The following is a 144,179-nucleotide window of genomic DNA, read 5'->3' as shown; positions in this document are numbered from 1 at the left end:
TTTCCCTAAGGCTGAGTCTTTGGGTTAATATCAGGGATCCACAATTCATAAATTTGTTCCTCGTGGTTCATTGTTTCAAAATGAGACTTTTAATAGATTCTGAAGACTTAATAAGAGTGCTGCCTAGGCACATAATGAAGTCACTGTGCACGAGGCTGACAGGTAGTAATTTATTATTATCCTTGTCCCTGATAAGAGTCATACCATGCATGGTGGGTGCCTAATAATATTAGCTGTAACAATAAAAGCAATGGAAGAAAGTTTGTCCCTTTATGTTTCAACCAACTACTCACAACACATTCTCCTTTTACCACCCTATTTTCAGTGAATTTTATCAGTTCTATAAAGAGGGGAGTTGGAGCTGTGTGTCTTTATTACTGTTAGTTTAAATGTCCTAATTTACCCTGTCATCATGTTTTACTTAGCATAGCAAGTCACAATATTTTTCTGTCCCTGCAGTGAAAGACTGCAGTAAGTTGATCTTGCTAACAAGAGATAATTATTAGCTTTCTCGGGAATGTTACTGTATATGCATTGCTAAGCATTCCAGGAGGATTAATATTTCTGTGAATTTTGGAGAAGACGAGGTAGTGGCCTAGAGAGACAGGGCTGGTTGAATATTCGTCCTTGCTCCGTTTGCCTCTCCATCACTGGTAATTTGTTAAAGCTGCTTGTGTTCCATCTGAGGTCACGTGGAGAATTAACGCACCTCTACTGACTAATACACCCAATTCCAAAGAGAGAACGAGGTAAGTCAGAACCTTGGATGATCCTGGCAGTCACAAGGTTTGCATTCAAGAGCAACTTCTTCGCAGGGTGATGCTTTTCTGAAAAGTCGGCAGTGAAATGGCAGTTTGAAATCACGGTTCACTGATGTTCAAGGGTTTCTTCCTCAGATGAGCAGAGCTGTTCTGGCACTTGGAATTGCAAAGGTTTTTTTTTTCTTCCCTTTTGCTTATTTGTTTATTTTCGTTATTATTGGGAGCAGACAGGGAAGGCAAGGGGATTTAAAATTCAGCAGAGGATCACCGAGAGTCAGAGGCTGGTAGGGCTGGGAAATCTTTGATTGTCAGGCTCAGAATCTGAAAGAAACAAACCTTCTGAAACACCTGGGCCTAGTCATACCTCAGTTAGACTAGACACCCTAACCAGACTGCATATACCTGTAAGTATTGAAGGCATTGAATTCTTTTAATATGTTCCCAGTGAATTCTTCTATTTAGGAAGCCTTTGAAAAACCACAAGTAGGCAAGTGCTGACATATTAACTCGAAGTGGGAATTTAGCTGTCATTAGTAAATCTTTATGCAGTATCTAGTTTATTCATTCATCAGTTCATTTCGTCAATCAACAAACATTAATAATTATTGAAAGTCTCAGGTGGGCCGGATGCATGGTGGGCTTTGGGAATACCGGAGGGGGTTGTGGTCTAGAGCGGGAGAAAGACAAGGAGGCAGGTAGTTTCAGTACAACAGGATTTATGGCGGGAGTGGGGGGTCAGCCCAAAGGGCTGTGTGGACATGCATGGATGTCTCAGGCCTAACAGAAGGGGGTCTGGGTGAGTCCCTCTGGAGGAAGTGACTTCTCAGGTGAGGCAGAAGGTGTGATGAGAGGTGAGGCAGGAGGGTTAAACAGCACCAGGTCTGTGGGATATAGACCCATGGGGTGGAGTTTGGCAGATGGGAGTCATGGCCAATTGTAAGAAAGGAAATGACTAGATCAGGCTGAGGTTCTAAAGACTACTTTGCTTGCAGTGGGGAGGGTGGCATAGAGAGGTGTCCTAGGCTGGGATGCCAAGAAGTTGAGCCTGAGACTGGCTTTCTGGGCAAGCAGTTTCTGGAAGAAGTGGGAAGCATGTGTGTGGGAAGCATGAATAGGGCAGGCAGAGATAGGTCTAGCCCCAGTCTGATCCCAGATGGAGCTCTGGGTGTGGGTGCCTTGTGCCTTGTTATCAGGCTGTCCCCAGAAAAGAGGCAAAACCTCCACTCATTTCCCACAAAAATGCTTGGTGCATTTCTCCCAGGGCAAGTCTCTGAGAAGGGAGCAGCTGTGAGCTGTTAGTAGCCCCTGGTCAGGGGGACATGGGTGGGGTACCAAGAGCATCTACTCCCAGAGGGAAGGAAGAGCCATGTAGGGGGTCTTGACCTCTTCCAAGGGGGGAGATTGCAGTTTGTTGTTGCTGGAAATGAAAGGGCAAATCGGTTTCTCTAATGGAAAATGCATTAGGCTGTCTAGAAAGAGCAGCTAAGCGAAGGGTGAGAACAACGGGAGATTACCAGCGGTTTGGCTGAGGGTGAGTCCAAAGAGGTGGGTCATCAACCACAAAGAAAAGAGGCCCACAGTCCCAAATTAATCAGATAAAAGGGAGTGGGATTGAAGTAGCATTGCAGTAAGTGTCAGGTAAGGCAGGTACTGGGCTATGCCAACATCTTAAAAAGAAATAATTCTCTCCCGTTTCTAACTGAGGTGCTCAAGGTAATTTGCAAATATTTTCAGGCAAGTTTTCACCAGGCTGAACTGCAGGCAGAGCTCCCACTGACTTCACAGAGTGCTCCCGGGGGACAGGCAGCAAGGTGAGGCTTCGGTTCTGGGTAATTAAGACTTACGGCACCCTCGTTAGTGAAGAAATCCCGGTGCACAGCATTGAAATGCAGCGGGCTCTGCAGCCCTACGGCCCCTCGGCGGCCTTGGCCGTCAGAAGCCCGCTGAAGCCATCATTAATTTTGCTATCCTTCACTTTCTGAAATCAAAGGATGACATCACTTTGATTAAGAGGAACAGTCACGTTACAGACAATCAGTGGAGGCAGTTTGCATTGGTCAGTGTCCTTAGAATCTGAGGACAGTTTTCTGCTGAGTCTTCCATTCATGGGAGGAGATTTTTTTATTTCTTCAGCCAATATTTGTTGAACATATACTATGATTGGGCATAGAGCTGGGGACCTTATGAGTAATGCATGGCTTCTATTAACAGTTTGAAGTGGAGGAAGTAAACCATTGAATGCTACGTGGCAGGGAGGGACCTCTGTAAAGAGTCACTCTGAGCAGGACCTTGAGGGGGAAGTTGGATGGAAAGATATGGAAGAACGGAGAGAAACAGGATGAGCAAAGTTCAGAGGGATGAAACAGCTCCAGGAAACCCCAAGTATTTACATGTCTGAAGCCAAGGGTGAACGTGGATAGGAAGATAAGAAATAATCATCATAACCAACATCCTCTGAATACCCATAGCGTGTTAAGTACTCTCTGCTATCTCTTATTCTTTCCCTGAAGTAGGCAAACTACGGGCCAAATCTAGTCTACCACCTATTTTTGTTTTTAGCCTAAGAGCTAAGCTAAGCATGATTTTTCACAGACGAACATTTGCAAAAGATTTTGATGATAGGAAATACTAAGACTGAACCTAATTAAGCAAAGTATTATCTTTTCCCCCAAAAGAATTCCATTGTTCTCATTAGCAGACCTGTATTATTATTTTAAAAAGCCTTCAATCCTCAATTATTATTATATTTTGAATTTTATCAGTAAAATATGTTGTGGTAATTTATTCTCTCTCTAGTTACGTAAGTACCCATATCATAGCCTTAATTTTGCATCTTGACCTACAAAGCTGGAAATGCTACCTGGCCCTTTATGGGCCCTTTATACCTGCCAACCTTGTCCTTTCCAAATGCCCATGAGGCATCATTCTAATTTAAGGAGGTCTAGGGAAGAAGCTGAGGACCTGAGCCATAGCAACGTGACAAGGAATGAAGAGAAAGCTGCTGGGACTCGGAGACAAGCAGGAAGGGACAGAGGCTCCCCTGGCTGTCCTGATGTGTGTGGACCTGGGCTCTGGCCTGGGGCACAATGAGAGTAAGGCTTGTTTCCCAGAAAAGAATTCCTGGCCAGGGGCAGTGTGTTTCTCCCTTGGATAACCAGGTATATTCCCAGTGCTGCAGGAGATGCCAGGGGAAGTGCAGGTCTGGTTGACCAAAGGTGGGACAGACAGGTGGAGCTGGAGACAGCACGGGGGATAACTATGTGGAGATGTCCAGGAGGAGGGTGGGTCTTCAGAGCCAAGGACAGAGTTTAGAGTCATTAGGAATGGGGGCTGAAACCTCGGAGAATCAGAATTCGTGTACCAAGGGAAGAAATTATTCCCTCTGTCAACAGGAGTTGAACAGTTCACCTTTTCAGAATGAGAGCAGGGATAGAACACTTACTCATCTTTGAAGCTCTTAGGGGGTGGGAAGGAGGGGAGTGGGACCAAGTTGGATTCAGTAGATCTGGAAAAAGGAATCAGAGCTATTTTTGGAAAGGGTTATCCATGTCAGTATAATGTATTTCTTCACACACACACACACACACACACACACACACGCACACACGCACTCCCAAGGATCATGAAGGATATATTTTTAAAACTCCAGTGTGTGCATTAATTCACACAGAATTATCTGATTAGCTTCAGAGGCTGCTGACTTGAAGATCTCCAAGTAAAAGCACAGGGGAAAACACTGGTTGTGATTGAGAATGAAAGGGGAATTTCCTTCTAGAGAAGTTTCAGGAAAACAAAGGATAGAAGCCGCTCCTGGTTACACAATTCCAACCTGGGAAAGTAAAAATCTTTGATTATCTATTTATGCCCTGCCAAACTCAGAGCCCAGAGGATATCAGACAAGCCTAAAAGAAACTGATTTCCAGCACTTCTCCTTTTCCTTGGTCTTGTTGGTGGTCTCTGTAACCTGGAGGAACTAGCCTACATGGGCTTCCTGCTGGCGTGGGGCTCCAGGCAGGGCCAGTTCTTTATGGGAAGGGAGGGTGCTAGTGAGGGAGAGACTGGGAGGAAGAGAAAGAGGTGACGATGCCACCACCTAACTGGGAGGAGGATGAGTCAACTTGCCAGCTGAGGGGCTCGATTCTCTTAGACCTACTGTTTCCCCAAGAACTCTCAGGGCAAGTAAGGGGGAAAGTGTGAGGCTGTCCAAAAGCTTACAGGGAGCAAGAGCAAGGGTTTATCGAGGTTTGGGGTGTGCCTAGTCTGAAATTTTTGCCTCGGTTTTCCTTGGGGTCAGTCCTGGACCCCAAAGTTCTTGTGTGTAAGTTATAAAAATATGACCGATTTTCCCTGACTCCCCTCTTCTCCCACCGCCCCGGGCAGCCCGAGGCTAGGACTAATGGTAGAGCAGAGTGAGCAGCCTCCCACTTGCCCCCTTCAGGGAGCCTGGGGGCAGAGCACACCTGCATATCTTACCCCTGCCTCCGTACCCCCACCCCCAACCCCCCGACCCCAGGCGTGTGTGCCCCATTCGTTGTTGTTTAGTCACTAAGTCGTGTCCAACTCTTTCTGCAACCCCATGGATGTAGCCTGACCAGACTCCTCTCTCCATGGCATTTCCCAGGCAAGAATACTGGAGTAGGTTGCCATCTCCTTCTCCAGTGGTTCTTCCAGACCCTGGGATTGAACGTAGGTCCCCTGTATAGCGAGCAGTTTTGTGTTTTTTTTTCCCACTACGCCACCTGGGGAGCCTGCCCTATACATTAATTTGCAGAAAAAGCAACATCTGGAAAATGGGTGTTGCAGAAAGCTGGATGACATGGTGGGGGGGAGGTGTTAAATTAAGTACTTCATGTATGTCCATCTCAAATACTGATCTTTTCCTTGGGCAAATAATGTAACAGTAGGCCCGGGAACACCTGGCATTTCATGGGCTCTATTCTCCCCTGGATTTAATTCTGCAAGAGATCATTCAGGAGGCACTCTGAAAAACTACAGCCACACTTTTGAGTTGCTAGGGTTCGACTGAAGAAATGATCATTCTAGTGTTCTAAATGGAACCGGAGAGCAAGACAACAAGATCCGGAAAGCCATTAATAAAAGAAAAAGCAACATATTCCCATATCTAACACAGGAATGAGATTTTCATGAGCTATCTTCCAAAAAGAAAAATGCATGTGCAGAAATAACATGGATAAATCCAAACCACTATCCCTCCTGATTTGAAGGGAACATATAATGTTGGAGAGATTTCTGTATTTACCTCTGAACCTGATTTTCATGTCATTCTGTCATTGATGAACAGTTCCCAAGTGCCTTGTCAAAAAGGATTGCTTATTAAGCCACTGAAAGTATAAAAATAACAGACAGTGTAAACCGTGAATCGTTCCACAAACCTCTGGTGGCCCAGACTGGATCTGGCACTGAGTTAAACACTTGCGCAAACATGAACTCAGCCCCTTTCCACGGCAGATCCAGTGCTATCTCCAGGTAAAGGATGATTCACAAGGCACTGCCATGTCTGAGCGTGTTCACAACCCAGGGGGGAAGGCGCGAACAGGTTTTAAAAATACTGTACAAGATGAGTTTAAACCATTAGACATCAATTGGAAGGGATCTCTCTGAAGCTGCCCTGAAGTATAGATTATATACAGAGTGTGCTGGGGACACAGAAGAGGTGAAAATTAACCCAACCCAGGGCTGCCAGGGAAACATCAAGACAGAGACATTTGAACGGTATCTTGAAGGATGGATAAGAGTTTGAAAACAGCGTGGGGAGTCTTCTCTGCTGGGTGATAGTGTGGGCAAAGGTTTGGAGACATGACTCTGCACAGCTAACCAGGGAACAGGAAGAGGTTTGCATGGCTGATGATGTGTGTGAAGCTGGAAAAGAGGGCAGGGTGGCTGGGCCGGTTCTGTGTGGATATGAACCCTGGAGATTTTTCAGGCTGAGAAAGGCAGAAGCAGATTGGTGTTTTAAACAGTCTTTGATCTGCAGAGCAGAGCCTCTCAGTGAGATCCACCTTAAGGGTGATACATGGTGCTGTTTGTGTGTGTGTGTGTGTGTGTGTGTGTGTGTGTGTTTACTGATTCAGAAAATTAATCTACTTCCTAAAATTCTTTGCTTATTCTCAGGGAGTGTTTACCCTAGGACAGAGGTCTGCAGACTATGACCCACTGGCCATATCTGGTCTCCCACCTGTTTTATCAATAAAGAACACAGTCTTTTCATTTCTTTGTGCTCTCCACTGTGGCTTTCTCATTGTGGCTGATCTCAAAGCGGAGTTGAGTAGTTGCAATATAGACTGTATGACTTGCAAGGTCTGAGATATTCATGATTTGATGATTTACAGAAAAAGTGTGTTGACCCTTGCCCTTTGGTTCTCCGAAGTTTATGCCAATTTTCCCATCAGACTAGAAACTTTGGAGATCATCTTGAAGGTTTGTCTCATTACCTTGTGTACGGCTCACCTTTGCCTTTAACAAGTGGCCAAACTCAATTGTGCTGTTTAAGTCGGTAGCAGGAAACAGAGTGAAAAGTGTCACGTACAAAGGAGGTTGAACACCAGGAACCAGGCAAGTCTGGTCAAACCACTTCATTTCTTCTCAGCAGGAGTCCCCGAGCATGAGATGAGCAGCCTGCCAAGTATTGATTGCATCAGAGTTCAAAAACCTTCCACCATATAGGTAGGATGGAACTGATTAGGTGGTTGTGTTGATGGCCAGATAATGGCCCACACAATGTACAGATGAATGGGCTGACATCAATCTTGGAGGTCTCTAACAAGTTCTCACAAGACTCTGGACTTAACTCCTGCCCTGCTCAGCATTTTTATTGGCACAAATAATTCAGAAGTCATGCTATCAATGTGAAGTTTGCCCATAGCTGGGGGATAGGGGATAGCTAGTAATGGGCATTGATCTGTCAGCATCACTGTTTCAGAAAGTTCTTGATAAGCTAAAGTGGTACTTTACTAAGGGATAAATGTGAGACTCCTGAACATCCACCCCTAACGTTCCTGGGCCCTGGGGCGAAAGTACAAATGCAGACCAGCATTCCATACAGCCAAAGACTTTGAAGTTATAAATCAGTCTAACAAACTTTCAGACAAAGTGTGTTTTTTCTTCCAACCTTGACGCCACCTGGAAGCCTAGATTCAAATTCAATTTCTCTGAGTCCTCAGAGTGTTAATGCTGGAAGACAGGCAGCATGGGAAACAGTCCTAGTCCCCTGGGTTTCAGCTTTCTGGGAGATGAACCCATCTTTCTATTTTCTGACCTTACTTGGACTCCTCAGCAACTTCTTTCCAGCAACTTGTTTCCTCTTTACTGTCTCATTGCTTGTATCTGTCATTTGGTACCATTTATCTGGCTCTATCCTCTGACTTTTATACTTAAACCCAATTCCTCTTGCACTGTGGGTTAATTTGTTTCCAGTCTCTTCAGGTAACCCTGGTCTAGGACTTACATTTGGCAATCCCCAGGAAATCGTGTCCCTGATGGACTCCCCTCCAGAGCTAGGAAACAACCTGGCCAACTCCCATCCACTTCCTAGCTCCCAGGTCTTCCATGATAACCTCTCTGCCTTGCCAATACCTCTTGAACTTAATCACAAAGAATGAACACATACTTCAGCAAATTTGGGGTAGGGAGGGTGGGAGGTAGTCCCACCCATAAGCAACATAACGTCTCCGAAAGCTAGTGTTTTTATTTTCAAAGGGTCACACGTTTTAAGAAAAAAAATTAATCTTTAGAATATGATTAAATATGTATAACATACATTCTAGAAAGTACACAAAGTATAAACAGCATAATGAATTATCACAGGGCTTATGACCACCGGTAAACAAATGCCCCATAAGACGTCACCCTTTTGTACTACACTCTCTTCTCCCTGAAGGAAAGCAGCCACTATTGTCCACTTTGCCTATTTTGAGATTTTATGTAAATGGAATCATGCACTATTTATTCCTTTGTGTATGGCTTCTTTCACTCAATATGTTTGTGAGATTTGGCTGTGATGCCACGTGTGGTTGTAGTTCACCCATTTTCATTGCCATGCGTGCATTATGCGAGGACTCCATGATCTGCTTATGGGCTTCCCCGGTGGCTCAGACGGTAAAGAATCTGCAGGAGACCTGGGTTCGATCCCTGGGTCAGGAAGATCCCCTGGAGAAGGAAATGGCAACCTACTCTAGTACTCTTGCCTGGAAAATCCCATGGACAGAGGAACCTGGTAGGCTACAGTCCATGGGGTCGCAAAGAGTTGGACACAACTGAGCGACTTTACTTTCACTATCATATCTAGAAGTAAACCTCTAGATCATAGGTTTTGCATATTTCAGCTTAACTGAAACTCCCTAATAGTTTTCCAAAGTGACTGAACCCATTTGTGCACCCACTGTCAGTCTGCGAAAGTTCTTGTGACTCCACATTTTCTTAAGTTTTTAAAAAAATTATCCCCCGTGATATAGCCATGTTTGTTTCCATGTTGAAAAATATTATACATTTTTTTCCAGAAAGGGAATATTGACCTTTCTGGAAGATGTACCAAGTTTACCCTGTGGCTTTACGCATCCCAAAGTGGAGGAGCTTAACCAAACTGATCTCTTAGAGGTTCTTTAACCAGAGTCATTACCTTCTAGCCTTTCACAAACTTTCTTATTCAGAACCCAGCTTCCCTCCTCTGTCTGTAAGGAGGACCCACCGCTGACCTTCAATTTATTTTTCCAACTGAATAATCTTATTTTGATCACATGTTCATCTCTCTGTCACTTAGATTTGCCTCCAAGTCCTTTCAAGGAAACGGACCATATACTCCTTTAATATATACCTCCATCACCTGCAGGAATTCTTGGGACCCCATGGGGAGCCATCAGTATTTGCTAATGGACTGCCTGGCTTAGTGTAGCTTAAATTCCATCTTTATTTTTATATGATAGTTTAAGTGATTTAATGAGTGGCTGTCACTGACAAGGCATTTGGGGACTGTGCATAAAATGACACAATAACATAAAAATAAAGCTTTGCTCAGAGACTAATACACAGAACTGCTTTCCATATACACATCACTCTTTATCCTAGAAGAAACAGTTCTTTCTTCGGTCAAGTGCAATCTGTTTTCATTGATAAAAACAAGCAAGTCCTCATTCCCCTCTTGCCTGGTTTGAATGCTTACAAAATCAGAAATCATATATAATATTCATTTCAGCAATGAATATGCAGAAAGTGCTGCAACTCTTTATTTAGGGATTTTAAACATTGCAGTCATGTTCATCATGGTGACTGTGGGCTTTATATCTAAGTCAGAATCATTTCTCAATTTCGTATTTAAATATCTCAAATGGTGCTCTTGGCTTCTTGGGTACTTCACAACATACAACTAAAGAAGGAAGTTTAGCCACGCCAAAACCAGAGAAAAAAAGCAAAGGAATGGTGCAGCTGTGACTATTTCACGTTTAGGAAGCAGCAGGATCAGGGAAGAGAAGAAGAGAATTCTAGGGGAGCCAAATTTGCAATGAGAATCTGGATGTTGGCTTCATCCTAAAGCACAGTGTGGGAGTTGTTCTCTAACTTAATGATGCTCTAAGTGAGGTATACAATTTTTTTCTCAGTTGTTTTGTAGGCAAGGTTTCTCTTCTGCTCCTTTTAATAATCTAAATGCCAAATACTGACAATCCGAATGGTTACCTGGACCTAAGCACACACACAGTTTCACACCTATATCTTGGCTGGTGATTTTACATTTTAGAATAGTTTCATTCATTCAATCATGTTGTTTCATTCATTTTATGTTTAATGTCTAATTAAATGGTCAAATAACAAATACTTACCCAGCATCTGTGATATGGTAAGTATCGTGCTTGTTGTTCAGATTACAATAATGTGTCCTAGCCAGATATTATTCAAATAATTACACAAATGATTGTAAATCTGCATCAGTGTGAACGCTCTGAAGGAAGAGCAAGATGGAGATGAGTATTTGAGGGCTTTGATTCAGGGAGGTCTGGGAAGTGTTCTTAAGGAAGTGATGGGCTGAGCTGATGTCTGTTAAACCAGCAAGTGAATTAATTAGGTAAAGTGGAGGGAGTGGAGGGGAGCTTGAGGAAATGGAAATGGGTTGTGCAAAGGCCCTGCGGTGGGACAGTGCCTTATGTGAAGATTAGGTCTGCGTGGCAGGAGTGGAGAGAATAAAGGCAGTGGGCAGGACCTTGCAGGAACTAAAGGAGCTTTGTCTTTATCTTAAAAGCAAAGTTGACATACGGGGAAGAATAGGTGGAGGGCAGGAAGAGATCCAATGGCACAGTGTGAGTTGTGGGACTCAGAGGTGTGCAAGGAAGAGGGTTTCAGAACCTCTTGTTCTTGCCTTACACAGCTCCAGGGTGTTTACTTGACTCAATTGCAGATGTCCCCTGATAGCTGTCAGGCAGGCTGCTCTCCCAGGCCTGAGTGGGTAATAGGGAGGATGCTAAGGGGTGGTGGCGGGCCACGCTCCAGTGGTCCGGATCTGCTCTCTCCTCTGTGCAAAAGGAGCCATTTGCAGGACGCCTGTGCTTTCTGCTGGGAGACCCAAACGTATTGAGCTGTAAGAGTCTGACAGGGAAGCCTGGTTTCAACTTTAACAGAACACAGTGCACCCAACCGACTGACATAATCTCTCCCCAGAAAGGTAACGTGTGGCCTTTGTGTGCTGGAGCTTCCATTTACAACCTAGATTAAATATAGACAAATGCAGAATATAAACGTTCTTGACTCCATTTATAATGCAAATCATAAAGTACATCGCAAATGGCATTTTCAGACTCCAGGTATTCAACATTTGGAGATGTAAATGATCTGAAAAAATATTTTTGGTTCAAGCTATTCTAATGTGGAGCCTGCTAAGACAATAGTAACAACAATCAGAATTAGAGCAGAGTTCTGGGCGGGGACAGAAGGGGAGGGGCACCTATTTCCTGAATGTTGGATGTGATGGTCATAGAGTAGAGTTTCTCAACCTCGGCACTGTTGACATTTGGGGCTGGGTCATTCTTTGTTGCGGGGCTTGTCCTATGCATTGGGTGAATAACATATTTAACATCATCCTGCCCTCCCCTCATTCGATGCCGATAGCGCAACATCCCCTCTCCTGGTTGTGATCAGCAAAAATGTTTCATTGCCAAATGTCCCCTGGAGGAAAAAGTTCACCCCCCACTTTTGAAACCCTGTACTGCAGGATCCATAATTAATATACATGGTGTAGAGACTATTGTGAAATAAAAGTATGCATTGCCAACAATCTGAAGATTGTTCCATGTAACAATGTTTGAATTTTTCTATGGAATGTGGCCAGAGGCTTTTCAACCTGAAATCAGTTTTACTTCTCAAACTATTTAGACACACAGCACGTGTGTGAAAATGACTACTTGAAACTCCCAGCTAAGGGGCAAACCCCTTTCTCTTCACTGAGGGAAGTTGAACTTTTGATTCTGCAAGTCCACTTTTTAATTTTAAGTTGGGAGTGCAAAGACGGTTTTGCCATTTCTTCCTTCGCTGAAGAACAGCAGCACTGAAAAATAACTGGTTGTTCATGTTCTGTGCTCTTAAGCCTTTAAATATTTCTCAGTTTGGGTGGGAAATGGGAGGATATTAAATGCTGTAATACAATCATTTGGATGCTTACCCATAGTCTGGAGGAACTGGAAAATCCTTGTGAAATTTCCCAAGAGGGTGAGGTGCCCTGACTGGGGTCCAGTGCTCCCCGTCCTCTGCTGGGACAGGCATTGGTGTCCAGCGGGGGCTGCTGCAGCCAGGCAGGCTGAAGATATTTGGCTTTCAGCTTCTTTACTGTGCTGTACGTGAGTGACCTTGGAAATTGGCTCAATCTCCTTGGACCTCCACTGTCTTTTTCCCTGAGAATAAAAATAAAAGCAGTGACTGAATCCTTCATCTTAGTGTGGTGAGGTTTAATGAGATCACAGTTGGGGGACCTGGCGTTATCATTTAAGGAGTGTTGCTTCTCACCTTGATGCTGCCAGGGCTTTCCCCTTGTTTTGCCTATTTTTGTTAAATTGGCTAGGTAGGCAGATGTTTCTTCTGTATAATTGGAGATGCAGGATTTAGAAATGTCAGGGAAGTACCTGTCAACCATCCTAACTTTAAATCTGGTGAGTTGAGATTAGGTATAGACAAATTTAAATGAATTTTGTGTATATATAAAATATATAAACTTATATATACAAAATAAATTTAATCTTATTTTGTATAATAAGATTAAATAAGTTTAATCTGAATCTCTAATATATAGTTGTTTGCTTTCTATATGTAATATATAAAATAGATTCAAACTATAGATATAGCAAATATCCTTGAATAGAGTCCTCATGTAAATGATAATAAAATGTTACCTAAAATATTAATAGTGCCTTAATAATATAGCTTGTGTGTGTGTGTACCCAGTTGCTTCAGCTGTGTCTGATTCTTTGCGATCCTATGGATTGTATCCCGACAGTCTCCTCGGTCTGTGAGGATTCTCCAGGCAAGAGTACTGGAGTGGGTAGCTATTCCCTTCTCCAGGGGATCTTACCAACCCACGAATGGAACCCAGGTCTCCTGCAGTGCAGGAGGATTCTTTGCTGACTGAACCACCAGGGAAGCCCAATAGGCAGCCTTTGTGTTTATCTGGGGGAAGGAGAATTTATCTACAGTCCCTGAAAGAATACAGGGACAGGGCTTGTTTGGTTTTGTTTTGTGGTCTGTGCTGCTGGAAGGAGGAAGGTTAGGTAGAAAGATGCTGGTCCGTTTATGTGAAGGCTGAAAACTGCTCCCTGACTAAGGCTGAACTTCACCAGGTAAACTGGGATGAGTCCACGGGGAAAGCAAGCAATAAAATGAGACCAACATCTTTGAAACCGGAGATGATGTTGGAATATTTCAGTAGTAGTAGCGTGGGATGTTGGTCTATGGGAAAAGGTGGGAGGCAGAGACCTCTGAGGTTTCGTTCCTGATGCTCGGACGTGTGTGTCCTGAATAGTAAGACTTTGATCCCTGTCCAAAATGATACAAATAACCCCACATCTGTGTAGTTTGCAAAGCACTTCTCAGCCACCGTGTCCTTTAATCCTAGGAACAATCCTGAGGGTGGCTGGCATCTTTTTCAATGGGTAAAGCCTGCTCAGGAGGGTGAAGGGACTTGCTCAAAGGTCCTTGATTGGGAGTTGGTGGAGAACCAATTCTATCCCACATACCAAGGAAGACAAATCCCTGTTTGTTTGTTTTTTAAAGGTAAAATAAAAATTGAAAGCAGTCAGGATTCCAGATGGAGTTGGGGATCCATAGAACAATTTTTAAAAAGTGTCTGTCTTCCGCTGCAACTCACCACCCTTTCCTTTTTATTTGAATTTCCTGCCAATGGACTGGTAAGGTCATCTTTCATTCTAAGGAGGTAAGAAACCCTGTCTTCTTGTTCATTACCATCTCTCTCCCACACTGAGACTTCCTGTAGGCTAACTGGCCAAATCTCAACATTAGCTGCTGGGCTGTGTATCCCTGGGTGATAGGTAAGTGAACGATTACATGTTGTGGTTTTAATCACTTTGATCTCTCTAAGGACCATGCCTGTTCTTCTATGTGTATGGGTTCCAGCTTATCAGTTGTAAGATTCAGTGAACTGAAGTCTGTTCCTGTAATTGACCAAGAGGTCTTAGCCCATGGAGGCACATGGCTACCCTGCTCATTCTGCAGCCACGCTCACTACAGCCACACATCTGCCACTTTCACGTCTCGTTTTTTTTTCATTTCCTGTGATTTTTGTTTGGTTTTGCCCTCTGATGATTTGGCAAATACATTTATACTTCCCACAGAGATATTTAAACCATTTGTGTTAAAGGTATTTTTTTTTTTTAATATGTGTCTTGTCAACAGTGCAGTGAAGATACAATTTTAGAAACTGAAAATATGTTCAAACACAACCTAGTAAATGTTATGGCTCATCATTTGGTGTTTGGCCTTTGCAGTTTCATTTTATTTAATGCCATATTTGATGTTCTTGATTTGAAATACTTCATTTTATTTTTGTCTTGAAGGCAGTATTTTTTTTAATCTTTCCCATTCGACTTTCTTCTAATAACAGCCTCTCTCAAAACATACTGGATTTCTATAGTAATTCACCTCTCTTTATGTGTTTGTCTGTCCTTCTAGCATCATTTATCTACATTAAAAAGAAAAAAAAAAACTTCTTACGCTAGAAGGTGCTAAGACAAACCACCAGAGTATCAGCCCCTAGAAGAAGCCTTGTGTGCTGTGGTCTCTTCTAGGTGCCATATAGGTTTGCCTTTTCAAAGCGACACATCTGGTTATCACTCACCAACCTGCTTCAGTGGAATATTTTCACTGCCTTTCCACTTCACTCAGATTTGAGAGAGTTAATTATTTAATACGTTTGCAAAGCACATTGGGTTCCCTAGAGAAAGTATGCCACGTAAATATATATAAATGAATAATTAATTAAAGTGTAAGCAGATTACTTGGTGATTTCTTCCTTAACTGCCCCATTTTCCTAATGAGGTGTTTTGAAGTTCCAGTCTGGGTTTGGTTTCTCAACCCTCCTCCTTCCCCGCGCTTTTTCTTTCTTCCTCTTCTTAATTCCTTCTGTTTTTTAATTCTTTTCCCCCCTGCCAGTTCTATCAGTGCCTACCAGATTGTGGGCACTCAGTCAATCACAATGATTTAGTGCCAGACCTATAGGTAAAAGCCTTCATTAACTTCAATGAGCATCATAAGCTTCTCAGAACTCTAGGGTGAGATTAATAATTAGATAATGATTCTAAGGCACTGAGAAAAGGAGAAAGCAGGCGCCTGAGATGCTGAGCACGGTATAGCGATCAGTAGGTGAGAAAACCTTGTTTACTGACCCCTTTTCCCTGATCCACGTCAAGTGAAACAAGAAATCCCTGATACTCTAAAAATTAATATAAATCAAATCAAATCCCTCCTACAACCTCTCTTCCTCTCAGGGGCCAGAACAAATAGAGGAGATTGCAATTTAAGAGCATGCTTTGGCGGTTCGTTGGATTCTCTTTGAGAGAACAGTGGACTGATTTAGATGGAGTCTGAAGGGGTGACATAATTGCTTATTGAATGTTGATGTCCAAATCCTAGTTATTCCTTTATAGAGATTAAAAGGAATTAGGGAACAGTTCACGTCCATCCTGCTAAACCTGACCCAGTTTATTTACACTGTAATCTTACTTCAGAGCATGAGAGGTAAAACAAGCTCCTCTTATCAATTAATAGCTGAAGAAAAATTTAGATTTCAAGTTCAATGTAAGAGCTATTTATTCCAAAGCACTACAGAAATGAAGAGGTGTTCTTTGTTATGTTGGGGGTGGGGATGGGGGGGAGGTGGGTGAGGAAGTGCTGAAGACAATTTTTTTCTTTCCCTCTTGAGAGTTTGAATTACTGTGCAATCTTGGATTTTCTAGTGACCTGTGTTAAAGCCCTGGGGCAAAAGCAGACCTATAATGGATCTATTTCTGAATTGTTCAGCAGTATTGGAGTTTAAAACAGCAACCATGGTACATGCATATAATGAGGCCAGTGCCTCCTTTTGCATCCGGGAGGGTACTGGTCACAGCCCTGCACAGCCTCCCAAAGTACAGGGCAGACCCAGCTCTTCCTCAGCCCTCTTCTAGAATCTTTGAAGGCAGCCAGCCACATCCTCAGCAGACACAGAAGTTACTTTCAGGATATAAGATAAGAGACCTGCAGAAGACTGCACCCGTCCCCAAATCTCCCCACACTGCTTGGTCCACCCTACTCCCACCCCCATTCTACGGCCAGAAATTCCCTTCTCTGGGTGAAAGCATTGTTCCTCATTCAAATACCTCTGGGAAGCATAATGCATTCTCTTTACCAGTCATTAATAATTTAGTGTTCATTCGACAAACATTTGTTGTTTGCTGAATTTATTCATAACATGAATTAATCAGAGTCAGGGAGGGAGAAGATGTGGCGGAGCCCAAGGCTGCCTTTCTGTGGGTGGCAAGATCCCTCGGAACCTCAGTGGGCACCCCTGGAAAACCAGAAAACCAGGAACATGGATCAGGAGACCTCCCAAGCACTTCCAGGGCCAGTATTGTCTGTCTCTCAGCCAGCTGTGGGAACCAGCACACACCACACAGGTGGGGAATGGCTGGAGCGAGCCCGAGACGCAAGGGCATGAGTGTAGAAATTCACCAGATGGCTCAGGGTCTCAGATTTGCTCTGTATTAACCTAAAACTATCCACAAGGAGCTTCAGCATAAGGACTCTGATGTCCAATTGTGAAGACAAACGAGGGGGAAGAATATAGAAAATGAGGTTCAGGACCCAAAAGACAAGTATCACTACCTTTACAGGACTACATGGGCTAAGTTCAGGTCCCAGGTGACTGAGGTCACTTCCAATACCCCATGTGCTGACCCAGACTCCCCAGAATGTCCTGGGCATTGATTGCCTGCTGGTCCCAAGTGTCAAGGTCATACCGGAGAGATTGGAAACCACTGACTCACACTCATCTGAGGCGGTTTATAGCCATAAACTTGGAAGGTCACTTAATGAAGAAAAGCTTTAATAAGCACCAGTAAGGCATTAAACATTGTACCATTCAGAAGATGGAAATGGCTCCTAACCTTCCAGAGCATGGTTTTAAAGGACACAAGACATGAGCCCTGGTATATATTTTATGTGCCTTTTGTGTCCGCTTTAGGGGGTTAGCACCAGGGAAGCACTGCATTCTAGGTGATTAGGAGCCACAAGTCTAAACTTCAATTCTGGGCTCAAGAGTAATTTTTCCTGAAGGTTTGAATAAATCATTCAATCTGCTTCTGTTTCAACCGTTTCTGGCATTTCTATTTTAATCATTAATTTTGGCTGCTCAGGACCCCGGAGTCACCAAGCCTGTTTGTGACTCTGTGGGATTGGAATGAGGGAGGAGGCAGAAGATGCACTGGGAACCAAACAGGAGGAAACGGTCTTGAGTTCCATTCTGAAAGATTTGGGCCAAATGCAAGGGGCATCTTCTCCTTAATGACACCTGCAATCCTTTGGTTCACTCTAGCAAGGCAGATTATAGAATCTGAGCAATTGTAATTTTGGTAAAAATAGGAGAGATTGGCATGTAAGTGGGGTAGTTTAATTTTCATTCTGATTTGTCTGCAAGGAGATGGGTCAGATCAACTATCCACTCAAGTGAATCATAGTACCTCAAGACAAGAAGAAGTTCATATAATCCACCCTGCTCCCCTTTCTGCTTTGAATGCCAGGAAGCTCAAAGCCAACTACACAGTTCAGTTAAAATATTAAAAATTAGCCAAGGGAACTGTTTTAGTTCTCTATCGCTGTGAACAGACAACCCCCAAACTCAGGGTCTCAGTTTATTTGTATCTGTCCTGGTTCAGTGGGTTGACAGGATTCTGCTGGGCAGCTCTTGTTTGGGGGACGCTAATGCAGTTTCAGCATGATGGTGGCTGGGGCTGAGGTCATCTAAAGGCTGAACTAGGATAAACATGCAAGATGCTTTGCTCATTCACACATGTGTCTCCTGGGCTGAGATGGCCGGAATGGCTGGAGGCTGGCTACCTGTCTCCCTCCAGATGGCTAGCTTGGACTTTCTCACTTCATGCCAGTGGTCACAGTTCACATATGGCCACTGACTTCCCCCAGGGGTCATATTCCTCCCCTGCAAGCTTATAATGGGAGATGTGGTCCATGGGTGGGATCATCTTTGGAGACATGCTACCACAGCTATTTATTAACCTTGTACTATTTTTCATGGTCTTATAGGGGATGTCTTTTTTTGTGAGCTTTTTTTTTGAAGTAGACAAGCATGAATAATATCCAAAGGCTGCATCACTCTTTTCTAGGGCTTGATAATGGACAATGCACCTACTTGTGCTACCTTACCCGGCCTTTGCAACACCATGAAGATGGGCAGATCCACTGATTTCATCCTTATTTTTACAGACATGGAGACAGTTTAGAAAAAGATGAGTCCTTTGCCCAGGGTCACACAGCTGGAGGTGGTGGGACAGCACAACTGGACAACGGTGTCTGAGATGGCAGTCCATGTCCTCAAGCACCGGGTGGAGCCCTGATACCTAAGTGTAAAACCCAGGAGTGACTCCCTGACATGCTGCACAACACCTGCTGCCTCTCCAACACCCACTCCCAGCAGGAGTTCAGTGAAGTGGTGTGAGCATGAGTCCTTGGGCAAAACTGAATCCAACCTGGCTCTGCTGCTTCCCAGCTGTGGACCTGGGATCTTTTAAACGACTCGGTTTCTTTGTCTGTAAAATGAGGTTGCTGATGACAATGCTGCTTATCCCCTCTCAGGGCTCTCATGAGGATTAAATGAATTAATGCATCAAAGTCATGCTTGATAAGAACTTTAAAAAGAAATTTCTCAGTGAAAAGCTATAGAGATAAGTAGCTATTAAGAGGACTCTTGTCTAGCTTTCCTTCCTTTATGCTTTTATTGATTTTATATGGACCTTACTAAGCTTCCAGGATGGTATTGACATTTTACACTTTACTGGATACTGCATATTACCGGATAGATGAAAAGTCCTAAGTCAATGTTAATGACTGCCTGAGTATCACAAATGCAGTTGCAGGATGTAGTTATAAAATATCGTCAAGACTTGTCGACATAAGCCACTTCCCCATGCTCTTGCATGCACTCATGTGCCCTCTTTAATTATTTACACTGACATCCTCTCCCTCCGTGCCCAGTGGCTTCCTCCTCTCACTCTCCATCCCGAGCGGATCTGCACATTCACACCCAACTTCTCTCCACTCTGCTCCTTTTCCTCACACACATTCTTCTCAACACGTGCAACCAAAGACATCCTTCCACCTGTGGACATGTGCTCTTGACCTTCTGCATCTCAGAGCATCTTCCTCCCTCAGATCCACCGTGTACAAACATTTCTTGCTCACTGAGCCTGAAACATCTCCCTCCATCTCAGATTCCCCCAAGCATCTGGAGAAGTTTTTCAGCTGTGCCCTGTAGGGGCAAGATGCAGATCTATGCATGAGTAAGGAGGTTCTGGCTGCACCTTCCCGGGGATGCTCAGCTCACAGAGCTCTTCATCAGTGGCCAGAGAGTGGATTTCCCTGCTGCTCACCTGGACACTGCACAGACATCCTGGGAGCAGACCAGGGATGACAGCTAGTGCTTAAGGGGACAAGTGTTCCCAACATGGGAGGGAGGACGCTTGGCTAAGCGAAGCTGTCTACTTTTTCCCAGCTCAGAGTTGGGGGGAGCATTGAGCTGAATATGCACCTATTCAGAAGGGCAAAGAGCCAAAAATAACTAGGAGCAACAGCATTTCATCTGACAGTCCCAGAAATAGAGCTCATTTCAGAGCTACAGACAGAATGATTCCGAGACCTTCAGCATCCCCACAGAAATACACTGGGAAAGTCTGAGGTGACACCAAGAGCTTCTATTGCCTCTTCACGACATCTTCTCAGAGCGAGGGCTCTGGGGCCCAAAGGAAGAGTCTGCAGAGTCAGAGACTTGAGGCTTGAAGGACAAGGTCTGGCAACCAAGACATGAGGATGGTACCTGGTGTGATGTTCTAAGGAAGGCAGAAATAGGAAGTAATCAGTCCATATACAGATAGAACAGAGATAGGACTGGGATGGAGGGAAGGTAAAGACTAGGTGTCAAAAGAAAAATGAAGTACTGAGCATTTAAAAATGCCGTGCAGAATTTAGCTGGATCCTGAATGCCGTCCTTGGCAGAAAGAAATCCCATAGTCTCCCAGTTGGAATGGGAGTGTATCTTCTTACAGCCTTCTCTTCTATTTTTGTTTTCTGCTCTTCTATTTTGATGTAAAAGGCAAATGTCATAGTTCATTCGTCTTGATTCCAAATATCTGAAATTGCAGAAAGGAAGTCAAGGATGAAAGAAAGGAGAAGGCAGGAAGATTCCAGAGACCTCTGACTGCAGTGGGGGACGGGGGTTGTGGGGGGGAACTGTGTTCTAACAGAAGAAAATCAGGGAGAGAGGAACAAATAAAAAAGGAAAAGGAGGAAGGAAGATAAGGAAGACAGGAGAGGGAAGAGAGAAGAAAAATGAAAAAGGAAGACAGTGGATTAGATTTTATTCAAGGAATTTGTCTAGGAACTTTCTATACAAAGCATGAGAGGGTACTCAGAGCTGATTAAGACCCAACCCCTGCTTTCAAGGAGCTCACAGTCCCTCTAAGGAGGAGAACTGGACAACAAACTAACTACAGTATACAACAGGGTTAAAGGGCTGCAGGCAAGGCTCAGTGGGAACAGAGAGAAACGACCAGTTGATTTTTTCATAGGTATATAATTTTATTTAGCAGCATTTTAAAATTGAAATATAGTTGATTTACAGTAGTGTGTTAGTTTTAGGTATACAGCAAAGTGATTCAGTTTTATATTTTCAGATTATTTTCCATTATAGTTTATTGTATGTGTGTGTTTGTGTGTGTGTGAAAGTCACTCGGTCATGTCTGACTCTTTGCAATCCCATGGATTGTAGCCCTTTAATCTACAGGTTCCTCTGTCCATGGAATTCTCCAAGCAAGAATATTGGAGTGGGTAGCCATTCCCTTCTCCAGGGAATCTTCCCAGCCCAGGGCCTGAACCCAGGTCTCCTGCACTGCAGGCAGATTCTTTACTATCTGAACTACAAGATTAAAGTTTTGACTTGAGGTCATGAGGGAGCTCCCTGGAGCTGGTGGCATCTGCCTGGGCCTTAGGAGCAGGTAGAAGGAATATTCCTGCTTCCTATGTAGCACTCTCCCCAGCCTACGTCTGTAACCCCAGGTCTCTGAAAGAACAGAACTCTTGACCCTACACATCTTTAGTATTTATAAATGTGACTTCCAAGTGCCCAACAATGGTTATCACTGATCTGAAGGTAAGTTTCTACTTGTCCACAGCAAAATGAGGCTGAGACGAATTAGGATTTTTTCATAAGTAAATTATATTTAAAGGACTGCCTTTTATTATGAGGCCAGTTCCTTTCTAATTTTTGCTAGCAAAAATGCCCTGTCTTGTTAATGAAATAATCCTGACAGAAGATTGTATGTGTGGGGGTGGGTGGGGTGGGGGTTGTATTTTGTTTGGTGGTTTGGCTTAAATATTTTTACTTGGTAAGTTAATAGTTGGTCAAATGGCATTGCTCTCTGAGATTTTTCTGATCTCCAACCATTCCGGTCTGGAGTAGGAAATGGCAACCCACTACAGTATTCTTGCCTGGAAAATTCCATGGACAGAGGAGCCTGGCGGGCTACAGTCCTTGGGGTCGCAAAGAGTGGGACATGACTGAGTGCACCACATGCGTGCGCGCACACACAGACACACACACACACACACCCATTCCAGAGTCAGAAATACTGGCCTCGGATGTTACACAGCATCCACCCAGGCAAGCAGATCCTCCCCAGTCCTTTTCCCTCCAGGACTCTGGGTGCTCCTCCATAGATAAGGGAGGCTGCCATCTTCCTTCCAGACTCTGTTGCCTTTCTCCTCTTCCCACATTCAGGTATGGAATCGTTCACCTTCCACCATCTCCTTAGAGAGGACGTGATGAACTGACTTATGCTTTAGCAGTAATGAGAGATATCACATTAATACACTTTCTCCAGGGGCCTTCACATTTTAGTGGAGTATTAAAACTTAATTCAAACCAATGAATTGTAATGGTGGAATTTTAAGCCCTTCCACAGGGGCAATGGAAAAGAGGCTATTTTAAAATAAAGAGACTTCTTCTGAAACCAGACCACACCCTTCAAATTAATGACACAAACGTTTAGAGAGAAGGCAAGGGCAATGGTGGATTTTGTCTTCTGGATCAAAATGTCATAGTTCACTGTGAATAGAAATCCTGACCTTCTCTTTCTCTGCCCCTCTGCAGTACAAAGTTAATCAGTTATACCATCACCCCCAGCCCTGGACCACAGAGCAAGTTGAAAGTCACTTCCAGAGGATCAAATTGTGTTTGGGTCAGTTTTCTGCCTGCCTGCTTCTCCTCAGGATTGCCAGTACCTGGGGTGGAGCCAGACACACAGTAGGAAGGCAGTAGAAGATAACTTAAGTGAGACATGGCCTACATCAGGTTAATAAGAGCCCAGTTCCCTAGGGGGTGCCTCCACATTGGCTAGAGTTTGGTAAATTCAAACCCTTAAAACTCACAAGACTTGAAAGCTCTCATTCCATGTGTCCTGATTATGAACAACCCAAGAATTCAGTTCCCCAAAGACCAGTCTAAACCATGTATAATGAAGGAGGAGTAAAAATCCAGAGGAAGGTCCTAGAAGATAGATGGGACCCCCCAGAAACACTATGAGGTCCAGTTCTCTGGAACTGGAACAGATTGTCTTCCACAAGCATTGAAAAGTACCAATGAACCTATTTTCAGGGCAGCGATGGTGATGCAGACATAGAGACTAGTGGACACAGTGGGGGAAGGAGAGGGTGGGATGAATTGAAAGAAACAGCATGGAAACACATATATTACTATATGTGAAACAGACAACCAGTGGGAATTTGCTGTGTGACACAGGTTTAAGCTCAACCTAGTGCTCCGTGACAACCTAGAAGGGTGGAATGGGGTGGAAGATGGGAGGGAGGTTCAAGAGGGAGGGGATACATGTACACCTGTGGCTGACCCATGGTGATATATGGCAGAAAACAACACAATACTGTAAAGCAATTATCCTCCAATTAAAAAAAATAAAAAAAACTATAGTCTACTATACTGATAGAAAAAAATATGTATATAATCTAGGACAAAGCCACCAAATCTTTTATCCCTTTGGACACTTGATAGAACAAATGGTTTTCTACATCACACGGGAGAATTTTAAGAGCTTTGGGTGTGTGGAAGTGGGACAAGGTATAAAATAAAGAAATCCTCAAACGCTTTAATGTGGCTGCTTCTGGATGAAGGGGGAGCAGAGTGACCCTTTCCTATCAGCCAGTGGTTCCAGAAATGGGGTCTCTGGACTGGCAGCAGCATCACCTCCCAGCTTGTGAGCAAGTCCCACCCAGGACCAGCTGAACCCCAAATTCTAGCTGACTTGTCCAGCAATGTGGGTTCTAACAAACCCTCCTGGTGACTGTGAGGCAGACTGAAGTTTGAGAACTGGTGACATAAGACTTTACTTGGCAGTGAGTGACTTGGAGCCAAGACCTGACCCAGGGCCACAAACCTAGGTGACCTAAAAAAGGTAAGGAATGACTCAGCTGAGTTGCTGAGTGTGGCCAGGGCTGCACAAGAGATGGCTGAGGGCATATCCAGGCATAGGGGATTTCAAAGTTGGTCCTACCCTACCCTGGGCATCCTCTCTTCAGCACCAACCCTCTCCTGATGCCCGTCAGGACTTGACCTGCTATGGTGTCCTCAGGCTCCCAATCTATTATTAGTTCCAATCCGCTCAAATCCACCAGTGCCAAAGGGAAGCTTTAGAGAACTTTCGAAGGCTGGTTAACTGTTTCACAGAAGCCGCGGGCCCAAGCAATTGTGTGAGCTGTTAAACACAGCCACACGCTTCCCAGAGCGCCAGGGCTGGCGCGAGTTGGGGACCCCTTAGTCCAGCCTGACCCCTTGGCCGGACGGCAGAACTCAGGTCGGCGAGCAGCCATCCCAACCTAAGTCCCCCAAGGCCGAGGTTGTGCTGGATTTTTTTTTTTTTTTTTTTTTAAGTTGTTTGTGCACTTCAAGAGCCTCGCCCCTTTCACTTGGGGCTTGAGCACAATTGCACTGGCCTAATTAACTCCTCTTCTTTTCGGTCCAAAGTGGAAGCCGCGGCACAGGGATGCAAATCAAATCCAAACCCGCTTTGAGCGCCGATACTCTGGACAATTAAAACAAAGAGCTCGGCGGCGGCGGCGGCGGTGCCGGCCGGGCACAAAACCCTCGGGAAGCATCCAGAACGTGCCGCGAACCAGCTGGCAGGGTGGGGCACAACCCGGGCTAAAACTGTGCGGGCAGGGAGGCGGCCCCGCCCCTGCAGGTGGACAGGTGGAGGTTGGCAGGGGTCAAAATCCATCCTTAAAGAAGGAAGCTGGGCCGCTGCGAGGCGCGACTCCAGGGGGCACACTCGCCCTGCGCCGGGCGGGAATGGCGCCCTCGCCAAAAAAGCCACCAAACAAAAACCCACTGCACGGGCGGGAACTGGGCTGCGCGACCCGCCGGAGGAGTGGGTGGGAGAGACGGGATGCGCAGGAGAGAGAGAGAATGAGAAGAAGAGGAAGGGGAGAGAGGAAGCGGATTGGGAGAGAAGGGAGAAAGTGGGGGGAAAGGGGGGGTTAGGAAGAGAGAGAAGAGAGTGAGAGACTTGGGGAGAGGGAAAAATGGGAAACGGAGGGAGGGGAGAGGGATCGCGGAGAGAGAGTGCGGAAGGCGGGCGGGCGGGGGGGGGTGGTGGTTGGGGAGGAAAGGGAAGAAAGGCAAAGCGGAGCGGGCCGGGAACTGGGGGCGGCGGCCAGGGGGCGGGGCTGGGGTCGGTCCCCACCTGCGGGGGCGCGGGCTGCCCCCTGGGGTGGATGCCCGGGGGCCGCAGGGAGCGGCCGGCAGGCGGGCTGGGCCGGGTGCGCAGGGGAGGGAGGGAACGTGGACTGAGAGGCGGGGAGGAGCCGGCGCTCGGCTGGGGCTGCGGGGGCGGCGACGGCGGGAGCGGCAGTGGAGGCGGCGGCGGGTCCGGCGGCAGGTGGCCCCGCGCGCGGCGGCCGCCCGGCCGGGGGCGGGCGGGAAGGTGGCGCCTCGGGCGGGGGCCGGTCCCTGCACCAGGTGACCTGTTCCGGCCCGGATCCGGGCGGCCTGGCCATGCAGCGGCGCGGCGCGGGGCGCGGGTGGCTACGGCGGCGGCAGCAGCAACCCCCGCCGCCCGCGGTCGGCCCCCGGGCCGCAGCTATGGCACCCCCGAGCGGCGGCGTCCCCCCAGGCCTCGGCGGGCGCCCTGCCTGCGTGCTGCTCCTGCTCTGCTACCTGGTGAGCGCCGGACCCTACCCGGGTCCTCCCCTCCGCGCGGGGCCCCGGGGACGCGGGTGGGGGCGACCGGGGACCTCCGCCTCGCGGGCGGGTACGGCGCGGCTAGTTTTGTCTCTACCTCGCCGCCGCACCCCGGGCGCTCCCGGCACCTGGGATGGGTACCCGGGGCGTGGAGAGGGGTGCGTGGACCGGACTTGCGGCGCTGCACTCTCGCCGGGATGCGTTTCTCTCCTTCTGAGACCCGCTCTAGACCCGAGTCAGGTTCCTCTGGAGACCCGCTCCTGTTGCCCACTTCACCTGGGAGCCTCGCTCCCCGCGTTTCCTCCCTCCCTGCAGCGCGCGGCTCTCCCGCCCCCTCCCCGCCAGTCCTGGGCTTCCCTGACAGTCTTCTCGCGGCTCCTTTCCTTCCCGGACCCAACTTCGCCTCTTGCTCTCCGCCAAAGCCACCAGCCTCGACCCTCCTTTTAGTTTCCACCCGGTCCTCATGGCCCGGACCGTTTTGTGCGGACGCACCGGGCGAGGAGCCTAGTATTTCCAGCGCTCTTCAACTCCTCCATGGTCACTTCAGCCAAGTTGCGGATGCCAGAAAGAAATCTAGTTCTTTGTAACACGCTTAGCGCCAGAGTGGAGACTTCAGCTGCGTCTTGAGCATAATTTCAGAGAACACGCTTGGCTCATGCATGTTCCGTTTACAATTTGCACACTTCTTGGCTTCGGCTTTAGTCATCAACTAAATGGCGGTAACCTATTATTCAAAACCAACTCATTTAAAATACCAGAGTAATTTAGACCTCAGAGCAAGGTGGGGAAATATTCCTCAATTCCTTCGGTAGCTTGCTTTCTTCTGCTCTGAATTCTCCTAAACAATAGTAAATTTGCAGGAGGGGACACCCTTTCTGTCCAGCCAGCCTACCTTATGTTCCGGGATCCTGCAGAAATCTTGGGTTATCTCGCCATATATTACCGTAAATAAATGAAATGGAAAATGCTGAATCATGAAACTGATGTAATAGGAAATTCACAGAATACTAAAAAGAAAAAAAAAATGAGCAGTGTCATTGTCCAGAATTATTTTCATTTATGTGGCATTGTCATTATTCGGAGACTTTTCTTTTTGGAGGATAAGACTGCTTAAGAACTGGCAGGAATTAGAATTTGATTCCAGAGAAACTTGCCACCCAGCCCGTTTCTTTTGATACACTTTACTTCTTGGATGTTTCACTCCCTGAAGCAAGAGGATGTAAGAATGCAAGTTGTAATTCTGCTTTAGTATCTACCTGTTGAGCAGCCCATGTTTTCCCTCATATTATAAAATAAGCCAGTACCAGGTTTTGTGGTTGGCTTTAGTTCATGTTTTTATAAGAAGTTGTCAGTTGACATGAATGATTTTTTTTCACCCAGGAGATATTATTATTTAATATTTATGCCACAGGGTTATAGCACACAGGCTTATAAATAAAACTGCCATAACAAATGACAGGGTTTCAGTTTAAGCAGATGATTCCTGTCCACAATGCACTGCTTACCCACAGAGGCAGAAATGATGTAGTGGAGCACCATGTGAACCATTAGTGTACGAGTGATCAGGAAAGTTCCACGTGGAAATCCCAAGACCTGGCAAGGAGAGACTGCTTCTTGACAGTTAGAAGAAATAAAAAAAAAATAAGAGCAATAAAAGCCTAAGTGGTCCACAGGAACAGAGACAGATGATGGAGCAAGTGTAAAAGTTCTCTGGACCAAGGGGGATTTGATAGAACCCACACAGAGAGGAGAAAAATGATGTTATGAACAGACTGTGGTGAGTTAGTGAAGTGGTAAGGTAGGGCTCCAAAAAGAAAGATTATAGAAAATACTGTAAGGTGGAAAATAACTGGAGCATGGATGAATGTCTTGGCAGACAAAGAAGGAATGAATTTTGGAATTATCTTGGAAAGGGAAATGTCAGTGCTTCCTGACTGTGTGTGCTTCCTTCAGATGAGCTTCAGATATGTTACTGTAAAAGAAAAATGACTTGAATAAACAAGAAAGCCATTTTGAAATTGAATGAGAAAGTTTTGCAAAACCCAGAGAAGCAAAAGTATGACTTGGCAGGTGGGCTTAACCTTTTGTTTTAAAGGTCTAGCCTTTGGCTAGAGATTTTGCTCTAGAGGTTTGTACTACCAGAGAAACTGGTGAAAGGTAACCCCTCTTGACCTTGGAGAAATTCAACTGCAAATTGGGGAAAATGTAAAACAGCTGCATGAAAACATGAAACAACTGAGAAAATGCATAATTGTGTGCATCTTGTATATCTAGGGATACTTCCTAGAGAAAGTGAGTGGTCAGGACAGAGAGGTGGACAGGTGGAGGGTAGAGAGCAGAATAGCTAAGCAGAACCTCAGAAATATGTAGACACTGGAGGAAGAAAGCTATCCCATAATTTGGAAACCTAAATAATAATAATAATAATACCACTACTAGTAGTTTGCATTGTGATAGGTTATTTATATGCATTATCCAAAATTAATCTTAACAATAACCTTGTGAGGTAGGAGCCAGTATGATCCCTATTTAGATGAGTTAACTGGGGCTCAGAGAGAGATCATATTAGTTGCCCTGGGACACACAGGTGGTCCAAGGTGGAAACCCAAGTCTGTCTCCTTTCAGAGCCCCAGTTCTAGCCATTGGCTTCTAGCTTATTGCCTTCTGGATTTTGCTGCTTGTAACCCATTCCCCTCATTCATAGATGTATGGCCCATTAGCAAAGTCCTCAAAATTAGCAGCTACTGTGAAATGGGCCAGGATGTGAGGTCATGTCTAAAGTAGCTTAAAATATACAAAGCAGGAAGCCCAGCCACAGAGTAGAAGCAGAATGCTAAAGAGAGAAAAAAAAAAAAAAGGTAAAGTCAGGAGATATTTGCCATCACAGTGGAGAGGTAAAGGATGGAGTCCTTGTACAGTCCAGAGGCAGCTGGCCCAGTTCAGCCCTTGAGACTGTATGGACATGTGTCCATGAGTGTAGCCAGGTGTGGCTTGGAGTATATTCCAAAGACAAACTGTCGGTGATCTGGGGACCGATTCCTCTTTTGTGTCATCCTTACCTACGTGCTTGTTCAAAAGGGCTGAAGGTTCAGAGTGGCTTTCTAAACAGATGCCTTTAAGCTCCTGCCCTCATGGGGGACATGCTTCCTGGAGCCAGGGTCCTGAGGTGATGGGCGCATTTCTCATCCACTGGCTGGGACAGAATAACCTTCAGGAGCAGCCCAAGAACAGTACTGTGACTGTAGCTAGGATACTGCCAAAGCATGAATAATTGTGACGAGGCCTGAAAGATAAGTCACGGAACGATGCCAAGCAGATTTCTGAAAAGATGATCCCTGGTTCCAGCAGCTGCCAAAAAAATTCTGAGGTCGCCAAAGGTCAAGATGCAGAGAGCCTCCTCAGAGAGGATGGGGACCTTGAAAACAAAAGGTAATGGAAGCCGCTTCCACTGGGGTCACGGGTGCTGACTGGTGTGGTCCGTGGAGGTCTTGCTCAGCCTCACAGACCCCCTTGCCAGTCTCGGTCGTCGTTAACTCTTACCTTCCTCCAGACGTGACTAGAATGACCTGAGGCTGCCCAGCCCCGTCTGTGACAATGGCACTTGTAGAAGGCAGTTCTGTCTGTTCCGAACTCTAGCCTCGAATGTATAGTTGTTTTTCTTAAATGGGAAAACAAATCTCACACCGGCTGGTGTTGGTGTCAGCTGTAGAGCTGAAATATTCTGAGTGGACATTTGCACTTGTGAGACAACCAGAGGACAAAGAAACAAAAGGGCGTTAGCGTCACAGACGTACATGGGGCTCATTAGCAGACGGTGACTGTGACAGAGTCAGTACAGAATTCTCCGTAAGCGGCCACAGACCATCAGCTATCCCTTTAGAAGTATTCATTAATTCCTTGCTTTGTGTAACACAGGACCTAGAAAGTTCAAAACAAGGTGTAGAGGCCCTCGATTATCCAGTTTGTGCAAGTAATTATGGATGTCTGAAATGCACAGACTGTCCTCAAACTTCACATCAGCCAATAGCTTCTGCATGCATCCCAACCACAGCCCCTAAAAGCTCCCAAATGGTGGTGTTTGCCTCCTGCTTTCTCTTCTTGCTGGTTGCCTGTTGGCAACAGTGTAGGAGCCACTAGTTGGCTGAAAGAAGCAGCTGGAGGGAAAGTAGAAGAGAAGGTATAAAAAACCCAGGCAGTTTATGGAGAAGATGGATAGACTGGAGTAGACCATAAATAGCCTGAAGCAAATTCAGTTACCCTGTTTTTTGCTCATCCCATTCCCTGGGGAAAGGGACGGAGGGGCAGCAGGGCATGCAGGATGTGAGGAACTGCTGAGGAGTTTCTACTTTGGTGGCTTAGTATTGGTTTCCTAGCTTCACCTGAAGAAGGGCTGATGCAGACTGGGGAGTCGGCTCAGTGCAGCGTGTGTGTTTGTGAGTAAGATAATGTCTCCCCTCCCCAGACGTAATGCATGCATGGTGATCTGATGGCATTTTAGCCTCTCACCCCCCACTTTTAAGATGAGAGTGAGCCAAGTCCCAAGACTATCCCACCTGTAACCAGAAGGTGGTGACAGGCATAGAAGTAAGTGAGCATATTAAGGGCATCCTTTTGGGTGTTTCTGTGCAGCAGGAGGCACAGGCTTTGGAGTCAGCAGCTATGGATTTGAATTTTGGTTCTGCTTTTCAGTAGCTGGTTGCTCTTGGGCGAGTTATTTACCCTGTCCGAATCCATTCTGTTTCCTCTGCTGTTAACTGGAATGCTGTGTCCCTCATGGAGCTGCTGTGAGGTTAGAGGGGAGACGTTCTGTGCAGCTCAGTGTGAGAGGATGAGGTCAGAAGTGAATGAGAAGACTTAACTGCATTTGTCCCAGTGTCCAGCGCACTCAATGGAATGAAACTGAACCAACTTTGGTTACCCTCCTGTAATGTGTATTAGAAAGAAATAGCATATCAAACAATTTTAGATGGGAAAGAGGAGTATTGGATCAGCAAGGGGTATTGATCATTATTGTGATGGCGTTTCTCTAGCCAGCTCTCAGTCTGGGGAAGGCACATGGGTCGGCCGGGAAATGTTTCCCTAGGCTCGCCTTAACCTTGAAGTCCACGTTGACGTCATTGTTCACTCTGCTTCATGGCATGCTTTGTTGACATAAACAGAATTTTTGCTTATTTCTTGTTGGCAGAAGTCAACAAGGGCCTTCTAAGTCAATGCAGTTGCCTTTTTGACCTATGGAAAGTTTGACCCAGCCAGTTTGGAGAGAGGGTGCTCAAGAGCCAAGGTTTTCCTATGTGCCCATGGGGTAGAATGAACAGGGATGAGAAAAACGGTCAAGTGTTGTTTACAATCAGATATATTCAAGTGCACGTGTAAGTGTAAATGAATTTTCCATAGCAAGGTGTAAAGTGATGAGAGTTAAGATTTTCTAATCTCTCTGCCCCTTCCTTAACTAATAAGTGGATCATATAGAGAGAAGAGCCAAGTTTTCTTAGCTCTTTGGAACAAGCGAAGGTTATTTGAATAGAGTTTCCTCTTACTGATTTTTAAAGGAATGAAATGTACTCATCCTTAAAAAAGTTTAGGTGGCTTTGATAGATTTTTTTTTTGTTCATCCAAAAGATACATAAGTTCATCTGTTTCTTGATTCTCAGGCTGAATGGAATGCAGTTAGATTTCCAATATGGGGTCTTTTATTAGGAACACACATGAATGACCCATTTCTTTCTTTCTTCTTTAAAAATTACAAAACACGCATAATTAGACAAAGACAAAGGAATCTATGTTTTGTGACTCTGTGGACTGTTGTCAAGTTTGACTTTGATTAGGGCTTCCTTCTGGTATAAACAGATGTTTCAGGGCTTGAGCCGAGTTCCATTGTGTGCGGGTGGAACATGGATGTGGCTGCTTAAATGATCATTTGAGGAGCACAGCTATGTCCTTTACACCCCAGCTATGTTGCTCATGAGCTGCAGGGCATTTGGCCTTGTTTTTAAGGCATGATCTCCCCCAAGCTGGCATAGAAATGCAGATATATGACGTTACCGCAGTGTTTTCTTCATTATCCCATTAACATGGATGAACTTGCCAGATGAGCAGGAGTCCAACAAAGGGTAGAGGGACAGGAAATGTAAAATTTTTTAATTTCTATATTTGGTGTGTAGAAATGGAAAAGTTCTAGATTGTAGGGCAATTGTCTGAAAGACCTGGGAGAAGTCCATGCCAAAGGAACACGATGTGCTGGAGTGCCACCTCCTCTGACCTCACTCACAATCCCGGTCAGCTCTAACACCCAGGGGCCCGGTGAGATGCCAGAGGTTAAGGGCTCTTTGGAAGGAGATTAATGGGGCTGGATGGAAAACACGGAAGGAAGTGCCAATGCACCTCCATGACCAAAGAACTTGTAGATGTCAGGAAAGGGTGGTGGGAACTCAAGATCGGATCTAGTCCTTTGACCTATATGCAGATGCCTCCGGGACTGTGGGGCAGTTGATCCAAGTTGGACCATTGAGGCTTCTGGCAAAAATGCCCATGTCTGGTACTTTATTTCAGCAAGAAACACTTAGCCAAATCTATATGTGCCGAGCTCTGTCTTAGAAGCCGGAGACATAACAATGAATAAGACATGGACTCTGACTTTATAATATCTAAACAAAGGAACATTTTGGGTAATTTTTAGCTTATGTTAATACAACCTGGCATGTGAAAATACCTATGAAGGTTGGACACGTGTCATGCCCGTAGCTGAAACTCTTCAAGTTAATTGCCTTATTTTCCTGGCAGAAAATAGCTCATATCCACACACATGACTTGAACCAGGAAATCAGCTCAGCTTAATCAATATTTAGAGTGTGATGTGTCACTAATCGGTGTTGGTTTTGTACATAATAGAGGTAGCCACGACTCATGGCCTAGCAGCTGCCCACTGGGTCTGTTCCAACTCACAAGATGCCAGGTGCCTACGTCACATAGGTGCCCACAAGACCGAAGATTGTAACACTTTCTTGGGGGATTTAAACCATGGTCTTCAAACCACTTACAGTGACTCTGAGATCCTCTTTGAGGCCAGCACACCCCCATCGTATTAAGAACATCTCCCCATCACTGATGTTGCTCTTCTCTTGTTTCCCAGATGATACTCATACTTCTCAAATCATCTGTGTCAGTCCATGAAATTCTATCTTTTCCCAGCCTAGCTCCAACTTCTTATCTTAGATTTTTAGTGAAAGAAACATTAGCAAGATGTCAACATGCCCACAAGAGACCCTTGGCAAAATAACAAATCAAGCCTCATCAATCACACGTATAGGAAATGATGCCTGATTGGGTTATTCATCTCATCTCTCCTATGTGATTATTCCTTTAAAAAGTGTGTCTCTGTGTTCTTTAAAACTCTAACACTTTAAGTGGTCTTTGTTGATTATTATATGATCTTGTCATCTTTCCAAATGGCTGTAATTCAAAATAATGACATGAGAACACATTTTCATAAAAATGACAAAATAATATCTAATGATACAAAAACTCTATCTAGTAAAGGCTTGACAGTCTACAACAGTGATCTGCAAGCTATGGCCCCTGGGCCAATCCTGCCTGCTGCCTTTTTCTGTAAACAAGATTGCAGTGGACGACAGCCGTGCTCACGGGCTTGTCAGTGGCTGCTTTCTTGATACCGCACCAGATGAACATTGAATGGCAGAGAAACCCTAAATAATTACCACATGGTCCTTTTTTACAGGAAATGTCTCTGACCTCAAAGCTAGAGTAGCACTATTGGGTAGAAATATCATGTGAGCCACAAATCCGAGCCCACATATATAATCACATTTTAGTAATGCATTTTATTTGACTCACTTATTACAACATGAAATCAGTATAAAAATTATCAGTGAGATGTTTTTCATCCTTTTTTGTCTTCAGTCTTTGAAATCCATTGTGTCTTTTACACTTATAGCACATCTCAGTTTGAGTGCTTAGAATGACTTGTGGCTACTATCTCAGATAGCATATGTTCAGAACCTGTCAACCTGGATATACTTTTACTTCGCTTGAGACTCTGAAGCCATTGAGAATAAAATGATCTTCAAATGAGTATATGGAGGTTTCCTTAAAAACAGAATTTCAAGGGAAGGTCATTGAGAGAATACCCCATACCTTTTTCATTCTCCTCTGTCACCACCCATCTCCACAATGAGGAGCCTGGGGTGTGGAAAGTTGAGGGTTACCAAGGAAAAGTGAAACTATATTTAACCCAATACTGCACTTACTAACACAGAAAAGTGGGCTGGGGGCATTTTTAGCAATAAGATGCAAACTAATGAACATTATTATTAACTGCACTTCCCAAATGAAATGTAAGGAAATCAGACAGCTCTGTTGAAAAGAGGTTTTTACTGGAGTTCCTAGCATCAGCAATAAAAATGCTATTTAAAGAATCTACAATTTGACCCAGCAATCTCACTACTGGGCATGTACCCTGAGAATGCCGTAATTGAAAGAGGTGCATGTGCCCCAATGTTTGTTGCAGTACTTTTTACAATAACTAGGACATGGAAGTAGCCTAAATGTTCATCAACAGATGAATGGATATGGAAATTGTGGTACGTATATACAGTGGAATGTCACTCAGCTTTAAAAAAGAATGCATTTGAGTCAGTCCTAATGAGGTGGATGAACCTAGAGCCTATTGTACAGAGTGATGTAAGTCAGGAAGAGAAAGACAAATATTGTAGTTTAATGCATGTGTACGGCATCTGGAAAGATGGTACTGATGAACCTATTTGCCAGGCAGCAGTGGAGATGCAGGCATAGAGAACAGACTTGTGGACATAGCGTAGGAGGGAGAGGATGGGATGAATTGAGAGAGTAGCATGGAAACATGTACATTACCATATGTAAAATAGGTAGCCAGTGGGAACTTGCCCTGTGACACAGGGAGGTCAACCCAGTGCTCTGTGACAACCTAGAGGAGTGGGATTGGGTGGGAGGCGGGAGGGAGGTTCCAGAGGGAGGGGTTATATACACCTGGGGCTGACTCGTATTGATGTATGGTAGAAACCAGCACAATATTGTAAAGCAATACCTTCCAATAAAAATTTTTTAAAGAAGTGATTTAAAAAAAAAATTGAAGTGGAGAACGGGGCCTGGGTTAGGTGTTAAAGTATATGTAAAAAAGAATGAGGAAGAGGTTTGAAGTCATTCTCTGAGAAGGGACACAATTATATTTAACAAGCCACAGCATATCCTGGACTCTGCTCCCTATTGTATCATTAAATAAGGAAATGTCTCCTTCCAGGGAGCTGAGGAAGGGAAGCCCCAGGGATTGGGGGAGTGGGCATTTGGACTGGGGAGTGTTATTCACCCATGCTTACCCCTCTGGTCCAGCTTCCATCAGCACCGGCCACCTCTGGCTTCAGCTAGACTCTGCTGTGGGCTTAACAGCTCGATTCAGATCTTAACAAGGGGGCCACATCTTGGCACATCTGGCCAAGTGAATAAACCCTCACTTGTTTAAATGCTGGCTGTATCTCCCTTCGTACAAAAGCAGAATTCAACCTGGAGTTCTCAGGGAGCAGTGAAATGACAAGTCTCTGGTCTTGTGGTGCGTGCTGTGCCTTGGAGAACCTCGGGTGGGTGTGAAGAGAAGGAGCCGCTGAGTGTCTGGGCTCACTCGGCTAAGCCTCCAGTTGTGGGATCTTGGAAAACGTCCCCTCCAGCTTGCCATTTTCCTGTCTGAAAAGTGAGGTGAGCTGATTTATCGCCAAGGATTCATCTGCTCTAATATTCTCTACTTATAAGATGATTTTAATTTTTATTCCCCCTCTTGTAATTTGGAGGTCTACATGATAACATAAAATGGTTAAACTTACCCTGCGGGGCGGTGGGGGCGCAGTTTACACTGTACCCACCTCTTGAGGTGTTTCTTCCCCCAGGTTCCCCATGACTAATCAAAAGGCGTGGCCAGTTCTTCTAACCTTCCTCTGCCTTTTTGAGGAAGCTGCATTTCCCATTTTCATCTTTTAGAACGGTTGTTTCTCTCCCCCACCCCTAAACCCCGACTTTTAGGGGAGAAATATTCATGTGACACAAATTTCGAAAGATAAGTAAAGACCAACAGCGCAGGTCTCACTCTTGCCCTCTCTCCTGGTCACCTGGTCCTTCTCCCCCTGAGCAACCGGTGCTGTGTGTGCTGAAACAAATGTGTATATATTTTTTTCTTTCTTTAAAAGCCAAGTTGCACTTCTGAATTTGCTTAAAAACAAACAAACAAACAACTGGACATCATCCCATTATCTGCGGGAAATCTTCCTGATTTGAATAGCTGTTTAGTACTCCAGGAGCCGATGAACTATCATTTATGAAACCAGCTTTCTCTTGGTGGACATTAAGGTTTTCCATCTTTTGCAGTTACAAATAGTGCTACAGTGAAAAGTCATACATACATCAGTTTGCACAAATTTGAGTATGTATATTTGTAGAAGCAAATCCTAGAAGAATTTGGGGGTCAGAGCGTAGGGACGTTTACTTTTTTGATAGTGACTGATTTCCATCCGTGGAGTTCATGCCCACAGCAATACATAAGGGCAGGCTTCCCCATTTGACCAGTACAATGTACTATTGGGCTTTTTGATCTCTGTGAACCTAGGTTCAAAATGGCATTTCAGTGTAGTCTTTTTTTAATTTTTAAGAAATATTTTTTAACAAATTATTTATTTTTTAATTGAGGGATAATTGCTTTACAGAATTTTGTTGATTTCTGTCAAATAGCACCATGAATTAAGCATAGGCATACGTATGTTCCATCTCTCCTGAACCCCCCTCCCATGTCCCTCCCCATCCCACCCCTCTAGGTTGTTACAGAGCCCCTGTTTGGCTTCCCTGAGTCATAGAGCAAATTCCCATTGGCTATGTATTTTACATGTGGTAATGTAAGTTTCCATGTTACTCTCCATATATCTCACCCTCTCCTCACGCCCCCGTGTCCATAAGTCTGTTCTCTATGTCAGTTTCTCCATTGTCAGTATAGTTTTAATTTCCCTTTTTCTTGCTATATGTGAGAATTTCCTTATCAACGAACAATGTCATTTGCTCATTTTTCTTGATTGCTAGCCTTGTTTCTACTTGACTGTCAGTGCTCTAAAATAGAAACACTGCCCCCTTTTTTGTTTGCACACATTTGGGTATGAACATTCACATATTCACAGAGATCAAAAAGCCCAATAGTACATTGTACTGGTCGAAGTGGGGACGCCTGCCCTTATGTATTGCTGTGGGCATGATCTCCATGGACGGAAATCAGGCACTATCAAAAGCGTAAATGCCCTTACCCTCTGACCCCCAAATTCTTCTAGGATTTGCCTTTACAAATATATATATATACTCCAACCTTTATCGATTCTTTACTGTCAGTAGAGTACAAGTCCACCTTCCTTGGGCTGAAACTCGGTGTCCTCCAGAGCTGGGGTTCTGCTTTTCTTTTCACCCTCATATTCCCACATCCTTTTGTGTTTTCACCCTATTTTGTTCTCGGACTAAATCCAGCTGCTTGCTGGACCCCCGGGCGGCCACGCTTCCTGCCTTCATGCCTCTCCTTAAGCTGTCCACAACACTTGCAGTGTTCTGCCTTTGCCTCCCTACCTAAAGAACTCTTCAAAGCCCTGTTGAAATGCCATTTCCTCCGCAAAACCTGTCCCAGAGCACCCAGTCAAGATGACTCGTTCGGTGCCGAGGCCCCTTAGGGCTTTGCTTTCAGTGTGACTGGCGCGCTGCCCACGTTCTGTTCCGTGTCCCCGCTATTTGCAAATCTGGTTCCCTGATCCCAGACTCTGTGTGCTGTCCACCTTTGCCCCTCCTGCAGAACTGAAGAAAGGGCTCCCTGTTCCTTCCTTCTCTGGAGAAGACTACAGTGACCTTTTTCTTCAAGATTGTGGTGAGAATATTCATAGCAAAACATTTACTATTTTAGCCATTTAAAAATGTACAGTTCAGTGCCAGTAAGTGTATTCACACTGTTGTGTGGCCATCACCACCATCCGTCTCCAGAACTCTTCTCAGCTTGCAGAACTGAAACTCTGTGCTCACTGAAGCACAATTCCCCATTTCCCCTCCCCGTCAACCCTCGTAAACAAATATCTACTTTCTATCTGTGTGACTCTCACTTCTCTTGGTAACTCATTTAAGTGGCATCAAGCAGTATTCATTCTTTGATGACTGGCTTATTTAGCATAATGTCCTCAAAGTTTATCTATATTGTAGCCTGTGTCAAAATTCCCTTCGTTTTTAAGGCTGAATAATGTTCCATAGTATGTCTCTAATTTTCTTGAAGAGATCTCTAGTCTTTCCATTCTCTTGTTTTCCTCTATTTCTTTGCATTGATCACTGAGGAAGGCTTTCTTATCTCTCCTTACTAGTCTTTGGAACTCTGAATTCACATGGGTATATTTTTCCTTTTCTCCTTTGCCTTTAGCTTCCCTTCTTTTCTCAGCTATTTGTAAGGCCTCCTCAGACAACCATTTTGCCTTTTTGCATTTTGTTTATCTGTCCATCCATCAATGAACATTTGGGTTGTTTCTACCTTTTGAAAATGTTAGTTGTTCAGTCGAGTTCAACTCTTTGTGATCCCATGGACTATAGCCGGCCAGGGTTCTCTGTCCATGGGATTTCCCAGGCAAGAATACTGGAGTGAGTTGCCATTTCCTTCTCTAGGGGATCTTCCTAACCCAGGGACCAAACCCGGCTCTCCTGCATTGCAGGCAGATTCTTTACCATCTGAGCCACCATGGAAGCTCAGAATACCTACCTTTTTGGTGTTATGAATGATGCTGCTGTGAAGCTGGTTGTAAGTCTATGAACATATCTTTTCCAGTCCCTGCTTTCAGCTCAGGTATAGACCCAGAAGTGGCATTGTTCAATTATATGGTAATTCTGTGCTTTCTTCTTTTAGAGACTGCAGTACCGGTGCAGCAGTGGCTGCACCATTTTACATTCCCACCAGTAATGCACAAGCGTTCTGATTTCTCTACATGCTCTCCAACATCTGGTCCTTTCTATTTTTTATTTTTTAATAATAACCATTCTAATGGGAGTAAAGGGGTCCACAGTAACCTTTTTGCTATTGTGTTTTGGACCAGGAGCTGACTGTGGCTCAGATCATGAACTCCTTATTGCAAAATTCAGACTTAAATTGAAGAAAGTAGGAAAAACCACTAGACCACTCAGGTATGACCTAAATCAAATCCCGAACGATTATACAGTGGAAGTGACAAATAGATTCAAGGGATTAGATATGATAGAGTGCCTGAAGAACTATGGATGGAGGTTTGTGACATTATACAGGAGGCAGTGATCAAGACCATTCCCAAGAATAAGAAATGCAAAAAGGCAAAATGGTTGTCTGAAGAGGCCTTACAAATAGCTGAGAAAAGAAGGGAAGCTAAAGGCAAAGGAGAAAAGGAAAAATATACCCATGTGAATTCAGAGTTCCAAAGAATACTAAGGAGGGATAAGAAAGCCTTCCTCAGTGATCAATGCAAAGAAATAGAGGAAAACAAGAGAATGGAAAGACTAGAGATCTCTTCAAGAAAATTAGAGATACCAAGGGAACATACATGCAAAGATGGGCACAATAAAGGATAGAAATGGTATAGACCTAACAGAAGCAGAAGATATTAAGAGGTGGCAAGAATACACAGAAGAACAATACCAAAAATATATCTTTATGACCCAGATAACCACGACGGTGTGATCACTCACCTAGAGCCAGGCATCCTGGAATTCAAAGTCAAGTGGGCCTTAGGAAGCATCACTACGAACAAAGCTAGTGGAGGTGATGGAATCCCAGTGGAGCTATTTCAATCCTAAAAGATGATGCTGTGAAAGTGCTACACTCAGTATGCCATCACATTTGGAAAACTCAGCAGTGGCCACAGGATTGGAAAAGGTCAGTTTTCATTCCAATCCCAAAGAAAGGCAATGCCAAAGAATGTTCAAACTACTACATAATTGCATTCATCTCACATGCTGGCAAAGTAATGATCAAAATTCTCCAAGCCAGTCTTCAACAGTACATGAACCATGAACTTTCAGATGTTCAGGCTGGATTTAGAAAAGCCAGAAGAACCAGAGATCAAAATGCCAACATCCGTCAGATCATTGAAAAAGCAAGAGGGTTTCAGAAAAACATCTACTTCTCTTTATTGATTAGAATAGTCTTTGACTGTATGAGTCACAACAAACTGTGAAAAACTCTTCAAGAGATGGGAATACCAGACCATCTGACCTGCCTCCTGAGAAATCTGTATGCAGGTCAAGAAGCAACAGTTACAACCAGACATGGAACAACAGACTGGTTCCAAATGGAAAGGAGTATGTAAAGGCTATATATTGTCATCCTGCTTATTTAACTTATATGCAGAGTACATCATGAGAAACGCTGGGCTGGATGAAGCACCAGCTGAAATCCAGATTGCCAGGAGAAATATCAATAACCTCAGATATGTAGATGACACCACCCTTATGGCAGAAATCAAAGAAGAACTAAAGAGCTTTTTGATGAAAGTGAAAGAGGAGAGTGAAAAAGTTGGCTTAAAACTCAGCATTCAGAAAACTAAGATCATGGCATGTGGTCCCACCATTTCCTGGCAAATAGATGGGAAAACAATGGAAACAGTGAGAGATTTTATTTTCTTGGGCTCCAAAATCACTGTAGATGGTGACTGCATCCATGGGATTAGAAGACGCTTGCTTCTTGGAAGAAAAGCTATGACCAACCTAGGCAGCATTTTAAGAAGCAGAGATACTACTTTGCCAATAAAGGTCTGTCTAGTCAAAGATATGGTTTATCCAGTAGTCATGTATGAATGTGAGAGTTGGACTATAAAGAAAGCTGAGCACTGAAGAATTGATGCTTTTGAACTGTGGTGTTGGAGAAGACTCTTGAGAGTCCCTTGGACTGCAAGGAGATCCAACCAGTCTGTCCTAACGGAAATCAGTCCTGGATATTCCCTGGAAGGACTGATGCTGAAGATGAAGCTCCAATACTTTGGCCACCTGATGCAAAGAACTGACTCATTAGAAAAGACCCTGATGCTGGGAAAGACTGAAGGCAGGAGGAGAAGGAGAATGCAGAGGATGAGATGTTGGATGGCATCACCGACTTGATGGATGTGAGTTTGAGCAAGCTGCAGGAGTTGGTGATGGACAGGGAAGCCTGGTGTGCTGCAGTCCATGGAATTGCAAAGAGTTGGACACGACTGAGCGACTGAACTAAACTGAACTGACTGTGTTTTGGATGTCTAAATCAGAAAGTCTCATTTAGAGAAGAACTCTTAGCATCCATCCATCTGTGCCTCCTAGTCAAAAAGCATTGCCTTGATTTCATGACCAAACTTTCCAGATTTTTTTCTGGAAGGAATGCCCACAGGAGAGGGCCTCATCATTGAAACAACTAGATAAACCCACAGCTAAAATCTTTCTTGGCACATGTTGCACCATCCGTGGTGAAAAAAAAAAAATCAGACTACACAGTCTGTGGTCCGAGCCTGCCTATGTGTGATTTGGAGCAATAGAAACTTCCTGCTGGCTCATTCGTAATGTAGGCTTGTCCTGGCTCAGAACTTACAGAGAAAAGGGGGCCAGGTTGGCATCCCTGATATGTGTTCTCTCGAGCGCCACTTTGAACTCTTCTCCCATCCTCTCATTTGGCTGCTTTTGACTACCATTTGAAGTCAGGACAATAGTTTGAAAATGTCTGCAGCTGGATTGCCTCTTTTTCACTCTAAGGCATGTTCACTGCTGCTGTTCAGGATTTGCCCTGAACTAGCTCCTGCATTTGGAAACCAACTCTGGAATGATTGCCATGTAGCTTTGAAAGTCCCATTTTGATCAGCAGATGCTACTCAGTCTGGGGAGAGAGTTTAATGTGGCCTAATCTTCATTTATGTGTATGTTGGTTTTTCTCTAATTGTTTGGTAGTGCTTTCGACATCCTTTATCTTCCACTTTCATTGCTTGATGTAAATGGATATTTTTTTTCTTCCAGGAATATAATGACTCATGTAGCTGTTAATATGGGCAGTGGGATGAATTGGGAGATTCGGACTGACATATGTACACTGCTGATACCATGCATAAAGTAGGTAACTAATGAGAACAGTGTCTAGAACAGGGAACTCTACTCAGCTCTCTGTGCTGACTTAAATGGGAAGTAAATGCAAAAAGAGGAATGTATGTATACATATAGCCAATTCACTTCGCTGTAGAGTAGAAATGAACACAGAATTGTAAAACAAATGTGCGTGAATGCCAAGTCGATTCAGTCAAGTCCAACTCTTTGCGATCCTATAGACTATAGCCCGCCAGTCTCCTCTGTCCATGGGATTCTCCAGGCAAGAATATTGGAGTGAGTTGCCATGCCCTCCTCCAGGAGATCTTCCCGACCCAGGGACGGAACCTGTGTCTCTTATGTCTCTTTCATTGACATGCACGTTCTTTACCATTAGTGCCACCCGAGAAGCCCTGTAAAGCAATTAAAATGAAAATTAACAAGAATATGATTGTTTTTAAACTTACTTCTCTTTTTTTTCTTCTCAGAATGTTGTACCGACTTTGGGCAGGCAGACTTCCCTGACAACGTCGGTGATACCCAGAACGGAGCAAAGTGTGGCTTACAAAGACTTTATTTATTTCACCATCTTCGAAGGGAATGTTCGCAATGTGTCTGAAGTCTCGGTGGAGTATTTATGCTCTCAGCCTTGTGTTGTCAATTTGGAAGCAGTTGTTTCATCTGAGTTCAGAAGTAGCATTCCCGTGTACAAAAAAAGGTGGAAGAATGAGAAACATCTTCACACCAGCAGAACACAAATTGTACACGTGAAATTCCCGAGCATCATGGTTTACAGAGATGATTATTTCATCAGACACTCCATTTCAGTATCTGTGGTGATACTACGCGCCTGGATTACTCACCAATACAGCAGTGGGGACTTGAATGTTAAATGGGAGGAAAATTTGCTACATGCTGTAGCAAAGAATTACACGCTGTTGAAGACTGTCCCGCCTTTTGAACGCCCTTTCAAAGATCATCAGGTGTGCCTTGAGTGGAACATGGATTATATTTGGAACCTTCGAGCAAACAAGATTCCCCAGTGTCCTCTCGAGAATGGTAGGTCATTTGCCTTGCTAGGAACCTAATGCTCACTTCTTCAGACAGCCTGGATGGGAGGAGGAGGAGTGTATGAGAAAATTCTTATCTTAGAAATGGGGGACACGAGGCAAACTGAGTCTGTAATTTTGGACTTTGGGGAGAAAAGGGAGGAAATGAAAAGGTGTGAGAAGAGAAAGAGTAGGAGAGAACAGGATTGAAGATGGAGGTGAGAGGACAGAGGGTCATGGAAGGGTGCTTTGAGAGGCTTGGATCTACTTTACGTTAAAGAGGAACATTAGTGCCACTGAAATAAGGATCTGGAAAATCTTCCTCCTCATCTCCTTCAAAAAGCCCTCAAGTGTTGGTTTTGGTGTAGCATTAGCTTTTCAGCCAAGTACCTGAGTTCAACTCCTGGCTTTGCCACTTTCTGCCAGTGTAACTTTGGAACTTTCAGAACCTCAGTTTTCTTATCTGTAAAATGGGATAATAAATAACAATTCCCTCAGGGCAGTGTGGTGAGAATTAAGAGATGTGCTTAACACATAATCAACACTCAGTAAAAAGTAGTAGGCATAATGATAGAATGCAAACTGTATATTTTAACCCAAATGTCACAGGGTCACAGCCACTGAAGGATCAATGGAGGAGGCTCCTATGCCTTTTTTCAGCCTTCTTTAAGCACTGGGGTTGGAGGTCACTGGCTATGTGCATTTGGAAGAAGAGGGCTATAGTTCTCTCCTTTGTTGCAGGGGGCACCTTGCTGTGTGGATGTGGAGTGCCTGCCGGCTCTCTCCCCGTCCTGCAACGGGGAGCCTATCCAGGCATGCTCCCAGGCACTCACCCCGAGCCTGGTCGTGTTTGTTAAAGTGGGACCCTATGATCATCTGTAACAGAATCACCCAGGGCTTTTGTTGCAAATGCAGATTCCCAGTCCTCATCTATTTCCTGCTTAGACAGGATCTGTAGGGTGTCTGACCCTGGAATTCATATTTTAAATACATTTCCATGACTCTGATGCACCTTAAAGCTTAAGAATCCTGGGAGCGATAATAGAGCTGGTGGGACTTTGGGTTGAAGTGGCTGGACCCCCAGGCAGACGTGGAGGGTGGAGGAAATCCAATAGCAGTGAATATTTCCTGGGGTCACTCCCAAACAACCCTGCATATAATGAAAATAGAATGGACCAAAATAACCATGTGGTATATAGTTGGTCAGAGGCCACTTGCTGTAGAACCAACACATTTGGCATTTAAAAATACTCTTTATTTTGAAATAAATAGAGATTTGCAGGAAGTTGCAAAAATGGGAGTGAGTCCTTGTTTATTTCTCCCAGCTCCCACTAACTGACATCTTCCATAACTAGAGTCCAATATCAAAACCAGGAAACTGACGCTGATCTAATACCCCTAACTAGACTGCAGACCTTTTTCAGAGTACACCTGTTTTTACAAGCACTTTTGTGTATGCATAGTTCTAGACAATTTCATCCTACATTTTACTTTATAGTCCTCTTCTGTGCCTGGTTTATGTCTGAGCAGTGCTTTCAATGTAGAAAAATCTAGAAGAAGAATCCCTTTTCTGTCTTTCTGTGTGTGTGTAAGTGTGCACATTGAGGGTAGGGTGGGATGGGCAGTTAAGCCTCTGAAATAGCCAAGCTGCATGCATTTTGATGATCCGTGTGCATCCCTCTTCCAGGCAGGGCCCCATGCTAGCATCTGTCTGGAATGCCTTCCGCGGGGATACCTAATTTGTTAAGGAGAAGGCAGCACGGGGCGCAAGCAGCCACAGTTTTGCTTTGCCTCCGATTGATTTTGTCAGGGCTTAATGATTCCATTTCATGTTTGGCAAATCACATATTTCTCATTGAAGAGTGACTGAATCTCAAGCTGGAAGTTTTCAAATGAAGTCATTTATGAACCGGCTGAGTTCTTAGGGTGCCCGAACATACCCTTAAAATGCGAAACGTCTTTTCTTTCTTTTGTTGTTCCTTCTCAGTAGTCACTGGGTTCAGGAACAGCACAGTGGGTTTTTTTTCTCCCCACCTCCTTCAGACCATTACTTTTGGGGCGAGAACCAGTCTAATAAAGGCATAATGCGGAAGGAAACCTTTTTTTATAAGAGTCAAAGTCACTGACAATGGTGGGGTGGGGGTGGGGGGGCGCTGCTCCATCCACCCGCAAAACCAGCTAGTTGCCGGGCTGAGGTTTGTTCACCAGGAAAGGGGAGCACTTCCCCGCCCTGTCTTAAAAAGGAAATCAAAAGAGAGTCTGCCACAAGGCCCGTGGAAAGTGTCCACGACCTTTGTTCTTGATATCAGCGGCGCAATGGAAGGGGGCCAGGCCTCTGGCTGGTTCCCAGCAGGGGCTTCTTTATTCTGCTCTTGAAGAACGAGAGTCAAGTCGGAACAGCAAGGTGGCATTAGGGCGCCGCGGGGGCGCTTTCATGCCTGGCCCCATGGCAGTCTGCCGCCAGCCCTGGTGTGGAGTGGGGGGGACCTGTTCTGTATCAAGTGCCTGCTGCCCTACAGGAGCTCTGCGTCTGAACTAAGTGCCCCCTGACTCGCTTGCATTTTCTTTTCTCTTTATGAAGAGAGAGCCCAGTCTCGGCGCACACACGTTCCGTCTGTGTGGTTGGAGCGCCCCTCCACCTAAAGCCTTCAGTTAGGCTTCCGGGGCCAGAGCTGTGCGCCCTGACGCGCTTTGCAGCTCATCTCCCGTGCTGGGATTGTGCCAGGCCGGCCGGTGGGCTGGTTTTGGGTGGAGGTGCAGCCGGCTTCCGTCCAGCCCTGCTGGGTCAGCCTACCCCGGATCAGAAGCTGGCAGCCTTTCAGGACACGTTTGTGCCAAGGCTCGGCCACGTGCCCTGCCAATGCACCTGTTCCTGCCCTCAGCCAATAGATCCACCCTGCCCGGGCCCGCTGATTGTCTGTTCCCTCGGGGGGGGGACACCGGGCATTATCTGCTGCCCTGTCACATGTGTGCCTGACTCACACATGAGCTCACCCAGAGAAAGAAATCAACCGCTCGGGCTGGGTGGCTCCAGGGGCGCACCTGGACTGCGCGTTCTGTTGTGAGAGGTCAGCTGGCTCTGGGGCCTCCGTCTTCAGCCCCGACCGCGTATTCAATCGCTGTTCACCCCGTGTCTGCTGTCATCCTGGTCTAAGCCCCCATTGTCCCTGTCTGGATTCTGGCCGCAGTCTGCAGATGGCCTCCCCACTGGCCCTCGTCCCCCTACGCAGCGGCCCCTGATGGAGGAGGGAAGGATCACCCACGTCCCTGAGCATGGCCAGTGGAATCTGTCCCTGTCCCCTTAACCGGCCTCATCTCCTGCCGCGCTCCGCCTTGCCCCTCTGTTCCAGCCATGCAGGCCTGCTTGCTTCTCCGTTGATGTACCAAGTTCATTCCCGCTTTGAGACATTTGCATCACTGTCCCCTCCCCCTAACATGCTCCTCCCCCAGATCGCTGTGTGACTTGCTCTCTTACCTCCTGGCAACCTCTGCACGAATGTCATCTTCCTGGGGACAGCTCCCGGGACCACCTTATCTAAGATGGCAGCCCTGCCCGGGTGCGCCCGCCACACCGGTATCCACCGTTTATTTCCTTCATGACCTTAGCACCCCCAGGCCTTGTAATTCAATGTACTGAATGGTTTATTTGCCTGGGGAGTGTCTCTGTACTAGTGCACAGGCTCCACAAGGCCTGGTTTATTTGGTTCTGGTGCCCAGTGTGACACCCCGTACATAGCAGGCACGTGACAACTGCTTGCTGATTGAGGGATGAGGGCTCTTAGCCAAGAGGCAGGGACCTTGCCTCTCTTAGCTTATGTGTGGCCATCACACTGTGACAGCCGTCTCACATGGCCATGCTAGGGAGCGTGTGGGGCGGGGTCAGCCGTGTGCCTTCCCTAGGGCCTGTACACACTGGGGCTTCCTGGGTGGAGACCGTTTCCACTGTGCTGGTTAAGGCTGCAGTGATTCTCCTTTGCAACTACCCATGAGCCCACCTTCACCCTGCACCTGCCCTCTAGTTCGAGTCTGTGATCCCTCATCTGTAATGCCTTGGCTAATGCATCTCTTTTTATTGGAAGCTGCCACCCTGCCCCTGCCCCTCAACACTCTCCCAGCCCCACGCCACCTTTCATGTTTTCCTAGCAAAATCATAGTCATATTTCAGTAGTCCGCTCAAATTTTCTACTTCCCCACAAGGGTTTCTCTTTTCTTTTCTTTCCCTTTTTGATCCTCAAATCGGAAACTAGCTTTCTGCCCTCCAGCTTCCTCTAGTTCTCTCTTGGTACTCACCACCCCTTATGATGTGTATCATGTTCAATTCCATAAAGACTGACTGAACACCTATCCTGTGCCAATTTCTTTACTAGGTCTGGAGATTCAAAGATGCAGACGTGGTCCTTCTCTTTAAGGTGGTTATCCAGAAGTAAACACAGGTCCCAATAGTAACAGTCACTTTCCCTTACTCAGTGTGTGCCAGGAGCTGTGCTAAGGGCTTGTACAAGTATCTAATTTAATACCAGTGCACTACTGTCATTATTTATAGAGGAGGAAACTGACTCAGAGAACTAGAGTAATTTGTCTAAAGTCACACAGCTAATGATGGAGCTAGGACTTGAACTCAAGTAGTTTGTTTCCCAAACACCATACTTAACTACTAAGCTATATTGCCAGGGGATGTTGTGAAACTATTTATTTAAGTCACTTATTCATAGAAAAAAGTTACTGAGCAATCTGCATCTTAGGTACTTTGCAAGGGTTCTTCACAGAGGAAGTGACATTTGAACAGAATTTTTAAGAAGGAGTAGAGTTTCCATAGTCAGAAAAAGAATATAGAAAAGAACCCACCTGCTGGTGCAGGAGACATAAGAGGCACAGGTTGGATCCCTGAGTCGAGAAGATCCCCTGGAGGAGGGCGTGGCAACCCACTCCAGCAATCTTGCTTGGAGAATCCCATGGACAGAGGACCCTGGCGGGCTACAGTCCATGGGGTCACAAAGAGTCAGACACGAATGAAATAACTTAGCATGCACACACGCACATCCAGGCAGAAGGGAAAAAAAGAGAAGGGAATGCAGTCTGATGCGGGAATGGGGACGAGCCTGCAACCCTTGGAATGAGGGATGGCAAATGGGTTTCATCTTGCTTGCCAGCTCAGAGCAATGGGGGTGGCTACCTAGAGCACAGCGCTGAGAAGGATTCTGAGGCTGAGTCTGTGCTTAGTGAGAGACGCCGTGTGGATTGAGTACCAGTGCCTGCCACAGGGGGAAGTGTGGAGTAGCCACACTTGAGCTTTTGTTCAGGTAGAGTCTCAAGTATGAGGTGGGCAGTTCAGAAAAGACTGGAAAGGCAAGTTGGGGCAACACTTTGGAGTTCCTTAAATGCCATGCTCAGATGTAGCAAGCATTTTGTTCTGCTTCCACCTGCTGCGTGCTCAGTCCAACTCTGTGACCCCGTGGACTGTAGCCAACCAGACTCCTCTGTCCATGGCATCTCCAGGCAAGAATACTGGAGTGGACCGTCCTGCCTGCCTCCAGGAATCTCTTATGTCTCCTGCACTGGTACTTCCACCTAGATGAAGATTTTTCTGACTTTCCCTCTTAGGTCAGAAACTGGCCGTCTCCTTCTTCTCCACTCTCTTTTCCTGTCACTAAAAATTCATTCTCATTTTCAGACCCAATGGATTATAAGTAAGATTTCCTTATAACAAAATTTGTTTACAACAAAATCACGGAAGACTAAGTCAAATTTTGGAGACAGACTTTACGTGTCTCTGTGAAATTATCAGTTTATTCAGTGGAACAATTCAAGTTAATGATATGATGATGCTTTTTGTAATTATAAGAACTACAAATGTGACACTCTTAGAAACAAAAGAGACTTCTTTCTTTCCCCCAGGTAATCACTGTAGACTTGGGTTTTTCAGTAATACCATTAATGAATGCCTAGCGTCTGCATTGCCCGTTATGATTTTCAAGTCACTTTTTCCATGCACAGTGTCTCATTTAACTCTCATAAGAGCCCTGGGGGAGGACAGTATTCTCATTCTCTTTTTACAGAGGAGACAATTGAGGCTCCAGGAACTTGTTTAATGGAGTCCAAGTTCTTGGTTCTTTCAACTTTGCTAAGCTGCTTCTCTGACGTATGCTAACACAATTCCAACTCAGGTTCTAAATTAGAAGGAATACACTTTTTTCTAAGTTGAATTTTTACTGACATGAATCACCCTGTTTTCCTCACCCACTGGACTTTGCCTCTTTGAAGTGGATTGAACTGCTGGGGTGCCCAGGGCAGGCAGGCCTTTGCATGTGGCAGGCTCCTTCTCCCTGCCTGCTGGAAATGCCCAGAGATGTTGTTCTTTTCTCTTGTAGCCAACAAAGTAATACATGTACCTGGTTAAAAAATTCAGAGAGTGTTAAAGGGTTTGGAAAAGTGAAAAGTGAAGTCGCTCAGTCGTGTCCGACTCTTTACGACCCCATGGACTGCAGCCTCCCAGGCTCCTCCGTCCATGGGATATTCCAGGCAAGAGTACTGGAGTGGGTTGCCATTTCCTTCTCTAGGGGATCTTCCCGACTCAGGGATTGAGCCTGGGTCTCCTGCATTGCAGGTGGACGCTTTATCCTCTAAGCCACCAGGGAAGCAAAATTCCTGCCTGCCCCACTCTTTTGGTCCTATTTCTTAGAGGCAAGCTCGATAACACTAGATTCTGTGTTTCCTTCCAGGGATGTTCTCTGCCCATATAATCGTTAGGCTGATAGACCCTTCTCTTCATACTCACGTGGGAAGATACTAAAGATTCTGCTTTGAGCCCATTAACAATATGGCAGAAATTTTTTCTATGTCAGTACAGGAAACACGACCACATTCTTTGCAATAGCTCCCTAGCATTGCATTGCCTGACAGTCCATAATTTATTTGCCCTGTCCCCTGCTGATGGTCATGCAGGTCATCTCTAGTCTTTTACTGTTAGCAACAAGGTTTCTGTAAGCACCTTTGTACATGTGTCTTTGTGCACACAAATAAATATATTTGGAGGATAAATTTCTGGGAGTGGAATTTATTTATACTTAAGACTCCTAGTGTTGAATATCTTTTTTTTTTTTCATTTATTTTTAAGTTGGAGGCTAATTACTTTACAATATTGTAGTGTTTTTTGCCGTACATTGACATGAATCAGCCATAGATTTACATGTGTTCCCCATCCCGATCCCCCCTCCCGCCTCCCTCCCCATCCCATCCCTCTGGGTCTTCCCAGTGCACCAGCCCTGAGCACTTGTCTCATGCATCCAACCTGGGCTGGTGATCTGTTTCAATGCTATTCTTTCAGAACATCCCACCCTCGCCTTCTCCCACAGAGTCCAAAAGTCTGTTCTGTACATCTGTGTCTCTTTTTCTGTTTTGCATATAGGGTTATCATTACCATTTTTTAAAATTCCATATATATGCGTTGGTATACTGTATTGGTCTTTATCTTTCTGGCTTACTTCACTCTGTATAATGGGCTCCAGTTTCATCCATCTCATTAGAACTGATTCAAATGAATTCTTTTTAATGGCTGAGTAATATTCCATTGTGTATATGTACCATAGCTTCCTTATCCATTCATCTGCTGATGGGCATCTAGGTTGCTTCCATGTCTCCTAGTGTTGAATATCTTATAGGCTTCCTTTGGCACTCACTTCATTGCCTAGTACCCTTTGCAGGAAGAAATTCCAACCTAAATCATACTTGCTAGAAAGTAGAATTTTTTGTTCCCAGGCTTTGGCTTTAAGGACAATAAAACTCCCAATCACCACTGCCTGTTTAGTGTCCTGTATTTGGAAAGTAGATTGAATTATCATCATTCTAACTTTACTTCTCTGGGTTGGAAAATCTTAGCTTATTTTCCTCCAAGTTCCCCTTACAGACTTTTAGCCTCAGGAACATCTCTTGGAGAAGAAAATGGCAACCCACTCCAGTAGTCTTGCCTGGAAAATCGCAGGGATAGAGGGATCTGGTGGGCTATAGTCCATGGGGTTGCAAAGAGTCAGACACGTCTGAGCAACTAAACAACAACAAAACAATGAATTCTTTGCCTCAAGACTATCTCTAAAGAAAAGTGAAAGTGAAAGTCACTCAGTGGTGTCCGACTCTTTGCCACCCCATGGACTGTAGCCTGCCAGGCTCCTCTGTCCATGGAATTCTCCAGGCCAGAATAGTGAAGTGGGTAGCCGTTCTCTTCTCCAGGGGATCTTCCCAACCCAGGGATCAAACCCAGGTCTCTCTCTCCCATTGCAGGCAATTCGTTATTGTCTGTGCCAGAACTTATCCACAAAAGGACTGAGGATATCAGCTGCATCACTGTGGTGTATTTGAAGCTCATCCTGAATAGGGCTTTGTTATGTAGAAACAGGAACTTCCCCAAAGCAGGTGTCCCTGTCAGGGCTCTGAGCATTCTGTTGAACTAGAGAATGGGCTGTGTAACCCCCCAGCCATCCCACTTAGAGTGATAACAGTTCAATTCAGTCACTCAGCTGTGTCCAGCTCTTTGCATCCCCATGGACTGCAACACACCAGGCTTCCCTGTCCATCACCAACTCCTGGAGCTTGCTCAAACTCATGTCCATCAAGTCGGTGATGCCATCCAACATCTCATCCTCTGCATTCCCCTTCTCCTCCTGCCTTCAGTCTTTCCCAGCATCAGGATCTTTTCCAATGAGTCAGTTCTTTGCATCAGGTGGCCAAAATATTGGAGCTTCGTCTTCAGCATCAGTCCTTCCAATGAATATTCAGGACTTATTTCCTTTAGGATGGACTAGTTTGATCTCCTTGCTGTCCAAGGGACTCGCAAGAATCTTCTCCAATGCCAGTTCAAAAGCATCAATTCTTTAGCACTCAGCTTTCTTTATAGTCCAACTCTCACATCCATACATGACTACTGGATAAATCATAGCTTTGACTATATGGACCTTTGTCAGCAAAGTATATGGATCTTTGTTAGCAAAGTAATGTCTCTGCTTTTAAATACGCTGTCTAGGTTGGTCATAGCTTTTCTTCCAAGGAGCAAGCCTCTTTTAATGTCATGGCTGCAGTCACCATCTGCAGTGATTTTGGAGCCCAAGAAAATAAAGTCTCTCACTGTTTCCATTGTTTCCCCATCTATTTGCCATGAAGTGATGGGACCACATGCCATGATCTTAGTTTTCTGAATGTTGAGTTTTAAGCCAACTTTTTCACTCTCCTCTTTCACTTTCATCAAGAGGCTCTTTAGTTCTTCTTTGCTTTCTGCCATAAGGATGGTGTCATCTGCATATCTGAGGTTATAGATATTTCTCTCAGCAATTTTGATTCCAGCTGGTGCTTCATCCAGCCCGGCATTTCACATGATGTACTCTCCATATAAGTTAAATAAGCAGGGTGATAACATACAGCCTTCACGTACTCCTTTCCCAATTTGGAACCAATCCGTTGTTCCATGTCTGGTTTAACTGTTGCTTCTTGACCTGCATACAGATTTCTCAGGAGGCAGGTCAGGTTGTCTGGTATTCCCATCTCTTGAAAAGTTTTCCACAGTTTGTTGTGATCCACACAGTCAAAGGCTTTGGCGTAATCAATAAAGCAGTATATGTTTTTCTGGAATTCTCTTGCTTTTTCAATGATCCAATGGATATTGGCAATTTGATCTCTGGTTCCTCTGGCTTTTCTAAATCCAGCCTAAACATCTGGAAGTTCATGGTTCACGTACTGTTGAAGTCTGGCCTGGAGAATTTTGAGCATTACTTTGCCAGCGTGTGAGATGAGTGCAATTGTACGGTAGTTTGAACATTCTTTGCCATTGCCTTTCTTTGGAATTAGAATGAAAGCTGAACTTATCCAGTCCTGTGGCCACTGCTGAGTTTTCCAAATGTGATGGCATATTGAGTGCAGCACTTTCACAGCATCATCTTTTAGGATTTGAAATAGCTCAACTGGAATCACCTCCACTAGCTTTGTTTGTAGTGATGCTTCCTAAGGCCCACTTGACTTCACATTCCAGGATGTCTGGCTCTAGGTGAGTAACCACACCATCATGATTATCTGGGTCATGAAGATATCTTTTTTGTATAGTTCTTCTGTGTATTCTTGCCACCTCTTCTTAATATCTTCTGCTTCTGTTAGGTCCATACCATTTCTGTCCTTTTTTGTGCTCATCTTTTTTTTTTATATCACTCAGGGTGATATATATTTTTTAAAATATTACTCAGGGTGATATTCAAAACATTTAAGAAATAGTACGGGGTGGTGGGCCCAGGAAGGCTCCTGCAGGCACTGGCCCTGGTGCTGAAACAGGATGTGCTGAATATCCTTACTGAGCCAGATTCTACTCTGAAGGAGAAGCCAGAGTGGGTATTGTGTGTGTGTTGGGGCACATCATCTCAACAATATGGACATATTTCAGTATTTTAACAACCAGTATAGCCGCACATGGGCATGCCAGCTGAACATCAGCCTAGTTCTCTCTGGAAGGACTTGTGAGATGTGATGTGGTTTAATAACGAGCACATTGGTTTGCAGTGGGAGACCAGGTTTGAGTCATATCTGGGTCTCTTATTAGTTATATGACCTTTAACAAGACATGAACACTTCTCTTGTCTCCAAATGAAGGAGTTTCACCATGTTGAATCTAATGCTTCTTCTTGCTCTAAAATTTGAGGAAACAAAGCAATAAAAGTGGCCAAAGGAGTGGGTTCCAAACCTGAACTGTTTCTATTGCATTTTGTGTTTATGTCACAATGATGCCTCTTCCCCATGTAACTTTCTCATTCAAGATTAGCCAAAGAAATGGATTTGGGGGAAGGATCTGAAAAAATAGACATTTAATTTTTGACTTGAGGAGCATGGGGAACATTGTAGAATTATGGAACATGTTGGGTGAAAGAGACATAGATTCAGATCCTGATTTGGCCACAGCTGTGTTCATTTGTTCATTCATCCATCCACTCCCTAAATGTTTTTTGAGCCTCTATCATGTTTTGGCCACTGTTCTGGCTCTGAGGATGGATTAAAGAATGAAGTAAAGTCCTTGCTGTCTTGGAGCTTACATTCTATGTCAGCAATTAATTTAACCTCTTTGAGCCCATGTTTTGAACTCAAGTTTTCCTACCTGTAAATCCTTCAATAGGCAATGGCATTGTTACTGCTATTTCCCGTTTAATGCCTATGACAATCATCACAAATCAATTGAAGCACTCCAAGCAGCCAGTCAGTTACTAGAGGATGTTGTTTATCCTGGGCTAATAGTTTATGTTGATGCATTTTCTGTAGATGAATTCTCAAGTCTTTCCCTACTCCAAAATTTTTCATTCTTACTTAGTTGTGTCTGACTCTTTGTGACCCCGTGGGCTATAGCCCACCAGGCTCCTCTGTCCATGGAATTTTACAGGCAAGAATACTGGGGTGGGTAGCCATGCTTTTCTCCAGGGGAATCTTCCCAACCCAGGGATCAAACCTGGGTCTCCCGCATTGCAGGCAGACTCTTTACTGACTGAGCCACCAGGGAAGCCCAGTTTTTCATTCTTATTCATTATTTCTAATGAAATGGGAAGACAATATTGTACTGAGGGAAACTAATAGAACTCCAAATCATAGAACTATTATTAAAGCTACAGATTTTACAAGAAAACCATCATCACTTTGGTTTTGTTGGACACAAAAGATATGTGTTATTATAAAATTATTTTAGATCTTTGGGTCTTAGATTTTGCCTCCACAGTCTTTTGCTGCAAGTTCTCCTATTCAACTAGCTTTACTTTGATCCCTGGATAAAGGAAAGGCTCATCAACATTCACTTTTGACTCCTTTTGCTTTGGAAACCTCCTTTATGAAACCTCCTTTTACTGTAGGCAGGTGGGGCAGAATCAAATCCTGCTCATTCTGATAAATTTTTCTACGATATACTAGATAACTCAACAGCAATCACCAGCAGAAGGCTTCCCAGGGGCTAACGTGGCCAACTGGTCTCCTATGTTTTGCTCACCACAGTGGAAGCCAGCCAAGTTTGGGCTGATATCAACAGCTTGGTCAGTTTTTTTTCCCCTGGATTCTGAAGACACCCTTGTAGTATTTCCATTTCTAATCCTCTTTCCCGGCTCCCATAACTGACCAGCATGTCCAACGTGCCCACATCGAGCTCAAATTGCAAAGAAAAAAGTTTGAAGTATTTCTGTTGGAATTAATAACTCCACCCTTTGGGGTTTCTAAATGTATCTCTGAGACTATGAAAACATCGCTCTTATGATTTCCAAGTTATAATGAACTAGAGGTACCTCTTTATATAGTGAAGCATTTTTCCCCAATGAGGAATGAGAGCTGGGGTGTCCTCTATCCCAGGCTGCGGCTCCTATAATTTTTGCCAATACTGTCATTTGGTAACTTGCCCAGAAGTCAACTCTTCCCTCTCTAAGAAGACCAGGAAAACAGATTATTGCCTCCATTTAAATAGACCTTTAGACCAAGGAGCATTTTAAGAAAGAGAAAAGATGATCTTTATTTCTAGGTTGAACTCAGTGAATTAATTTTTCTTTGAAGTGGAGTGGAGTATGGGAAATAAAAAATCCATACTAACCTTGTAGACCTTAAATACAGATGAAATAACTCAGTTTTCCCTGTAAGATTTGTTACAGATACTCCTCTTTTCTAGAGCCACAGAACTCTCCCACATGTGCAAAGTAAAGTGGAAGACTCTCTAGTTTTTTTGTTTTTTGATTCTTTTTAAAAAATTAGTTATTTTTAATTGAAGGTTAATTGCTTTACAGTATTGTGTTTTCTACCAAACATCAATATGAAACATCCATAGGTTTACTCATGTCCCCTCCCACTTGAACATCCTTCTCACCTCTCTCTCCATCCCACCCCTCTAGTTCGTTACCAAAGACTCTAGTTTTAAAGGGTATAATGTTTTGCCTTAACAAAAGAAACCATTCATTATACACAATTCCACTGGTTACACAACAATTTCAATATTTAATAGAAGATTATTTAACTTAATTTCAATATGCAGTCATTAAAAGAAAAGAAATAGAAGCAGTAGAGAGAATTAGTAGCATATATATCACCAAATTGGGCTGAAACCTACATCCAGACTTGAACAGTGCTGGGAAGTCCTGAATGACAGCAATCTGCAGCCCTAGTTGGGAAAAGGGTCCTGGGCCGAGTGTTCACTCCGCAGGTAAGAATTCAAACTGCAGTTTTCCCGGTTCTCACTTACAGCCTCAGGCTGCAAACTGATATCATCATTGGTTTGCATGCAAAAATGCAGCTCTGGTTTTTCTTTAACTTTTACAATGCCCTTTGTTTCACCTTGTGAGTCAGAAGGCTTCTTAGATCCCAAGTGAAAAAGTGAAAGTTGCTCAGTCGTGTCCGACTCTTTGCAACCCCACAGACTACACAGTCCATGGAATTCTCCAGGCCAGAATACTGGAGTGGGCAGCCATTCCCTTCTCCAAGGGATCTTCCCAACCCAGGGATCGAACCCAGGTCTCCTGCATTGCAGGCAAATTCTTTACCAGCTGAGCCACAAGAGAAGCCCTAGGAGGCTCAAGAAATTCCAGGACCCACTCCCTTTCTTATTTAAAGTGCAACTTGACTTGCTGAAAAACTATATATATATATATATATACATATTTAACAGCAGTATTGACCATAGTAAATGCTACTTAAGTGTTAACTGTTAGTATTACTGGAAAAAATCCTGATGCTGGGAGGGATTGGGGGCAGGAGGAGAAGGGGACGACAGAGGATAAGATGGCTGGATGGCATCACTGACTCGATGGGCATGAGTTTGAGTAAACTCTGGGAGTTGATGATGGACAGGGAGGCCTGGCGTGCTGCGATTCATGGGGTCGCAAAGAGTCGGACATGACTGAGCGACTGAACTGAACTGAACTGAACTGTTAGTATTATTACACAATTTCAAAATGCTTTTCGTAGCATAGACAGGCGGGATGTAAGGTGGTTAAGCACATAGAATCTAAGCTGGAAACTTGAAATTTCATTCTACTACTTATTAGCTCTGTTACCTTAGGCAAGTTACTTTATCTCTCTATACTTCAGGCTTTCCCTCTGTAGAGTGGGACTAATGAAGACGCCCCTTTGTAGGGTTGTATGGACATGAATTGAGATAGTTCTGCAGAGTGCTTCTTGGGTGCCTGGCATATATTCAGTGTGCTGTAAATGTTTGCTGATACTTTCAGACAATTCACTTAAATGTTTGATGGGAGCTAGGCATTAGGTTCCAGAAAGAATGTGATGTTGAAAGCCGTGTTTTTCTGGAAATAATTAAAAGGCAGCTGTCTTGCTGTTTACAGATGTGGTTACCCTCCTGGGATTTCTCTATGCCTCCAGTGGAGAAAACACAGGCATTGTGAAGAAGTTCCTGAGATTTCAGAATCGAGAGCTGGAGGCCACTCGACGCCAGCGGATAGATTACCCAGTGTAAGAAGGGGCTGGTGATGGGGGGCCAGTGCGGCCATAGTGTTCTTTTTATCTGAGGACCAGGGCAGGCTGATCTGACTCAGACACTTAGTCACTCAATCATGTCTGACTCTTTGTGACCCCAAGGACGGTAACCCACCAGGATCCTCTGTCCATGGGATTTTTCAGGCAAGAAATACTGGAGTGGGTTGCCATTTCCTTCTCTAGGGGATCTACCCGACCCAGGTATTGAACCTGCATCTCCTGTGTCTTCTGCATTGCAGGCAGATTTTTCACCCACTGAACCATCCGGGAAGTCTAGAGCAGGCTAGTGGACCCACTTAGGAGGACCTACCTCTGTATTTACGCTTTGAGGAAATGATGAGATCTACATAGCTTAGGCAGAATTGTGGACCCAGAAACTTCAATGCATTTGGAAATCATTCTCTCACTTGGCAACCCTCAGTTTGCCTGGGAGTGACTGGTATGCCAGTCCTGGGAATGACCTAAGTAAGGGCGTCAGGTGTTGGAGCCTGAGGCTTTGCAAGGTGTCAGATGCAGCCAGCCACAGCCCTGCCAGATTGCAACCTTTGCTTTGCTTTTTCTGCCTTGGAAGATTGGATGAGCTGCTTGAAATCTCACAACTTCTGATCTCCTCCATTGATTTCAGCAAAACCCAGATATATATATTTTTTTCTTCTGCTGAATTGAAGATGCTGAAAATGGCTCGTGGTTCACCTCAGACCGGATGGATTCAGCAGAGTGATTTAATTCTTCCCATGCTGCTGGCTGTAGAAAGATCTTGAGTCACTTTACTAAGCGTATGTTCTTGCTAAGCTTCCTTGTAATAACTTATCTTCATGAGCTTGCTCAGCTGGGTGGGTCAGGAGGGAGCTGTGTGGCACCATCTGTTTCTGTATCTTATCACTGATTTGGAGGCCAGATTATAAAGCCCAGAATATTCTAATATTCTAAGGTCTTGTTGGGATGAATCCCCAAAGAACCTGGGGCCACTGCCACTTTAACCCAAACTGTGAATTGGTTTTTGGGAAAATGGAGAGCATTCTCTGTGCTGGTTTTGACCTTGATTCATGTTTAACTCACAAAACACAATTGCTCTCAGCTCATCTTTAAACTGCTGGTCACTAGCACAATGCGTGACATCAAGCAAGTGTTCAAACAGCAAATATTTGTTGAATGATTGGTGGATCACAAAGCTTGACTAAAATATTTCCTCTTGAAGTTGACTACTGTTATTTTATCCTCACTTGGCAAATCACAGATGGACAGTATATTTTTTTTCAACTAAAATAGCCTTTGTCCAGAAATGGAACAATTAGAGTAGTTGCTCCATATCGGTCAGCCGGAACTGTGATACCAAACAACCTCATGTGTGCATTAAAATAGTATCTCTGGGTCCTATTAGCATATGGCAATGCCATTTGCAGATTATGACATGTTTCTGCCTTAGGGCTTTTATCTTTGAAAGAAACGAAATTGCTCAAAAAGCCCTAATTATGTTTTTTTTTTTTTTTTAATCATTGAAATTAGAATAGCTTCTTATCAAATCACCTCTTATTAAAACCCAGATTTTTAGTCTGTGTCTGGCTTTATAAGCCTTAATCAAGTATTCAAATGGCAGGTCCGTGTGATTCTCAAAAAGGCATAGGAAGAGTTTTTGGTGCAAGGTACAATGCCTGCTAGTTTTGTACAGTGACGCTTAACTCCTGTCTTTTGCAGTTACTATAACTACCACCTTTGTTTCTAAAATCAAGCTTTGCAAGCGGATCTCCCAAGATGAGCACGAAGGCAAATTCATCCCTTCAATGGAAAAAAAGCAATTTACTTGGTCATTGTTAACTATAATTACCTGTTCTTGGATGATATCAATCTGCAGAATTTTTTTTCTCCTCACTCTTGCAGGTTAACTGTTTCATTGTGGCTTTATTTACTCCATTATTGCAAGGCCAATCTCTGTGGGATTCTGTACTTTGTTGATTCTAATGAGATGTATGGCACACCTTCTATATTTCTTACTGAAGAGGGTAAGTATGAAATAGAATCTTTAGAAAGATAGTGTGGCTTTCTTACACTCTGTCTTTTGGCCAATATGTCTTTCTAGAATAAGGAATGTTGTCATTGTGGCAATGCAGTAAGAATGATGGTTTCCAAATATGGACTTCAAGTTCAACTTTTTCTGGAAGCTTAAAACAAACATTTTCAATACAGACGAATGCACTTAGGTGTTTTTTGTTGTTTTGTTTCGTTTTGCTTTTATTTAAAGGAAGAAGGAATATGATCTAGTCATAGCTTTTTTGGAAAATCACTGAAAAGATATAGCCACTTTCTTCACTTCTAAGTATTCTTTGTCATTTTCACAAACTTTTGTTTTCTCTTTAGGCTACTTGCATATTCAAATGCATCTTGTCAAAGGAGAAGACCTTGCTGTAAAAACGAAATTCACCATACCTTTGAAGGAGTGGTTTCGCCTGGATATCTCTTTTAATGGTGGCCAGGTACCAAGAGCATGTTCCATCATGAATCATATCAGCACTGTTGCTTAACTTAAGCATCGCTGTAAAGTCAGGGAGCTAGGAAATCTGCAAAAACAAATTTGTGGTAACTGATAAACTTTTACAACCATAACACTTTTTTTAAATAAAAATTTTATAGTTGGAAGCTTAAATCATAAGCATTCTATCCCATTTAACTAACTTTTAAAGTGCTTTTTTTGACTATATTGTGAATGAGTAAATAATACATCTAGCTATAAAACCACAATTGTGTAAGCAATTCAAGCCTTTTTTCCTAGCAAGATAGGCTTTGAGGAGATAAATGGTAAAACAACCTTGGCCATATTTATATAGTGTTATCAAATCTACAACTTTTTTATAGGAAATATATTGGTTAACTCAGCCAAGAAATGGTTTGACTGTTTTTGGCAGTGAAAACAATTGCTTGTGTTTGACATTAAACAAATAATAACCAACAAACCTGAGTGATAATTCTGGTGAGGCAGACGTTCTTTATCTACTTTGTACTACAAAACACTGCATATAATAGTTTCAAGCACGTATAACACAGATTTTATGGATTATGGCAAATCTCTTGTTATTAATGAAGATAATTCCATTCCTTTATATTGTTATATATGATATTGGTGTACTGCCTTTTTTCTGGTTACTTTCTTATCAGCTTTTCTTACTGATTTGTGATTTTCTGATAACCAAACTGGAAAAGACGTTTTGTTTGTCTTCTGTGTTAGAGCATACACAGACCTCCCTTGGTGGTTGGGTTTAGCACATTTCCTTTTTCTGAAGAGAAGAGAAATTGGGTCAGTCCTTGTAGCTTAACTGAGGAGAGTCTGTGAGATACTAGCTGGCATTTTTTGTATGTTTGCTTCCTTAATGTTGTTAGATATTGACATTGCTGCGGGCCGAGTTTTAGCGTCTCATTTGCATGAAGATTATGATGGCATTATAGCTTGGTTGCCGCTTTCTCTTAAGGTCAGCTCGGTACCTTATAGCACTTAGGTATCAAATCATCAGAGCAAATCACAGACCTTATTTTATACCTGCTGTATGCCAGGCACTATGATCAAGGAGCTTAGAGGCTATTTATGAAAGTCACATAGAGCAGGTAAAGGGTGTCATGAGGTGAGCCTAATTGCCAAATGATTCATAGTCATTTGAGGAAGAGAGACATCCAACTTCATGCTGGGATGCTCAGGGAAGGTTTCCTAAAGAAGGTTCCTACGGATGGGGAACAGTTTAAATGGAGAAACAAAGAGAGGATATTTTAGCCCATCATTGAATGCTCACTTCCAATTTCTTCTTGCCATGCAGCATGGCGTCATTGAAGTTTTTTAAACAGAGGAGTAAATCAAAGTAATCCTTTAACTAATGGCAGAGTATATGATTGGGTAAAGCAGGAGAGAAGAGTTAGGAAAACCAGATGGAGTAGAAAGAAAAAAAAAAAAGCTAGACTTTTTTTTTTAGTAGACATTCACCATTTGCCCTTTTTTCTTTGCATCCCATCTGCTCTCCCTGATACCCATAGGTTCCAAAATGATACTTAATTGTTTTTCTACAGAAAATCCAGCTCTATGGTAAGACCATTATATTCATTACTTTGACTAAATGGACACTTTGGCCTAAAGTAAATGATTGGTTTAGAAAAACAATGGGTCTGAGTCATTTTTTTCTCTGAAACAACATGGTGTCTATGGCTGAATTGGACTGCTTTATCTGGCTTAGCTTTTCTTTCAGAGACATGGTGTTGGAGCTACATGTTTGAGAATCTAGTTAAGCCAGAATGTGTTTTCTGAACGCTTGCTCTGTGGTAGCACTGCGGAGTCAAAGAGCCCCCTAACCTTAAGGGCTTATGTTGTAGTCCAGACACGAGAAGAATGCATGACAACTAACAACATTCACGATGAAAACATTGTCACCACTGAAGTGATGGTGGCGATTCTTAGTGCTGAGGGAGAGCAAGTGGGAAGCTGTAGTGTATGAAGAATGTTCATTCCCAGACTTGTTTTACCTGCTAAGGCTCTTCTGGAATCACAAGTCCAGGTCAAGGACTCCTCGTAGTATCTTACACCTTTCTTTGTCTTTCTATGCAACAAGCTTTCAAGCACGAATTCACCAAAAGAATCTCTTGACCCAAAGTCTGGAAGTGTCTGCAACCCCCTGGGGGAAACTGCGTTAGAGATATTTTTATCATCTCAAGTCATTTGGAGAAATTAAATTTCTTAAGTCTCAAAATATACATAGGGTTAGTAAACTGCTATTTTGTTTTTTTGCAGAAACTGATCAAACAAAAGACCATGAAGCATATTTTATGAGTAACTCATCCCCAGGACTGTATGTATGGTGTGGGGTCTGGAGGCATTACTAATCCTTGTGTATTTCTCCCAACATAGATAGTAGTAACCACCAGCAGTGGGCAGGATTTGAAAGACTACCATAATCAGACCATTAGGTAAGTGTGGCTTTTCATTTGTGTCAAAATTTTCTGGATGAGGGTTAAGGAACCTTCCTGTGTTAGCCCAGCACCCTAATGTTATTCCTACCCCATCTGATTCAGCTTTTCCAAGCATGGATTGTAACTAGTCTGCCTTGAAGTTAATCTTTGTACTTTTTTTTTTTTCTTTTTTAAATGCCCACAAACTCTCCTTGTTTTCTCCACAACCTTCTTTCTTTTTCTCCCCCTAGCAAGAGAAACTAGTTCTATCTCCAGATCTCATTGTAAATTCTTCCTTTCATAGCTCTGCATAATTCGTGTTCTTTGAAAATTATCGTTCACAAAGGATTCTAGAAAACGAATCAAAGTATTAATGTTGCTTATTGGGAGGGGTTGATAACTTTGACTTAGTGTAAAACATAAAAGCAGACAGCCTTCGTATTTATGTTTATAATCAAAATTTGAAATGTATGTAACTATTGATATTGGGCTAACTTTTCATCTTTACATAATCATTCTCTACAAGAGTTACAGAAACTGAGAATTGGGTCTTTTTCCTTGTATGTCATAATTTTAACTTGCTTCTGCATCCCGGATTCAGAGTGGGTTTTATAGTGGTAGAGCCATGGGGAATGTATTCTTTGGAACTCAGGATACCTCATCATGGCACCGTGAAAGGAAGAATTTACAATGAGATCTGGAGACAGAAATAGTTTGTTCAGTTGCTCAGTCATGTCCAACTCTTTTGAGACCCCATGGACTGTAGCCTACCAGACTCCTTTGTCCATGGGATTTTTCAGGCAAGAATACTGGAATGGGTTGCCATGCCCTCCTTCATGGGATCTTCCCGATCCAGAGATTGAACCTACATCTCCTGCATTGGCAGGCGGATTCTTTACCACTAAGCCTCCTGGGAAGCCCCTGTATATTTGTGTGTGTATGTGTGTGTGTGTGTGTGTGTGTGTGTGTGTAAAACAGAAACAAAAATTAGTAGCTTTGTATTTTGTATGTATAATTTTAAAAAACTTACCAGAGGAATTCCCTGGCACTCCATTGGTTAGGACTCTGGACTTCCTCTGCACCAGAGGAAGAATCAGTCCCTACACGAGGCACAGAATCAGTCCCTCATCTGGGAATTGAAATCCCGAATGCTGTGTTGTATGCCCAAAAGAAAAAAAAAGAAAATCAGGACTGTTGGGCACTTTGGCTGAGGGGTGGCAAAGTGGTTCATTCCTTCATCCTTTAGTCATTTCACAACACCAAGCATAAAACAGTCTCTCCAAACAGGCTCTGTTCACTCAGAGTCCCTGAGCAGTCCAAATTTTCTTGGAAACCAATTATTAAAGAAAGGAAAGCAAAGAGGGGTGATGACAGCAGAATAGGGATCATACACTCTACTTTCCTCCCCCACCATTTCTCTTTACATTTAAATCAAACAATTATTTCAGGCCCTGGGCACATAGACCAATTCTTATGTCCATGACCAGATTAATGGATTAGAGTTACCGAGAGAGGCTAAGGCAGTGGTATTCCTTAACTTACGAGGAGAAAGTCAGGGGTGACTGGATGGCAATATTGAAGCACAGAGGCCAAGATCTTAGGACAGAGCAGAAGTCCCAAGGGCACCAGGTGGATTTAGACCAGTCAGGAAGAATTCAATAGATAGGAGTTTTGTTATATAATGGGCGACCACGGGCTCTTCTATGAAGACTTTGAGAATAGGAAAGTCAGGGAGTTTACTCTGGAGAGACAGATGATGTGTGGCCCCTTTGGAAATCTCTGCAAGTGCCCTGTTCTGCCCCAGAAATGGTTTTTAAAAGTTATTTATTTATTTATGTATTTTCGGCTGTGCTGGGTCCTCATTGCTGTGTGGACTTTCTCTAGTTACAGCGAGTGGGGGCTACTCTCTAGCTGCAGCGCTCGGACATCTCATCTTGGTGGCCACTCTTGTTGTGGAACACAGGCTTTAGGACGCACGGGTTCAAAAACTGGTGCACAGTTGCCTGTGGCATGTGGAATCTTCCTGACCTGGGAGTAAGCCTGTGTCCTTTGTGTTGGCAGTTGCATTCTTAACCACTGGACCACCAGGGAATTCCTGACCCAGAAATTAAGAGTTTGCATTTCAGGATGTAGAGTCTAAAATAATACCTGCCCTTTCTCCCCTAACACCCATTTCCAACCTCAGACACTTTTGACAACCAATTGAATTTCATAAGCTTTTTTTTTTTTTTTCATTTTCTATGTCAAGGCTTCCTTTCTTTTTAAATCCCCAAACTGTAGCTGCTGACATGAGTGGATGAATCACAGTAAGATCCTGAGCTAGGACTGGGGTAAGGCGAGGAGGGCACGTTCCACGTAAAATTTAAGGAGGCCCCCCAAAACTTAGTGATTATGTTATATTGCCAAGGCTGCCAGAACACAGTACCACAAACTGAATGACTTGTGCTAAGTCACTTCAGTCATGTCCAACTCTTTGCAACCCCCTGGACTGTAGCCTGCCAGGGTCCTCTGTCCATGGGATTCTCCAGGCAAGAATACTGGAGTGGGTTGGCATGCCCTCCTCCAGGGGATCTTCCCATCCCAGGGATGGAACCTGTGTCTCTTATGTCTCCTGCAATGGCAGGAGGGTTCTTTACCTCTAGCATCACCTCTTTAAGCAAGAGAAATTTATTGCCTCTCAGTTATAGAGGTTGGAGGGCCAAGATCTAGGTGTTGGCAGAGCCACGCTCTCTCTGCAGGCTCTAGGGAAAGTGCTGTTCTAAGCTTCTCTCCAGCTTCTAATAGTTCCTTGGCTTGTGGCAGCATAACTCCAATCCTCACATGACATTTTCCCTGTGTGTCTGTCTTTGTCCAAATTTCCACTTTTTCTAAGGTTTACCAATCATACTGGATTAAAGTCCACCCTATTCTAGCACGATCTCATCTTAGCTAACTGTATCTGCAATGACCATATATCCAAATAAGGGCCTATCCATACTGGGGGTTCAGATTCAACATATGCATTTTACAGAGGGCACAATTCACCTCAAAACAATCTTCATAATAAATAACATTTAACATAGTGTTTTAAAAATCAGGATTAATGTAAAGAATCCTTGAGGCACAGAGTAACAGAATTTTCTTTAATATTTATTTGGCTGTGCTGAGTCTTAGTTGTGGCATGTGGGATCTTTTTAGTTGCTACATGTGAGATCTAGTTCCCTGACCAGGGATTGAACCCAGGCCCTCCACGATGGAAATACAGAGTCTTAGCCACTGGGCCACCAAGAACATTCACAAAATAACAAAATTTTAGGTAAAGACAGAACCAGTATGATCACATAGGATTCCAGAGTTCAAGACTGATGTTCAGGTACATAGCAACTCAACATCCCAGTGAAAGCTTTGAAATGGTTCCTTACTTGGGCATACTGGCAGGATCCAGGCCCAAGACTGCCCTTCACCACTATCTCAGCTGCTCATCCTGTACCCCTGGGGTACCCCCACTACCACCACCATCAATAGAACAACTAAAGAGTTAATCTTGGGTCCACCTGGGATTCCTGTGGTTAGATATTTTTGAAATATCATTTACCAGAGAGATTTCAGAATGGGCCAAGTCAGTACGCTTTACACATCAAATATTTCAGGTGTTTATAGGTGTTCCAAGCAAAGTCTCTTAATCCTCCTTTTATTTGTTCTTATAATGTAAACACAATGATAGCTGTTATCCTACAAAAGTGGTGTAGGAAGATCAGTAATTAAGTGCTGAGAAGTACAGTCCTGCCCTGCATGAAAAGCTGCAGTGACAATTGCAGACCTGTCTTCTGTTGAATTCATTCATCCATCCATTTATCTATCCAGTATATATTCATTCATCCAACATATTTACCACATGCCTGACACAGTGCTGGATTCTGGGAATAAAACAATCAACAAGAATACAATCCATCCCTGCTTTTGTGGAGCTAAAAATTCTAGCCCGGGGAAGACAGATTTTAAACAATTATATTCGAAGTGACACTTAAGATGAGAATTACTTTAAGGGGTAAGAGGCTCATTTGAGGCTCTAAGTTCCCCTGCTATGGAACCCTTGAGCCAAAGCTGTTCCCTAATTTTGAGCGAAGCCTATTTAACGATGGAGGCAATCCGTTCCCACTGCCGGTTCCTTCACAGTAATAAACCAGGGCACTCTCCTATGTCCAGATAAGAGTAAAGATAGCTTGCCAGCGTGTCTGATGCTTGCGTGCAGAAAGGACAGGCTTGGGCTTTCGAACCATCTAGCTCAGCTTTTATGTCAGCAAAATTGATGACCATCAAACAATGCACAGAGCAAGGAATTTCTTACAATCTCGATGCAGCCACTGAGAATGTTACAGAAGAAAAATGTGGAAGGAGATGGAACTGAAAGGATCTATTAGTTGTATTATAATAATGACAAAAAATTACAAGCTAGTACCATAGGGATAAAGTAATTTATTGATTAATTGAGAATTCAGTTAAAGCAAAGATCCATAAAAATATTCCATAAGCATTTTATTTTAATTGAAACAATGGATATGTACATTCATTTGCCAGTCTTTCTAGTTATAGCCTTGCCTTTGAGTATGGATCTACTGATTGGAGTTTCTTGTGATCTTTCTGGCATAAACGGTACCCAATTTCTGTTTCTTCCAAATGAAAAGAAAACAAAGACACTTGTGAAACTATCGAAGCCCAAGATTCATCAGAATTTCTTCAGTTTCTTTTCTCAGCCTTTTCCAGCTGTCCTAATTCCATAAGAGCTTTTTTAGTAACCATTCTTTACTGAGTCTACCCAAAATATTCAACTTAATTTTTAAAGAATGAACATCTCTTTCTTCTCCATGCTTTTGGGATTACATAAGATTTAATTACATTGTAGGGTTACAATGACCAAACAGGTTTGGGAACAAACACATCTTATTCTTGGTAAGCACGAAAAAAGTGAAAGTGAGTGAGAGGTTTCCCTGTTGGCTTGGACGGTGAAGAATCTACTTGCAGTGCAGGAGACAAGGGTTTGGTCCCTGGGTCAGGAACAAGGAGACAAGGGTTTGATCTGCTTGCAGTGCAGGAGACAAGGATTTGATCCCTGGAGGAGGAAATGGCAACCCACTCCAGTTTTCTTGGCTGGGAAACCCCATGGACAGAGGGGCTGGTGGGCTACAGTTCATGGGGTCCCAGAGTCTGACATGACTGAGCGACTGTCACTTTTTCACATCTTACTCTTGGTAAGCATACAACTCAACAAACGGCAGCAAAAGTACGAGAGTGGACTAAGTTAATAATAATAACTGTAGTTAACAGTTACAGTGCCTACTATGTGCCAGGCATCGTTATAAATGCTTTGTCTAAATGCTAATTTCTCCCAGTGACCTTATGCGTGCGTGCATGCCAAGTCACTTCAGCTGTGTCTGACTCTGTGCAACCCTATGGACTGGAGCCCGCCAGGCTCCTGTGTCCATGGGGATTCTCCAGGTAAGAATACTGGTGTGGGTTGCCATGCCTTCCTCCAGGGGATCTTCCTGACCCAACATTGAACCCACATCTCTTATGTCTCCTGCATTGGCACATTCTTTACCACTAGTGCCACCTGTAGATAGGTACTAATAGTGTCTTCATTTAAAAATGAGAATATGAGGGTTCCAGAGAGTAACCTCAGCTGGCTAGTATCCATTATGTTGCAGGGATGGGCCATGAGGTGAGCTGGTGAGCTGGTTAAGCAGAGTTCTGTCATGAATGCTTCTACTTCAGAAGTGTTGCTTCGTGTCCATCAAGTGCTGGTATTACCTCCTCATGAGGGTAGTTGGAATGTTCAAATCTTTCAAGGGTCTTAAGAAGCAGAATCAGTTCACCACTCTCATAATAACTTTGTGGTCCTGCTTTTAAAAAAGAAGAAGAGACCATCACCTTCTCAGGACCCTTCAATCCTAAGATTCTGGAAAAAGAAATAGCAGGCAGTAAAGCATTTCTTTTCCACATTAGTTGCCTTTGCAGAAAGCTGATTTCTAAGGGTTCCCTCTGGCCGCCATAGGGTGATGCTGTCAGTGCCCATTTCTTCACCTTTGTGTCTTCCTTCCAGCCAGGAGTACCTGCTCAGGGTCGGGGTTCTGGCTGACAGTCCGCCCATCCTCTCTCCTGGGATGACCCTGGGTGGCCTGGCTTCTGTCCCAACCACTGGTGGCCACTCTGTCCCGTCTGCTTCACCCTGGCCCCTTGCTCCTGGCAGCCTGCCTGATGAGCTGTGTCCTTCCCTTCTGCTGCCATCTGCCCTCCCTGGCGCCTTCGTCTCTGCCTGGCTTCTCACTTGATGCCTGCCTTGACCCCCCCTTGCTGTTCACATATGCTCCTATGGCACCTTGTCCACCCACGCCTATTTTACTTTCTCAGTTGGTAGTAAATGCGCATGGTAGAAAAACCAAAACTATATGAAAAGGTCTATAGTTAGATGTTTTGCTTCTGTCTCTGCCCCCATCCACTCCATCCCCTAACCCTCATGCCAGGGGGCAATACTTTTTATTAGTTTCTTATATATCTCTGTCCAGAGTTTTTGTAAATGCAGATACAAAACAATCCATTCTTCTCTTTCTTGGACAAAATGTATATGTATTATTCTGCTCTTAACGTTTTTATCTTTTTCACTTAACAGTGTATTTTAGATATTTCTCCAGAGCTTTTTGTTCTTTTTTAAACTATGTAATAGAAGAGCTCATGCCTAAGACCCGTTGAATGGTGTGGGTACCAGTCCTTACTGACAGACATCTGGACTTTTCCAGTCTTTGGTGGATGTAAACAATGCTGCCAGAAATAGCTTTGTGTATTTTATTCATGTCAACCCATTTTCCTCCTCCATTTTCCTTCCTGATCCTTTGAGCCTTTCAAGACAAAGGGGACTTCCAATACGTCATCTGTGCTGACCTCTCATCTTTGGCCAAGTCCTTTGACCTCGCTATGGCCTCCTTCTCCTAACTCTGAATTTGACCTTGTTTCTTATCTAATAGGTTGTGTTTTTATTTTTCCCACATTCACCTTCTTCACCTCAACAAATTTTCTTTTTTTCTTTTAGAGTAAAATATTTCTATTTAAGATTAGCAATTACGCATAAATCCAGTGATTCTAAACAGTTTCACCAATATCAATAGTTGGCATGTATTGGATATCTGTGGTGGGCAAGGCACTTTGCTATTAATAGATGCTGTATGTTTTCAGTAAAGAATTTGCCTGCAATTCAGGAGACCTGGATTCGATCCCTGGGTCAGGAAGATTCTCTGAAGAAGGGAATGACTACCTACTCCAGTGTTCTTGCCTGGAGAATTCCCTGGACAGAGGAGTCTGGTGGGCTACAGTCCATGGGGTTGAAAAGAGTCATATATGACTGAGTGACTAACACTTTTTCTTTCACTTTCATTGAATATTTATGGTCGGCAAGGCACTTAGCTATTAATAGATGCTGTATGTTTTGTCTTTGCATCTACTTAATCCTTTTACCAACCCAGTAAGAGAGGAATTATCATTTTTACTAATGAGAAGCCTCAGTCTCAGAGAGGTTAAGCAACTGATCCAAGGTCACACAGCTGGTAAACAGCAGAGTTGGGATCTTAGCTCTTGCCTGCCTGACCCCACCATCATCTCATCTTCTCGAATTCAGAGTAAAGGGTTTGTGGAAATTTGGGGTTTTAAATCAAGGAGGGTCAATCAAAGAGTCTTTTAAAAAATCTGTTCAAACCCAGAGCTCTCTTAATCCTTTGTACTTTTCTAGCTTCCGTGAGGATTTTCATTATAATGACACCTCTGGGTACTTCATTATTGGAGGGAGCAGGTACGTGGCCGGCATTGAAGGGTTTTTTGGACCCCTGAAGTACTATCGCCTCCACGCTCTGCACCCTGCACGGGTAAGCCCGGGGGACCAAGGTGTATTCGGGTGCTTATGGGTGATGGGCGGGTAGCTCAGGAACATGGAACTCAGTCCAGTGCAAACAAAAGATTTATCCATGCCAGACCTCGCATCGGCCCTGTCACCAAACGTAATTAATATTGAGGCTTTTCCCCCCTGCAAACGCAATAATAGATTTTTGTTAACGTTTGGTTCATTTAGTACTCATAAAATGGAAACCATTTACTTCCTCTGTTTTGATAACTAGTAGCTTAATTATAGAGTCGATTTTTATCAGGCTGTTGCCTATCCAGTGATTAAGCTAATGAAAGGAGAGAAGCTTAGTTATTTGGTAAAACTTCTTTTATATGCTATTATTTAAAGTATCAGAAGAGGAGACACTCCAGGAAATTAGACTCTTGGTTCTGCATACTGCTTTCTCCAGAAACAGGCCTTCAGCTCATACTGGGTGGGGTGAACTGCAGTTGCAGAGATCATAGAGGGCCCTGTAGTCAGAATTGAATTCTCAAGTCCAATACCCACCCACGAATAGAATGCAATTGTCCAAGTCTCCAGGCCAGCTCCAGCAGGGCTAGCAGCTAGAGGAGGGCTGTCCCACATGGGAACCTTCACCCTGGTTGCTTTTTGTGCTTTGGTAAGGAGATCGCTGGATACCTGAAAAGGGAATATTTTTTTTTTCATTCTCATGACCTTGTGGAGTTTGTTCTGGGAAAATCAGGAGTTACTAGGTAAAATCAGTTAGGAAAAATGGGGCACCTTATCGCCCATGGGCAATAGGTCATCTTAGAGCCTCTGCTGAGAAATCTCTAGAAGAGGAAAAAAGTGAAATTCATTTGTTCATTTGTGCAACCAGTACTTATTAAGCACCTACTATGTGCCAGGCTCTATGCAAGATGCTGAGGCATCTAAGATGAATTAAATTGGTGAATTTCAAACTTTTTTTTGAAGGTGATCTACAATTAAGAAAAATCCGTTTTAAAAGCATGAGCAGTACATACATATTCATACATATACAGTACCTATATATTATATATATATATATATGCATGTACATACACACACATAAATGTATAAACACAAAACTGAAAGAAGAATTTTACTAAGAACACAGACCCTTGTTATGTTCAGTGTATTCTGATATTTTGTGTTCTGCTTCATAAAAAACAAAATCACTGCTGGTTACAAACCACTGAAATAATGTCATGACCCTCCGATAATGGATCACAATCTGCATTTTGAAAACCACTGAGTTGAGATAAGACCTCTGGTCTTGAGGAGCTCCCTGTCTGGGTCTTAAACAGTTAAGTCATGAAAGTATGGGTTCTATGCTTTCATTTAGACATGAACACAGTGTTTGGGAGTACTGAGACAGGCTCATCTGCTTGGGTACTCGTGTGAAAGTGGGTGGGCTGCTAGGGAGGCAGCCCTGAAGTGATGACCTTGGATCTAATTCTTAGAAGTTGAGCAGGAGCCTTCCAAGCTTAGGAAAAGGAGAGGAGGGCTGCCAGGAGCAGGTGCATCACGGTTAGACTTGGTGACCTTTGGGAACTCTGGGGAGATGAATGTGATCTCTGGGGACAGAATGCAGCAGTGGGGAAGAAGAGAGCATGGAGATCTGGTCTAACATTTAAGAAGCTCTGCAGACGAGAAGATGCTACAAAAAAGAAGCTAGAGGGAAGCGATCAGAGCTGGCATGCCCTTCAATTCCTGGTAGCACCCTTCTTTTGAGAATCCAGAGAGGACGATCTGTGTACAAACAAGCCAACTTGGGGCTATCACTGGGAGAAGGAAATCCAGCATAGGTATCCATGGGCGTTTGATGACAGTTGTTCCTTACGTTTTCTTGCCCTCTTGTAGATTTTCAATCCCCTCCTTGAGAAGCAACTTTCTGAACAAATCAAGTTATATTATGAAAGGTGTGCAGAAGTTCAAGAAATAGTGTCTGTGTACACATCCACGGTGCAGCAGGGGGACAGGGGACAAGAAGCGTGTAAGTATTGAACTTAAGGAGAGCAAGTTTTGGCTCTGGGCATTTGTATCAACATGTTTGGGTTCTTTCTGTGAGTGTGTTAGTCACTCAGTCATGTCTGACTTTTTGCGACCCTGTGGATTGGGGCCTGCCAGGGATTCTCCAGGCAAGAATACTGGAGTGGGTTGCCATTCCCTTCTCCAGGGTATCTTCCTGACCCAGGGATCGAACACAGGTCTCCCTCATTACAGGTGGATTCTTCACCATCTGAGTCTGAGAAGGCTTCTTCCTCAGCAGGCTGAAATAGAACACATGTGACTTGATCAGTGGGGACAAGTATGACCTCACATAGATTGATGCAAATGAAAGTGTGCCTTCTACCTAGATCCCAACAGGACCAACACTCAGCAGGAACCCAAGGCTGCCTCATAGCTTCAAGCAGCTGTAATTTAGTTTAAGAATATAAATGAGAGTGTTTTGAGCCTCAAATTGTATTATTCCCATCCATAATGCGATCTTAGGCCAGTCTAAGAAAATAAAAATGAATTGGAAAATAAATTAATCATTAGAAATGTTTCCCCATCAGTGCACTTTTGTCTTGGGCCATTAATATCTGAATATTAGCTTTCAGAAATGTTGAACAATGGCTTTGTTGTTAGGGGCTGGGTTTAATTTTTTTAAATCCTTGAAATTGACTCATTCTGGAAGACATTGGTAATTTTTCAACAGAAGGAATGAATTTCAAATAGAGTGTTTTCATGCCTGCCCATATTTGCATGGACATCCTTTCATTCATATGGAGGGTGTACCTGTTATAAAACTCATCTCGTCTTCCAACGTTCCAGCTTGGACCTAGCACTTACAAATTTCTCTGGCTATAGATCTTCTTGCATAGTATGGTGGCACTAGAGTTAGTCACATATGTTCCTTCTGGAAGAGAAATTCCTGTGGGACCTTTGCCATCAGCAAAAGCAAATTGAGTATTTCAGTCCCGCCAAGATATCGCACCATCCCCACAGCTGAACTTCCCATTTCAGGCCATGGAGGGATAGATGCCTCTTGCACAATACCCCATTCTGATAGGGTTCACATAAAATGGTCCTGGGAAGTGATTAGAGATGATGATAGGTAAGTGTGGAAAGGCAGCACTTCTGCAATTTAATTTAAGAATAGGCTATACTAGTCCCCCAGCTGCCGCTTTCACCGCTGAATCATCCAGAAAATATGATGCTGTCAGAAGAGGGGGAAGATATATAGAATAGTAATATCCCAAACAGGAAAGAAACTGATTTTGATAGCTGATGTAATTTCAGGAGAGATACCCGGAGTCAGAAGGCCGGTCTTGCATGCTGATCTGTGTGGTGGCATTGGGAGGACTTTTCTAACGTCTTCTGCTACCTCGATTCCCTGGGGTCCCTGGGCTTTGCTCCTCGGCTCACACTGCCAACAAAATGGCCTAGATACTGGCCTCTTGGGGACCCGTCCGAGGCCAGCTGCTGATTCTGTAGAATTATTCAACAGCTATCAGCAACTTTGGCACATTTCCCTTGGACGAGGCTTTGAATTTGTGACCTCGAGGCAGAGGCATCATAGCCAATTTCAAATCCCTGATGTATCCAAACCAATGTCCAGGAAGCTTAAGTCTGACGCCTTATTTCTGGTTCATCTTAGAGGAAGGGATTTAGGGAGGCAAGCCCTTCCCTCTAACAGTAACTGGGGCTTCCCTTTCCTGTAGGCAGCCTCCGAAATTCCTACCTGGACCTGAAACTCAGATATGGGCAGCCCTCAACGTGCAGAGCCTTCCCCTGGGACAAGGAGCTGAGAGCCAAGCATCGAAGTTTGTTCCAGGCTTTGTTGGAGCTGAGTTCGGTGACAGGTAATTGAGTCCATGCCTTGTCTTTGGACATGGGTTAGAAAGGTCTCTGTTTTTCTGCTTTCCCTCACCTTCTTTAGTGGTTTATACCTTGAAGTTATTTTTAACACTAGTGTTCTAGCTTAATTTCAAATTTAAATTCTGCCCTTGTATGTCCACCACTCTCGATATACCTGTGCACATTTGTGACACTAAACAGAAAAACTTAAATTTAGGAATCACTTGAGCAAGTCTTTATGCAAAGCCAAGGCCAAAAGCAAAGAGCTGACAGCCAGACCTGACCCCCAAATGTGGTTGCTCTGGCATACACATTGTTGTCAGCTTTTTAAAAAATTAGTGACCAGTGTCTAAAAACATATAAAAATACAAATTTCTAGCTTTTGTCAAAATATCCAAAGATCTGGCGATGCTGGGCCTCAGTTCCTGAGTGGCAGCGAGCTCAGAGGTGAGTGGTTGGCACAGACGGGTTTTGTCCATCTGCAGCCCCTCCTGCTCTAGGTGAGCACTTCCTGTTGCCTCCATCATGGATCTCACCCCTGACTTGAAGTATTTTCAAGCAGCATTTCAGGAGTCTGTGTATATTTCCCACATGTGGCCAGCTTAGGTCCATTGCCATTATGGTTTGCATAGTAATTAAGTACACACTGTTAGACTCTGAGGGATCTGGAAACAATGTCTGTTGGGAAGAGGAGAGAAGCTGGAGGTGTTCAGCCTGGGGAAGGGAATGATAAGGAGGGTGATGAGAACTATTTTAGTGACTATGAGAGCCTGTGGTGTTCCTGGGCATCCGATCAAACCCTTGAGTCAAGGCAATGCAGAAACTGATTTCTGCTTCGCTTAAGAACTTTCTAAAAATGGGAGCGTCCAGTGGAATAGATTCTCTTTGCAGATAGTGACTCACCCTCACCCCATCTTGAAAGAATTCAAACCAGAAAAGATATTTCATCTTTGGTTCATTTGATATTTGCTGAATGACTGCTCAGTTACTTGGCTAGACTGCAGAGTTAAGTAAAATAATTCAAGGTTTCTGCCTGTGAGGGACAGACCTGAAAGCAAAGAAAAATCGTCATATATTTAAAAAAATAAAAGCTATGGGAGTAATTGACAACTGCACAAAGGGAGTGGTCAGTTCTACTTAGAAGTCTAGGGTATTCAGGGTAGGCTTCCTGGAGGACGTGACCCTGGGGTTGATTTTCTCCTAATTTTATTTATTAATGTTTATTTTCGGCTGTGCTGGGTCCTCCTTGCTGCACAAGCTTTTCTCTAGTTGTGGTGACTGGGGGCTACTCTCTAGATGTGGTGCATAGGCTTCTCCTTGGCAGTGGCTTCTCGTTGCAGAGCATGTGCTCTAGAGCACAGAGGCTTCAATAGTTGTGTTGCGTAGGCTAAGTTGCTCCGAGGCTTGTGGAATCTTCCTGGACCAGGGATCAAACCCATGTCTCCTGCATTGTCAGGTGGATTCTTTACTACTGAGCCACCAGGGAAGCCCCTGGTTCCAACTTTAACTTAGTCCTTACTAGCTGTGTGATCTTAGGCAAGCCACTTTATTTATCTGAGACTTAAGTTTCCTCATCTGCAAAATGGGGATGACAAACAGGAGTCTGTCTCCCCTAGTGTTGGTTTAAATGAATTTATACTTAGAGTATTGGCACTTAGTAAACCCCACGTAAACAGCATTTCTCAATCTTGGCCCTGCTGATGTTCAGGACTGGATAATTCTTTGTTGTGAAGGGTCTGTCCTGTGCTTTGTAGGATGATTAGCTGCATTTCTGATCTCCACCCACTAGGTATCAGCGGCACTCTGTCTCCTCCCATGCCCCCACATCCACTCAAGTGTAACAACCAAAAATGTCTCTAGACGTTGCCAAGTGTCCCCCAGGAGGCCAAGCTGCCCCCAGCTGAGAATCACTGCTGTTGTGTACATGTTAATCTGTTATTACCTGGTCTTCATGGGTCTTCTGGGAGATGGTGGAGTTGCCCCCCAAGTTGGGTGAATAGAAGAAGGAGATACATGTTGGAAGGTGTAGGCTAAACGGGCAAAGACAACATCCACCTGAAAACTAGTCTCATGAGATTTTGGATATGTTTAAATATAGTTTTGCTGATTGGGAGCAGGAATGAATCATTTTTCACAAAACATTCTTTTTAAAGCAAATACTCTCAATAAAGAATGTTTTTGTGTTATTTTTACAGCTCAGAAGTTTCATTTAAAGAATGTGGAATGATTTTATTCTCCGTGGAGGCCTAGAAAGGGAGCTCATTAAAAATCCAAATCATGAGCCCCCGAACGTTGAGACTTGATGGGCTGTGGTGCCGGGGGAACTGTCACATGGCAGCAGAGAAATGCATGCAGCTGCCCCATCCCTGGGGGGAGAGGGGGCGCAGAGCTGGGTTTGCCGCTTCGAGGCTCACTGCTGGTGCTCAGCCAGCCAGGTGAGTCCCGCCGGTGCCAAGTCTGAATACATCAGCAGCAATGAACGTACCCTGAGGGGCCTCTGCCTCCCCAGGCACGGGGCCACCTGCATCGCGCCTCTCCCTGCCACTTCCTGAGGCCCAGGAGCAGGTGGGACAGGGATGGGGGCAGACAGCGTAGGCAAGTCTCCAGAACCAACCTCAGACCCCCGTTCTGTCAGCCCCTGTACGTCTAGTTTATGTTGTCCCATCTGCGGGAACTGGGAGCTTTCTGCAGAGGTAGAGCCTACACTCCTCATTAAAATTCATCTCTGCCTGGCACACTGCCCTTACTTGGGGCAGTCATCATTAACCAGATATTCTGCCTGCCTAATCCTAGAGAGAGACTGGTGTCACACATTATGCCCAGTTTCTAACAATCCTGAGACAATGAAGGAAATTTGATTTTGTAAGTTGAGGGTAAAAAAAGATAATTAAAGATTACTTACACATCTTTACTCTGGCCCTATAGAAAGAAGAGTAGTCAGACTGGTGTGACTATGTTTCTCTTCCCACTTCCTCACATACCTTTTCTTCCAAGTTTATCCTGCAGTGGGTGTCTAGCTGGCTTTGGAGTGCTTTGGATAACTCTAGTCGATAGGAACTGTGTTTGTATTGTGTTTTCTGCTGTCAGCCTGAGCTGTTTCGTCCTGTTGACTGATAGACTTTTCTAGAATATCCTCATCAGATTACATTTCTCGTATCTGAGATAAGCTACAGGAACAGACTCAAGGATCAGATGTTGGCTGCTCAAAATTCTTGATGTAGAAACAGAGTAGGTGCAGTAGCACAGATAAAGGAAAGCAACTGTGGGAATAACTTAAGTCACTTGTATCACAACCTTCCATTCATTCATTCCCTAGACAAGTGGACCCCATGAGCCAGGATAGAACAAAGACGGGGCCATGTTTTGAGTGAGAGTGACTTAGGTTAAATGCAAAGAAAAACATCAGCTCCCATAGTTCCCACAAATAGAATTAATTGGTGGAATTATTTTTTTCCCGGCATTAAAAAATACATATGACAGCAACAGACAATGGCTTGCAATTTCTCGTTCTTTGTGACAGACTCACCACTTTCTTGGCAGCATCGCCTCACACACACCGCCAACTGCACTGCCAGGCTGTTGTACGTGCACACTTCAGATGTGAGTGTATCCCCCTGCACCAGCACCATGTGATTTTAGATGGATCATCGCTTCAAAGGAGCCATGGGCACAGTGCATGGGGTACAGAGCTGATTGTGCTTCCTCACAATCAGTTGGAGTGTCCTCTGCTTTCTGCCCGGGGAGCTCAGGCGTGGTCACCACCTCCTAGTTGTTCCCCAAAGATTGAGCTCTACTTTTCTACTACAGAAGAGAAAATCAAGTATTTACACTATCACTCTTTAAGGACTGTAATTTAAAAAATTTTTTGTGGTAAAATGCACATAATTTAAAATTCCGCATCATCACCCTTTATAAGTGTAAGGGCTTCCCTCGTAGCTAAGTTGGTAGAGAATCTGTCTGCAGTGCAGGAGATCCAGGTTTGATTCCTGGGTTGGGAAGATCCCCTGGAGAAGGAAATGGCAACCCACTCCAGTATTCTTGCCTGGAGAATCCCGTGGACAGAGGAGCCTGGCAGGCTACAGTCCGGTAGGGTCACAAGAGTCGGACACGACTTAGTGACTAAACCGCCACCACCATCAGTACTGTTAAGTACATTCACATTGTGGCACAAAAGATTCTAGAACTTTCTCATCTTGCAAAACTGAAACTCTGTACTCATTTAGAGGGATTTTCCTGGTAGCTCAGACGGTAAAGAATCTGCCTGCAATGCAGGACACCCGGGTTTGATCCCTGGGTTGGGAAGATTCCCCTGGAGAAGGGAATGGCAACCCACTCCAGTGCTCTTGCCTGGAGAGCTCCATGGACAAAGGACTGTCGGGCTACAGTCCACGGGTTCGCAAAGAGTCAGACATGACTGAGTGACTACCACCACTAGTATCCGCCTTTAAACCACAGTTCCCCACGCCGCCCCCTGGTGGCCACCATTCTACTTTCTTTGCCTATGCATTTGATTCTTTGAGAGACCACATATGAGTGGAATCATAGAGTATTTGTCCTTGTGGACTGGCTTATCTCACTTAACATAAAGTCCTCAAAGTGTGCCCATGCTGGAGCCTCTCTCAGAATATCCTTCCTGTTTAAGGCTGAATAATATTCTATTGCATGTCTAGATCACATTTTGTTTATTCATTCATCTGTGGATGGACACTTGGGTTGCCTCCCCCTCCCTAGGTGCACTATTTTGAATAGTGCTTCTTTGAAAGTAATGTACAAGTATCTCTTGAGGACTTGGCTTTCAATTCTTTAGGCTGTATACTGAGAGGTGGGCTTGCTGGATCACATGGTGATTTTACATTTAATCTCATGAGGAAACATTATCCCGTTTTCCATACGGGCTGCACCATCTTACATTCCTGTCAACAGTGTACGAGGGTTCCAATTTCTCCACATTCTCACCAACACTTGTGATTCTCTGGGGTTTTGATGGTAGCCATTTTCAGAGGTGTGAGGTATAATTTGTAATTTATTTGCTAGGGTAAGTCTAGTTTCATAGGAATGAAGAATGCAATACTCTCGTAAAGGGACAGTGTCTATGAAAGAGATTCATGGACAGATAGGTAACTTACAGACCTAAGAGACAGAGTCGCCCATGTAAAGCTCATCTCATCTGCCTTGGGACACACGTCCTTGGTCCTCTGTGTCTCCATTACTTGCTTGACTGCAAGCTTGTCCAGGGTGATGCAAGAGGTGTCAGTATCCCACTGACACTTCCAATTACTTCGCAGTGTCTGCAATAAAGCTGGACATAGGTTAGCTGCTGAGTTATCAATCCTTCTTCCATATGACCTGATAGAGTGCATTTCTGCACCACTCCCCGCAAAGAACACATCTCAGTCACCTGTGCTCCTCAGCTTGCCTGCCTTGCAAGAAGCCTTCAAGTTTCAAGTCAGCCTCTTCACATCATCGTTCCTGTCCCCTTAGGCAGTCAGTTCCATCTCCCCCACGCTCCTTTCCATTGTGTAGGTGTCCCCTTTTCAGTACCCATCTTACCAAGTTACAATATTGACTTGCCTGTCTAGTTCCACAGCAGCGCTCAGATGTCTTCAGATCTAGGCTTTCTTTGAAGACCCTCAGTATTTGTTGAGTCACTAAACATACTCCAAATTAACAAGTGATCTCATTATAAGTACTAAAAACATCTTTTGGGGGTGTGAGAGAACAGGGAGTTTGACTTCCAGGAGATGCAAGTTCAAAGCCAAGCCATTATAGCAATCCAGGCTGATGGAGTCTATGGCCTATTTGCCTTTTCTCTACATTTTTCTGTTTTCTCTCACACATCTTTAGTCTGCTTCTCCCTCAGGAGGTGATATCCTGGCTCTGAAAACACTGTCCTGTTTCCCAGGTCAGGCAGAATGATGTCTCCCAACTCTTGCCTATTAGCAAAAGTAGACCAGAATCCTCCTTGGAATATGCACACGCATCACAAAAGAATACCCGAAATGCAGCCCTTAGGGTTCTCGCCTCCATATATCTGTAACCTCGTTGCTGAGGTATTACTGGTGCCTGGATATGAAACTGCCCGAAGGTTCATGCAGACCCAACCTGGCACCCATGTCCTGAGAACCTCCAAACATGGTGCTGGGCCCTGGGGCGACCGTGATCAGAAGTGTAGACCGACCCACACACTACGGTCTGCCAAGTGCCAGGGGGTGCGGAGGTGGGAGTCTTCTTGCATGGTGACAGCTGATGTGCTAACCTGATGGAAAATGCAGCTGTCCCCACTGGTAGTTCCCGCTCTGAAGCAGCCCAGGACTCGTTCCTCACCTCCTGGAGTCAGCATGCCTTTGAGTTAGAGATGGCAGTGCTCCTGGGGCACCCAGCTGCGATGCAGACAGATGTAGCAGCCAACCTTCCCGCCTCCCGGCGTTCCTGGGCCCCTGCTCTGCATCCTCATTTCCTCGTGTGGCCCGGGAATGCTACTGTGCCACTCTGTCCTGAAGTCCAGGCTCTGGGGGACATCCGACCGAGACCCCACGTTCCAGACTTCAGGGGGACCATTCTAATTGGCCAGCCTCTGTGCTGTTTCCTGGGGAAGCTCCAGTTCTCTGGGAAAATGGCTCTTGTCAGAGCATAGAATCGCCTATTAGCTGTTTCTGACGCTAGGCTGGTAGTATTTCAGTATGCACACCTTTTCATCCTTGAAGAGGTATGCTGGCTGCTTCTTTCACTCTCCTCTGACACCTTTCTTGACGAAATAGAACCCTTTGAATTCAGAAACCCTTTGAATGGGCTCTGGAATCAGGGAAGAGAGATGGTGGGGACTGGCTGGTAAGAGGCTGCCGGAATGGCAGAGACAGGTGTGGGCTCTGAATCAGAGAACTGCTCATGGTAGGAAGGAGGGAGGAAGGACAAAAAGGCCTAGGTGCAGGGGGACTCCCCGGCAGGGAGGGCCAGGTAAGCGAGACAGGTGAGCGGCCAGCACGCCCTCCAGACAGGTGCCCTGAGGCCAGCACTGTTGACTCCCTTTCTTCTTTTCATGCCAGACTGGGCATCCTGAGCCCGTGAGAGCTGGTGACTGTGGCTACAGAGAAGCTGAGTTCTGCCTCAGGGGGTCCTCAGTGGTCCTCAGGGGGAGGCCAGGTCTGAGGCTGGGCTCCCGTCCTAGGGCTGAGGCCATCTGCGTTGTTCCTGCAGGACTCTGCCTGGCTCCTGCCCCAGGCTTCAGAGAGTGGAATGCAGGAGAGGAGGTTCCTCTTCGCAATATGCAGAGGGGTGCTGGCTGCACTAGTTTCACTCAAGCTTGTTCCTGAAAGTCAAGGTGTTAGTCGTCAGTTATGTCTGACTCTTTGCGACCCCATGGACTGTAGCCCCTCAGACTCCTCTGTCCGTGGGGATTCTCCAGGCAAGAATACTGGAGTGGGTTGCCATTCCCTTCTGCAGGGGATCTTCTCAACCCAGGGATCAAACCCGCATCTCCCACCTTGTGGACCGATTCCTTACTGTCTGAGCTACCAGGGAAGCCCCCCAACTCTTCATATTTTTGCAGTGTTTATTTAGAGACTAAAATGCAGAGCATGAAAAGGGTAGAAACACAATGGTGTTATTTAGCAATGCCAGGATACTCTGGAATTTAAGAGCTGTGTTTGCTGTTTTTCTTTAAAGGGCCCCTATCTTATTTTTTTAATTCAAGGAAGTATACATTATAGTTTTAAAAAAATACACACAGAGAAGGAGATAAAAAGAAGGAGGGAGTGGGGAGAAGAGGAGGGAGGAAGAGAAACGACATGTATAAAGCCAGAAAATCTACACAGAACAGAAAAGTACAAATAGTTTATTTCGGAGAGAGAAATAAGCCACCACTTTGAGTCTCAGGAACCCTGTGGGGCTCATCAAACGCAAATGCAAATGAGAGATGCGCTATTTAAAAAAAAAAATTAGTAAAACTTAGTGAAGATCTTTCCTTTTCTGGTTAAATCATATTTTCTTCTTTCATGTTTTTTTTTCCCCCTTTTTAAACTTCTCTGGATACATTATACCTTTCGGAAGGTTGAAACCAAAAATGACTTTCTTAATGTGTCTTTTTCCCCTCACAAGGAATAAACAAGCCTGCCTCTTTCTCCCAAATTCTCCATCAGATGTGGCTTTAGCTCCTTCAGTAGGCGGCTACCTTCTCGTTTTCTGCTTTTTGCCTCTTTTAATGATGAGCGCACAAATGGTGACCTTGTGGTATTGCTGAAAAAAAGAAAAAAAGAGCAAAATAAACAATACTGTGCTCCTGGGACGAGAGTGAGGGTTAATTAATGTTGGTGGTGCCTTTTGTTTCCTTAGCCTCTCGTGTAGGAAGGAAGAAAAATGGGAAAATGTCTCCATTTCTATTTTGTTTGTTTGTTTTTCATTACCCCATTAATCTCCATAAACAAAGCATGTTTTTTAGTTACAGACCCACTAGAAAAAAAATGCATATGCTAAACCAGATGGGTGAAATTAACAGTCTCATTAAATGTATTTTTAGATAGCCAGTTTTACAATATCACCAGTGACATCAGAGCTTTGATTTTGTGCCACATTTGAAATGCAAACTTTAAAAAAATGTGCAAAATGAGCAGTTTTCCTTTAGCAGTATTATTATTTTATTATTATATCCACAAGGGCAGAGAACTGTTTAGATTCTTTTGTAGAGAAAGTACCGATTGGTAATGTTTGGGGGGGAGTTAAGAATTTTAATAGGTAAAAGAAATAATGAAGGCTTTTCCACCTGCCTTCGTTTCAGCCTGCAAATTTGTGTGTGCGTGTGCATTTGCTGAGGATTTGAACTTTGTGAAGGTTCTCTCTCCTGATTGTTATTCTCCAGCAATCTGTGCTTCTGGGACAATCCTGCTAATGATTTCTGGGGTTCTGTGCCAGATGTCAGCAGGGCAAGTGTTTCATTTGGAGCTTCATTTAGTTTGGAGTCTCTTCTCTCCTTTGAGTCCCCAAAGCCCATGTCCGTGGGTACTCAGGCAAAACTCATCATCTTAGTTATGTGTTTGGCAAAGCAGGTAAGGCCAGAATGAATCGTTAACAAAATGGTAATATTGCTTTGCTCTGAGTGTGCACAAAGGGGCATTGGAGATGAGTATGTATTTAAAAGTAAATATAAGAACAAGTAGGAGTAGGGTTTATTTTGAAACTCCATCTGAGTGCTGCAGTATACACTGAATCACTGCAATAGGTTCTCACCCTGTCTAACGGTTGGATGGGATGGAATTCTCTAAACTCTGCAGAGAGAAAATTCAAAAGAGCCCCAGACTCCTGATGGAAAAGGGTGTTATTATTCAGATCCATCCCAACAGATGAGCAGAGGAAAATGTTCAAGGATGTTCACTAGCGTGTTGTTGGTTATAGCCAAAGCACTGGAAGCAACCCAAGAGGCTAAAAATAGAGAACTGGTTGGACAAACAGCACTGCAATAGAATGCAATACTATTAAAAGTTTAGGAAGAATAAGCTTCTGACTGCTGTGGACAGGTATTTGTGGTATGCCGTTAATTTAAAATAGAAAGTTGACAGATAAGCATAGGGAACTAGACTCAATATCTTGTACTAATCTATCATGGAAAAGAATCTGAACAAGAATATGTATGAGTCATTTTGTTCTACAGCTGATACTAACACAATGTTAAACTAATTTCAATAAAAATATTCATAAGGGAAAAAGTTGAGAGTTTGAATCTATAGGAACTTTTTGGAAAGAAAATATGTATGAATGTAGGCAGATAGATGTGTAATGAATTGTTATCTATGCTGAGGAAAAGTCTAAAAGTACATACAGCAAACTTTCAATAGTTTTCCTTTACAATTAAAGAATGACTGGGAGAGAGGGGACTTTTTATTTTATATAAACCTACATTGTTTGAGTCTCTCTCTTTTTTTAATAACAAGCAGCTAATTCTTTAGGAATTAAAAAAAATACAGAAGGATGAGCAAATTCCATTTGTTCAGTGAGGTGGTTCTTTCAGCACTCACCTCTTGGGAGGGAGAGAGTAAAAGCTGATCCAAGGCGCTGCCTCTGAACAAGCTAAAGAGGGTGAGGGTGAGGAGTTTCAGGAGCCAGGAGATAGAACTACCTTAGTGCTGAGTGGAGGTGGTGGGCGGGTACCGTTCCCACAGCTTAGCAATGAAGGCACATGCCTCGCTGACGGGAGTGGTCAGCTCCCTAGGCGCTCAAAGGCACCAGCTCATAATCAATGGCGTGGGCCTCACAGTTTCATCTGTCGGATTCCGCTGGCTTCTGTGATGCCAAGGCAGAGGCATCAACCTCTGCCAATGAACTGCCCTTCAATCTGATCTCAAATCCTCCAGCGAGAGGTTTCCCGCAGTGGAAACTTATCTCTGTTCATGCCTTTCGAGAATTTTTTGTGAAAGTCGCTCAGCCGTGTCTGACTCTTTGCAACCCCATGGACTATACAGTCCATGGAATTCTCCAGGCCAGAATACTGGAGTGGGTGGCCTTTCCCTTCTCCAGGGGATCTTCCCAACCCAGGGGTCAAATCCAGGTCTCCCGCATTGCTTTGATGGCGTGCTGGTAGAATGAGTCTCTCGTTGCCTCCTGGCAGTTATTAGTAACATTTTAATGTGGGATAGATTGAAGACGAGCAAAGAAAAATGTTGGACGTAATTCTTAGGGGAGAAAATTTTCATTTTAAATAAGTTGACTGCATCTCTTTAAATGGAAGTAGTACCTGTGCAATCCTATGTGACGTTTTGTAACATAGCATCTAATAGATACACAGAGTAGAACTGTGAACATTCACTGGCTGATTAATAAATGAGAGATGAATAATGTAGATAGACTTTAAAGGACTGTGACAGATTATAAGGCCTTATAACTTGCCCGTTTGGACTTAGTTTATCAATTTATGGGAGGATTAGGTGAAAGGAAGTGCCATAGTTTAAAGCAATTGTATAGAGAGGTCTCTATCCATGGCAGTAAGGTACTTATTAAGACACCTGGTTGCCTATTATCAGGAAGAAGCTGGCGCGCAGCGAATAGGAATCTTTTTCTGTGACCTGCCAAGCTGGATTCTAGGCTTGGCTCAGCCACTTACCAGCTTTTGTAACTTTAGACAAGTTAGTTGACTTCTCCAGACTTCAGCCTCCTCATCTGAAAAAGTAAGACCCTAATAATAGTACCTACCTCCTAAAATTGTTTGGATTACATGACATAATTTGCATAAGGCACTCAACCCAGTATTGGGCATTTCATAAGCCTTCAATAAAAGCTGACGTCCTTTTTGTTGTATTTAGAAACCCACAAGGAAGACCGGAGGCAAAAGATGATAAGAAGGGACCTCAAAATAAGGTTCTTGTGCTCAACTTTTTACAGCAGCACCTAGGATCTCTTTCTGAGATAAAACACACTTTCCTTCAGAGTCTTAGAGGGAAAAAAAATCTCTCTGGCAGTTTTGGTGGTCCTAACTTGGTGTGCATTACACTGAGTAGATGATTCTCTTGAGGCATTCTCTCAGCTATAGAAAGCACATCCTTTCCCCCCAGGATACTAGACTGTCATCTAGTGCCAAAGGAAAAGCTATTTACAGAATGATACCCTGGCATCCCCAACAGGTTTGATTTACTTCCCCGGAAGGTGGTATATTTCAAGGCACTGCAGGACCAGCAATATTAATAACTCAGGTGATTTAATTGGCTCTTCCCAGTTCTTTTTAAAGCCATGTCGATCCCATGGTAGTTAATTGTGTGTGCTGCGAATTGTGTTATTTACAGTGCCAAGGAACCAAAATGAATCTGTATTAGACTTCGGTGGGCGGATATTCGAGAAGGCTGTAAAGAGACTCTCCAGTGTTGATGGCCTTCACCAAATTAGCTCCGTCATCCCCTTTCTGATGGATGCCAGCTGCTGTGGATACCATAAAGCATCCTACTACCTCGCAGTCTTTTATGAAACTGGATTAACTGTACCTCGGGATCAGCTGCAGGTAGAGTATTTCATGTGTCCCAGGAATATCCGTCACCTAGATTGTATTTTCAGAGTGGGGCCCTTGTGCCCCAGGTGGAACTGGACATATTCATGCTCCCTGGAGTCCTTTAAAATCTTTACACTCAAGAAAAACAGCTTAGGGCTGTGTTAAATACAGAATCCCCTGCTGGCGGTGAGTGAAAAAGTGCACTTTATCCATTTCTGGACACAGCATGGGGATACGATTGGTATAATAAGGAATAGTTTGTTCAGGGCTTATCAAAATCCTAGTCCTTCAAGAACAGGTGCTTCATACCCAATTCTTCTGTTGTTGTTGTTGTTACCCAATTCTTGTAACTATTCTAGCTATGGGCCCGTCATCCCATATGACTTTTTAGCTTAGTGGAATCATTTAGACCTCTAAGCAAAGGATTGTCACATTCAGCCTTCTACCATTAAAACAGGAGAAGGGAAAGGCATTCACTCCAGTATTCTTGCCTAGAGAATTCCATGGACGGAGGAGCCTGGAGGGCTACAGTCTATGGGATGGCAATGATTCAGACACGACTGAGCTAATTGCACACCGTTAAAACAAAAGTCATACTAGACTGTTTTGTTTATGGTGTTGAATCCAAATTTCTTATGCAACTTGCCTAACATTTGGAATTGCATTTGTATAAGTGCTGCTAAATAATCCCTGATCACACAGTTTTTGTATTTGTACCCGGGATTTTTTATCCTGGATTTGCAGAGACTCAAACCATTTAGACCCTCCTAGGTGGCTCCATATTCCTTTCACTTGATTTCTTTGTGTGTGTCTCTGGCTGTAGCTGCTGCTGCTGCTAAGTTACTTCAGTCGTGTCCTGGCTGTAGCAGCTCATGACTGATGGCGTGCTTTCCTAAGTCCCTGGGGCAGTAACCACCGAGGTGGAATAGAGTAGAAGACTCGAGCCCTGTTTCTGCCACAAAACGGCTGGTTGACCAAAGATATATGACTTCAACTCTCTGAGCCTCTATTTCCTCAATTCTCAAATGAGGTGGTTGGACCAGTCGATCTCTAAGGACCCTTCCCAACACTAACATTCTGAGAATGTGAGGTTGGAACGTGGCCCACCATTCAGATCATCTGACCATAGGTGACATAGCTGAAGTGGGCCAGCGTCCTTAGAACAGTTGGCGGATACCCGAAGACATGCTGTGAGATAAGTCAGGGGAAGACCCCATCTTCACTGAGAGAAGAACAAAGGAATTTTCAGCTATTAGACATTGAGGACAGATAATCACAAGAAAGCTTTTATGACTTTTCTGAAGGTTTTCATGTTTTTGTTTTGTTTTGTTTTTTGGCCATGCAGTGTGGCCCGCAGGATCTTAGTTCCCCAACCAGGGACAGAGCCCATGCGCCCTACATTGGGAGTACAGAGTCTTAACCACTGGACCACCAGGGAAGTCCTATCTAAAGTTTTTTTAAAAGGCGTATTAACTTGTTTCCAGCATGACTAAGCTCATATTATAGGGGTGGGTCCATATGACCTTCCTATGTCAGAACTTTACTGCCCTTTTCTGTAATCTTGTGAACATTGTCTGTTTCTTCCTAACAGGGCATGTTGTATAGTTTGGTTGGAGGCCAGGGCAGTGAGAGACTGTCTTCGATGAATCTTGGGTACAAACATTACCAGGGTATTGATAACTACCCCCTGGACTGGGAGTTGTCCTACGCCTACTACAGCAACATCGCCACCAAGACACCCCTTGACCAGCACACGCTTCAAGGAGATCAGGTACAAGAGAGAAATGGGTGGGAGTGGTTATGGCCCTGCTTACTAGGGCTTCCTGAACAATTTTATACAGTGTCTGCCTCTGTGGCTGGTTTATTCACTGACCTTCAGAGTGCAAGCATAATCCCATGTGGAGAGAAGCCCTCTTATATTCTCCAGTTTATATTTCCTCACTGTGCTCTCAGGCTGAACGCAGGGACCATCCTACATCTGGGCATGAAGAGTTTTTCATGAGTGGGAAGACTGGTATGGGGAGGGGAGATACAGCCCTGGACAGACTTTGATTTTGAAAACCATGTGTACCAGAAACAGAGACATTTTGTCTTTGTTCCAAAATTATATGACTTGGCAGGATCTGGAGATGTCAGGGGAGATTGAGTCAAATTCAGCGGGGGGCGGGGGGGGGTGCAGTAAGCCAAGGGCTGCTGTCAACACATCACAAGCAGCAGGGTTGCAGAGTCTACATATAAGAAAGCTCCATCCCGTCCTATGTTCCTACTGCCCAGCGCCTCGAGAAGTGTCTGCCCATCACATGAGCCACAGGGCTCCAGGTGACTGACAGCAGGCAGTCCATCCTGGATTAAGGACTGGATGAGGGGCACTGACTCCAGCCTCTCATTTTGCAGGCTCACGTATCTTTTTGACTCGTTAGGCAAAGAAATCAGTGGCTAATATCTGCCTTCAAAACATGATGTGTTACACTGGACCAATTGATGGTTTGTTTCAGGAACCATGAATAAAAGGCTATAGGTAAAGATGATGCATGCATGCACTGTCTATTCAGTCATGTCCGACTCTTTGCAACCTTATGGACTATTCTGTCCGTGGGATTCTCCAGGCAAGAGTACTGCAGTGGGTTGCCATGCCCTCCTCCAGGGGATCTTCTCAATCCAGGGATCAAACCCATGTCTCTTGACATCTCCTGCATTGGCAGGCAGGTTCTTTACCACGAGTGCCACCAGGGAAACCCAAGTAAAGGTGACAGTGTAAGAATAAAAAGAAAGCTGCCTTTAAATGACTTAGATTTGCATCCAGCAGGAGTAAATTGTGATGTGGTTGACCTCTTGGCTTGTATTTTTCACAGCACTTGAGCTAGTTAAGTTGAGAAGTGCAGAGTAGACTGTACCAGGAGTTGACAATGTTTTTCCATATAAGGCCAGATAGTAAATATTTTAAACTCTGATTTTATAGTCACTATTTCAGCTACTCAGCTTCTGCCAAAGATAGTATATAAACCACTGGGGTGCCTGGGTTTGTGCAACCAAGGACAGTAGGTTGCTGCATGGTTAGATGTGGCTCTGGTTGAAGCCATAAACTCTTGATTTTCACCTTATGCTTGGTGAGCCTGGGGGATGGGTCAAGCTTGTGGAATCTTAGACAGAGCAGGCTAACTGGGAACAAGACCACTTACTGTTCCCCGTGCTGCTCCTCCATCACATTTAGAAACCCCTACTGCAGAAAACGTGCACTTTGATGATTGGGAATGAATGGTTTCCGGAAAAGAAACCTACAGTGGCCACTGTACAGTTATGAAATAAGTGACTCAAAGATACATGTTGTCAGTGAACATTAAACATGAATCAAGCTATAAAGTACCCAAAGCCTATCTGTATAGACATTCTAATTCCTTTAGAAGATAATGATTTCTCCTGAATAAACTTACACACTCATCATTATCATCTATATTCTCTCAGCATACATAGGCTATGGGCAAAATTTGACCTCAGTTTGACAGGAATTTTTTAATTTATTCATTTATAAAGTTTTTAAAGAATTATTCTGGAAACACATGCATAAAAAATTAGACCACCAAATAATATTGTTATTGTTCTGCTAAGCTTGAATGTGTTAATAATATCCTGTACGTATATACTTTTAGGAATTCTAATGCAGCATAAATGAGCAAGGGGAGATGGTATGTTGCTAACAAGCTCCTTTTCTTTTGAAGATTTGGCCCATGAAGTGTTATGATTATGAAAGAAAATGTTTAATTGGTCAGAACCAGAGAAGATGAATAGAGAAGATCCATCTTGCAGCTGGAAAGTCGTATGATTAAGAATCACAGATACGAATTATACAGTTAGTTGTATCATAGCTCATTTTCTTAAGAGTGTGTAATTAATGGCTTCTTGAGAATTTTAGCAGGTGGCATATGTTGATTTAAATACCCTTTTGTTGAGAGATCTATTAATTCACCAGCAGCACATAACAAGGGGCTTCTCAGGTGGCAGAGTGGTAAAGGATGCTTGTGCTGATGCTAGGAGACACAGGGGACAAGGTTTCAATCCCTGGGTTGGGAAGATCCCCTGGAGAAGGAAATGGCAACCCACTCCAGGATCCTTGCCTGGAAAACTCCATGGACAGAGGAGCCTGGCAGGCCACAGTCCATTGGGCCACAGAAAGTCAGACATGACCGAGCACACCCACACACAGCACATAAAAAATGAAGAGATCTGGAAAGCCAGACCTCTAATTAACAAACCAAACATCCATCAGTAACTTATTTCTTGATTCTTGTTTCATTTTTTATGTAACTTATGGTTCCCATCACTTCTATATTAGTAATCTCTTTTCATGTCACTTCTGTATGATTTAGGAGGACTCTACTTCAGGTCAAAGAGAAAGAAGATACTAGTTGTTTTTGTGGCTTAATCACAAATGAGTTCCTATCATCCTTTTAGCCCTTCAGAATTTGCTCTTCTGAAAGGTTTGGTCCTCAGACTTTTGTGTCTACACCTTCTAGAGGGCCAGGGGTCTCACACATCCCTCCCTCCACATACTGATGATTCAGAAATCTGACTCTCAGGCTGAGCTCTTTCTTACAAACCCCCATTTTTGCAGATGCAGATATCACAAAGGCAACACACTCTTTCCTCCTCTCCATTCCCCACAAACTCCTCAACCCATGACACCCCTATCCTTGCCAGGAACTGGGGAGTCATCTTCAATCCCCCCATCATCCTAGCTGGGGTTATAATCCCCAGCAGCTTTACACGCCAACTTCTCTCTGCTCCCACTCCCATCCAATATACAGCCATAGCCTACAACTGTCCTTTACATCTCTGCGCTTGAGTGACTCTGATGGCCTCCTTTTATGGTCTGAGTATGGCATGAATTGACCCCTAAGTCCATAGTTTGAAGCGCTCACCCCCGGTACCTCAGAAAAGGGCCCTAAATTAAGGAGACAGAACCTTTGAAGAGAGGAATGCGTTCAATCATGAGGTGACCCTCCTCCAGCATGACTGGTATCCTTACAAGAAGAGGAGGTTAGGATGAAGCAGAGGGATGACTGTGTGAGGACATAAGTTAAGGAAAAGGGCCTTCAGAAGGAACTAAACCAGGACGTCCATGGCAGACTCTGAGCTTCCAATGCAGAGAGCACGGGTCTGATGCCTGGCCCGGGAACTAAGATCCCGCATGCCACGTGGCCAAAACAAACAGAAGAACTAAACCTGCCAGCCTCTTGATCTTGGACTGCCAGCCTCCAGAAGCCTGAGGAAGTTAATTTCTGTGGCTTAAGCTGCTCCGTCTGTGGCTTTTTGTTATGGCAGCAGCTCTGGCAAATAAATTTACCCCCTAAGTGGCCTTTCTGTCACCAGTTTTGTCCCTTTCCATGTTCTCCCCACGGAGGCCAGAGAGGGCTGACGATAGGGGAAGTTCTCAACCTGGCTGCACCTCAGAGTCTCATGGGGGATCAGAGAACACCTCTGAGCTGGCTCCATCCCACATCTCATCATATTGACAGGGCGGGGTCCAGGCGTATAGTATGGGTATATATGTCTATGTGCATGTGTATATTTAAAACTTCTTCAGATGGTAGTGACGTGCAGTCAGTGCTGAGAAATACTGACCCGAAGCACCAGCTCATCACTTGGCACAGGAGTCGTTCCTCGATCAGGTTTCTCTCTGCTTCTCCAGTCTCAGCTCTCAGCAGTCCCTGCTTGGCCTGCCCACCCTGGAGATGCCAAGCTTTGGGTCACATCAGGCTGTCCATACCTCCTGATCCTGCTGGGTTTCCTCTGCCTGACTTGCTTTCTCTATGCCCACCCCTCTTTCCCCATCTGCTGACCCCTCCTCCTCCTGGAACACTGGACTCAGACATCACCTCCTCCTTGGATGTCCCCTTTGCCGCGCACCTGGGCACCCAGGCACATCCTTGCCCTTGCTTGATGATGGGTGCTGTGTACAGGGTCTGAGGACTGGCTATACTAGTAGACTGGGAGCCCCCCAAGACAAACACTTTGTCTGTTAACGTCGGTGATCACAATGCCCAGCCCTGTGCTTGAAATTTAGGTGGCACTCACTGTTGACTGACAGGATAGAATGCAGAGGAGCCAGAAATGGACACAAAGTGATCGCAGTGTTTTGTTGACTCTCTGATCCTTTCTCATGTGACCAGTGATCATTGTTGACAGCAAGCACCTAGGCACTTGACTTTCAACTCTGCCTCCCTTGCAGTCAACACCCCTTCACCCTATTTGGGGAATCTTGGGTACTTGCTTCTGTGTCTGCATCTTTACACCTGATATTCTTCCATTCTTACTTTAAAAATCCTTAAAATGTTAAATTTCAACAAAGAAAACTTAGATCCCCGCATTGACAGCCAAACATTGTAGCTGATTTTAAACACCCTAAGATCTGGGTTCCTCACCTTGCCTCCTCCAGACCCTGAAGGAGGTGGTGGTTTAGGTGTAGACTCAAATTGCCCTGCTGCTGAGTCCCCGGGAGTGCTGGCTAAACCATTCTATTTCACGACTTCAGAGAAATGGGGGGCCACTAAGAAGCTTTGCTCTCCAGGTTCAAAGTCCACTAAGTCCTCCACCCTCTTCACCCCTCCCTGCTCTCTGCTCCATCCTGCCTGTCCTGTGATTGATGGCAGACAGCTGGCATGATGTAGCCTGCAGGTGAGCAGAGAGAAAGGTGGCAAAGCGTATGAAGAGTCTGGGGACAGTGTGGAGACTTCTCTGATGCTGGGTCCAGGGACGTCTGAGGATTGCAGAGTCTCTGGACACCAGACCTCCTCTCACCTGGTCAGCAGGTCTTAACCCGGCCGTATAGACTACGAACTGCTCATCTTAGAGACCTTGGTTTTATAACACAGCAACAAAAAAAACCCTTCTCCCCCAGAAGTCGCAGAAGATCCCAGAACTGGTCAGTCTGGGACTCTGGACTCCTGCCAGCATCTCCCCAGCTCTGCCCCTAACCCTCACCCCCACCGGTCTTTCTCCACACCATAGCTTCTTCCAGGATTGGTCACTTTCCCATCTGAAGCATTATTACGTGTTCTCTGATGGATGAACAGTCCGACACTGCGCCCTTTTAGGGATTGTTCCTTCATCAGATGTCTTTATGGATGGTTGACTTTCACGGAGGCCCTGGGTCTGTGGCTCTGACTGCTGCTGGTTGCCACTGTGGGGACCCCAGAGCTGTAAAGATGCAACTACCAGCCTGGGTGTGGCAGGTAATTGTGGTGCAGCTTCAACGCCAGTTTGCCTGGATTCAGGTCCCAGGGCTGCTGTTCACAGGGTGTGAAATCTTGGGTAATTCCACTCACTTCCCTGTCTCTGCACAGTTTTTCCCTAGTAAAGACTGCCATGTCACTCTCCACCTCACAGAGTTGATAGAATGAATAAATTAATCCATATGATGTGTGCTGAGTGGAGCCCAACACACAGCATGATGCTCTCAAATGTTTCCAGCCCTCACACTCCCTCCTCAGATCTGTCCCTTCCATCTTCAAAAGCATCAAACTCTCAGAAATTCATCCCCACAACGTAAGGCTCTGAGCTGTACAAAACTGCAAACACCAACAGGGGGGCTAATATTCTAAACTGCTGTCAGCCTTTTACGTGTTAGAATGAGTTCAGGACCTAAAACATGAGTTACCATTCTGGAGAGCTTCCCATATGCCAGATGCTCCGCTAAGATCTTCACAAACAATCTCATTTAATCCTCCTGCAACTTTGTGAGGTCAGTACAGGTATTGTTCCCATTTTACAAATGGAGCAACTGAGACTCGGAGAAGCCAAAGAACTTGCCCAAAGTCAAACAACAAGCAAGTAGTAGAGCCTAGATTTTAACTCTTTTTGTACACTCTCTAAGTGTTTGTAACTCTTTTGCACTATTAAAAATAATGGCTAGTAGGTAGAGTGCTTTTGATATAGCAGATACCATGCTACACTTCATTTTTATCGATGCAGAAGCTAAGACTCAGATAAAGTTAGTGGCCCAAGGCCTACAGTGGCGAGTTAGAATTCATATCCCCTTGGGGTGATTTGAAAGATCTGATGTCACCACCATGACACTATTAGATGGAATTCGTTATGTATAAGGGGAGATGGTGAACCAGACCCCCATCTGCTTCCTCCCAGATGCATAAGTCCTTTGCAGGGTGGTGAGGCTGGGTGAGAACTTTCTCACAGCCAGCTGTCCTGGGTCTGATTCATTAGTTTGAAGAACTTAGGTAAGTTGCTTAACCTTTCTGGGCCTCATTTTCCACATGTGTGAAATGGGGATATTGATAGTGACTGTCTTATGAGTTTGCAAAGATTCAGTGAGTCAGTCTGGACCAAGCAATCGGTCCCCACACACAGTCCTTGTTGGTGATTATGGTATGTTATCACTGCCAGAGAGTGGCAGAAACACCTAAGAGTATAAATTCTTGCAGCATAGAAACTTTGTCTTCCTGGGCTATGTCTTTCATTCAAGTACTATGACAAAGTTAAGAAGAAAAAAGCAAAATAAGAAAAAGAAGAAAATTAATCCCAAATCAAATACCCAACTCCCTAGTTGACCAAAAAAACCTCATAGCTGGGAATTCTATTATTTGAGCAGCCTGAGCTTCTGCCCAATTCCAGGCTCATCGCAGATGACAGAGTATCCCCTGGAGTTTGAGCTGAAGCGCCTACTTATTGGCCTTGCAGTTAGCAAAGGATGAGATAGAGATCAGTGCCCAGACAGGATTCCAGAGCCTTCCCACTAGAGGGCGACATTGTCGGGGAGCCTGTCAGAAACTCTCTTTGGAGACAGGTCAACCTGGCTTCCAAGGCCCAATCTACAATGTGACCCTTGTGTTCACGGTTTCACCCTGTAAGCCTCAGTTCTTTGCCTATAAATTGAGGACAGTGATATTTGGGCCTCAGTCCTGCAATGAGGATTAAGTGAAAAAAATGTTTGTTAAACACCCTGTACATGGTTTCAATCAAAGGTGGTGGCATCATTATTCTGGTTGTTGATATTTGCTGGGTGGTGTGTCAAGGTTAGACATCCAACAGGAATTGATACCTGTTGTGTTCTGAGTCCTAGCTCCATCCCCAAGTCTGCCCTCTACTGCCCCTGAGAGGGACCTCTGGTTGCATGGGGCTGCAGGCTAGAGCTTGTGAATCTGAGTCCTTCTCTCTGTATAATTTTATATTGGAGTATAGTTGATTAACAATGTTGTGATAGTTTCAGGTGAAGAACAAAGGGACTCAGCCACACGTATACGTGTACCCGCTCCCCTCCAAACTCCTCTCCCATCCAGGCGGCCACATAACATTGAGCAGAGTTCTCTATGCCATACAGTAGGACCTTGTGGGTTATCCATTTTAAATACAGCCGTGTGTACATGTCTAACTCCTTCCCTTCACTGACAAAGGATCAGAAGGGAAATCAGGCCGAGCTCCTTGTTCTCTAAAGCTTCTTTCTCCCAGCCTCATCCAGAACCAATTCTTTCACCATCTGCTTGTGGCCTTGAAGCCCTTCCCAGGCCCTCTGGCACTAGATAGAGTCCATCATATATTAAATATAAGGGGAGACTGTGAAACCACAAGACTGTTTTTTGGATAAAGAGCCAAAATTTATACATAAAAATGAGCCTTCTTTTCTTCAAAGGAGGCAGATACCTGGGAGGCTGTTTGTAAATTGGAAGCATTTTGTGAACTTTCCCCTTGGGTTCCTCCTTAGAACCTCTGGTGCATCCTTGCACATGTACTCAGAGTTAATATGCCCTTTTCTTTTCAGAGCAGATTTCATTTTTGGAAATAGCCAAAAGATATTGGAGGCTGAGCCTACTAAATAAAAACGGTTAGTCATGCAGGATGATAGTAAAACATAATAATAAGGTTATGCTTAGAATTTATTGATTTACCTTTTTTGATGCCTTGTGTAATCTGGCCCTAAAACTGATGGCACAGAGATGGACTTCTGAACTAGCTTGAGCAAAAGAAGAGAAAGCGGAGTGAATTTCATCTTCCCAAGCAAATGCTTTGATAGGAACAAAAATGCCCATTTAGATGCAAGGCGTGTGATCCATTCATTTAAAAAGAATGTGATCTTATGGCATTGTGGACACACCTCATATTTCCATTATTTGTGAGTTTTTGTTGGAATAATTGCTGGTTTAAGAATAATGGCATGTCTTTTGCATGCCCAAATTATTTGGATATTTTCATTCTCCCTTCTCCCCTTCCTTTCGTCCCCCCTTCCTCCCTCCCTCCCTCCCTTCTTATATTCCTTCCTTCCTTTTTAGGCATATGTTGAAACAATTAGACTAAAAGATGATGAAATACTCAAGGTACAAACCAAAGAAGATGGAGATGTCTTTATGTGGCTGAAGCATGAAGCTACTCGAGGCAATGCGGCAGCTCAGGTAACAGTGTGGTCCACTGTCTCGGAAACTTCCTCAGCTCTGATGGACCAGGTTACGCTGTGATAACAAGATATCCCAAGCCTAGTGACTTAACACAACACCAGTGTATTGCTGTTCACACTAGTGAGGGTGCTGGCAGGGGCTGTGCTCGCATAGTTCTTTAGGAGCCCAAGCTAACAGAGGCGTCACCAAAATGTGTTTCCAAAGCCATTGCCTCAGGGCCACCCTGTGACACTTCACAGCGGCTCCTGATGCTTCTGCTCAGATGGGGCACTTCTCGCATTTCATCGGCCAGAGCAAGTCAGTTGATCATTCTTTTTAAACAATTTTATTTGTTTATTTACTTCTGGTTTTGTTGGGTCTTTGTTGCTGCATGGGCTTTTCTCTGGTTGCCGAGAGTGAGCGCTACTTTCCAGTTGCGGTGTGCGTGCTTCTTATTGCCGTGGCTTCTCTTGTTGCAGAGCTTGGGCTCTAGGGCACGCGGGCTTCAATAGTTATGGTGCAGGGGCTTTGTTACTTCATGGCAGGTGGGATCTGACTGGCTCAGGGATCGAACCTGTGTCTCCTGCATTGGCAGGCAGATTCTTTACCACTGAGCCATCAGGGAAGCCCACTTGGTCACTCTTGACATTGAGTGTAGTCAGACCTGCACCCATTGGAGAGAGAGTCACAGGATTTATGATCAGTCCCCAAACTCCACCAGACATTCTAGTGCCTCAGATATATAGATATAATGATATAAATCATTTATATAGGGCAGTTCTTCAGGGTCTTTGTTTACCGTTGGCCAATTAGCTGGTTTCTTTTTTCATACTTGACCTACCCTAGGACCCTCCCCTGTGTGTGTGACTGTTTCCAAGATGGATTGAGGCCGATGGGCTGGCCTTGGCATCACATATTATGGGGTGGTGCTTCCTCCTTTTTATCCCCAAGGAGCTTTCTGCACATGTGCAGTGTCTCTCTTGCCCCAAGAATGGGAAATATATGACCTCATGATCCTTTCCTCAAACAGGGTTTAGCCCCTCTCTTCCTGCCTTGTCTGTTATCTTAAGGTGTCCTCAGGAGACAAAGCCTGGCTATTTACCCTGTTTCTGTTGTTATTTCTGTTTCAATATGCAAGCAGGAGGCTGGTTGTAAATATCTAACCAGCAGCCCACCTACCTCCTGTCTCAGGAAATGCAAACAGGAGGCCCGTTGTAAACGCCTAGCCTGGAGCCCATCTATCTCCTGCCTCATAGGGAGATGCCCTGATTGCCACAGATGTGCACAGGCATGCATGACTTACACTGGACCCAGAAGACAGACAGTGACTCCCAAAGGAGAGGGCGTTTCAAGAGAGGAGACAGTGTGGTTGTTGATCCATCAGCTCTGATGTGGGTATAGTACATTCATTCACATACACACACCCACATCCCCCTGACACACATCATTTGTGTTAATAACTTGTATTTAACCCATTACACCTTCAGGGCTCTGGTCCCCAGTAGAAAGATAGCATGTGTCTACCTAAGTCTTGGTTCTCAATATAAAAACATTTTAAACTAGGTTTGCCTTACCCTCTTTTAAAGTCGCGTATGTTAAGTATTAGGGCTTCCCAGGTGGCTCAGTGGGTAAACAATCCACCTGCAACGCAGGAGACACAGGTTCAATCCCTGAGTCAGGAAGATACCCTGGAGGAGGGCATGGCAACCCACTCCAGTATTTTTGCCTGGAGAATCCATGGACAGAGGAGCCTGGTGGACTACAGCCCATGGGGTCGTGAAGAGTTGGACACAACTGAGCCACTACCCGCGCGCACGCGCACATGCGCGCACACACACACGTATGTTAAGCATTTCACAGGAAAGTCATTGTTTTAAATTGCCACTGTCTTAAAGCAACGGTTGGCCCAGATGCTGTTCTGGGGCCAGCAAGGCGTGGCCAAGAACCCGGAAGCGGCTATCGAGTGGTATGCCAAGGGTGCACTGGAGACTGAGGACCCCGCGTTAATATACGACTACGCCATTGTGTTATTCAAGGTAAGAATCACTCGATTTGTGCTGAGGTTGCAAAATTCCTATCTGATTTCCTGAGCAGTTTCATGTAGGCGTGCAGGCAACCAGGGAGCCTGTAACCCAAGAGCCTCGGAATCTGCTTCTGTCAGGCTGGATGGAAAGGGGTATTTGCTGAAAAGGCAGAGTCAGAAGCAGTTCTCTGGTCTTGTTTGTAATCATTAGTCTTAGGTTTGGCACCTGGATTCTCTTGGCTTTTGCAAACACTGTGGCATTCTGGAGGAGACACTCTTATTTTACGGATTGGTACATGGCTGGCAGCCCCCAAAGGTGCTGCAAGTTCTATCAGGCAGAGCTATTGTTGAATTACAGCTGAGATGAAGTGCATGTTTGGCTGGATCCCAACAGTCTCTCTGATCAAAACAAAGATCTTGGTTTTAAGCCAACAGGAGAGCAGGGGAATGGGTGAGAAGACCATTAGCCCAGGAGACAGAAGATGGAGTTCAAATCCCTCCTCTGCAACCAGCAGCTGCATCCTTGGACTTATCTGACCTCATGGGACACTGGTAATGACCACAGGTTGAGTGAAAGAACCTAAAGAAGGGACTCCAAGAACTGCAAAATGCTTTACAGAGTAACAATAGTTTACTTCAATTGATGCAGTGCTTATTACCTGATGTACATTCAGTCTTCAAGACAACCTTGCAAAGATAGCTACCATGGTATATGATGATCTCTGTTTATGTGTGTGCTAAGAGAAGCTAAGAAAGGATTTGTAACTTACCCAAGGGTTTCCCAGATGGTGCTAGTGGTAAAGAACTGGCCTGCCAATGCAGGAGACTTAAGAGACATGGGTTCAACCCCTGGATTGGGAAGATCTCCTGGAGAAGGGCATGGAAACCCACTCCAGTATTCTTGCCTAAGGAGCCCCATAGACAGAGGAACCTGGCAGGCTACAGTCCGTGGGGTTGCAAAGAGTTGGACACTACTGAAGCAACATAGCATGCATGTACACATACAAGGTTGTACAACTGGTACATTTCAGACCTGGGATTGGGATCCAGACAGTCTGGCTTCAAAGTCTGTGCTCTTCACCGCTGAACACAGAGACATCGATTCACCCACCTTGGAAAAATAGAAAGCTGTTGGCTCTACTAAGGAAGACCTCGGTGGCTTTGTCCAGGCCCAAAGGAGGCAACTGCCCACAGACAGCAAGTATCTTCAAACAAGGACGTGGATGCACATGGCCGGGCTCATCTCCAGAACCACAGTTGTGGTCGCTCACAGATTATGACTCTACGAATCTAGCTGCGACTCTAGCCCTCCAAGCCTTAAAACCTATTGGTTGTTATGGTTTCCAAGTTTAGAGCCCAGACTTTTTCTTTGTAGTTGTTAAATCAACATAGAAGTGGTTTGACTCTTAGCCATATGCCAGTGTATTTGTGTATTTATGTAATACATGCCCATTCAGGGCTGACAAAACGCCAGGCTCTTCGCTAGATGGAGGGACATATGGCTGCGTGAGCCACGTTTCTGACCTCTGGGGCCTCAGACACAGTCCTCTGGGGAAGACAGGACTGAGACAGGTACAGAGGAGAGACACCGGTCCACCAGAGATGGGGCTGGTTATTGCCTGGAGTGCGGAGAAGATAAAGGCATGACTCAGGCATTATTTCTGCCTACCAGGAGCTTGAAATCTAGAGGGAGAGCCAAAGATATAAATATATGGCATGGGAGGTGACAAAATGTTTCTTCAGGGTCTGGTTTCTGACAACTGAAAGTTTTTTTGGTTTTCCCACATTCTAAGTTATCTCTGAGTGGGAGGAAGAAAACCCATTATCAACATCTCGAGAAAGATTTTTACCTCTGGCCAAAGGTGTCTTTAAGTGTTTTCAGTGTAAAAAAAAAACCCATGCAAAAAATGAACCTTCCAAACAGGAAGAAGGGCAGTGTGCACGTGGCTTATTGTTTTGTGTGGATATTTGGCTTACTGTATTCAAAAATGGTGCCACAGTGATGGTTATAGTTTTTCCAAGACGGTCGAGTCAGTCCCATTTTATATTCACCTGAGGATGGAGCTTGGACTTTGACTCCAGCAACTGTCCATGAGTTCATCCAGTGAATAGTCACCGAGCATTTGCTATGCATCAGGACTTCGTATTTTTCTTTTAACAGCTTCCAGTGCTACTCAGACTTCTGCAGAGTATATAGTCTTTGTGCAAGAAATCATCCCACTTCTGATTACGTAATTACACTGGGAAATCCCTGGTCTAGAAATGAGAGTATCTTGAGGTCTGTTTGCAGATCTAACTAAGAGGCTTTGGGTTAGTCAGCCCCTGTGGGCCCCCGTTTTATTCCTTCCAAACAAAGAGGCTGGAGAAGATAAACTTTGAGTGCATCCAGGTTCTAACATTCTGTCACCCTGATTGTTCTGATGCTTTCTGCAAAGTACAAAGGTTGTCTCATTGCCCTATCTAGTTACTGCAAATAGCCTTCACGTCCTTTTCTCTTTCCTCTTCTAATTAAACGAAGTAATGGTCCACTTCTGAAAAATAGTTTCATCTTGCATCCTGCTTCAGCTCATCGGTTTTTATTAAATAGGTAAGTTAAAGTCGAGTAGAAACTCAGTGTATGTAATTTAACCTTTATTTGGATCCACCATTTTACTTTGGGTCCTGGAACTCTAAGGACAGAGTCTGCAGCATGTTGTTTTTGTATTCTGTAAGGAGACTGTGAATCATTTTACTTTCTCAGCGTGGAAATGACAACATACAGGAGAAGACACAGCATGGTAGTTATAAACCTGAGCTCTGGAGCCTGGGTTCAAATCCTGCCTCTGTTCCGCACTCACTGTGTGCTTCTGGGTTGGTTTCTCAGATGAGAATAATAGCAGTGCCATGGCTAGGGTCGGAAGGATTAGATATGGCAGGAGAGCTCCTGGCCTAGGGTAATTAACGCAGGGATGTTTGCTGCTGCTGTCTTCATTACTTGAGCTGAGTATTTAAATAGAGTTAATAGCTGTAGTCATTGCAAAGCCCTCTGACATTATATCACATGTGACCCTGTCAAGTGCTGAGTCTGAGACCAGGAGGACTCCATGGGGTGTGGGGGTCAAAGGCTCTAAGTGAGCTTGGAAGCGTCAGGGTTTTCATCCAGCTCCTCTCACCTGCCATCTTCATGGTCAGAGCCATGTCGAGAGAGCCCTCAGCGACTCCTCCTGTCCCGCCCTTGGGCCCACCGTTTTCCCACGCAGTCCCGCAGACACCCCAGAGTGGTCCCATGAAGTTCTGCTCTCATGACAAGAACCCCAAAGCCATTTCTCTCGCGATCCACAAACCGCGTCTGCTGGAAAAACTTGATTTTGCTGGAGGAAGCTTGTCGGTTGTCAGTGTCTGAAGGAACTGATTCTAAGGGATCCGATCTCTTTCACCGCTGACCTTCCAGCCTTTTCTGAAGCCACAAAGATCCACCTTGGGGACTCCCACGTGGAACTGGGATAACCGAGTTGTCCCAGCCTGATAAGTCTTAACTGTCCGACACAGATCAAGTGCTTTATCTGACTCACATGTTAGGTAATCTCCAGAAAAACACAACCAGAATGACCAAACTCATTTAACCTTATTCATGGCTTCTCCCAACCGTACCAGTGGATTGACGAGAGTGTGATTCACTTGATGATCAAATGGGGAATTTTGTATGATGCTAAACAGGAAGGGGGAGGTTTGTTGTCACTGTTCTGCAAATACACTCAAAATGATGATGATGATGTAATAGCTCTGCATATGGAAATCTTCAAGATTAGGTTTTTCTTTGGGAAGGCCTGGGCTTTAAGGATCTTCTGTTGAACACTGGCAAATCAGTGTGATGGTTTTGTGTGCATTCTGTGTTTATTTTTTTTTTTTTATCATTGCTCTTTTTTGTTGTTTAGGGTCAAGGAGTGAAAAAGAACAGACGGCTTGCCTTAGAGCTGATGAAGAAAGCAGCTTCCAAGGTAACACTTGTGCATATTGTCAGAGGGAAGCCTTTGCCTACACACACCCACCCATGTGTTCACAAGTCTAGGAGAGTGAATGGCTAGCCTTCAGAGGAAGATAGAAATGCAGTGGGGAGGGAGGGGTCGCTAGCATTGCAGCGATTAGTCATTTTTGAGCTACAACACATACACAGAAACCTGCACAATGGGGATGGCAAACTTCAAAAGGCGAACTCACTTTCCAGTCAATAGAATTCAGACCGATGTTTGATGTTTGAAGGCTAAAATTATAATCAAGGGCTGCCCTAATAACAAGCAGCAGCAGGGGCTCCTTGAAACTGAATGGATATAAATGCCAATGAATTAGGAAAACCAAAAGCCTGATTCCTCTGAATCTTGAATCCTCTGGGTTAACCCTGTCATGCCCAGTGCTCATTTCCTTCTCTGTGCTTTAATAAAAGGACTGTTTATCAAGTTTATTGCTGGGTTTAGAAATTATTTTCTTTTTGTCACTATTTATTCTTCAAAGTAACCTTCAAGCCAACGAGTTTCAGTATTGCAGTGCAGAATGGAGGTTGTAATATTGCTTGTGAGGGGATACACCCACACACATACACACAAGCAGGGATGCACAACATATCCCCATGTGCAAACACACCCCCGCAATGCATGCACACTCATATGCACACTCACATATGCATGCATACATATTTGTAAATAAATGGATTGGTAGAAACCACTGTAACGCTACAACCTAGACAGAGTCCTTTATAGCCCTTCAGGCTCTTGAATGTACCTTCATCCCAAGACTGCTAATATTTGCCCTAACTACAAAGATTCCTAAAGTAACCATGCCGATTTTCCTTCCTCGCACACTTTTTTTAGGAAGCTTAGAGAGTCTATTTTTCCTGTAGACTAGGAAGTTGGAGCATGTAGTCAGAGAGTCAAGAGGCTTTTTCTCCACCTGTGTGGTCTCAAGAGGGCACGTCACCCAGGAGACAGAATGGGCTGAAACACACTCAAGCTCCCAACCCTGACACAGACTATAGTGCAGAAATGGAAAAGCTGCTTAATGTTGGTCATTGAGGGCATAGTTCTAGAGCACCCTAAAGTGGGGCTTCCTGGCAGGTGTGAAATTTGCATCTCTTTAGCATGCTAGTGGTGAATTGTCATCTAAGGTGCTTTATTCGGAGCGTGCTTTTAGCAGAGCTGAGATGAATATTAGAGAAAATGCAGTTTTATAGCCTGGAGTACTCGCATTCTTAAGAGTGTTACATGATTCTCACTCATTCATTTGGCAGGGAGTTATTAAGCCCTTACTCTTTGTCAGGCACCATGGTGAAGCACAGAGTTTGATGTCTGGAATTAGCTAAAAGTCACTTGAAGGTAAATCTGCAGATACAGCTGGAAATGTCCAGAATAAGGTGTGAGCATGAAGAAATAAAACAAGATTTCTTGTGGGGCTCCCGACCTGGGTCCCAATACAATTTCTAAAGAAATTTCTGCTGATGTTTTGAGTGATGACAGGTACCTTTGAATAAACCTATGCATATGGAGGTGAGCAGTACAGAAACCATTTTGATGTAAATTCCATAGGCTTATTCCAAAGCTGGTTCTTGCCACTTTATAATATGGCGTGGTCTGTCACTTCACGGAAATACCTTCATCCTGCAACTTCTCAGGAGGCTGCCTTGCATCTGGTACCACCCGAGGCTCAGGAAGAATGTTTCTATGACTGATCCACAGCACTGACACTGTGCCAAGCGTCAGCTATCTTGAGGGCCTGTGACTCTGAGCACTACTCTCCATGTAGGATTTGGATTCTGTTTTGTGTGTCATTGGCATTCAAGGGATGGCTCTCATCCCTTGATTCACTTCTCAAGTATTTATTGAGCACTTACTGTATGCAAGTACTAACACAGGTGCTTGGAATACAAAATAAAGATCCTTGCCTTCATAGAGCATCTATTCCAACGGGCTTTGGCAGTTTCTTTCTCCTGGTCTTCCTGGCACCTGGAGTGCAATGTAGAAACTAAAAGGGTTTCAGGAGCCCTCGCAGACGAAAAAGCCGCAGGCTGGGATCTTGGCATCCATAGTTGAGGGACACCTGTTCTTCACTTCTCAAAAGGGGAGGAGAAAGAGATTTTGTTCCACACTTGGACTCTTAACCTGTCTCACAGATGCAAGGGCACTCACCCTTTGCCTCTCTAATCCTTTTTTCACCTGCTTGTCCATGGTCTTGTTGATCTGGCAGGACAGTAGGAATGAGAGACCTGAATGTCCAGGTTTGCACACTCACACCCCCGCAGGGTTCCTAAGCCTTCGACAGCCAGGCTGGAGGCTACCGTATAGAAGCAGGTGGGAGCACCTGGAGAGGGCGGAAGTGGGCTCCTGAGAGCATGAATCAGCAAGAACAAGGAGACTTGACCCTAGACTCACAAGAACCAGCCCTTCTGTGGTCCAGTCCCAGGTATAGACACAGCTCTGAAGCCACCTCCCTTCTCCACCCCCTCCCCTCTGCCTCAGGCCCAGCCACACTCCACCTGTCTGCTAAGCAGACCCATAGCTCCTGAGCTTTACAAGTAGACCATTGCGGCTTCTTCCCTCAGATGATGTGTTGGTATCCAGTGCAGAGTAATCAATAGACGGCTGGCAGGTCACCTAGAAATCAGCCCAGCCCGGGCAGGTTCTGGCCTCCTGTCGCAGTTGAGTGCTTGTGAATTTCAAGGGCGTTGCTGATACTCAGGGCAACACAAGGCCTTCTGTAGACAAGGGCATTGCTAAACAGTCCATGGGGGCCGAGTGACGATTCGAGGCCAGCATTATGGCCGAGGTGGAAGGCAGAAATCCCGACAGCAGGCTGGTGAAGTCCTCCTGGGAAGACTTTGAGGTGGCCTCATGTTTTCTAGCACTTAGCATTTCTTTAATGCCATCTGGCCCCAAAAAGAGACAGGAAAGGTTTTTCTCAGACTCTGGCAGAATGCTTTCACAGCAACTGATTCTTTTTGGAGAAATTTTCATTAAAAAAAAAATAGTCATTTCTTTCTTGTTGTTCTAAAATCCAGGGGTTGCATCAGGCAGTCAACGGCCTGGGATGGTATTACCACAAATTCAAGAAAAATTATGCCAAAGCGGCTAAGTACTGGTTAAAAGCGGAAGAAATGGGGAACCCAGATGCCTCATACAATCTTGGAGTCCTGTACTTGGATGGCATTTTCCCAGGAGTTCCTGGAAGGAATCAGGTAAGCCTTGTGACCGGCTGGTCAGACACTTGGTCAGGAAGCAGGTGTACTATGTGCCCAGCCCAATACAGACACCACCCGAGATATAGATCATGAGCTTAGGGAACTCAAGGGCCCAGTTAAGAAGACAAGAGAGTGAAGAGCAAAAACCGGCATTAGCCAAAGGCCAAGTGTGTTCTAATCGCTGTGACCCAAGCAGTTCTGGAAAGGGGAAATGGGGAAAGCCAAAGCGGTCAGGAAGGCTTCATGGAGGAGGAGGCTTGCGCTGGGGAGAGGAGTGGGAGATGAGGCGAGATGAGAATAAGAGAGATGGTGCAGAGATTGATCGCTGATCTTACTGGAAGCAAAGAGGGCTGTGTCCAAAAAGGATTGCCAGGTATGAGATCGGATTTAATAAAAATAATGTAAATAGTAATGGCAGTCTTCAGTGTTTGCTGAACACTTCCTCTGGGCCATATACTCTTAGATACTTTCTGCGTGCCATCCCATGTCATCCTAACTATACTCTTGGAATGCAGATGTTACTACATCCATTTAACAGAATAAGCGACCAAGGCTCTGAAAGGTTTCATAACTTGCTCAGACGTCAGACACTTAAGTGGAGTTGGACCTGGTTCCCGTGTGAAATGGAAGCCCCTTGTTATTGATAATAATGTTAATGGTGGTAATAACAATCTGAACACCGTTACAGTCAACGAATTAACTGAACACCCACCCTCTGCCAGGAGCTCTTCCGGGCAGTGGTGGATACGGCAGCAGACAGAACAGCCTCTGCTTTGGGGAAGCTTATATTCCAGTGGGACAGAAAGATGATAAGCAAAGATAGAGCATGAGGGAAAGTGAAGGGAAGTGATATGGGGAGAAATAAAGTCGGATGAGGAGGACCCAGAAGGTAGAGACTAGGGGATGCTATATTATAAGCGAGATCAGAGAAGGTCTTTCTGATAATGTGACCTTGTACAGACTCCTAAAGGAGTCTTGTGAATATCTGGGAGAACATTCCAGAAAGAGGAATCAGCAGAAGAACAACAGGGAGATGAAACTGGCGGGAGCTGAGAGCAAAAGAGGTGGCAGAAGAGATAAGGTCAAGGAGGCAGGTGCCCAGGCAGCTGCTCTGAGCAAGATGGGACAGCTCTGAACAGGGCAGGGATATGCTGTGTTGGAAAAGGCTCCTCCAGGGTCCGGATGGAGATGGGCTTGAGGAAGAGAAGAGCAAGAGCAGGGGGTTGATGCAACAAGGACCTACTGTAGAACACTCGGGACTCTGTACTCCGTCTTGTTATGTGGCGGCCCGGATGGGAGGGGAGTTGGGAGGAGAATGGAAACATGCATATGTGCGGCTGAATCCCTTTGCCGTCTATCTGAGACTATCACAACATGGTTAATCGGCTATCCTCCAATACAACATTAAAAGTTTAGGAAAGAAGAAGCAGGGGATTAATGCATTGAATCCAAATGAGAATGGATGGGCAGTATCAGAAAGAGGGCTGAGAAGTGACTAGATTCTGGATCTGTTTTGAAGGTCAAGAGGACAGAATTTGATGGTGATTGGATGTGAGGTGTGAAGCGGGGGGAGGAGTCAGGCTGACTCCAGAGGGTTTGGCATTTATTGAGATGGGAAGAAAGGTAGTATTCAGACAGATGGGCAAGCCATAGCAGCAGATTTGGGGGTGGGAAATGAGAGAATTATTTTTGGTAAAACATCATACCAAGCCTCAAATATCCATTATCTTATTTAATCTTCATGACAAATTTTCATGATAACTACTATCAGAAGCCACATGTTTCCTCTGTAGAAACTGACATGTAGAAACTTAGTTGGAAAGTTTAACTGACATGCTCATAATCACACAATTAGTAAGGAGCAGAGCTGGGATTTGAACCCAGGCCTGTTTGACTCCAAGCTCAGTTCAGTTCAGTCGCTCAGTCGTGTCCGACTCTTTGTGACCCCATGGACTGCAACACACCGGGCTTCCCTGTCCATCACCAACTCCTGGAACTTACTCAAACTCATTCCATCGAGTTGGTGATGCCATCCAACCATCTCCTGGCATCATCGACTCCAAAGCCTTCGCTTAAAAATGGCAGTTAACTGCCTGGGGAAAAATAATGATAATCAGTGGTGCATCTACCCATTTAGGCATTTGTTTTCTCTTTTCCCTCTACCTCTCTTTGACTACATAGGAGGCTGTGTATTTTTATGCATTGCAAATGTCTGTTAGCCCTCCCACACATCTGCTAGAATGGATTTTTTCATTGTCATTTTCTAATTTTCACTTTCCCACTGGAACTGCAGTTTTTGCATCTGAGTTTGAAAAAAGGTATTGAGTGAGGTTAGGAAAGCAAATGCCTGAAGTTTCACCAGGTGTGACCTCTGCTGCGGTCTTCTGTCTGGCTGGCAGGGGGTTTATGTGAGGATACCTGGTGATAATGACATTCATACTGTTATCTTATTTTTTGGGTAAACTTAACAGAATAGCTGCAGTCAAGGTTATCCTGTCGAGAAGCTTCTGTGATTGTCTTCCTGGAACTTGACTTGGTTTCTTAAAGATATCAGACGTTATAAGACTATGATTAAGTCACGTGTTACGTACCCCACGACCTTAGCCCTGATGAAGCCTCCCCAGGAGGACGTCTCACTAATGACACTGACGTTTGCTCATCTCTTTCCAGACATTAGCTGGTGAATATTTCCATAAAGCTGCACAAGGCGGACACATGGAAGGAACTTTGTGGTGTTCTCTGTACTATGTCACGGGCAACCTGGAGACGTTCCCACGAGATCCCGAGAAGGCTGTTGTGTAAGAACCTATCAGATGCTGCTTGTCAAGGGAAAGCCGTATACTGTGTTCACCACGTCTGAGAAAATAGAGTTCTTTTTTCTTTTTTTTTCATTTTTAAAATGTAACTTTTATCAGTTACATACGTGCAAAAAGAGTCAAATGAAAAAGAATTTAAATTTAAAAAGAATAATAATTTGACAAGAAAAATAGGAAGTCTCTATCCCCCACCCACATACCATTTCCTGCTGCCTAGAATAAATCACTTTTTCTGTTTTATTAATAATTATTTCTCTTTTTATTTGCCTCTATGTCTAAATAACATGCTTAAACCACTATTTCTTATTATACTCACTACAGACTTTGTCTAATGATGTGTCACTGGGAAAAGACAAATTTATACATAGTTCTTTCACTCTGCCACTTCTAACTGCCCTGCGTGGTCATACTTCCTACCTTCTCCCATCTTCCCCATGAGTACAGCATCATTTTGCTTGGATTGGCATCAGGGTTCATATTATTGGATTTGCCAAAAAAGTTCTTTTGGCCAACCCAATATTTTTACCATTTAATGCTGCTCATAGCTGACCATGTAGTGTGCTATGACTACTCTTTCTTGCATAACTTTTTGTTTTCTATGGAATACTACTAATAATTATTATTTATTTGCTTATCTCTCTGTGTACTTTTCATTTCCTTTGTACTTGATATTCGCATTCTCCTTGTGTTGTTTAAATCTCCTCTCAGTATGTCTACACCCATCAGGTAACTCTGTTCATTTAATCTTCTTGGCAACATCTCTTCTCTTTGTCCAGGGAGAGCTGTTTTCCTGCTATTGACTTGTTAGAATTCCTGGTTAACGTTATCTTTTTCCATATTGGTAGACTCTTTTCATTAAGCACTTTTCACATTTTTGTTTCAAAAAATGACAACTCTTAAGCATTCATTATAAAGGGCACTCAAGTGCTCCCAAAGTATATCTCTCTTTCCCTTCTTAACATTCAGTTCCAACTTGTGGCTCCATAACAATTCTAACAAGCAAAATATTCCCCAAGTGAGATTTATTGAAATCACATGAAGTAAAAAGAAATTATTTAATTTGCCACAGTTTGGATATTTTCTCCTCTGTTTCCTTTATAGATGGGCAAAGCACATAGCTGAGAAAAATGGCTACTTGGGTCATGTCATTCGCAAAGGCCTCAATGCCTACCTGGAGGGCTCGTGGTAAGTTCGTCTGAACTTTCTCAGTCCTCACCTTTCAATCTGTCAGTGTATTCTTAGGAGATGGAGTCTTAAAATGCAACTGAAAAAGCAATTTGCAGGGAAATCATAGCCTCCTGGTAATGATATTCAGAGTATCACCGACTGATTGGCTGTTGATTAGAAAACGTAGCATTTCCATGTTTAATTATACGCAAAAATTAGTTCTCTAGGGGGAGTGTCCACACTCATCAAGTTGAGAGACACATGAATGCGTTGACTTTTCTTCCCTTCGGCTCGTTCTACTTGGTTTCAGAGTCTGGAGACAGCATAGGGGATCCCTGCTGACCCTCTGACTCTCACTGGCACGTCACAGGAAGTCCAGGATTTCTATCTTGTTCGTGGGAAGGAGCGAAAGCAGTGTGTTTAGGGCTTAGGTTCCATTTTCCCTAGGATTGCTGGAAGTCACTCAGCAGACCTCAAGTATCACAGCCAAATAGACTCCCTCTCCAAGTATCTTCTGATGGAGTTAGCAAATCTCCCCCTGTATGAAGAAATGGGGTGAAACCCCACACATGAGGACCAATAAATACCCCATTTCCAGTTACTTGATTTTACAAATATAAGGGCACTCCTCTCCAAGATCTACCTGAGTCCATCTCTCTGTTCTCTGTTTTCAGGCCTCATGGTCCATCTTACTTTTCTCTGGGCTACATTTGTGTGCTTGTTTATTGCCTAAATGATCTAGATATTTCCTTAATAACTAAAAGGCAAATGCAAATCAGCACACATCCTATTGGTCCACCACCTCAAAGACATTAGAGCAGCCCTATCATTGATTGTGCTCTGATCTGAACTTTAATTAAAAATTAAAATATAAGTCCCAAAGAAGGCCGTTTCCTTCTTTGGTTCATGGATGCTCAAGTAATCCACAGATAGCATCTCAGTGAATAAGAATCTCAAATTAGAAAATGCAAGCGAAATGGGCCATGTGAAAAAAAGCACTGAATAAAACTGTGTATTAGTATCATCTTGTAAAAGTTTATCATCTGTGGCTTCACTTTGCATAATGAGAAAGAAATTTTTTTAGTGAAATGATCTTTTCCCAATTGATACACCTTACTATTTGTGTGCTGTTTATCTTTTTTCCCAAGTAAACTTCAATTTATAGAACTTTCCAGTTTGACCTTAGCTCATTTCTGCTTCTCACCCTCCACATTTCCCATCCTTTGCTCCTGACAACTTCTTAGGGAAACTAAGCATTCAAACATCAAAATGTTTCTATGTGGGGTTTTCCCAAAGGAAGAGCACATATGTAAACACCCCCAGCACGCGCACACGTGCACACACACACACACACACACACAAACCCCAAGATGTCTCACACTTTTTCCCATAAAGAGGGTATCTGCTAATAGCTTAGCTTTCTTGCCGACTTTTGAATTTAACATCACAAAGCACTTCAGGGAGCACATTTAAAAATTTTCTGTGAAGGTCAAGAGGGATTAAGCTGTAGTGGCCTGCTTTCCTTCTTAGAATATTCAGCCGCATTACATGATTGATTTGGGAGCAGTGGGGGGGAGGGGGGTGGATTAAGTGTGCTCTCCACGGTTAGTGAGTTTGGGTTCAGTTCAGCAGATTTTTCTGAGTACATTTAGATGCAGGGTGCCATAGCTGCAGGGGATGTCACAGGTAAGACTGGGGGCAGCTCACTGCCTCATCTCTTCCTGGTGCTAAGCTGCCTGCAGTTTCTCAGGTGGCCCATATTCTCTCTGACCTCTGGGCCTTTGCACTTGCTGTTCCCTCTGCCCAGAAGTCCTGCCTAACCCCTTAGTCCCTTGGTTCTTGCATGGGTCATCATGGCTCTTTACTTGTTGATTGCCCTGTGATGTGTATCCCAGTGCCTAGCACCTAATGGCTTCTAGGAAGTACTCAATAACTACTGAGAGAATGATTTAAGACAAATAGAACAACCATCACTGAAGAGCCATGAGCAATATATGAAGAGCATCAGGGATTCAGAGGAAGAAAAGATGGAGCCTGGTTGGGGCACTTAGTTCAGCCTTTGTAAAGGAAGCAACACCACATGGCCTTGAGGGATGGGTGGAATTTCCACCTGGTCATAGTACTTCTATGGGCTTCCCTGGTGGCTCAGATGGTAACGATTCTGCCTGCAGTGCAGGAGACCTGGATTCGATTCCTGGGTGGGAAGATCCTCTGGAGGAGGGAATGGCAACCCACTCCAATATTGCCTGGAGATTTCTGTGGACAGAGGAGCCTGGTGGATTACAGTCCTTGGGGTCGCAAAGAGTTGGACATGACTGAGCGACTGACACTTTCACAGTAATGAACAGGATCACAGAAAGCAAAGAAACAGGAAAATTCTGGATGTGTCTGGAAATTTTTAAGCCATCCAGTTTGCCTTGAGGGTAAAATTCGTAAAAGGAAGTGGTATATGACAAGACCAAAGAGGTGCTGTGTTATGGGATTTTGAATAGCAGTTATATAGTTTTTATTTAGCTTGTCAAGTAGTGGGGAGCCAATAAGGGTTTGGGGAGAGGATAGTGACGTGACAGAGGTGGGTTCTGAGATGCTTAAACAAATAGCTGCAAATTATGGTGAAGAGAAGGGAGAGCCTGAATGGGGGAGTTAGTTCAGAATCCAGGTTAAAGGAGCTGAGCTTTTGAGCTGGAGCTGCGGCCTGAGCCAGGTAAGTTGTTTCCACTTCTTTTATCACTCAATAATTGTTGCATACCAATAATATGTAATATGTATGTAAGTTCCAAAGTGAAAGTCACTCAGTCGTGTCCGACTCTTTGCTACCCCATGGTCTATACGGTCCATGGAATTCTCTAGGCCAGAATACTAGGGTGGGTAGCCTTTTCCTTCTCCAGGGGATCTTCCCAACACAGGGATCAAACCCAGGTCTTCCACATTGCAGGCAGATTCTTTACCAGATGAGCCACAAGGGAAGTCCAAGTTCTAAAGCATAACAATAAAATGAACACCTGTAACCCTACCATCCTGTTTAAGAAAATAGACCATTGAAACCCCCTGCATGTTCTTCCCAGATGAAACCCACCCCAGTCCTCAGGATCTAGAACTAACCATTTCGTGAGTCTTTTGTCCCTTTGCCCCTTGCTTGCTTTATAGTTTTGCTATATATGGATATAATCCTGAGCAATAGATCTGACTTGTTTCTGAGCTTCATATCATTAGAGCCATATCATATGTAATTCTTCATAAATAAACATCATGCTTATTTAACCTGATATTTCTGGGATGCATATCTTTGGATACATGTAGGTCATTTACTTTCACTGCTGTCATATACTGCAACTTACTTACCAGTTCTCATATTAACACATATTTGGGTTCTTTCCCTTAAGAACAATGTAGCCATGCACATTTTTTATGTATATCCTAGTACATGTAGGAAGAATTTATCTAAAAATACACGCTTTGGAATAAGGTCACAGGCTAGCCATGTGTTCAACTTAAGACAACGTCAACTGTTTTCCAAAATATTTTACCCATTTACACTCCTGTCAACCCCATATAAATTTCTGTTTCTTCATATCTTTGTCAATTCTGATGCTGATGCTAAGTATTACTAAAGATATGACTTCATCTGGACTTGAGATCTTTTCCTACTAACAGGAAGAAAATCCTAGTACCCATCACAGTGGGAGTATCTTTGTCAAAGTATATTTGAGACAAAGAGCGTTTCTCTTTTCCTTCTCTCTGAGCTTCCAAATGCCTCAGGGGTTAAACAGGAAATGTATGACCATTGGCCTCCTCACACCACAACGTGGCATTTTTGGGGTCCCATCTATTTTGCTGTAATAGAACTAAATCATCCATCAATGTCCCAAGTTCACCTCTTTTTTCATTTTTTGTGAGTGCATTTATTCTGGGCATTATTTTCAAATCACATGTGTCAGTTTGATGAGCTTGTGCTTTTCTGTGTTGTTCTGAGATTTATATGGGATAGTTTAAAAGAGGAGCATGATTGAGAAAAGGGCATTTTGCTGCTTAGGCAAAATACGGAAGATAATGCTGTCATGCCCGAGGCTATCCTTGGACACCAGGAGAAGTCAGCTAAGGAGAGCTCACCTGTCGTGTTTCATTTCTTTCCCGCAGACCCTGCTGTGTGTTTTATCTGTGAGCTATGTGTTTTATTGTCCTTTGTCTTAACTATACCCCCCAAACACTTAACCCAGGAGGTTAGCCAGATTCTAGTAAGCTTGAGGCAAGACAAGCAGGCATGCAAGATTCCTGTTGAAAGAGATGTGTCTTTTTGCCTTGGAGCAGGGCCTAAATTCTGCTGAGACCCCAGGATTTTTTTTTTTCATATATATATATATATATATATACTTCCAGTTTGGACTGCTTCAGGCATTGGCAGAAAAGAATCCAGAGAAAATAATTGGATTGTTTAAGAAACTGCTCAGAGAAACTCAAATTCACAGTTCACAGCAAGCAGCCAAAGGATTGATTATTAAGATGTATCATTATAAAAGTTCTATAAATGGATGTGCCGTGTCTGAAGTGGGAGGGTAGCAAATGTGCCCCTACACTCGCTCTTTGATCTGCTTCTCTGCACCCCCACCCCAGTCTCCATCAGAATGACTGCCTAGGTGACTAGTTTACTTTACCACGTTGGAAATAAAGTTGGACACCCTGGACAGCTTCCTAAAGCTTGAGGAAGTTCACGGAAGGATAGTACAGATTTCTGGCTTGTCTCTGGGCCCCCTACACAGATAAAATACTGAGTAAATGTTTATCCTGTGACTAGAAGGATAGAAATATCTGTAGTTAACACTTTCAGGCAATCTCAATTGAGACACAAGTAAGAGCAAAGTCCTGGGAGGCTGAATGTAGATAGGGTTTCTGCAGAGGTGTCCTGACTCTGAAGTCGTCATGAGTTGAGAAAATCTGGTCTTCAGTGTTCTGACACTTGTCTAGAGTTCACTCTTCAATATGTGAAAATGGATGGTGGTGGTTTTGGATTCCATGGCTTCTGTAAAATGGAAGACAGAGGTGGATTTCTGTTCAGTACTTTTACTTTTTTTTTTTTTTTTTCATGCCACTGGGTGTGTGGGATCTTGGTTCCCTGACCAGAGACTGAATCTGCGCCCCCTACAGTGGAAACGCAGAGTCTTAACCACTGGATCTCCAGGAAGTCAAAGTTTTTAGACTTCTTTTTGATGACTTCAGTGCTTCCTCAAAGTATACGCTTGAGAATTCTGTGAAATTTCCTCCTGGCATCTACTGACACAATAATTGGTCAGTGGAAGATTGTTGTTATTGTTTAGTTGATAAAGTCACGTCTGACTCTGCAACCCCGTGGATTGTATGTAGCCCACCAGGCTCCTCTGTCCATGGGATTTCTCAGGCAAGAATACTGGAGTGGGTTGCCATTTCCCTTCTCCAGGGGATCTTCCTGACCCAGGGACCAAACCTGCATCTCCTGCATTGGCAGGCGGATTCTTTACCACTGAGCCACCTGGAAAGTCCCAGTCAGTGGAAGTCTTCCTATAAAATGTGTTCCTCTCTTCCCTCTCCCACCACCCAAGTAACTTTAGAGACAAGGTATTGTCTTTATAAAATTTATCATAGGGACTTTGTTTTTATAGGAAATATCAACCTGTGTCCCCTGCTCCCAAATTCTAACAGTCTGCCCAACCACTGTCTGAGAAAAACTCATTTTCTTACATTGCAATAATATGAGCCCTGTTCCATGAAGGCAGGGAGCCCATGTGACGTCTGACCTTGGACTGGCAACCCTACTCCATCTACTTCCCTCATCCATCCCTGGGGGAAACTGAGGCACTGACGCAAACCTGAGTGTTGGAGATGATAAGACCTTTGGGATGGGACCTTATTGTAGGATGGGACTTGCTGCTGAACCTTCCTCGAGGGTCCTCCATCTAGGGTCCACTCTGAGGATTCTTGTCACCAAACACGATTCAAGGCCATGTAAGAAAACGCCTGGGGCTTTTTGTGTTGTTGCAGCCGCAGTTGTGGGCTTGTCACGTGGCTTGTCTACACTCCTTACATGGCTGCTTAGCCAGCCTTATCTCTTGAGTGTGAGTCATGCCTAATTGGTCAGCTGCCTTGGGTATCTCGGAGGCCAGAAATCAGCACACTCAGCAGCCATGACCTGGGATGTCTGATTGAAGGTCTGCCTGTCCTAATTTGACCCCCAATCATCTCTCTCTGTCCCCATGGGAAGGCCTGCCAGGAGCTGCTTTAGCCATGTAGAAAAGATGACCTCCTGGGACTTTCTCGGGGGTCCAGTGATTAACACTTTGCACTTCCATTGGATCCCAGGTTGGGGAACTAAGATCCTGCATGCCATGAGGTGTAGCCAACAAAAGAAAAAATGACTCTGCCTCCAGCCCCTTCCCCGCCCTTTCTTAAACAGTTCTGAGATGGAGCTAAAGTTAACAAAGTGTTCTTAATGTCAGCCACTGAAAATGAAAAATAAGCTTTAGAAACAACCATGTATAGTTAAAATTTTAACTTATGAAAAGGGTAACACAAAAGAAAATGGAGGAAATCAGGTAAGTTAAAAAAAAAAGTCACTTGCAGTCTCAGCACCTAGAGATAAGTACTGTTGGCGTTTTGGTAGATCATTTTAAGTAGTTGTTTTTTCTCTGCATATGTATGTCCATGTGTGTACTCAGTTTTACATTTGTTTTGCAAAAATGAGATTGCACTGTTTTTTATCCTGCTTTTCTCACGCAATGGAAAATTTGGCATAGACACCTTTCTACGATTTCGAATGCTCTTCTTCAACATCACTTTAATGATCTCCTCTGAAAGTGGCTGCACCATGGGTTAACTGAACTAGTCACTGATTTTCAGATATTTGTGGGGTTTTTGATGTTGTCATCATTCATATACACAGATCTGACATGAGCTCTATTGTCACAGTCTTTGCATATGTTTCTGATTTTTTTTAATTATTTTTTCTTTTTTAAAATTAATTTATTTTTTATTGAAGCACAATTGCTTTACAGAATTTTGCTGTTTTCTGTCAAACCTCAACATGAATCAGTCATAGGGATACATATATCCCCTCCCTTTTGAAGCTCCCTCCCATCTCCCTCCCCATCGCCCGCCTCTAGGTTGATACAAGCCCCTGTTTGAGTTTCCTGAGCCAGACAGCAAATTACATTGGCTCTCTATTTTGCATATGGTTCTTGGAATAAACCTTCATGAGGCAGAACTGTTGGGCCAGGTGGTATGTACATTTGTAAGGCTCTCACATTTAACAATTGCATTAATTGGCTTCCCACTAGCAGTAGTTAAAGAAATATGTCCATTTTCCCCAAGCCCTTGCTGTTATCTGGATTATGAATCGGGTGCCAATTTTTCAACAGATGACAAGTGGTCTCATTGTTTTGCAATTATTCAATTACCAGTGGTCTTGAATACTTTTTTTTTTTAATGTGTTTTTGACCATTGGTATCAAGCCCCTTGTAAACTGCCTCTCCTTTGCCAAACTTCTGATATACCACAAAAGCTCAACTTTAATTAAGCTTGTTCAGAGTCCTAAGCCTCATAAAGCCCTTCACAAAACAGGACTCGAAAGCACAGAGCTTTTTCTTAATACCACTTATCTCCTCTAAGCGAGGGTGGAGGATGGAGGATGGAAGGATTTCAAGGACCCAAAGCTGATAGACAGCTCCCCATGCAGCACTCAACGAGTCGTTCGGCCAGTAGAGGTCACTGTTGTATCAACCAGCTCCCCAACCTTATCTGTGAGTTCAGCCTTTTAAGATAGAAAATAAATCAGTGCATGCAGTATTTTTAACAACAGTATTTATTTAAAAAAAAAAACTCATGATTTTGTGCTTTTAAAAAAACTGTTTATTTTTTGCCCTCTTATGTGTGAATATAAAGCTCTCTGTGAATATTAGTAAGAGCCACTATATGAAATTTATTATTAATCATCTATTTTTAGGCACGAAGCTTTGCTGTATTATGTTTTAGCAGCAGAAACTGGAATTGAAGTGTCACAGACAAATTTAGCACACATCTGTGAGGAGAGGCCAGTAAGTAAATGTATTCTCCTCAGACTAGAAGCTCTAAGGTTAAGGATAATGAATTGGGTTTTATGGAGGCAAAATCAGTCAGTTGGCCAAAATATTAATGAGTTAACTTTTTCTCCCCCTTCGTTCCCTTAGGACCTGGCCAAGAGATACTTGGGTGTTAATTGTGTGTGGAGATACTATAATTTCTCTGTTTTTCAAATCGATGCTCCTTCATTTGGTATGTATAGAGAAACGGGTGCTAAATTGAAGCTTTGGAGGCTTTTAATCTTTAGTAACAGGGAACATCTAACAGCTTTGTGTGAAGTGTGATATTTCTAAACAATTAAGAAAGAGAGTGAAAAATCTCAGCTATTAAGATCTTGCCTAAACTCGGCTCTCAATCTCAAGCAGTGCATTTCTCTTCATCCATCGTCTACTGAATGCTTAGATCCACCATTTTCTAAGGAATCAGTAAGAATTCATAATAGAAAGCTATTCTGGAGAGTCCCTGGGCCACTTACCCTTTTGTCCTCAGATGGATTCCCTGTCTACCTGGTTATGCTCTGTGTGATAGGAGGCTGACCCTCAGGAACTACAGTTCCCAGACCCCTTTGCATCTGATTAGTTTCAGCCAATGGGAGGGGCAGGCAGGAAATTTCAGGGTGGGAGGAGGTGAGAAGCCCAAACATTTCTCCATTTCTCTGTCTGCTTTGGGCTGTATCTCTGTCAATGGCTGCATTTCCATGGTCCCAGCTCCTGCCTGGCAGTCCATCCTCTGTGGTCTCAGCTGGCCCCAGGTTCTGGGAAGGTTGTAGCTTCCTGCATTGCTAATCTTTGGGTTGCCTACTCTTTCCCATTTGCCCTTTCAGCTCTTCCAACACCCGTAGCCAGTTGCAAAATCCCAGTTTTGAATAGTCCAATGTGGATTGTTTTTCTGATTGGACATTGAGAGAGACATACACTCTTAAAACTTTTCCTTAGAGAAAAAATAAAACATATGGCTTAAACAGAGTAAAGACATGCTCATCAATCATCAAACCCAGGCAGTGAAACCTTGATACCCCAAACATCCTTGGCTGATTGGACTGATTTTCACTGGGTAGTCTCCATGTAGGAGAGCTACCCAGCCAAGCAAGAAAATGTGTCCAGAAATGGAGGTGCTCAGTGAAAAAACCATTTTCCCCCTCCTAACAGCAAGGAAACCTAAAGATGTATCTGTATTCAGATTCTGGTGGAAAAAATTTGAAGTAATGCAAATGAGTCATTCTTCTAAAATATCGCTCTGAAATCAAACCATTTGACAAATGGACCTGTAATTCTTGTCCTGCAGCATATTTGAAAATGGGAGATCTTTACTACTATGGCCACCAAAACCAGTCACAAGACCTTGAGCTGTCTGTGCAGATGTACGCCCAAGCAGCGCTGGATGGAGACTCACAGGTAAATAGCAACAGAAATGAGCTCCTGGTGGTGCTGGTTCCTGAGGTTGAAAATCCACTTCTCATTCATTTTCACGAGCCCCTCACAACCTCTCTGAGGCCACTAACCAGCATGGTGAACTTTTATCAAGCACTTACTATGTTTCCCATGCCATTCTCATAGCAATCTTGTGGGAATGGGGGTCAGTGGACCTATTTATATTAAAGAATGCCAAGATTGTGACAAGGTGATAAGATGCTCAAGGCTAAACAACCAGGTAATAGATGAAGCAGTCAGAGTCTAAACCCAGGTCTCCTGACTCCAAACCCAGGAGTCTTTCTATCAGATTCCATCAAACTAACTCACCAGGTAGAAACTCAAGCAACTGCAAGTGGTCAAAATGGGAAGGAGTTTACTTGTATAGCTGAGTCAGTGCTTTAGTGATAGGACTTTATTCTCAGTGATCTTTTTGGGCGGGGGAGAGGGGGGACTTCTTATTTTGGAATATTTGTAGAGTTATAGAAAGGTCACATAACCATAATACCATTATCAAACTAAGAAATTAGTGTTGACTCAGTACTAGTAACTACACGGCAGAAGTTATTTGGATCTCACTACTTTTTCCACTGATGTTACTTTTGTGTTCCAGGATCCCACGCTGCATTTAGTTGTCATATTTCTTTAGAGTTCTTCCATCTGGGACCATTCCTATCTTTGCTTGTCTTTCATCACCTTGGTACATTTGAAGGTTGCTGGTCAGATATTTTGTAGAATGTCCCTCGATTTGTGTCTGTCTCCTGTTGTCTCATGAATATATAGAGTTTATGCACTGGGGCAAGGATAGCCCAGATGTGATGTGTCCTTCTCGGTGTATCCCATGAGGCATGCGTGATGTCTTATTACTGGGGAAGTTGATCTCATTCACTCAGTGAAGGCGGTTTCTGCTGGGTTTCTTCCCTGTAATGTTAATATTTTTTTCTCTTTCTAATTTATAGATATTTTGGGAAGGTAATTTGAGGCCATGCAAATATTCTATTTCTCCTCAAACTTCTGCCCACTGATTTTAGTATCCTTCAGTAAATCTTGCCTGTAACAACCAACTGGTGTGCTGATGATAATTTTCTGTTTCTCTCATCCCTTCTATATTTGCTAATCAAAATGCTCTTGTAAGGACCTCAGGGCCATTTCGTGATGGAAGTTAGAATAGCTGTTACTGTCTTATGCCACAGATTTCCAGTGTTGTGATTTGTGATCTGATCACAGAGCAAAAGTTGGGAACATTCCTATCTCAGTCTCTTTTTTAGGGCCATGCCACTCAGCTTTTGAGATCTTAGTTTCTAAGTTCCCTGATCAAGGATTGAATCTGGGCCCTTGGCAGTGACAGCACAGAGCCCCAGCTATTGGACTGCCAGAGAATTCCCATCTCAGTCTTTTTTTTTTTCTTTTAAAAAGGAGGTACTATGTCCCTTTTACCCATATCTCTGTCTTTTCAGTTATTTGGACATAGAAAGTCACTGAAGTACTGAGTCTTGATTTTCTCATGCGTGAACTGAGGATAAAAAGAGCATCCAAGTCATAGGTTGCAAAGATTAAATGAGATGCTAGATGTAAAATGCCGAGCCCATCTCTGAGTATGCTCAGTGGACATGATCCAGCCTATATTATTGTTACTTTTTCTGGAATAAAGTAGATTCTGGTGCTAAAAGGATTTGCTCTAGAGCCAAACTCCCCTAAATGACATCTGTTGTTATTCAAATCAGGCCTGGACCTAATTTTTTTTTTTTTCAATTCTGAGTTTTTGTTTTTCAAAAGGTAATGATATAAAAACAGAAAAGAATCATTTTTAAAGAGAAAAATATTAAAAAATACATCCACAATACCATGTCAGGGGGCTTTATTCCTTTGGTCTTTTTTTTTTTCTTTCAATTCCTTCAGTTTTCATGTCTTTCTGAGTCCTGGCTGCAGGCCAGTGGGTCTCTGTAATGGTAACTAGAGCACATGGGCCACTTGAAAAATCTGCTCCTTCTCACATATTGCAGGAATATGTGCATCCTATTGACTAATCTCTGTAATTACTACTCTTACTGTAATTATTACTACTGCCCCATATTCTGTTAAGCTGATAGAATGTAATTTATTAAGTTTTATCTTTTCATGGACATTTATTATATCTTGTTCACTCACTTATTGATTGATTTGACACATGTTTATGTAGTTCTGCCATGTCTTAGACACTGCTTAGTGGTGGGGGTACCACATTAAAAAATAGACAATATTTTTGTCTACTAAGGAAGTCTATTAAGGAAGATGTGAAGGTCATTTCCTATTGCGTTGCAATTATAGTAAGTACTACAATGAACATGTTCTTATTTCTACCTTTTACCTCCATTTGATTAATTTCTTTATAATCTGAGAAATGCTATTACTAAGTCAAACAGTCTAAATTGTTTTATGGCTCATAATAATAGTATATTGCCGATTTGCTTTCTGCAGTTGTTTCCCAATTAATATTTCACCAAGCAGTACTTAAGTATAAGAGGATAACGGAAATCACATCAGCACTGGATGTTTTCATGGCTTAGTTTTGCTAATTGAATAATACAAGTTGATCCTTCCTTATTGTTTTAAATTGTCTGTATTTGACCACTGCTGGGGATGGACACTTTTACATATACTTGTCTATGATCATTTATTTACTCTTCATATTTTCTTACGTGAATTCTCTGTTCTTACTCTTGGTCTGCTTATCTATTGGAGTTTTGATATTTTTCAATTTAAATTATAATTAGTTCTTTATACATTTGGCCAATAGATAGTGAATTTTAAGCTATTACATTGCATATAAATATTTCCCTAGTCTGTTTTCTCATTTATTTTAACCATGTTATTTTTCCATTGTTCAGAGACTTTAAAATTTTATAAAGTCGTTTTATTTTTTTCTTCTAATAGCTCATTTTAAGAGGAGCTCTCTTTCAAAAAGTGAAGAAATTGTCTGTTTTCTGCTTGTGTGTGTGTGTAAAATCTAAAGATACCTAATACCTATAACTATTAAGAAGTTATTTGTCAGCATAGTGGAGCTTAACATTTGGGACTGTGAATTCTGTGTGCTTATATTTGAATCCCCTTTCCAGTTATATGACATAGGGCAAATTTCTTAACCTTTCTGTGCCTCAGCTTCCTAGTAATAGTAGTATACAGGGTAATAGAGCCTTTCTTGATTTGTTGTTATGAGAATTGAGTTAATATATAAAACAGAACAAAGCCTCATATACAACAGCACTCGGAAAATGCTGGCTCTGTTATTTTTATGATGATCATCACATAGCATGCTTATGAGACTCTTGCTGTTTACAAACCAAGGGTTGGTGATTTTTTTTTTTTTAGAATCAACTAAATGAAAGAAAAGGGAGGATATAAGTCATTAAAGCATGACTTAATTCTTTGAAGGGAAACAACTCATTGGAATCTGTAAAGCTCTAATGATAAGTAATGCATCATTATTTATTTCTTGGTCTGGCCACGTGCTCAGTTCATGATGGATGGTGCATCTCCTCCAGGTACTATAATAGTTGTCATTCTTTATGAAGCATCTGAACCATTAGGCTCTTAACTGTGTGATTTTATTGCACCTGCACAGCCTAATAATGGTCATTCCTACCTCTGTGGGTCAAGAAGAAGATGTTTAACAAGGAAAAGGTAGGGAAGCATGCCAGAGTAGAGGGTTTGTGCCAAGAGGAATCAGAAAAGGAGATTTTCCTCACTAGCCTAGGAGAGATGAGTCAAACACTCATACATGACTATGTGCGTCGGAGACCCTCTCCACTTAGAACATCAGCCATGAGCAGCACCCACAGCCACAGTTTGTTCGATTTCTGACATGCTGATGGTGACCCAGGGTAGTAATGTAATGATGGACATTGCCTTTGACTCAGTGTTCTGGTTTTGTTGATAACTCAAGGGCATGTTTTCCAGCAAGTTCTATCTTGAGAGAGTGAGCAGGAAAGGACAGATTGCCCCGGTTGACTGGCTTCTGAGCAGATGGGACACTGCAGCCTCTGAAAGCCTCCTGGTTCTCCTGCAAATAAGTTTCTCAGATGCATATATTTAGGGAAACAATTCATCAATGAAGACGACAAAGCCATCTGGCTCTAAAGACTGAGGAAAAATCCAGAGGTTGTAAAAGTTTATATTCTGATGAGTGTACGTCTAAGTTTTATTATAAGGAAAGAATGAGTTTGGTTTGTGGCTTGTTTTCAGGGATTTTTTAACCTGGCCCTGCTAATAGAGGAAGGTGCTATAATCCCACATCATATTCTGGATTTCTTGGAAATTGACCCAACAATCCATTCTAATAACATCTCCATCCTCCGGGAACTGTACGAAAGGTGAGTTCAGAGCCTCTTCAGTACTGTGACTGCTGGAGGAACCCACGTGGGTAATGTTTGCTTTTTGGCTAAAGTTATCCTTATTCTTATTTTCTAAAGTATTAGTGTTAGTTGCTCAGTCATGTCCAACTCTTTGCGACCCCATGAACTGTAGCCCACCAGGCTCCTCTGTCCATGGAATTCTCCAGGCAAGAATGCTGGAGTGGGTAGCCATTTCCTTCTCCGGAGGATCTTCCTGACCCAGGGATCGAACCCTAGTCTCCTGCATTGCAGGCAGATTCCTTATTGCCTGAGCCACCAGGGACGTGCCCCTTATTTTCTAATGTCAGCGGTTATAGAGGGCCCAGGATTTGCTTCGATTAGAGAACACACAGCTGGACCCAAACTTAATTCCCCTTTCTAGTATCTGAGGACGGAGATACAGAATGTGCTTGATCTGAAGTTAAAATGCTGACCCAGGTTTTCCATGAGAGTGGAAAAAATAAAGTGTCCAATTAGATGATGCTCTTCTGCAGATAGAGAGGTATCCCTGTGTCTGGACTTTGGACAGACACTCAGAAGTGTTGCTTGGCAGTCTCCATACTGCAAAGTCTTCCTTGAAATGTCTTTTTATAAGTGATAGGACTGACCTTTTCTGAGATTGTTGCCTGGGTGTCTAGTATTTCCATTTAGGCTCAGACTCCTCAGAACTGCTTTATTTCTTTTTCCTCTCATCTTACGTGTGCTCATTTGACCCAAAACAGAAGGACATGGGTTTGAGAATCCGCAAATATTGGCAATGCTACCAGCGTCTTCCAACATTGTCAGGATTCCCTGTGCTATTTGTCTGCAGGTGCTGGAGCCATAGCAATGAGGAGTCCTTCAGCCCCTGCTCCCTGGCCTGGCTTTACCTTAACCTCCGGCTGATCTGGGGTGCTGTTCTGCACTCTGCGCTGGTAAGAAACCATCTCCCCCGAGCCCTGCCCTCCTGGTCCCTGCCTTCTATCAGTCATCTGACATCTGCTTCGGATGTTTGCAGATCTACTTCCTGGGAACCTTCCTGCTGTCCGTATTGATCGCCTGGAGTGTGCAATATTTCCAGTCTGTTTCAGGTAAAGATTTACAAAAAGCTGGGGCCATATATAAAAAAGTAGTGATTCTTTATCCCTACTAGATAAATGACACTTTCCCTCCTTCGCCATGCTGTTGCCTTTTGTTAGGAGGGTCATTCACGGAGTGATGGTTACCCCTAGGGCTATATGGTAATCTCTGGCTGATGGAAGGCTCCAAGTATTGTTATATTTTTCAAAGTAAGCAAGGATTTAAAAACCAAAAAAATAAGGTGCTTAAGAAATTGAACAAAAATGTCTACTCCCATTGAAAATATACCTGCTATCAAAAAAACTATGGACTTCCCAGGTGGCACAGTGGTAAAGAATCCACCCACCAATGCAGGGAGATGTGGGTTCAGTCCCTGGGTCAGGAAGATCTCCTGGAGGAGGAAGTGGCACCCCACTCCAGTATTCTTGCTTGGAAAATTCCAGGGACAGAGGAGCCTGGTGAGCTACAGTCCCTGGGGTCACAAAGAGTCAGACATGACTAAGCAATTGAGCACACATGCACACACATCAAAACTACACTTTGTGTGTCTTCAAACTCAGTTCCAAGGCTCCCTCTGGCACAAAGTCTTCCTATTTATCCCAGTCATGCATGCGGGATGATAAAGAAGTCCTTGTGATGAATAAAATACCCAGTCACTTAGATTCACAGGGAGGGGCAGAGAGGGATAATGAAGCCAGCATTTTGCCTAGTGTGGTTTCCACTAGTCAGTAGTTCTTTTCTGAACTAGGGTGGGGCAGTCCTTCTAGCTGGGTTTAGAGTCCAGGCTTATCGCCTCATTAGCTGTGTGACTTATGGACAGTTATTTCACCTTCCTGATCCTCTAATTTCTCATCAATAAAATAAAGTTATAACAGTAGCTGCTTCTCAGGGCTGTTAGGAGGGCTCAGTGAAAAAAAATACTCATGGCACTAAAATGACAACTTGTAGTTCGATGTTAGCTGTTATGTTTATTTGATATATAAAACCCTCTTGATAAAGTTAGCTGTTGTGTCTGTCTTTCCTATGAGACCATAAGCTGAGTCAGAGGAAGGCCTTGGTCTCATCATTTATGACCTCACACTTAGTAGGTGCTCAAATTTGCGAATGCCTCTTGGTGGAGACTTCCAATTCCCCACCACCTGGGAAGCTACAGCAGGACAGAATTACGCATGAAGACCAACAGGGACCTTTACAAATGGATACATTAGGACTGGACATGGCGTTTGAGCATCGGCCAGCTGTTGTTTGTGTAGCAGATAATGAAAAGCAAAAGGAGTGCATTTTAGCACATATTCGATGGTGAGATGGAAGTCACTGTTCTGAGAGGCTAATACGGAGTCATTTTCCCTGATTTACCTGAGGAGGTTAATAAGGAACCATCAAAAACCCTTCCAGGTTTGATGCCCTGTAGCGTGCCGGCTGATAAATTTTCCTCATGCAAATTCTATCCCGTCCCTAAATTTGTTGCCAGGTAGAGCACATTTATTTTGCATCTTGTCAGTGTTTTCCATTTCAAATTATCTTTGTCATTTTTACTCTGTAGAAATATTGTTATGATTATTACAAATGCAATTCCGTTAGAGGAGCTGAAAATTGTCTTTATGATTTTATGCCAGCTGGTAGCCATGAAAATTCATGGGCTGGTAGAATGGCTTTTATCAGAAGTCGTCTTTTTTTCCTTTCTCCATAGCTCCATTATCAGTCCCTCCACATTTCCATTTCCCTGTCCCTCCTGCCTTTTGATATGTTTTCCCCTTCCCATGTATCCTTTTCTCTTTCATTCTCTTTTTTCCTTCTCTTTTTTCAAACACTTTCACTTGCTTCTTTATAGATATACCTCTTCCCTTTGGTGAGCACTGGAGAAGTCTGAATATATATATGTGTATATAAAATAATTTAATTATATGCCCTTCATTTTACAGATGGTAAAATGGAGGCTACAGGAATGACGTGGTTTGCCCAAAATCACAAAGTAAAATCCAAGAAAGGATGTGGGGCAGCCGACGTCTGAGCTTTTTCACACTCACAATTCTTTAGAGCAGGGGCTACCATCTGCCTCTGACCCATTGTCATCTTACAGAAGATGTATTTTTTAACACATCTTCTGATACCCTGAAATGAAGGACAAGTAACCTGCCTATATACTTATTTTTAAAAAATACTCTAAACAGTGATATAAAGAAGAAATAAAAAAGAAAGCAATTATAATAAAGTAACACATATTTCAATATGTATATCCTAGCCCCGTGCTTCTTAATTTCAATGTGCGCAGAAATCAGGCAGGGTTCTGGTTAAATGTAGATTCTAGGTCAGTCAGTCTGGAGGTGGCCTCTGAGATCCTACATTTCGCACAGGGTTTCAGGTTGCGTCCACAGAGCTACTCTATGGATCATACTTGGAGTCACAAGGGCCTAGAGGTAAAAAAAAAACACAAAAACACACAAAAACTCTAGGTATTTCCAAAACATGCCCTCATGGTGGTATCTACCAGCCCTGTTAGGACTAGCATTGAATTAAAATATGTAGTAAATTATTTTCATATTTTTTAAGTCTTCAACATAAGTGCAGATTTGTCCCTAGTTTTGAAATAAGAGGGTACTCCATCAGTGATTGGGCGATGGGGCAAGAGGGGATTGGAGCACAGAGGAGAGAGGCGCTGCAGAGAGTTCCTGAGAGGGCAGAGTTTCTGCCCCAGGCATCTCCTGGAGGAGCCACGGCCTGAGGTCCAGGAGCCGCCCCACCTAACGGGATGGATGGAGCAGATGCGGGTGGTACCCCTGACCATGGTGTAGCTGGTGCAGGAATGCGGCCCGGATGCTGACTGCCAGAGTACAGAGAGACAGGATTTGTGGGCTCAGAGCCTCCCTTAAGGCTCTGGGTGGGAGGATTGTGCCGTAAGTTAGGGATCTTTGTCATTTTGTGATTTGCATTTTTTACTGTCAGTTGTTTTTAAAAACTAATGATTTATGGCCAAAGCTTTAAATTGAACTGTCCATCCATTTTGCGTTCAGCTCCAGCTACCTTCATTTTCCTCCCGAGTTTATTCGCTTTGTGATATATAGTCAACATTTCACTGTTTGCCACATTAAATTGTCCTGCATTCAGAAGGCTAGCGGTGTGGGACAGTAGCTGAAAGCACAGGCTGCTGAGATTCCAGCCTGCCGCTAGTTGTGTGACCTTTGGCAAGGGAGGGACCCTCTCTGTTCCTCGGTTTCCCATTCTCTAAAACAGCGGAAGACCATCTTATTTATAAAGCAGAAATAGAGACACAGACATAGAGAACACACATACTGATACCAAGGGGGGAGTGGGTTGGGGGAGGATGGGATGGCCTGGGAGATTGGGATTGACATATACACTATTGGTACTATGGATACAAAAGATAACTAATGAAAACTTGCTGTGTAGCTCAGGGAACTTGACTCAGTGCTCTGTGGGGACCTAAATGAGAAGAAAATCCAAAACAGAGGGGATGTCTGTATTTATATAGCTGATTCACTTTGCTATGCCGTAGCAACTAGCACAACATTGTAAGGCAAGTATACTCCAAAATTTTTTTTTTTAAGAAAAGAAAGAAAAATAAATAAAACAGCAAAAATAGTAGTACACCTACCTCGTATTATAGTTGAGAAAGCCAAATGAAAGAACACAGGGTTCTTTAGGACTCAAGAAATGTTAGCTGGTAGCTTCCTAAGGAGTAATGGTCTCTGGGGCATTGTCCTTTCAATTAAAGCAAAGAGCTTGTTTGCCTCAGTCAGTAGCACAACACTACCAGAGTCTAGCATGCTTTTCTTTGCTGTTAGACTCTTTCTAAGACATAAAACTCTTTTTCAAAAACCAGCTGAACAAAGATACCGATTAGTCTAGCAAGCATACCAGCATAAGTCCACAAAAAATACTGTGTATGCACAAAAGATCTTTTCTTTCCTTTGAGGAAAATTGTTTTTGATTTCTAGTTTGCATTCCCCCAGTTGGCTCAATCTTTCTGGAAGCTGATGCCTCCCAGGGACGTGCTAAGGTCCATGGGTCTTGGGTGGCACTAACCATTCAGATGATCACCAGTCTGATAGCAGAATGAATACACACTGACCCGGGCCTACAGCTTCCTTCCGGGTCCTTCAGCTTTGCAGCTTCTGACTCATCAATGAGTCAGTGACTCATCAGTGAGTCCCAAAGCTGATCACCATTAGCCTTTCTTCCCCCAACTCTTCCTTTCTCAGAGTGCTGCAGGGCAAGATGGGAACTCACCGAGCCTCACCCCTAGCCAAGCTCAGCCTCTTTCTCAGACTCCAAAAACCTCCTTTCGCCACCTCATTACCTCTCTAAAGCACTTTTCCTCTTCCTTCCCTGTCAAAGATGCCAAGCATAATTGCCTTAATTGACTCAAGCTTTGGGGGGAAAAAATCCCAAAGTGCGTCTGGAAGCATCTCCATTTCTCTTGTCACATATCTCCCCTGCCTAGCAGAAAGTAAAAGGGAAAATAGAGGGAGACAATGTAATGACCAGTTCAGAGAAAGTCCTGCCTTCCTCGGACTAGTGTAAACTTTACGTCTAAACATAATACACAGGAGAGAGCAAGATCTGCAGAACTACCAGCTCCAGGCCTGACGCAAGGTCTCCTTTGGAACCAATGTCAGCCAATTCCAAACATTCATAATTTAAGCCAACTCATCCTTTTCCCCTAAGTAGTTAACTTAGTGGTCTTTTAAAAAGAATAAGATGATACGAACAAGATTAATTAAACCTTTTCCTACTCTTTCCCTGTCCTCTACATTTCCAGTTAATGAGGTTTCTTCTAAAATTACAGTAAAATGTCACAAAGTGGTGCTCATGAAAAAAGCAATAGCTTTAAAGTCAGAGTGATTTAATGGTGAGATTTTACTTTTCTCCTATCTCATTACCCTTGGTGCCCTACTGGTATCTTTACTCATGAGAAATGTTTAAATGACATAGATCTTCTACGTGGGCTGGGCCCTGCTAGAGCCAGAGGCCCAAATGAAGTAGATTTGATCTTCAGATTTTCAGTTTCCCTCCCTCACCTCCTTACCCCTACCTCCCCTGTCTTTGTAAATATTCAGTTATCTCCCAATTTACCCAATATATTCTCTACTATTCTTCTTTCCTTTGTGCTCACATCTGGTGAGCTGGCAAGCAGATATTTTTCCTACAATGGTCCATGACAGAGATTGGCAAACTTTTTCTGAAAAGGGCCAGATAATAAACAGCTGGGCCTTTGAGGGCCATCTCTGTCACAACTATTCAACTTTCATTATAGTTCGAAAGCATCCATTGGCAATACTGGAAAACAAATGATGTGGCCGGTCTTCAATAAAATGCTACTGTGGACGTGAAGATTTAAATCTCATATACTTCTCACCTGTCACAAAATAGTACTCTTGATTTTTATTCAACCATTTTAAAATGCAAAAGCCATTCTTGGATTGCAAACTATACAAAAACAGGCAGCAAGTCACATTAGGTCCATGGACTGCAGTCTGCCAATCCAGGGCCAACTCTTGATTTTTCTCACTAATGTATAGGAAATGGTCCCCCAAGCAGCAAATAATCCAAAAATCACTTCTATTTGGCTCTGGAATGCACTCTGAAATTTTTTTAAGCAGCCTGCTGATTTTCCTGGTTTCCTTGATTCTAGTCCAGTAATCAAATTAGAATGGATTCCAGGTGAGTGGAGACAAAGAGGCCATTCTAAAATTATGACCCACTATGGGGGGCGGGGCTTGTCCAATGATTGCAAACCCTTGATGAAAATGGAAGAGTTCTCACATGGATAATAGCAAATTTACTGCTGAAACATTGAGCATTTTTATTACGTTCTAACAAGATTTCAGTGGTGGCAATGCTAATTATGCATTCTTTCTACATTTACACATTGGCACTTTTTTGTTTTAATCAGAAAACTGATTGCTGATTTATCTTGTTACCGTGGTGATTGAAACATTTCCCTGAGCTTGAAATAGAAAAATAGGTGACTTCGTACTTCATTAACTTCCTCAGAGAACCTTCAGAAGGATAAATCTTTGGGCCTGAGAAGGTCTTGGACACCATGTGATCCAAGCCCCTCAATTTACAGATGAGAAGACCGAGGCCTATGAGATTCAAGCATCATCTTAGGACTGAAATATCTGCCATTCAGTATCTACCCCAAAGTCACCTACTAGTGATAGATAAGTGCGATTTGCCTAGAACAGGTCTCCTGATTCCAGTAAATGGTCTTTCTACCTAATCACTGGGCCTCACAGTCCCGGCCACGGTTAGGTCACCTGCCAGAGTGATGCCTCTGACCTAGAAGTGTCACATCATTACGTAACACCTGGGCACCACCCCCGACCCCCCCACCCACCCACCACCAGCACTGTTTTGTTCTCTCAGAACAGTCTCTGGATTCACAAGGTCTTCTGTAGATATTGGAGGGGGTTCGTTGAAGAATTCCTTTACATATTCAGAAAGGTCAGAGGCTTTGGAGCCCATTCCTGCTTTATCTAGAATAGCCTCTCAGAGGTGGAAATCTTGAAGAGTTTGTCCAGAAGTCAGATGATCAACATCTGGTGGCATCTTCTGCAAGTTGGTACATTTCAGGATGGACATTTGGGAACCTTTAAAAATGATCCCACCTATTGACTCAAGACTCAAGGACTGCAGAACTTAAAAGCACTGCTTAAAGGCAAACTAGCAATTATTCCCACAAAGCATGGCCACTGTACTAGCCATATGTCATGCTACCCCCATTTGACAGAGAAACTGCAGCTCAGAGAGGGAAAGTAACTTGCCCAAGATCACGCAGCAACTGGGAACTGGCAGGACCATGTGACTCCTAGGTTTTCTAGCTTCAAAGTTTTAGCTATTTTCATAAGCTCCTGGGGTCTAAAAGTGAGCCAAAGGCATCCCAGAAACAAATGCTTTCATCAGTCCTGCCAGCCAGGCCCCAGAAATTGATAAATCAATATATTGCCACGGTAAGCCAGGTCACTAGTAGTAATGGCTAACATCTATTGAGTATGTAGACAAACCAAACACTGTTCTAAGAATGGTATATACATTAATTCATTTAATCCTTATGACAATAAGGTATAGATATTCTTATTTTGCCCGTTTTTTTTAGAGGCAGAAGGAGAGTAGGTAACTTGTCCAAGGTTATATCACTGATTAAAGGCAGGGCAGCCAGGTCCCAGAGCCCAGGCTTACAGATGGACCAGAATATATCTCAGCCTCAGTGCCTGAAGCAGGGGTGTCAGCCTCAGCACTTGTGATGTTTGCAGCTGAACCACTCCTTGTTGATGGGAGTGGGGGAGGCTGGCATAGGCATTTTATGATGCATCCTGGCTTCTACCCACTAAAATGCCAGTAGCACCTCACTCTCCAGTTGTGACAACCAGGAATGCCTACTGACGTTGCCAGCTGTCTCCTGGAAATCAAAATCACCCCCACTTGAGAACTATTGACATAGAGTATAAAACTTTATAAGCCTCCCTAATCTTTATGGTGGTCCAAGCTTCTTCCTAAAGGTAGATTGATAAATAATTAAGCCTGGTAATTATGTTTTCCAAAGTTTATATACATGTACCTAAATAATTCAATTTAAATCAAATTTGGTATATCACCCAAATGGAATCAGAGTATGAATGAAACCAACACTCTTTTCTGATTGATTGCTATAATCCATAGCTTGCATTGCACCAACACCAAGTGGGAAAAAAAAAAAAGAGAGAGATGACCATAGAAAACATAGACCAAGAGTTGTTCCTCCCTCCCTTCCTTCCTTCCCTCCCTCCATCTTCTTCCCTTTCTTTTCCTCTTATTCTTTCTTTCTTAATATTTACCTGGAATTCACAGCATAATTTTAGGACTTAGACTCCCAGAGATCTTTGCATATCTATTCCAATTGCCATTTTATAGAAGGAAACACCAAAGTCCAAAGAACCTAGATAATGGGTCCAAAGTTGCTCATCTGTTTATAGTGTCAAGGACACTAGACGAGAAGCATCTCTTCTGGCTTGCTAGAGTCCAGGTGTGGTTGTGTGTCCTGTACATACTGTTTTGAGGATTCAGCACATGTTGTGCACGTGTCTCTGCAGCCAGCAACTCCCACCCGACACCAGCCCGGGCCTCCGCAGACCCTACGGCCCCCACTGCAAGTCCAGCTGTGACTCCAACGGCAGACGCCCCCGCTCAGGACCAGCCCACCGTCATCAACAATCCAGAGCCACGTGGGTGAACTGTGCAATCCAGGTCTCTCCAGATGAGAGAGAATCCTTTCAGCAACTGGTATTGGAGAGCTGAGGCTGGGGCATTGTACACCTTAAATGTCTTCTCAACTGGATGCGAATTTTGCACTTGGTGTCTTTTTTTCTTTTAAATCAAAGAAATACCCAGAGCAGACAGTGGTTATACCAAAGGTTATCAGACAAATACAAGGAGCATCCTGATCAGAGTGGTGTGCTGGGGAGGTTAACTGGGTTATTCTGGATGTACACACCTAATGATGGTGTGAACAGGGAGTCAGAGTTTGCCTTGTGGTGTATCCAAATCCTTATGCCCTGAGGTGCATTTTAAGAATCTTAGCCCCTTGTTCATTCCATTTTATTAAAACAACAAAAAATTGTGACTTCTCTACCAGTTGGATGATATTTGGTATGCGTGTTTGCCACTGCCCCGCTCCTCAAAGTCCCAAGGACAGATTTCCATTTGACATCTGAGACCCAGCATTTCTGAGGCACCTTGAAATGAATAGGTTAAGGCTGGAAACACAGGAAGGGCAATGGCTTTGTAAATGGGTTTACATTTTTCTCCTTGAATTTTTCTAGGGTCATAATGCTTCCAAATCAGTTAATGACACTGTTGGATGTCGTTTACTTTTCAACTGCAATCCATAAAATAACATTTAGAAAATTCTTAGTATTTAAGTGTAGTCTTTTCCATGAACTACCCATTAGAATAGACTGGCAGCAGTGGAAAACGCAAGAAACAAACTTTTAGCTCATAGTCTCATTCCCCACCCCTTATGCCTGCCTGCATCTGAGTAGGGGTGTGTGTGTGTGTGTGTGTGTGTGTGTCTGAGAGAGAGAGAGAGAAGAAGAGAAAGAACCAACTGCCCACGCTGTATGCTGCTAAGGTAGTAAATAAATCAGTAATGCAATATTGTGGGTCCAAACTACTCTTTGCACTACTTTATTTACAGTAGTAAATAAAAATTATTTTTATACCATTGACTCCTAGGAAGTGGCTGCTTTTTATTTTTCTTTTTTGTAATTAACTGTTGTCATCGTACAAAGTCCTAAAGTCCATGCATTCACCTCAAGGAGGCAAAAAGAAAAAGTCCCCTTATGAGAGGGATTATTGCTGGTAACCATTAACGTCTGTGGATAGAGAGGTGGCAGGAGTCTCCTCTCCAGGGAGCCTGAGCTCAGAGGCTGTGATACTGTGATGTTCACACAGTATCAGCCATTGTCTCAGGGCTTTGGCTGTCGTGAGGCTGGGTTTCTATCAGTTCTCGGCTAAGTCTGTAGCCCGTCTTCTTACTCCTCTGTGTAACTGTTCTTGTTTTAGCAAAGACTGGCCTTCCTCCTTGTGAAAACACTAGGCTTTGGAGTCAGACAGCCCTGAATACAAATCCTGGTTCTGCTGCTTACTAGCTCTGTAATCTGGGGTGAGTGATTAACCTCTCCGAGTCCCCGATTACTGTTTTACAAAATACTGGCCATATAACCCACCTCTTGGGCTTTTCATGAGGCTTAAGTGGGATAACAGGGCTTCCCAGGTGGCGCTAGTGATAAAGAACCCGCCTGCTAGTGCAGAAGACTCACATTCGACCCCTGGGTGGGGAAGATCCCTTGGAGAAGGAAATGCAACCCATTTCAGTATTCTTGCCTGGAGAATCCCACGGACAGAGGAAACTGGTGGGCTACAGAACACAGGGTTGCAGAGAGACAACAGACACAACTGAAACGACTCAGCACACACACAATCAAGTAGGATAACGTGTAAAACTCTCAGGACAGTGCCCTGAACATGGTTGGTTGTTATTTTTATTAGAAAGAGAAGTTGAGGGGTCAGATCAAGGGCTCTTTGGTCCACCTAGATGCTCTTCATGGCAAACATGCCTATTCTTCAGCTGCTGGGAACACAGGCCACTGACACTTCACAGCTGCAAGTCCTCACTGGGAATTGCCATCAGTGACCAGGATCTGTCCAAGGTGAGATCTTTCCAAATGCAACTCAGGGCCAATGACTTGTTAATGTCAGGAGGGAGGTTTTCACAATCTCAGCACTGCTGACATGCGGGGTCAGGTGGTTCTTTGTTGCAGGGCGGTGGAGGGGGGTTGCCTGTCTTGGGCATGAGGATGTACATTAGCAGCATCACTGGTCTCTACCCATTAGAAGACAGTAGTGCATGCACCCCCCACCCCCAACGCAGACACCCCCTCGTAGGCCAGTGGTGACAGCCAAAAAGGTTCTGACATTGCCAAACATTCCTTGGAGGGTCAAAAATCATCACCCCTCCTTCACCTTGGCAATGATTGATGCAGGAAAACAAAGGCTCTTTGCCTCAATTTGGAACAGTCCTTGAAGGGCCACCCCAGCTCCGGAACACCACCTTGGTGGCACCCTCATTCTAGCTCAAATTCTCCCTCTGCCCCATTCTGCCCTCCTTGTTTTCACACTGGATTTCCTGCCGTCTCCTGTAAAGGCTCCTATAAACCTTCCTACACAACCCTGCACTAAGAATCTGTTTCCAAGAAACACAGTTATGTTAGTCTTCTAGAGCTGCCATGTCAAAGGAGCACAGACTGGGTGACTTTAACAACGGAACTTATTTTCTTGCCGTATGGAGACTGGAAATCCAAATCAAGATGTCAGCAGGGCTGGTTTCTTCTGAGGCCTCTCCATGGCATGTAGGTGGCATGTCTTCTAATGGTATCTCTTTATAGTCTTCCTCCTGTGAGTGTCTGTGCCCTAATCTCCTCCTCTTACAAGGACACCAGTCCTATTGGATCAGGGCCCATCGTAATGACCTCATTTTACCTTAAATATCTCTTTAAAAACCCTATCTCCAAATGTGATCACATTCTGTGGTACTGGGGGTTAAGACTTTAATACATGAGTTTTAGGAGGGCACAATTCAGTCCATAATACCAACCAAAAACACCCTGGGAGGTTGAATCAGGTCCAGAATATGGACTCTTGGGAGCTGTCCTGATCTGAGACAGTTACCCAGACCTGCTCTTCTCAGCTGATTCTGGAAAGAACAGGAGTGGTTCCAGAGCCAAAACACTTCAATCACTTCAGCTGAAGCTGGTAGAAAGAGAGTAAAAATGTTAGTCACTCAGTTCTGCCAACTCTTTGAGACCCCGTGGACTGTAGCCCACCAGGCTTTTCTGTCCATGGAATTCTCCAGACAAGAACACTGGAATGAGTAGCCATTCCCTTCTCTGGGGGATCTTCCTGACCCAGGGATTGAACCTGAGTCTTTTGCATTGGAGGCTGGATTCTTTACCATCTGAGCTACCAGGGAAGCTAGTAGGTCTTCCATCAATTCCTGTTCCAGCTTAGACTGCTCTTCTCTTGGGAGTTCTCAGACAGTATGATATAGGTCCAGCTTTGATCTCCATCTTATCTCCTTATGTTCTAAACTCAGTTCCCATAAGTCTGATGTCCATGTTAGCTGGAATAGAACCCTGCACAGTGAAGGCAACAGGGCCAGGGGTTGAGGGTGGCGGCTGGGGAGAAAAAAAGGAATGGGAGGATGGGGTCTAGAGGTGACACTCAGTTATTTCCCTATTGTCCCCTCTCCTTGGGACATTCTTAGACCAGAGGGTGAAGTTCAGTAGATTGTGAAACAGATCTAGCACACAGATGTGATTTATTTGGTCCACCAACTACTTTTAAAAATTCAATTATGTTGTTATCTTAAAAGATTTTTGGCTTTTCCTAGAAAAATCTACAGATGTGAAAAAACTGGACTTTCATTGCTTTATGGTAAGAACTGGCTGAAGCTGAGAACGTCTGCTCCATTTAGATAGATCTTGTGCTTCCCGGTTTGCCCCCATCTCCACCATTCCCTGCTGTTTAAACTTAACCTATGTAGGTATTTCAATTTATGACCCATGCTTTGGACTTTCTCTTCATTCTTAATGACTTTATTTTGGCAAGTTTGAGACAGACCTCCAAATTTATCTACAGCTTAATCACTGCAAAGCCCCTGGGGAGCTGGGGGAATGGTAGTGTTTCTGCCTTCTTATAGAGGGAGAGGCCAAATTGTGAGTCAATTTAAAGTCCCAGTAAAGTGTCCAAAATGTTGCAGTATAAAATGTCAGTTAAAAATAAAGCAGTATTTTCCAGAATTCCCTGACAGTCCAGTGATTAAGATTCCATTCTTTCACTGCTGAGGGTGCAGATTCAACCCCTGGTCTGGGAACTAGGATCCCACAGTCCTCGCAATGAGGCCAAAAAAATTTTCTAAAGATTAGTATTTTCCTACACCAACAAATAACTAAATGATAAAATATTAAAGAATTATATTTATTAAAAACAAATATTTAATAAAATAATAAATATTGTAAATTAAATTAAATAGTTCATTTACAATAGCAATACAGTTATAAAAAGGATAAACATGTCTAGTAATTAACAATGAATTTAATAGATCCTTACCAAGGGAAAAAAATTTAATTTAAAAGTATATATTGCTTTATTAATAAAGCAATTGCTTTAAAAGAATATATTGCTTTATATATTGCTTTATTTTCTCTAAATAAAGCAATATACCAAGTTCATAGGTGGGATAACAACATAAAAATATGTCAATTTCCTCATAGTTGATATATAAATTCACTGAAATTTTAATCTAAGTCCTGATTTTGTGAGAAACTGGCAAACTGACTTTAAAATGTATATGAAAGAATAAAAATCCATGCATAACTAACTAAAAAAAAGAAAAGTAAAGTGCATTGACCTACCAAATATCATTATACAACAAAATCGTAATAGCAGAAATAGTAGGTGATGATGGAGGAACAGACAAACAATCCAGGTGAAAAAATGGGGATCACAGGAACCGACCAGATTTATATGGAGATTTGATGTGTGATAAAATATTATCACAACTCAGTGGCACTAAGAGTGGAATATTTAATAAATAGAGTTAAGAAATTGGCCAATCATATGCAGAAAAATAAGACTGAAACTGTACCTCATGTCCTTTATTTTTAAAATTCAAAATAAATTAAAAATTTAACATGAAAAGTAGAACCACAAGGCTAGTAGGAGAAATTGTAGGAGAATATTTTACACATTTAAATGAGGAAAGATTTTTTAAAGCAATATATAGATTTCCCGTCTTCAAAAATGAAGGATTTTTATTCAGAAAAGTCTACCACAGCCAAAGTTGGTGGATTGGTGACAGGCTGGGAGAAGGCGTTTGTAACATCCAACACTGCAAAGGATCAATATATAGGTTGCAGTAGGAATGTATGTTAATTAACCACCACAACAAACAGAAAACCCAATAGAAAAAATATTCAAAACCTATGATCGGGTAATTCATAAATGAAGAAAAGTTAATGACTTATAAATAAAGAGCTGCGCAATCTAGCTTGAAGTCAAAGAAATACAAATTAAAATTAAAAGGTATAACTTCATAGCCATCATATTTGCAAGACTGAGAAAGACATGCATATGGGAAAATAGTAACTCTCATTCTTAGTCACTAGGAGGGCAAACTGGCAAGCAATATGGCAGTAATGGTGAGATTAAATATCTATAGACTCAGCAAACCCACCCGAGTATGGACTCCACAAACTGCACAGGTCCCATGGGGAATATATATGAAGGAGGATGTTCTTCACAGCAGTACTGAGAGAGCAAGGTGATAGAGCAGCCTGGATGTCCATCAGCTGGAGAATGGATATGATGGATGGATGAAGTGTAAAACAACACACAGTATCTGATAATATAAAATACCTAGGGATAAATTTAACAAAATTTTATGAAGTCTGTATTCTGAAAACTAAGAGCATTACTTAAAATTAAACAAAGAGAAAAATTAAACAAACCTAAATAAAATGGTGATATATACCATGTTTATAGATTAACAGACTTAATATTTTCAAGATATCAATCCTTTTTGAATTGGTTTATAGATTCAATGCAATAACAATCAAAATCTCAACAGGATACTTTGGTAGAAATTGCCAAACTGATTCTAAAATTTTTATGGAAATGCAAAGACCTGGAATAAATAAAGCAATATAAAATAAAAAATGTAAGAACAAATATAAGAATAAAACTGGAGGACTGACACTACTTGATTTTAAGACTTATCATAAAGCTACAGTTATTAAGACAGTGAGTGCCAGTATGACATAAAAATAGGCAAATAAATGGTAAAGAATAGAGATTCCAGAAATTCCCACACATGTACAGTCAAATGGTTTTCAATAAAGTTGCCAAAAAAAAAATTATCTGCCTTGGAGAAAGAAAGATGTTTTTGTAAAAACAACTTAATAACCATAAGCAAAAACAAAGCAAAAGAAAAAATTTGATTCTTCCCTTACACCATATATAAAAATTAAAATTGGTCATAAAATGTACACACTAAAATTATAAAACTTGTGGAAGAAAGTGCTAGTATCCTTGAATTTGGCAAAGATTTTCTTATGTAGGACCCAAAAAAACATGAATCATAAATTTAAAAAATCAGTAAATTGGACTTGACCAAAATAAGGAACTCTTGCTCCTCAAAAGACACTTACCCAAATGAAAAGGCAAGTCACAAACTGAGAGAATATATCTGCAAAAAAATGTATATGACAGAGGACTTGAATATACCACACATAAAGAATCCTTGCAACTCAATAATAAAAGACCAGAAACTCAATGCAAAAAAAGGAGAAACAAACTGAACAAAATAACCTCCTCATGAAGCTAACTATAGGGATGGCAAATAAGCACACTGATAATATACTTTAATGTCATTAGTCCTGATGGAAAGGCAAATTAAAACCTCATTGAAATAGCACTGCATATTCATTAGATTGGTAAAATTCAAAAGATTGATTATATTAAGTATTGGCAAGGACATGAAGCAAATGAAACTCTCACTGACTGCTTGCACGTGCATGCTCAATCAGTCATGTCTGACTCTACGCCCTAGGACTCCCCTGTGTTTAAGTTTGAGGGTCAGTCCTCCTGGGGACTTGTTTTAGTTGCTAAGTCATGTCTGACTCTTGCAACCCCATGGACCGTAGCCCCCTCGGCTCCTTTGTCCACGGGATTTTTCAGGCAAGAATACTGGAATAGGGATTATTTACCACTGAGCTACTTGGGAAGCCCCTCATTTACTGCTCATGGGAATGTTGTTGCTATTCAGTCGTGTCCAACTCTTTGCCACCACATGGACTGCAGCACTCCAGGCTTCCCTGTCCTTCATCTCCTGGAGCTTGCTCAAACTCATGTCCACTGAGTCGGTGATGCCATCCAACCTTCTTGTCCTCTGTTGCCCCCTTCTCCTCCTGCCTTCAATCTTTCCCAGCAGCAGGGTCTTTTCTAATGAGTCAGCTCTTCGCATCAGGTGGCAAAAAGTACTGGAATGTAATATGGGAATGCAAAATGATAGAATCACTTTAGGAACAAAGCTTAAGGAATTCCTTAAAAAGTTAATCGTACACTTCCTAATTTAGTGTTGCTAGATAAAAGACACAAAGTTAAATTTGAATTTCACATAAACAGTGAAAAAATTTTAATTTAAGTATGTCCCAAATGGGACATATATATACTAAAGAATTGCTTGTTTATCTAAAATTCAAGTTTAATTGGGATTTATATATTTTTGTTTACTAAATCTGGCAACTCTATTTCCCATACAACCTAGCCATTCCGTTCCTAAGTATTTACCCAAGAAAACATGAAAATACATGTCCACTTGTACACCAGTGTTCATAGTGGCTTCCTTTGTAATAGCCCTAAACTAGAAACAACCTAAATATCTATGAGCAAAAGGATAGATAAACAATCTATGGTATAGTCATAAAATGGATTACTAACCAGTAATAAAAAGGAATGAACTATTGATTCACACACAAAAAAACATGGATAAATATTAAAGTAATTATGCTTAGTGAGAGAAGCCAGACCCTGCCCCCAAAAAGAGTACATATCAAATTATTCTTCACATAAATTTCTAGACAATGCCAGCTAATCTATAGTGACAGAAAGATTATCATTGACTGCCTAGGGCATGTAAGGATTGGGATGAAATTAGGAGGAAAGATGCTTTTTGAACTTCTCAGAGTGATAGATAATTCCTTATCTTGATTATGATGATGGTTTCACTTTGTTTACTTATTTCAAAACTCATCAAGTTGTATTCTTTAAATACGTGCAGTATACTGCAGGTCAATTATACCTCAGAGAAGCTGTAAAATTTTATTTCTAATTTTCTTTTATTCTGATAATATAGTATGTGAAACTCTAGTAGTTAAAACAAGCATTCTACTTACTTATAAGACAAATACAAGAAGTTAAATAAAACCACAAGTGTTAAGGTGAAATTTGAGTTAATATTCACAAATATTAAACCAGTGTATTTTAACTTTCCCTATAATTCATGTTCCTTTGCAGTCTTCTCTCTCATAGAGAGTCCTGAAGCTTATAACCAGAAGGTAGAAGAAAGCCAAAGTATCTGGTTTCAGATTAACAGAATAATGGACTAGCAAATTAAGCCTGGTAAGAGATGAGTTTCCTACAGTCTTCAATATATCAAGGGATAGGTTTGAAAGACTAGTTCATAGATTTTTCTATCAGTAGTGTAGAGACAGTGTCTCTTCCATTTGTGACAAATACATGCTATGGTTGAAAGAATACAATAAAGTAAGTAAGAGAAAAATCCACTCTTTCTAGCCCAAAGAGTGGTGGGGGAAAAAAAAAAACAAAAACAAAAAATAGAGCCTAGAGGAGGAAGACAGATGCCACAGTTCTCCTTTTTTACATCCTCTCAAGTCTCCAGGGGGATTCCTATGTGGCTAAATTGTAAAGAATCTGCCTGCAATGCAGGAGAAACAGTTTCAGTCCCTGGGTCAGGAAGTTTCCCCAGAGAAAGAAATGGAAGCCCATTCCAGTATTCTAACCTGGGAAATCCCATGGACAGAGGAACATGGTGGGTTACAATTCATGGGGTTACAGAAGAGTCAGACATGACTTAACAAGTTCCCAGGAGGACTGACCCTCAAACTTAAAACACAGGAGTGTCCTAGGGCATAGAAAGATCTGTTCTGCTTCCGTTGGAAAGCACCATGATCCCCTGCCCAAACCTGGGCCACAACCAGTGCCTCTGTTTGCTGTGGCCAATGAGGAGGAGCCTGAGTTTGGCTTCTCTGAGTCTTGCCAGCTTTCTTTGTGGTTAGCAGGTGTCCAGAAACTTTTACATGCCCCAAGGGGGACATGTGGAGAGTCACTGAGGGTGCTGGCTGTCAAGACTCTAGCAGGCACTGCAGCTATGGAAATCTTTAAACACCAATGAGAGCCAGAAGTGAAGCCCATTAAGAAGAAGATGTTGGAGGGATGTCTGGAAGCAGTGCTTAAGACAAGGGAGGAGACTGCAAGTTTACTGAAGCAGGTATTAACTTCAGAGCTTGGCCGAATGACTAGACGGTGTGAAGATATCTTACATATTATTACAAGCATCTCACTGTGAAAGGAAAATCAAAATAGAGTTAGTATTGCTAAGAGAGCTCTCTAAAATGGTGCTGGGAGGTTATTAAGGAAGTGTGACTTAGACACATCAGCCTGGATGAAATCTAACATTTTGACCTGATGAAGTAACCCAGAAAAACTGTCAGAAACTCAAGATGCTTATCACATCTTTACCCTAAGATAACTCATGACAGTCACCATATGTTTCAGACCCCTACCCTAAAACAATTTGTGATTGCCTAAGGCAAATATTTTCAGACCCAGGTACAGAGTCAGTCGCAATTCATACTAGGCAACTTTTAAAAACTGTGGCTTTTCATTTATCTAAGTCCCTCTTTCTCATCCTCGGAACACTCCTTCAGGCTCCCCAAATCCGGGTCTCCTAAATTTTAATTCTTAAGACCCTAAATAAGCTCTTCTTATTTGCAGTCTCCTGAATTATTTTTTTGACACCGTAAATTCCAATACTGATACCATCTTACAGAGGAATAATGTGTATGTGGGTGGGGGAAGAGAGATTCTGAGAGAGTAGGCAATTTGCCTAAATAAACTAAACTACCTAATGGCATGATGTTAGTTTATTTCACTGGAATAAATAGTTTTCTGACCCTACTTCTCTAACCACCCCTACCAATATTTGAAGGACCTACACTCAAAAGGAAATGTAGGTTACAGACGAAATGAAAAATATATATCCAAAGCACATGAATGCAGTAAATTTGTAAACCATTACCAAGATAAGACAAGAGATGTTTCAAGGCATTCAGTGCTCAAGGGCAATAGTGGTAGCCCATAAATGAAAGATAGTCTCAGAGGTGGGGCTGACTCATGCAGGATGGGCAGAATTGGGGTCAAGCAGATAGGATGGGACGCATCAGATGAGAGGAATCTCAGGAACAAGGACCTGGAGGTGAGGGTGGGCCATGGAACAGACAGCTTCTGCCAGGCCGATGGTGTCCCTGTGGGGTAGCACCACCTGGGAACCCAGCAATGAGTAAGCTCAGACAAGGCAGGCCCTGAACTTGCAAGTCCAGGCCTGGACTTGCCTTCTGGAGACTTTGCAAAGAGAAAACCAGAGGAGACTTCCCTTGTGGTCCAGTGATGAATGCATCACAGCGGTTCAATCTGGTCGGGAAGCTAAGATCCCACATGCTGAGTGGTGTGGCCAAAAAAAAAAAAAAAAAAAAAAATCCCAAAATGCAGAGAATATTAGTTGGCTCCTCAACAGGCAAAGAAACTCAAAGTGGCTACCTGATGGCTCTTGGTGTTTGCAGAGCAGCAAAGGGCTTCAACACATCACTTAGACCAAAATGATTCTTAGAGGCACTAGAGACAAGGAAACCAAGCCTAGCTGGCCCTGGCTAGCTGCCACACTGTAAGGAGAGCTCTTATTTTTTGTTTCTATTCTCTCCACAAAGAAAATGTACTGGGTTGGTTTTTGGGAACCAGCCTGTCTCACATGTAATGCCATCTCCTGTGGCTGAATCACTTAGCTTGACAGGACTCCTTGCTGAGAGGTCACAGAACAGAAAAGGGCATTGGTCCCACTCTCATCCATTGCTGGCAGGAATGCACAATGGTTCACCACTTCGGAAGACAGTGAGGCGGTTTCTTACGAAATTGAACATAGTCTTAACATGTAATCCAGCCATGGCACTCCTTCCTATTTAGCCAGATGAACTGAAAACTTCTGTCCACACAAAACCTTGCATACAAATATTTAATACAACTTTTTTCATAATTTCCGAAACTTGGAAACAACAAAGATGCCCTTCAGTAGGTACATGGATAAACTATGGTCCATCCAGATAATGGAATATTACTCAGAGCTAAAAAGAAAGAAGTTAGAAAGCCATGAGCAGATATGGAAGAAACTTCAATGCATATTACTAAGTGAAAGAAGCCTGTCTGGAAAGGCTACATATAGTATGATTCCAATTCATGGCATTCTGG

The 144,179-nt window shown here is 43.5% G+C and overlaps 1 protein-coding gene across 2 annotated transcripts; it reads left to right on the top strand.

Moving 5' to 3' along the window:
• Positions 1 to 25,637: 25,637 nt before the first annotated feature.
• On the top strand, positions 25,638 to 133,747 carry SEL1L3 (SEL1L family member 3). Of its 2 annotated transcripts, none has more exons than XM_061164498.1 (24): positions 25,638 to 25,755; positions 42,363 to 42,933; positions 57,245 to 57,371; positions 59,274 to 59,395; positions 59,751 to 59,866; positions 62,275 to 62,333; positions 70,072 to 70,204; positions 72,064 to 72,196; positions 73,911 to 74,051; positions 85,809 to 86,020; positions 87,600 to 87,779; positions 96,286 to 96,405; positions 98,283 to 98,423; positions 102,325 to 102,387; positions 105,435 to 105,611; positions 108,285 to 108,412; positions 109,532 to 109,615; positions 117,567 to 117,657; positions 117,790 to 117,874; positions 118,967 to 119,076; positions 123,313 to 123,440; positions 124,273 to 124,375; positions 124,459 to 124,531; positions 132,614 to 133,747. In XM_061164498.1, the coding sequence occupies exons 1-24, from the start codon at positions 25,678 to 25,680 to the stop codon at positions 132,751 to 132,753; spliced, it is 3,315 nt and encodes a 1,104-aa protein (XP_061020481.1). In that variant the 5' UTR covers positions 25,638 to 25,677; the 3' UTR covers positions 132,754 to 133,747. The 2 variants fall into 2 exon arrangements, with proteins under 2 accessions (XP_061020481.1, XP_061020482.1); XM_061164499.1 differs by lacking the exon at positions 25,638 to 25,755 and adding an exon at positions 41,812 to 41,904.
• The last annotated feature ends 10,432 nt before the right edge of the window (positions 133,748 to 144,179 follow it).

This window comes from Dama dama, chromosome 17 (genome assembly GCF_033118175.1).
Source record: "Dama dama isolate Ldn47 chromosome 17, ASM3311817v1, whole genome shotgun sequence".
NCBI lineage: Eukaryota > Metazoa > Chordata > Mammalia > Artiodactyla > Cervidae > Dama > Dama dama.
The sequence above is the reverse complement of the archived record's forward strand: the minus strand, read 5'-3'. Positions and strand labels throughout refer to the sequence as shown.

Coding starts and splice junctions, on each gene's coding strand:
- SEL1L3 (XM_061164498.1), top strand. CDS start 25,678: ATGGCACCCCCGAGCGGCGGCGTCCCCCCAGGCCTCGGCGGGCGCCCT. Junction 119,077..123,312: donor CGCTGGATGGAGACTCACAG/GTAAATAGCAAC, acceptor GCTTGTTTTCAG/GGATTTTTTAACCTGGCCCT. Junction 123,441..124,272: donor CTCCGGGAACTGTACGAAAG/GTGAGTTCAGAG, acceptor ATTTGTCTGCAG/GTGCTGGAGCCATAGCAATG.